The 143,693-nt window shown below is 35.5% G+C and overlaps 14 protein-coding genes across 16 annotated transcripts; 5 read left to right on the top strand and 9 right to left on the bottom strand.

The window, feature by feature from the left end:
• Positions 1–17,686: 17,686 nt before the first annotated feature.
• On the bottom strand, positions 17,687–21,750 carry LOC140875133 (cryptochrome DASH, chloroplastic/mitochondrial). The gene is made up of 13 exons (XM_073278691.1): positions 21,320–21,750; positions 20,632–20,771; positions 20,337–20,525; positions 20,123–20,248; positions 19,953–20,027; positions 19,606–19,722; positions 19,468–19,514; positions 19,164–19,240; positions 18,999–19,074; positions 18,800–18,869; positions 18,588–18,711; positions 18,453–18,502; positions 17,687–18,100 (listed from the first exon to the last, which is right to left on the bottom strand). The coding sequence occupies exons 1-13, from the start codon at positions 21,747–21,749 to the stop codon at positions 17,876–17,878; spliced, it is 1,746 nt and encodes a 581-aa protein (XP_073134792.1). The 5' UTR covers position 21,750; the 3' UTR covers positions 17,687–17,875.
• Positions 21,751–25,182: 3,432 nt separating this feature from the next.
• Positions 25,183–25,950, top strand: LOC140872109 (uncharacterized). The gene has a single exon (XM_073274860.1). It carries the CDS (start codon positions 25,183–25,185, stop codon positions 25,948–25,950), a length of 768 nt encoding a protein of 255 aa, XP_073130961.1.
• A 22,376-nt stretch (positions 25,951–48,326) lies between these two features.
• On the top strand, positions 48,327–50,903 carry LOC140875099 (AIG2-like protein D). Its single transcript, XM_073278642.1, has 5 exons — positions 48,327–48,549; positions 49,484–49,556; positions 49,670–49,762; positions 50,164–50,247; positions 50,438–50,903. The coding sequence occupies exons 1-5, from the start codon at positions 48,425–48,427 to the stop codon at positions 50,570–50,572; spliced, it is 510 nt and encodes a 169-aa protein (XP_073134743.1). The 5' UTR covers positions 48,327–48,424; the 3' UTR covers positions 50,573–50,903.
• A 2,568-nt stretch (positions 50,904–53,471) lies between these two features.
• LOC140886088 (basic leucine zipper 9) lies at positions 53,472–56,554 on the top strand. The gene is made up of 6 exons (XM_073292595.1): positions 53,472–53,819; positions 55,154–55,274; positions 55,423–55,585; positions 55,672–55,747; positions 55,835–55,960; positions 56,034–56,554. The coding sequence occupies exons 1-6, from the start codon at positions 53,604–53,606 to the stop codon at positions 56,358–56,360; spliced, it is 1,029 nt and encodes a 342-aa protein (XP_073148696.1). The 5' UTR covers positions 53,472–53,603; the 3' UTR covers positions 56,361–56,554.
• A 4,351-nt stretch (positions 56,555–60,905) lies between these two features.
• Positions 60,906–62,868, bottom strand: LOC140872101 (uncharacterized). The gene is made up of 2 exons (XM_073274848.1): positions 62,667–62,868; positions 60,906–61,463 (listed from the first exon to the last, which is right to left on the bottom strand). The coding sequence occupies exons 1-2, from the start codon at positions 62,832–62,834 to the stop codon at positions 60,906–60,908; spliced, it is 726 nt and encodes a 241-aa protein (XP_073130949.1). The 5' UTR covers positions 62,835–62,868.
• An 11,340-nt stretch (positions 62,869–74,208) lies between these two features.
• Positions 74,209–77,248, bottom strand: LOC140875029 (uncharacterized). Its single transcript, XM_073278550.1, has 2 exons — positions 77,001–77,248; positions 74,209–74,923 (listed from the first exon to the last, which is right to left on the bottom strand). Exons 1-2 carry the CDS (start codon positions 77,166–77,168, stop codon positions 74,369–74,371), a joined length of 723 nt encoding a protein of 240 aa, XP_073134651.1. The 5' UTR covers positions 77,169–77,248; the 3' UTR covers positions 74,209–74,368.
• Positions 77,249–84,700: 7,452 nt separating this feature from the next.
• Positions 84,701–85,817, bottom strand: LOC140875297 (uncharacterized). 2 transcript variants are annotated; one of them, XM_073278951.1, is made up of 4 exons: positions 85,769–85,817; positions 85,223–85,449; positions 84,991–85,125; positions 84,701–84,920 (listed from the first exon to the last, which is right to left on the bottom strand). In XM_073278951.1, exons 2-4 carry the CDS (start codon positions 85,373–85,375, stop codon positions 84,834–84,836), a joined length of 375 nt encoding a protein of 124 aa, XP_073135052.1. In that variant the 5' UTR covers positions 85,376–85,449; positions 85,769–85,817; the 3' UTR covers positions 84,701–84,833. The 2 variants fall into 2 exon arrangements, with proteins under 2 accessions (XP_073135052.1, XP_073135051.1); XM_073278950.1 differs by lacking the exon at positions 85,769–85,817 and having other exon boundaries at positions 85,223–85,642.
• On the top strand, positions 85,723–87,143 carry LOC140875296 (glycosyltransferase family protein 64 C3). The gene has a single exon (XM_073278949.1). The coding sequence runs from the start codon at positions 85,738–85,740 to the stop codon at positions 86,719–86,721; it is 984 nt and encodes a 327-aa protein (XP_073135050.1). The 5' UTR covers positions 85,723–85,737; the 3' UTR covers positions 86,722–87,143.
• Positions 87,144–87,481: 338 nt separating this feature from the next.
• Positions 87,482–90,705, bottom strand: LOC140875658 (probable LRR receptor-like serine/threonine-protein kinase At4g31250). Its single transcript, XM_073279387.1, has 3 exons — positions 89,858–90,705; positions 88,474–89,022; positions 87,482–88,311 (listed from the first exon to the last, which is right to left on the bottom strand). The coding sequence occupies exons 1-3, from the start codon at positions 90,513–90,515 to the stop codon at positions 87,644–87,646; spliced, it is 1,875 nt and encodes a 624-aa protein (XP_073135488.1). The 5' UTR covers positions 90,516–90,705; the 3' UTR covers positions 87,482–87,643.
• A 3,977-nt stretch (positions 90,706–94,682) lies between these two features.
• LOC140875673 (uncharacterized) lies at positions 94,683–96,431 on the bottom strand. The gene is made up of 2 exons (XM_073279428.1): positions 95,960–96,431; positions 94,683–95,264 (listed from the first exon to the last, which is right to left on the bottom strand). Exons 1-2 carry the CDS (start codon positions 96,420–96,422, stop codon positions 94,855–94,857), a joined length of 873 nt encoding a protein of 290 aa, XP_073135529.1. The 5' UTR covers positions 96,423–96,431; the 3' UTR covers positions 94,683–94,854.
• Positions 96,432–101,440: 5,009 nt separating this feature from the next.
• LOC140883102 (gamma-glutamylcyclotransferase 2-1-like) lies at positions 101,441–102,865 on the top strand. Its single transcript, XM_073289435.1, has 8 exons — positions 101,441–101,569; positions 101,652–101,798; positions 101,888–101,964; positions 102,050–102,106; positions 102,207–102,263; positions 102,353–102,393; positions 102,479–102,630; positions 102,727–102,865. The coding sequence occupies exons 2-8, from the start codon at positions 101,690–101,692 to the stop codon at positions 102,846–102,848; spliced, it is 615 nt and encodes a 204-aa protein (XP_073145536.1). The 5' UTR covers positions 101,441–101,569; positions 101,652–101,689; the 3' UTR covers positions 102,849–102,865.
• A 143-nt stretch (positions 102,866–103,008) lies between these two features.
• Positions 103,009–105,602, bottom strand: LOC140883096 (putative RNA methyltransferase At5g10620). Of its 2 annotated transcripts, none has more exons than XM_073289411.1 (8): positions 105,442–105,602; positions 105,275–105,370; positions 105,155–105,201; positions 104,934–105,076; positions 103,971–104,037; positions 103,586–103,663; positions 103,313–103,458; positions 103,009–103,189 (listed from the first exon to the last, which is right to left on the bottom strand). In XM_073289411.1, the coding sequence occupies exons 1-8, from the start codon at positions 105,500–105,502 to the stop codon at positions 103,150–103,152; spliced, it is 678 nt and encodes a 225-aa protein (XP_073145512.1). In that variant the 5' UTR covers positions 105,503–105,602; the 3' UTR covers positions 103,009–103,149. The 2 variants fall into 2 exon arrangements, with proteins under 2 accessions (XP_073145512.1, XP_073145522.1); XM_073289421.1 differs by having other exon boundaries at positions 105,155–105,186; positions 105,442–105,599.
• Positions 105,603–105,730: 128 nt separating this feature from the next.
• On the bottom strand, positions 105,731–112,485 carry LOC140874904 (plasma membrane ATPase 4-like). The gene is made up of 16 exons (XM_073278384.1): positions 112,156–112,485; positions 110,130–110,249; positions 109,807–110,043; positions 108,965–109,726; positions 108,688–108,810; positions 108,456–108,560; positions 108,237–108,381; positions 107,990–108,154; positions 107,519–107,757; positions 107,401–107,433; positions 107,240–107,321; positions 106,999–107,159; positions 106,712–106,885; positions 106,444–106,626; positions 106,141–106,322; positions 105,731–105,976 (listed from the first exon to the last, which is right to left on the bottom strand). Exons 1-16 carry the CDS (start codon positions 112,210–112,212, stop codon positions 105,880–105,882), a joined length of 2,865 nt encoding a protein of 954 aa, XP_073134485.1. The 5' UTR covers positions 112,213–112,485; the 3' UTR covers positions 105,731–105,879.
• Positions 112,486–139,636: 27,151 nt separating this feature from the next.
• On the bottom strand, positions 139,637–140,071 carry LOC140872092 (BURP domain protein RD22-like). The gene has a single exon (XM_073274837.1). The coding sequence runs from the start codon at positions 140,069–140,071 to the stop codon at positions 139,637–139,639; it is 435 nt and encodes a 144-aa protein (XP_073130938.1).
• Between the last annotated feature and the right edge of the window lie 3,622 nt (positions 140,072–143,693).

The raw sequence follows: 143,693 nt of genomic DNA, 5'->3' as shown, positions 1-143,693 counted from the left end.
GCATGAGCTTTGATGGATAATGCCCATGGATGCAAAATATGAGCCACACTCATGATTAAAAAAATCAGTAGCATTATCAGTGTGAATGGTCTCAACATTTGTGTGGAAATGGTTTGAAATATAAGCAAAGAATTGCTTCAAAATCTGTAATGTATCAGATTTGAAATGCATGAGGAAAACCCATGTGCATCTCGAGAAGTCATCAACCACAGTGAGAAAATATTTAGCTCCATTATGTGTTGGATGTCGATAAGGACCCCATTTGGAAGCCTAACTGATCCAGTGGCATTGGTGCTAGGATGTGAGTCTTGCAAGTAACTTGAAGTACCTGTAATATGAGCATTTGCACCAGTATCCAATATCCATTCATTAGCATCAGAAATTTTTAGCCTCTGCTTGTAAAATTACCAGCAAGGTTTGCATTCACTTCATTTTGTGAAGAAGAATCACCAAGAAGCTTGATAATTTGTTGATACTGAGCATCAATGAATGTGTGAGCCATTGAGTGTGAGCTTGAGTCATCACGTGAGGACTGCTCAGCAGATCTATTGTAGCTATGATGGGCAGAAATCTTGAAATTCTTTGATGGCTGGGGTTGGGAAAATTTCTTGTGCAGCTTGTGATTCGGAGGGTATCTAACTAGCTGATAGCAGTGTTCTTTGAGGTGCCCTGGCTTGTGACAATGATCACATGTCACTGAGTCATAGCCAGCTAGCCGATAACTGTAACACCCGGTATTTTTAAATACGTAAATCTGCATGCATAATTAGGGAATTTAATTATTTAAATTTGTGATTTATGGGTTAAATAATTATGTGAATTATTTGTGCATGATTTAATTTATTTTTAAGCATTTAACCCATAATTAGTGATTTTACGATTTTTAGTATTTTAATTGTTTTGATCGCGTAGACGGGACCGTGGACGGACGAGATGACAACTTTCTAGCCAATTTATTCCATGAGCATTTTTAGAGCCCAAAAATATTATTTTGAGTTTTATTGCCTCAAAATTTTTAGTATTTAATTTTATATAATTTTAGGAGTCCATTTTTATCCAAATTTAGCCATTTTAATGACTTTTAATTATTTTTAAAATTCCCTTAAATTGTAATTTCGGGATTTTTATATTTTTAATTTAAGTTATCAGATTTTAACTTTTATTTGGAGTTTTAAAATTTTATATTTTATATTTAAAACTTTTAATTATCCTAAAACCTATTTTAATTAAATTAAAAGCCTAAACCTAATCTACCCAAACCCTACGTTATTTTCCCATCAGCCGCCTCCCTCCCTACTATTCATCATCTTCTTCCTCGAACCACAGCCAAGGAGGTTCCATAGCCGAATTTCTTCGAAGTTTCAAGGGTGCTCGTCGTCCCGTCGTCCCGGAATCGTCCCACGCACGTTTTTCTCTTCAATTTCGGTGAAAGGCATGATTCTTTTTATTTTTACGTACTATATCAGTGTTTATACGTGTGTGTGTGCGTGAGCATCAATTTTCTTCAAAAATTTTTCAGAAAAGAGGATCGTAGTATTTGTGGTTGAAGCTTGTTTACATGTATACTCATTCATCTCACGTTTTTAAGGACATGGTGGGTTCTAGCTGCTGGCTACGGTTGGTAAGGGGTCTAGGATGGGTCTAGGCTCGAGTGGCTCGAGTGGCTCGAGCCAAACAAGCCCAGACTTGGAGTCAAGAGGGATCGGCCAAGAAGATATCACAGCTAGGGTTTCGAGGAAGGGGGTTCAGCTGAGGGTCTGTAGGGTGCATGGGCCGGGGTCAGGGGTTAGGTTCGAACCGCCCAGACGTGGGCTATGTCTGGGCGGCGGGGCTCCGGCCAGGGGTGGCCGGAGCAGGGCGGCAGCAGCCCTAGAAGGGCTGCTGCTCGCGGCGGCCGAGGGAAGATAGGGAGGGGCGATCGGGTTAGGGCTTTCAGGGTGGTTCCGGGTCGGGTCGTGGGTCCGAGTCGGGTCTGGTAGTAAGTGGGTTAAGTTAGTTGGGTCCGGGTCCGGGTTAAGTTAGTTGGGCTCGGGTATTTTATTTTTAAGTTAATTAATGAATTTAAGAGTTTAATTGGGCTAATTAGATTAATTTAATTAATGGGCTTCACTTAAGTTATTATTTGGGCTTAATTAATTTAATTAAGTTAGTCCACAAATTTTTACGGGCTTTAGGGCCCATGAAAATTATCGGGCCAGTCTTTGGGCTTTTGGACCCATTGGGCCAGATTAAGTTGTTATTGGGCCTAGAATGTTTTAATGGGTTTTAATTATTTAATTGGGCTTAGAATAACTTTTATTGGGCTCAAGTATGTTGTTGGGCCAGTCTCAGTGTTAATGGGCCAGATTTAAGTAAATGGGCTTGAGTGTTAGGGCCAGCAGTCCGGTACAATCCATGAGAAATTGCATGTGTCCTGAATATATATTTAATTATTTTTATGCATTGGAGTTATTTTAATATGTATATGTTAGTATAAAATTAAATTAAATATATATGAAGGACACACATTTTATTTAAGTACATGCATTCATGAAATAATTTTATGTATGATTAAATGTTTAAGGTTGAGCAATAAGAAAATATTTTATGTTGGAAGTTGAAGTAGTGTGACAATTTGAGATTTGAGGGGGATTCGTCCCCATATGTGAACTATTGAAGGGCAGTTTACTGCCAATTTAAGAGGTGATTCGTCACCGCCACGTACGTTGGTTTCCACGCTGATCAGTATTTAATGTATGATTTAAGGTTACACTATGGATACAACCATGCGATGTTAGAAAATAATTTGCTCAACAATATTTATGTATTATGTTATTTAAGTTAATTTAAGTTATGATATGTTATGATATTTTTTTAGCATGCTCATTCATATATATGTTATGTATTAGTAGTCAATTGATTTAAATTATTTTAAACCCTTGTTATGTTAGCATGTTGGGCCTCTAGGCTCACTACACTGGTATGGTGTAGGTGAGTTCGTAGAGGAGGATGTAGTACCCACCGGAGGCGAGGACGTATGAGCAGACTGGCAGTGATCCCCGTGACCGTGATAGTTGTCTGAGTCATTACGCATGTTTTTGAATATTTCAGCATGTTATAATTTTATTTATTTTCAGTGGTTGAAAGTATTACTCATTTTATTTAACAATTTTCAGTGCATGCAAACTTTATTTATTTTGCTTATGACAGTATTTTATTAAATGTTTGACTCAGATATTTAATTTATTAAAGGTTGCATTTTTATTTAATTTATTTTTTTTAAATCTATTTATTCTGTGCATATATGTATGGGCATGTATGTACATATTTTTATTTATTAAGTAAAAAAAAAAAATTCCGCATATTTATTTATTAATTATAGAGTTAGGGTCGTTTCAGTTGGTATCAGAGCACGGTCCTTGGAGGGGTCATTACTGCTATGCGAGCTCAGAAATCCACGCTACCGGTCTGTAAGTTTCAAGTGTTTATAGCATGATTTAATTCTTTGAATTTAATTTAGCATTACTTTTAAACCACTTAGTTATGCATGGCGATTTACGTAAAGAAATATGTGGTGGTGCAGAATGCCTCCCAGACCGATGAACAGACGTGGGGGATCTCCACCTCCACCTCCACCTCCACCTCCACCTCCGCAGAACCCTCTAGCAGCATTGGAGCAGGCCAATGCGAATATGATGGCAGGGATTACTGCTCTGTTAGAGCAGCAGGCTACTCGTCCTAGGTTGTCCCATGAGGAGGACGTTGCTGAGAGGTTCCAGAAGAAGGGACCCAAGGAGTTTTCTGGTACCACCTATCCTTTGGTGGCTAAGGGGTGGATTCGCTCTCTGGAGTCCATCTTTGCTTATATGGGGATCACAGACGCCGACAAGGTGAACTGTGCGACGTATATGCTGAGGGGAGACGCAGCTCTATGGTGGGAGGGTGCTGCCAGGGGAGTTCACCTTCCTACACTGTCTTGGCAGAGTTCAGGCGTATCTTCTACGCTAAGTACTTCACCGAGGATGTGCGCAGTCGCATGATCCGGGAGTTTATGAGTCTCCGTCAGGGGGACAAGTCAGTAGTTGAGTACGTGAGACAGTTCGAGAGGGGCTGTCGCTTTGTGCCTCTGATTTTAGATAGTCCACCGGAGAAGTTGAGGCAGTTTGTGGAGGGATTGAAGGCGGATATCAAGCATGATGTTCGCATGGCAGACGTCCTTACTTATGAGTCTGCAGTCAGTAGAGCCTTGCGTTCCGAGGAGGGTCGGAGAGAGATCCAAAGGGAGCAGCAGGGGAAGAGGCAGTTTCAGGCTGGGTATCAGCGACCATCTTCGCAGCCTCCTGCAAAGAAGCAGTTTACAGGGCCGTCTAAGGGACCGAATCCGCAGCAGTAGAGGCCACAGCAGCAGAGGGGCGGGGCCCCTAATGCCATAGGTTTTCCTACTTGCCCGAAGTGTCAGAAGATGCATTCGGGACCGTGTTTGTTGGGAGCAGGGGTTTGCTATCACTGTAGGGAGCCAGGGCATCAGATAGCTAACTGCCCGAGGAAGAAGAACACTGCTGGTAGAGTGTTCGTCATGCAGGCCGAGGAGGTAGATCCAGACACCTCCTTGATCACCGGTATATCTTATCCCTAGTATTTTATAATTTTCCTTTGGTTAAGAATTTCGTTTCTTTATGGAATTGTTGTTCTTTGGGTTATCTATCTGCATGTTAGAATAAGAAGCATGTTTTACTTGTGATTAGAATTAAGAGTTAGTAGTGACTCGTTGGGAAAAAAATTTGGTAGTGGTATGAAATTGTTGGGAATTTTCTGCGTGCAGGGAGAATTCTAGTTGGAGGCAACTCCACGTTTGCGTTGCTAGATTCAGGGGCTACGCATTCGTTTATCTCCCTGGAGTTTATCAGGCGGGTAGGCATCACACCTGAGATTATTGACAGTGGGTATGATGTTACTATGCCGTCAGGGCAGATTATTTCTACCTCGAAGGTTATTCGAGGACTGGAGTTGGAGCTGCAGGGACACTCCATTCGAGCAGATGTGGTGGTTTTGCCATTGAGTGGTTTCGATTTGATTTTGGGTATGGACTGGTTGACAGTCAATGGAGCTTCGATTGATTTTCGTCAGAGATCAGTGTCAGTGAGACCTACAGTAGGCGACCCGTTCACTTTTCATGCATCTCAGAGCAGTGATATTCCTCAGGTGATATCTCTTATTCAGGCGAGGAAGTTGTTGAGACGGGGTTGCCAGGGGTTTCTAGCGAGTATTGTCACGACTTCAGAGCCATCTAGCAGATCATTATCAGAGATAGAGGTGGTTCGTGACTTTCCGGATGTCTTTCCGGAGGATGTTACAGGAATTCCACCAGTGAGAGATGTGGAGTTCAGCATCGACTTGGTGCCAGACACCGTGCCTATCTCTAAGGCACCGTACAGACTTCCTCCTACCGAGATGAAAGAGTTGAAGGAGCAGATTCAGGAGCTATTAGAGAAAGGCTTTGTTCGTCCTAGCTTTTCTCCATGGGTAGCTCCGGTGTTATTTGTGAAGAAGAAGGATGGCAGTATGAGATTTTGCATCGATTACCGAGAGCTCAACAGGGTCACAGTGAAGAACAAGTATCCATTGCCGAGGATAGAGGATTTATTTGACCAGTTGCAGGGAGCTTCAGTGTTCTCCAAGATCGACCTGCGATCTGGTTATCATCAGTTGCGTGTTAGAGATGCAGATGTGTCCAAGACTGCTTTCAGGACACGATATGGGCATTACGAGTTCTTAGTGATGCCATTTGGGATGACCAATGCTCCAGCTATTTTCATGGATCTCATGAACCGAGTCTTTCAGCCGTATCTAGATCAGTTCATCATAGTCTTCATTGATGATCTCTTGATCTATTCTAGGAGCATTGAGGAGCATAGACAACATCTTCAGATAGCCTTGCAGACTTTGAGGGAGCATCGTTTGTATGCCAAGTTCAGCAAGTGCGAGTTTTGGCTCGAGCAGGTAGCATTTCTTGGCCACATTATTTCGAGAGATGGGATTGCAGTTGATCAGTCGAAGGTTGAGGCAGTGCAGAATTGGGGTATTCCGAAGAATGCTTTGGAGATTCGCAGTTTCTTGGGTTTGGCAGGGTATTATAGGAAGTTCATCAAGGGTTTTTCCTCTATTGCAGTACCCTTGACTTCCTTAACCAAGAAGAATGCGAAGTTTATCTGGAGTTCAGACTGTCAGAGGAGCTTTGATCAGCTGAAAAAAGCACTCACTACTGCATCGGTGTTAGCGGTGACAGTACCACATGAGAAGTTAGTGGTGTACACCGACGCGTCTAAGCTGGGTTTAGGCACAGTACTTATGCAGTGTGGCAAGGTTATTGCGTATGCGTCGAGGCAGCTGAAGTTCATGAGCAGAATTACCCGACGCATGACTTGGAGTTAGCAGCAGTGGTTTTCGCTTTGAAAATCTGGAGGCACTATCTGTATGGCGAGAAGTGCAAGATTTTCACAGACCACAAGAGTCTCAAGTACTTCTTCACACAGAAGGAGTTGAACATGAGACAGCGCCGATGGTTGGAGTTGGTGAAGGATTATGACTGTGACATTAGCTACCATCCGGGTAAAGCTAATGTAGTAGCAGATGCTTTGAGTCGGAAGTCGTCAGTAGTCTCATATTTGACCGTACAGTTACCACTGCAGAGCGAGATTCAGAGATTTGACTTGGAGTGTTATCCGAGTGGTCATGCACCGAGCTTGTCAGTGTTGACAGTGCAGCCAGTTCTGCGAGATCGGATTAGGGATGGACAGTCTACTGATGAGGAGTTGCAGCGATGGAGACAGAGAGATGAGGCTAGGGGTAACCTCTTGTATACAGTGGTGGATGGTATCGTTCAGTACCGTGGTAGGATGTGGGTACCGAGCGTCGATCAGTTGAGAGCTAAGATTTTAGCAGAGGCTCACACATCTCCGTACTCCATTCACCCTGGAAGTAGATGTACCAAGATTTGCAGCTATTGTATTGGTGGCCCGGGATGAAGAGTGACATCGGGAGAGTGGTGTCAGAGTGCTTGACTTGTCAGCAAGTCAAGGCAGAGCATCAGCGTCCAGCAGGACTTCTTAGACCTCTTCCTATTCCGGAATGGAAATGGAAGAATATTACGATGGACTTTGTGGTTGGCTTACCGAGGAGTGCCAGAGGTTGCACAGCGATTTGGGTGATTGTGGATAGACTCACCAAGTCAGCTCATTTCTTGCCGGTGAGGACTACCTACTCATTGACACAGTATGCAGAGCTTTACATCAAGGAGATTGTTAGACTGCATGGCATACCAGTGTCGATTGTATCAGACAGAGATCCGAGATTCACATCTGCGTTTTGGAAGAGTCTGCACACAGCATTGGGGATTAGGCTTTTGTTCAGCACAGCATTCCATCCCCAGACAGATGGTCAGTCTGAGAGAGTGATCTAGGTTCTCGAGGATCTCCTGAGAGCTTGTGTCATTGATTTTCGGGGCTCTTGGGAGACTAGACTGCCATTAGTGGAGTTTACCTATAACAACAGTTTTCAGTCGTCTATAGGTATGGCTCCTTATGCAGCATTGTATGGGAGGAGATGCAGATCTCCTGTGCATTGGGATGAGGTTGGTGAGCGGATTTTACTGGGTCCTGAGATTGTGCAGCAGACAGCTGACATTGTGACTTAGATTCGAGATCGGATGAGGACTGCTCAGAGCCGTCAGAAGAGTTATGCATATGCCAGACGACGAGATTTGGAGTTCGCTGTAGGTGATCACGTATTCCTGAAGGTGTCACCTATGAAGGGAGTAGTGCGTTTTGGCCGGAGAGGCAAGCTTAATCCGAGGTATATAGGGTCATTCGAGATCTTGGAGAGAGTTGGCACGTTGGCCTACCGTTTAGCTCTACCACCAGGGCTAGCGGCAGTGCACAACGTTTTCCATGTATCCATGCTTCGGAGATATGTCTCTAACCCATCGCATGTGTTGGATTTCGAGCCCTTGCAGTTGCCACCAGATCCAGTGTATGAGGAGAGGCCAGTGCGGATCTTGGCTAGGGAGGAGCAGAGGCTTAGGACGCGGGTCATACCGATGGTCAGAGTCCAGTGGCTAAATCACTCAGAGGAGGAAGCTACTTGGGAGACCGAGGCAGACATGAGGACTCGTTACCCGGAGTTGTTCGGGTAAGTACTTTAATTTCGAGGACGAAATTCAATTTAAGGGGGGGAGAATTGTAACACCCGGTATTTTTAAATACGTAAATCTGCATGCGTAATTAGGGAATTTAATTATTTAAATTTGTGATTTATGGGTTAAATAATTATGTGAATTATTTGTGCATGATTTAATTTATTTTTAAGCATTTAACCCATAATTAGTGATTTTACGATTTTTAGTATTTTAATTGTTTTGATCGCGTAGACGGGACCGTGGACGGACGAGATGACAACTTTCTAGCCAATTTATTCCATGAGCATTTTTAGAGCCCAAAAATATTATTTTGAGTTTTATTGCCTCAAAATTTTTAGTATTTAATTTTATATAATTTTAGGAGTCCATTTTTATCCAAATTTAGCCATTTTAATGACTTTTAATTATTTTTAAAATTCCCTTAAATTGTAATTTCGGGATTTTTATATTTTTAATTTAAGTTATCAGATTTTAAATTTTATTTGGAGTTTTAAAATTTTATATTTTATATTTAAAACTTTTAATTATCCTAAAACCTATTTTAATTAAATTAAAAGCCTAAACCTAATCTACCCAAACCCCACGTTATTTTCCCATCAGCCGCCTCCCTCCCTACTATTCATCATCTTCTTCCTCGAACCACAACCAAGGAGGTTCCATAGCCGAATTTCTTCGAAGTTTCAAGGGTGCTCGTCGTCCCGTCTTCCCGGAATCGTCCCACGCACGTTTTTCTCTTCAATTTTGGTGAAAGGCATGATTCTTTTTATTTTTACGTACTATATCAGTGTTTATACGTGTGTGTGTGCATGAGCATCAATTTTCTTCAAAAATTTTTCAGAAAAGAGGATCGTAGTATTTGTGGTTGAAGCTTGTTTACATGTATACTCATTCATCTCACGTTTTTAAGGACATGGTGGGTTCTAGATGCTGGCTACGGTTGGTAAGGGGTCTAGGATGGGTCTAGGCTGGAGTGGCTCGAGTGGCTCGAGCCAAACGAGCCCAGACTTGGAGTCAAGAGGGATCGGCCAAGAAGAGAGCACAGCTAGAGTTTCGAGGAAGGGGGTTCGGTTGAGGGTCTGTAGGGTGCATGGGCCGGGGTCAGGGGTTAGGTTCGAACCGCCCAGACGTGGGCTATGTCTGGGCGGCGGGGCTCCGGCCAGGGGTGGCCGGAGCAGGGCGGCAGCAGCCCTAGAAGGGCTGCTGCTCGCGGCGGCCGAGGGAAGATAGGGAGGGGCGATCGGGTTAGGGCTTTCAGGGTGGTTCCGGGTCGGGTCGTGGGTCCGAGTCGGGTCTGGTAGTAAGTGGGTTAAGTTAGTTGGGTCCGGGTCCGGGTTAGTTAGTTGGGCTCGGGTATTTTATTTTTAAGTTAATTAATGAATTTAAGAGTTTAATTGGGCTAATTAGATTAATTTAATTAATGGGCTTCACTTAAGTTATTATTTGGGCTTAATTAATTTAATTAAGTTAGTCCACAAATTTTTACGGGCTTTAGGGCCCATGAAAATTATCGGGCCAGTCTTTGGGCTTTTGGACCCATTGGGCCAGATTAAGTTGTTATTGGGCCTAGAATGTTTTAATGGGTTTTAATTATTTAATTGGGCTTAGAATAACTTTTATTGGGCTCAAGTATGTTGTTGGGCCAGTCTCAGTGTTAATGGGCCAGATTTAAGTAAATGGGCTTGAGTGTTAGGGCCAGCAGTCCGGTACAATCCATGAGAAATTGCATGTGTCCTGAATATATATTTAATTATTTTTATGCATTGGAGTTATTTTAATATGTATATGTTAGTATGAAATTAAATTAAATATATATGAAGGACACACATTTTATTTAAGTACATGCATTCATGAAATAATTTTATGTTTGATTAAATGTTTAAGGTTGAGCAATAAGAAAATATTTTATGTTGGAAGTTGAAGTAGTGTGACAATTTGAGATTTGAGGGGGATTCGTCCCCATATGTGAACTATTGAAGGGCAGTTTACTGCCAATTTAAGAGGTGATTCGTCACCGCCACGTACGTTGGTTTCCACGCTGATCAGTATTTAATGTATGATTTAAGGTTACACTATGGATACAACCATGCGATGTTAGAAAATAATTTGCTCAACAATATTTATGTATTATGTTATTTAAGTTAATTTAAGTTATGATATGTTATGATATTTTTTTAGCATGCTCATTCATATATATGTTATGTATTAGTAGTCAATTGATTTAAATTATTTTAAGCCCTTGTTATGTTAGCATGTTGGGCCTCTAGGCTCACTACACTGGTATAGTGCAGGTGAGTTCGTAGAGGAGGATGTAGTACCCACCGGAGGCGAGGACGTATGAGAAGACTGGCAGTGATCCCCGTGACCGTGATAGTTGTCTGAGTCATTACGCATGTTTTTGAATATTTCAGCATGTTATACTTTTATTTATTTTCAGTGGTTGAAAGTATTACTCATTTTATTTAACAATTTTCAGTGCATGCAAACTTTATTTATTTTGCTTATGACAGTATTTTATTAAATGTTTGACTCAGATATTTAATTTATTAAAGGTTGCATTTTTATTTAATTTATTTTTTTTAAATCTATTTATTCTGTGCATATATGTATGGACATGTATGTACATATTTTTATTTAGTAAGTAAAAAAAAAAAAAATTCCGCATGTTTATTTATTAATTATAGAGTTAGGGTCGTTTCAATAACATTGATCTTTTGTGTGTCCTGGTTGCTGACAATTGTCACATATCACTGAACCAATCCTTTTTGTGGAGGATGAGTAGAATGCCGCTGCAGGAATGTCAGCAATCGGTGAAGAAGACAAGACATGTCGAGTGGATTCCTCATGAATAACAATGGAGTATGCTTGATTTACTGATGGTAATGGATCCATCATCAGAACTTGACTCCTTATGTGACTATAAGTATCATTCAATCCCATAAGAAATTGAATAAGTCGTTGGTGATCCTCATGTTCTAGGTATGCTGTTGCACTTGCACATTGACATGATGGAAGAGTTATTAAAGATTGATATTCATCCCATAATCGTTTCATCGTTGAAAATATACAAAGATAGAAGAAGATCCCTGTGAGAGATGAACAATATCTCGTTGCAAGGCAAAAATTCGAGATCCAGAAATTTTATCGAATCTCTACTTTAAATCTGCCCAGACTTTGGAAGCAGTATTGCAGTAGATGATTCCGTTGAAGATGTCTTTTGAAACAGAGCTCATGATCCAAGATAGAACAATAGCGTTGCATCTATCCCATTGTTGTTGAGAAGAACAAGTATTGGCTGGACGGATGCAGGCGCCATTGATGAAACTGAGTTTGTTCTTGGCTTGCAATGCTAGTAGCATTGCACGGCTCCATACCCCGTAATTTTCAGTTCCAATAAGGGGATCTTGAACAAGCGAAACCCCTGGGGAATCCGATGGGTGCAAATACAAGGGATCATTGAATCCGATCGTCGTCGAATGATTCGCCATGGAAGTGGAATTGACGTGAGCTGTGATTTTAAATGCGGAAGGCAATTTCTCTTGATACCATGTTAAATCTGTAATTCATCACAGATCTGCCATTGATTGAGATGATCAAGGCTTAAGAAGATATATTCTGATTAAGAGAAAAATATGTATTGTATTGATTGAGAAAAACTAAACTCTGTTGGAGAATACATTTCTGTATATATACAGGTAATGAGAAGTTTTAACTGCTATTTAACAACTAACTATTTGCTAACAACTATCTCAACAAACTAGCTCTTGCTATCTTTAACAATTTCACACTCGTCTGCACTATAATTAATGACATGATTCGATTGACTAATTAATCAAGTTCCAGTAATTATTTAACGTCCGGTACCTATACTTCCGGTAAAATCCATGTTATATTTGGAGAAATTTTTTAGGTTAATCATCAACCATTGAATTGTGTAGAATTCAACCCATTTTAAGTTGTCACTTTAATTGTCGGTCTAATGACTCAATAATTTACCACATCAACTTTATAAAATTAATTAAAATATCATTTTAATTGTCAATCTAATGACTCAATAATTTACCACATCAATTTTATAAAATTAATTATATAATTTAAAAATGATAGGATTTATAATATATGGATAAGTAATGTTATGCAATAAAAAATAAATTAGAAATGATAGTTAATATAATATTTGATTTGATTGATAAATTATAGTTTTTTGATTTGATTGATTAAATTATATATAAATATGATAAATTACCATTTTATCTTTTTAACAAAACATAAAATATAAATAATATTATTTATAAAGGGTAATATAGTAATTTGAATTCGATAATTTGGTTGATGTAAGATAAATAATTAATGATTTGATTGATGTAAAATAAATAATGAAAAGATGGATAAATAATATGTCAATAAAAACGCGAGATTGAATGAGATAAGTTATGTTTAATCCTTCTCTTATCATGCGTTAATATGCATGATAGAGAAAGTGATATGTCCGTTCAGCCCGCATCCGGCCTGCACCGTAGAGATTATTATCATTTTTACAAGGGATAAACAATACCTTATTGGGAGGAGGTATTAAGCTTGATAAATATGTGTTCGCTATAATACCCTACAATTTAATTAAGTATAAATTCAAAATATATAATAAATATAATTTATAATATAACTAATTTTAACAATAATATTATAATTGTGATTAACTTTTATTTAACACTAAAATTAATATTTAAATAGAATTTATCATATAACTAATTTTAACAGTTTAGAATTGTTATTAATTTTTAATTAATATTAAATGAATATTAAATTATTATCACTATTTTAATAATAAATAAAATCATTTTATATTGTTAATTAATTTAATTAATTTATATTTTAATTAACATTTTTAGTCATTTTTTGTGATTTGGAAATTAAAAGTAGTGACATTTTAATAATTAATATACTATTAATTTAATAATATTTAAAAATAATTTATAATATAACTAATAATTTAATTCCTATTCAAAATATTTTAATAATTATTAATATACTATTTATTTAACGGTAATATTAATATTGTTATCAACTTTTATTTAACGTTTAATTCACATTCATATTATTATTACTATTTCCCAATAAATGCATGTTTATATTATTATTAAATTTAATGATTATATATATTTTATTTAATATATTGGTTATTTTTTAGTTTGAAAGTAGTGAAAATGTCATAATTTATATATTAGTAAATAAATATAATTTATAATATAAATATTTAATAATTAATTTAATTATTATTCACCATATTTTAATTATTATTAATTTTTAATATATTATTTATTTAACAGTAATATGGTAATTGTTACTAATTTTTATTTAACATTAAAATTAATATTCAAATTATTTATTAATATTTTAGTTATCAAAATATATTTATATTTATATGATTATTAAATTTTTATTTACTATTTTTTGTTTAATTTTTAATTATTTTTTATGGTTTGAATTTAAAATTAATGAATATTTGATATTTAATATTTTAATGAAAAAGATAAAAAAGTAATTCTTTAATTTATCATTAACTCAATCCGGATATTAATTATTCAAATCAAACATATCATTATTTATTGCAATCCTATCCAATTCCTTTAGGCTACGTTTACTTTAAGATATGGGATTGTGAAAGGGTAGATTAAAATGTGATTATTATTATAATTTGATAGGATATGAAATGGTTATGAAAAATAATAATATGTTTAGTTTGATGGATTAATTTGGGATTGATTTTTTTTCTCTTTTCACCATGTACAAATTTATAATCCCTTCTAAAATTTAGGATTAAGAATCATTTCTAAATCCTATTATTAACGGGCTTAAATATTTATAATGATTTTCAATTTTACAACTAAACATAGGATTAGTCGATATTAATAATGTTATCCCTCGTTTATCAAGCTAAGTAAACGCAGCCTAATAATTACAATGTACTTTATCTATATATATCATATTCATTCAACCAAGTGATGCCAGTTTTTGACCATGTAAGTGGTTTGATTGGTGTAATTAATCATTCAAATCAAACTACTTTCATTGTTGAGAAACGAATAAACGATCATTTTAATACTTCCATTCAATAAATATTATAAGAATCCACTATAGTGAATTCTAAAAATAAGCTAATCATAATAAATAACTAAAGAAAAATTTAAAAAATAATCAAGTTAAAAATTTACACACACAAAATATCACGTACATAAACTCTTAACCTACGTATAAAAGATCACACGGTGTTGGTTAGCGGATGAACTCGGTGCTACACGCCGTGTTACTTTTTTCTCAAAAAAACCTTTTTTGCACACATTATTAAAAATTAAACGCACTAAACACCATGGATTAACAATATACAATTAACCAGTGATAAAACATTTCATTCACATGTTTTTTAATTTTAAAAAATCATCAATATATCTTTTTACTCATTTTCATGTTTGAGACACAATTTACTGTCGATTTTAATTGAAAAAACAAGTGAATAAAATGTTTTATCACTAATTAATTGTATTTTGTTCATCCATGATGTTTAGTTCATTTAAGTTTTAATAATTTGTGCAAATGAGATTTTTTTTTTGAGCAAAGTGTAGTACTGTGTGTAGTATCAAGTGTAGCAGAGGATTTCATCCGATTAGGGCGGATGAACTCGGTGCTACATGTCGTGTTACATTTTTCTCAAAAAAACCTTATTTGCACACATTATTAAAAATTAAACGCACTAAACACCATGGATTAACAATATACAATTAACCAGTGATAAAACATTTCATTCACCTATTTTTTATTGTTGGGTGTGGTTTTTCAACTGAATAAAGACTTCATCTAACTTTTGAATGGAGAAATGTCAAAGCAATCTTAACCGAACCAGATCCTCTCCCATCTGGTTGCAACAGAAGATCGGATACTTAAATTTATGTTTATCCTTTTCCTTGTATATAGGATTTATGTTAACGAAAATAACACTATAAATGATGTAACATGTAAATTAATTCAGATATAATATAAATATATTCTTATGTTAATCTCTTTATGGTATCAGGTCAACAGTCTCCAACGAGCTTACAAATGGCTTCTGAATCCAACCTTGTCAATATTTCTTCAACCAATCTTATTACTATTAATGCAGCAGCTCAACTTCCTCTGAAACTCACCAAAGCCAATTATTTCTCATGGCGAGCTCAGTTCAACTCTCTGTTTTTTGGTGAGGATCTCCTTGGCTACCTCACTCAATGGGACTTTCTCTTGCCCAGCTGAAACCATGACTAAAGATGGCAACACTCCTTCAAATCCAGGTTATCTTTAATGGCGTCGTCAAGATCAGTTAATTCTTCATGCCATCTTGGCCTCCTTGTGTCTCCAAAGATATCAAACATATTGAATGACGGCAGGCCATGGCTGATGAGATTTCAGCACTTCTTCAAATGGAACATGTGAATTGGTTCCTCCTAGCTCTACTCAAAATGTTGTTGGTTGCAAATGGGTCTATCGCATTAAGCGCAATCCCGATGGCTCTATCTCTAAATACAAAGCTCGCCTTATCGCTAAGGGATTCCATCAAAGATCGGGCATCGATTTCCATGATACATTTAGTCCCGTCGTAAAACCAACAACCATCAGACTCATTCTCACCCTCACTTTATTCCATGGATTGCATCTTCGCCAATTGGATGTCAACAATATCTTTTTACATGGTAGTTTATCTGAAGAAGTTTTTATGCAGCAACCACCTGGTTTCATTTACGAATCTCATCCAAAGTTTGTCTGTAAACTCCGAAAATCAATTTGTGGTCTAAAATAAGCTCCTCGTGCTTGGTACAATAAACTCAAAAGTTTCTTGATTTCTTATTAGTTTGTGAATTCTCACAGTGATACCTCTTTATTTATTTATCATAAACATGATTTTACACTTTATATCTTAGTCTGTGTAGATGATTTAATAGTCACTGGAAGCAACCCCCCATCGTGTGAATCATTTCCTTACGGCTCTGACTGCTCGATTCTCCATCAAAGATCTTGGTGACCTTCATTATTTTATTGGTATTGAAGTTCTGCCAACAAAATCTGGTCTACTTCTCACTCAACACAAATATATTCGAAATCTGTTGGCTAAAACAAATATGGGGAGATTCTCCAACTTACTGATGGTTCTAAGCCAACAGATGCCACCCAATATCGTCAAACATTAGGAGCTCTACAATATCTCTCTCTTACCAGATCGGATGTGTCTTATGTTGTAAACAAACTTGCACGCTTCATGAAATCACCCACTGACACCACTAGTCAGCAGCTAAGCGTGTTCTCCGCTACCTCAGCACACCATACACCATGACCTTTTTCTAAAGAAAAACCAGAATCTTTCTCTCACAGCGTTCACAGACGAGGATTGGGCAGGTAATCATGACGACTTCACCTCTACCTCGGCCTATATCATCTATCTAGGAGGTTATGCTATTTCTTGGTGTTCCAAGAAGCAAAAGACATTAGCACATTCCTCAACCGAAGCTGGATATCGGTCTCTTGCTTCTTGTGCTTTCGAGGTTCTTTGGATAAAAAATTTGCTACAAGAGCTACATGTAAACTGTTCTACCACTCCAACAATTTCTGTGATAATGTTGGTGCTACCTATCTATCAGTTAATCCAATTTTCCATTCGCGAATGAAGCACATCGCTATTGACTATCACTTTGTTCGTGACCATGTTGCTCGAGGCTCATTCTCTGTCTCACACATCTCATCTAAGGATCAACTTGCATGTGCTCTCACCAAACCGCTGCCCTCTCTATCATTTCAGACTTTGCGCTCCAAGATCGGTATCTCCAATGGGAGCACAGTCTTGCGGGAGGATGTCAAAACAATCTCAACCGAACCAGATCCTCTCACATCTGGTTGCAACAGAAGATCAGATACTTAAATTTATGTTTATCCTTTTCCTTGTACATAGGATTTATGTTAACGGAAATAACTCTATAAATAATGTAACATGTAAAATAATTTAGATATAATATACATATATTCTGCTGTTCATCTCTTTAAGAAATTCAATTCTACAGCTTTTAAAAAAAACTTAATTATGAATAATAATTAGTCAATAAATCCTGAGCCCAAAACAAATAAACTGTTGTTTGATGTTGCTTTCTTGATAAATTTCTTCTCAAGTGAACTTTTATTTTGTTCAATTCGGACTGGTAATACTTGGCTGCGGGGAAAAAATAATAAATAATAATAATAATAAATAAGAAAGAAAAAAGAAAAGAAGAATTTGCTTGTGTAGTAAATGTCAATAATTAAATGTAAAGCTAGTATTCCTAGAAGATATTAGAGAGGAGACAACTCTTTTAATGAGAAATAACAGAGGGGCTATTAATGAATCTGGTAGGAAAATTAAGGTTGGTAGGTGGAGTGTGGCTTGGTATGAGAGCTGAATATAATTTGCAAACAAGCATAAAAATATTTATTTAAAATTTCAAAAAAGATGTGTGAATAAATTAAATATGCAGATTAATGACTCTAATTACCAGATTTACCAATCTAGTTTCCAGTTTAAATGCAATCATCGTTGTTTCATTTAGATAGTGTTTCTAGAGTTTGCAAACACTATCTTCTTGAAATGTTGATCAAAACTGTAAACATGGTTGAGGACTCCGCGCAACTCTTTGGAATACTTACTCACTTGGGTCATTTCGGAAAAGGTCGCATTCTGTTTCCTCTACCCATCCCTTTAAATCTGCTCTCCTCTGTTCTTGTTCCCGAGCTAGTCGCGCCGCTCGTGCTGCCAAATTTGAGGGCCACGATGGGTTTTATGTAAGACATTCCAGGAAAGTTTCTCTTCTCTTTGGGCAGTGCTCGTAACTGAGGCAACCAAAACGCAACGAACTCTCCTTCAGGATCATAATTCTGAGCCTGAATCAACCAAAATAAGATTAATGTAACTCGTTCCGAATATCAACCAGAGAACGTTGGACCTTAAAAGGTGCTTAAGACCCCACCATGCAACAAGATACTATTTTAAGCTCTGTTGAAAACTAAGCATATAATTCTTTACACGAGTTGTTAGACAACTTTTAAGTCGAATCACGTCCATGGTTGATGTGTGATGGCTCTATGAAAACTCATCAGTTAGTTCTTTAATCTAGTTCGTGACCTTACAAACAGCCCCAGCCTGGTTAGTGAAAGAATTGGTTGATTATCAGAACATAGGTCGAGGATTAAGTGCATGCGTCAATATATTTTTGTTTAAACAAAAGAACCTTACTTGTCTAGGAATGCTGAAGTATCTGTCTTCCCTTGGATCATTCCCAACACCTATAATTAAATAAATAGCAAGTAAAACCACCTTTGTTATATATCAGGCACGTATATGATTGATTGACGAACGATATGGGATCACCTGCTCCATAGGTCCAATTTCCATAGTTGGAACAGGGATCATAATCCAAAAGACACGTCTCAAACCATTCAGCTCCCATTCTCCAGTCGATGCCCATGTCTCGAACCAGAAAGGAACACACGATCTAGGGAAAGAAAGAATTTTCAGACATTATCTTAGCTATGGTTTCTTGATTTCATTCAGTCTTACATCATATCTTCATTTTTTCTTACTTGTCGCCCACGATTCGACATGAACCCAGTAGCCAGCAACTCCTTCATGTTTGCATCAATTAAAGGGTAGCTGGAAAAAAACAGGCAGACTTTAAAAGAATCCAACAAAAATTGGGAGACAACAATCTGCTCTTTGCTAATTTTTAAAAACAAAAGGACTATAAGAAATGTTTGATCAACGGAATATGTGATACATTACCCTGTACAACCATTCTTCCATGAATCAAAAAGTGCCTGATCTTGGCTCCAATTAGCCTGTATTTTTCGAGGACCGCCTGAACGGAGACACACAGCCAAGCATAAGATCACGTAGACATTTTTGTGTGTTCTATAATTCTTGATAGTTTTTTGGTAAAATTTTTACCTGCATGAAAGAGAGAGTTACCCTGCTTGATTGATAGAAATCTGAAGTAATCTCTCCATATCAATTCAAACAATACCCTGGAAAACATAATAACATTTCAAAGATACAGAAGGCTGAGTACAGACTTGTCTTTATACTTCAATGCAATAATGACAAACAAGATTAATGATATTTCAAATTCTCGCTGTCCGAAATTTAACAACGCTCAAAATACTAGCAGTGACATAAAAATTTTAGACCACCAACATTTCATCTTTGAAATAGAATCCAACAACGAATAGCTAAAATGATTAGAGAAGTATACCAGTAAGTCGAATCATTCGATTCTCTTGTCTTCTCATATCTCTTTACCTAAATAAGTTCGATAGCAATTGGGCCTCTCAGTGTTTGATTGAAAAATTTTATCGCTTAAAAAAATGAAAAAAAAAAAAAAGCTTTACACCTCTTCATAAATGAATCGGGGCGAAAGACATCCTGATGCAAGCCAAATAGAAAACTTTGTCGAGTAATCGGGTCCTAACATTCCATTTCTTGTGATTTTATAAGTCCTCAACAAATCCTACAGAAGGAAAACCAGGATATTTTTGTCATAAAGACACAATGGTTAAGAGTACGCGGATCCAGAAAAAACGGGGAGTAAAATGGCTGGGGGTTTGTTTATTGTGTTCGGGGAGATTGACATTCTGAAAAAAATTCAATTTTTTTTTTCACACAAAGAGGTTGATAACTCTAGCCTCCATTGAGTCTGTCCTTGTAACTAGATATCAAGCACAAGCCGAACGTACTTGCCTTCTTCCAGAAATACTCCTGTAATCGACTCAATGCTGCACTTTCACCACCCGCAAAGGACATTCCTTTGCTGACCTGCACCAAGACCACTAATCAGAAGAAAACTTATCACCAAACTTAAACTAGTTAAACCTGCAATGAACTTATACAAAGAGTTGAACAGAACGTGCCTTTTCTGTCTGAAGCCCAAGTGAAGGCAACTCAGGAACAGATCCCCAATCTCCGACATTTGGTGTAGGTCCAAGTGATGTTGGGACCTTAATGCAATTCCGTACCGAAGATTTTGATTCAACTGACTGAAATTTGATTATCAGACATCTACTAAACAAGAAATATAAGACGGTGAGTGACATATGGAGATCAAACTCTAATCGAAATCCGAACCTTACGAAACTGGGTGTAAACATCCGGCAAGGATGTGCAGCTAAATGGAAGGTCATCTATGTGATACATACTACAACCCCAGATCAATTCTAATGTTATTGACTTGGGATTCATAACTCTCTGCAAATTTTTGAATACCAATCTCTCGACTTTCAGCTCTTCACTGCATGTTTCTTTCTGGGCATAAACCTGACAACCAGGCAGACAAATTCGATAAAAAGACTATGATTCAAAAATTATCACAAATAGTTCGATATATGCTAGTAAAAGACGAAGCACAGTATAATTTCTTAACGGTGTGAACTCCATATGCTTTTGCAAGTGCTGGAAGGACGTCATCCGGTTTCCCCTGCTGTATAAAAAGATTGAGACCCCGCTTCACCAAATTTCTTTTCAAGTCCGCCAAACATTGTATCAGAAATTGTGCTCGCAGGGCTGCCAAAGAAGTGAATACATGAGGTTCTCATATATGTCGAAGTTCAAATGCGGACAGCCACATCAAGCACTTTTATACAATGATCCCACGCGTTGCAATTGCAGAATAGACATCCCATTGAAAGTGAAGGAGGCAATAATAATGCAGCTCGAAACGCATTGCAGGATACAAATTATTCAGCATGCTCAACAAATGGGAGTCCAAATATCCAAAGAAACATAAAGAACATAACAACATGAGCCGAAGTGTAAAAGTTCGGCAATTGTGGAATGCATAAAAATGAATAGAATGAAGCAACGACAAACATAATCGCAATGTCTAAAACACAAATTGTAAATACCAACCTCATTTAGTATCAAAAAAAGAAGCAAGACAGCTAGACATAAACGGGTGACAAAATACATTTAGGAAACATTACATAACAAATTTGATATCTTTTTCAGTGAGTTCCCATCTTGCACACCACACATTACAAAACTACAATCTCCAACAAAGAAAACGAACAAAACAAGAATCACAAGATACTACAAACAACAATGGGCAATACCTCCAGTTTTAGGAAACCCAAAGTAATGTGTCGTCTCAAAATGTCTCGGATCAACACAGTAAACTGGCAAGACAACCTCGGATGAAGCCCAAGCCTTGAACAAGACCTCATTGTCCAGAATCCTTAAATCATTCCTGAACCAAACGATCGCAGCCCCTTTACCCTTCCGCTTCGGAAAAGCCGAGGACCCATCAAAACTATACCTCTGAAACGCCTGTTCAGCAACCCGCTCAATCTCATCCGGCCCATAATCGGGAACTTGGTGCACAGTTTGCGTAGCTTTAACAGCATTCGAGGAGTGCATGGTTCTAGTTAAACAGCAGAAAATGGCGAATCTTTCGGGTGATTTAGCTTGGAAAGTGGGTTTAGTAGAGTAAAGAAAAAGGTTTGCTGCGGGACGAGAGAATATTACGGTCAGATTATAAATCATTTCGTTGGATTTGCTAATGTTTTGAAGAAGACGGGATTCGTTCATTGGACGTTTAATTTTTGAAGGTACTCGAGAAGGTGACGCGTGGGTGTGTGAACAGTACGATGACGTGGCGTTTCCTTATCCATTGAGAATTTGGGCTGACCAGGTTTTTGGATTTATGGTCCTGAAGTAACGGATTGGGCTGAAAATTGATATTGAGCCCAGAAAATTAAACGGATACTAGCCAATTAAAATATTAGGAAAGTCGTTATAAATATTTTAATTGGCTAGTATCCGTTTAATTTTCTGGGCCCAATATCAATTTGCAGCCCAATCCGTGTATATATATATATATATATATATATATATATTTATAACGACGTCATGCTAAGGGTCCTTTAGACAGGGGCATTTAAATATATAGGCTCGGTCTTGTTATTTTTTAAGTAAAAGGGACTCGCATGTTTTTTTTAAGTCAAAGAGACTCATTTAATGTATTGTCTTAGTTGGCCCTTAAATATGCGTCTTAATTTCTTAAGTGGTGCCAGCTCAGATTAGTTAATGGTTAGGTAATCCTTTATCTCAACCATATACTCGTGGGCCTGTTTTTTTTTTTGTTTTTTTGTGCGTATTCCCCTGCTGTGCAAACGCAGCTCCTTTTCTACCGGGACCCCCCTTTCTCCGACAAAAATATTCTCAGAAACTTCCTTCCAACTGGACCACTCTGCTTTAAAGTCCCACACCTGTACCAAACAAACTTTTTCCCTTGTTTTATCCCTCGTATTTTCCAAGAGGGAACAAAAAGTAAGCAATATCATTAATGCTCCAAATATATGCCCCCTTTCTTTTATTTTTGTTATGTTAAATGACATTTATCTTTTATTTTTCAGTGTATATGTTTTAAAATGATGTCTTTAATGCTAACTGTTTAATAAATATTTGTATCGACTCTAGTAGTAACTATATTATTGTTGGATCGGGGAAGAAATTTGAGTGGTTTACATTTGGTCGACCGACATAGACTATTGCTCGACTGTCTCTTTGTAACGTCGATCGAGGAAGAATGCATTTTGTAAAGTCATACCGATCGTAATCTCGACTGCTATTTCATGAATCTCTACCGACTTATTGTAATGATCGATCGACTTGTTGTAGTGCCGGCTGGTGTAGAATGCAATGGTTTAGTCAACCTGACCGTTTGCATATAATTAGTAGGATTTATACCCTCCAATATCGACTGAGTTTTGAATCATTTCGACTGCTTTTTCAAGCATATAGACTGCACTACAAAACTTTAAGTAGTTTTCACCGTTGGCATAATATTATTTCGACCATTATTATGAAATCTCGGTTGATATATAAAGCACGGCGACCTTTTGAACATGACAATGTCGTCTTCGTAATTCAAATAAAATTTGTTAAAACGCATGCGTATTTATTTTTTCTTTTTGAAAGTTGCTTATGCTTAATCTAATTATTTTTATAGGTTATGACAATCAGTAATGTTGTCCTTCAATGTAATGGAAAGTGGATACGGGATGAGCACGATGTTTTCAAATGGTCTTCACATGAAAGTTGTAAATGGGATTTAATCACAGTGGACGATGAGACATGCAATTTCGAATCTTTTAAGAATGAGGTTGTTAACATTCTGGATTTGGCATGTGATATTAACAGGACTAAATTCAGCTATTTGCCGATTGTTCCTAATTGCCATCCTCCTCCCTTTTATATTAAGGATGATAGAACTCTGCGTGCGTACCTTTACTTTGGTGCCCCAGACAAGAGACCTGTGCTGAATGTTATGGTGGAAGAAGAGGAAGTGAACGTTGGACTGGACAACGAGGTGCATGCATTTGAAAGCACTCAGCACCTTAGTAATGATAGCATGACATTTAATAACATCGCTAATTTTGAACAATCATTTGATGTTTGTGACAGATCGATGGATGAAAATGTTGGGGGGATCAATCGTACTGGGAGAAATTTGTTGTTAGATGGAGATGATACATGTGGCAATTGTAAAGTCGCTGATTGTGGTAGATCATGCAATGAAATGCGGGGTCTTGATGTTGAAGACGAGGATCGTGACAGATCGATGGATGTAAATGTTGGGGGGTTGAATCATAATGACGAATACTTCGATGGAGATTTTGTCATTCCTAACGAGAATGATAAGGAAACAACTAAGAATGTCAACATGTCTTGTCCTGTGGGGGGGTTGAATCATAATGATGAATACTTTGGTGGAGATTTTGTCATTCCTAATGAGAATGATAAGGAAACAACTGAGAATGTCAACGTGTCTTGTCCTGTGGGAAAGTTGAATCATAATGACGAATACTTTGATGAATTTTTTGTCATTCCTAACGAGAATGATAAGGAAACAACTGAGAATTTCAACGTGTCTTGTCCATTCGAACAACTTGAAGATTCTTTAATTTTAGGAGAACCTTCATTACACCAGCAACAATTAAGACAGTCTGAGTCTGAGCCGGAAGGGTATCTAAATGGACATCGGATCCAAAAGAGAATTCCGTTGGTAGATAGAGCTGAGTCATGTGGCAATGGTACCTACTCATTCCATGATGGACAACATTTCTATTGGGCAGGTATTTTCCAATAAGACAGAATTTCAGATTGAATTGTCCCGACTTGCAATAAAGTCATCTTTTGAGTTCAAAATAGTGAAATCTAACAAGTCCATGTATGATGTTCGATGTTCTGCTGATAGTTGTACTTGGAGGATTCGAGGTGCAAAGAAAGATCCACACTCAACATGTTTTAATGTTCGAACATATTGTAACATTCACACCTGTGACTTGATGCGCATGAGTATAAAAAATCGACAGGGTACTTCTGGGTTAGTGTCAGCTGTGTTGCTAGAAAATTTCGGTGGTCAAAGGACTACACCTGTGCCGAAATCAATAATCACAATGATGCGTAATCAGGGAGTTCAAGTATTATACTTCAAGGCACGTAGAGGTAAAGAACTGGCCCTTAACACCATGATGGGTGATTCTGTTGAGAATTTTAGGAGGTTGCCATCATTTTTTAAAATGGTTAAGAAAGTAAATGTTGGTAGTTTCACGGATTTAGAAGTCGATGAAGAAAAAAGATTTAAATACATGTTCTTGGCATATGGTGCATGTATTACAGGATACAAATTCATGAGAAAAGTTGTCTGCATTGATGGTACATTCTTGAAAGGAAAGTATGACGGTGTGCTACTTGTAGCAACTGCACAGGACGGAAATCTCCACCAATTTCCCATTGCATGGGGTGTTGTCGAAAGGAAAGCTCTGAGTCATGGTCTTGGTTTCTAAGCAGATTGAAAATCATAGTAGAGGACGATGACGAATTGGTGATAATATCAGATAGACACCAGGGCATCATAAATGCAGTTGCATCTTTATACAATCGTGCACATCATGTGTTTTGTATGTGGTACATGTCACAAAACATCAAAGGCAAGAGCAACAAAAAAAAAGGAGCTGTCGAGCTATTCATTCGGGTGGCAAAAGCATACAAGGAAAGTGATTTTGATTCCTTGTATACAGAATTGAGAGAGAGATTTCCAGAGGTTGCTAAATATTTGGTGGATAACACTTCTCCCGAAAGGTGGTCTAGAGCGAAACAAACCGGGAACCGTTACTCCATCATGACCACAAATGGAGTGGAATCAATAAATGGTAGGTTGCGTGAGGAGAGGGAGCTTCCAATAATTGCATTATTGGAAGCACTGCAAAGAATCATATCAACCTGGAGAAGTAAATATCGTCTAGAAACGGTTGCATCAACTACACATCTCACACCAGCGATAGAGTCGATCGTTCGTGAGAATTTCATCGTTTCTAGAAAATATGAAGTCATTGAAGCAACTGAGGGGAAGTATTGCGTGTACGGTAGCACAAGCAACGAGTTAGTTGATTTACAGAGTAAATCTTGCACATGCCGTAAATTCGACATTGACAGGATTCCATGTTCACATGCCATTGCTGCTGCCTACAACGCAAATATTTTTGTTTATGAATTTTGTACAGATTATTACACCACACGTTATTGGTTAGAAGCATATACGGACCCTGTCTATCCAGTACCAGGTGAATGGACAGTGCAGGAGGAAATATTGGTGCTGCCGCCTCTAGTCATTCCCCGACGTGGACGGAAAAAAGTAAAAAGAATACCTTCAGTCGGGGAGTATGCCAGAAGACGTTGATTTTTAGTTTTGTCACTCATTCAGCATGCAACGACCGATTAATGTATGGTGTCGACTGTTAATATTACCAACTCGACCGGTTTGTGTAGAGTTTTATTTCTCTTTTCAATCGATCGTTATTCGTTACTAACGAAGCCTAATTCAACCAGGAGAGTCGGTTGGTATATAAAAAATATAAAATGGTACAAGTTTGTTAATAAAAAATATTGCTAGCTAAAATTCCACATAAACATAAATGAAAATTATTACGGAAATTTGTTTTGTTGTTTTCAAACGTTAGGGTTTTTCGTATTTATTATTATTTGCATTTTATTCATATTTAACTTTTGTAGTCTGTGCGCGAAAAACGTGTCGACCGATTAATGTATGGTATCGACTGTTAATATAAACAACTCGACTGCTTTGAGTGTAGAGTTTTAACGAAGCCTAATTCATCCAGGAGAGTTGGTTGGTATAAAAAAATATAAAATGGTACAAGGTTGTTAATAAAAAATATTGCTAGCTAAAATTCCACATAAACATAAATAAAAATTATTACGGAAATCTTTTTTGTTGTTTTCAAACGTTAGGGTTTAGGGTTTAGGTGTAAAAAAACTGATTGCTTAAATAAAATATATTACCAAGAAATGGACAAACATATGAAAATAGAAAAACCTAGGTTTCTCGATGACTTACAGTAACGTTTTCCTCTGCCATTGCTGCAATGCTGCTTGTCGAGAACGAAAGAGGTTACGGGGAGTAAAGGAGCTACGACGATGACGAAGGAGGGCTTCAACGGCGGTTCAATAGGGTTCCGTTCCGACGGTTCCGTTAAAAATTGAAAAGCGGACAGAGGGAAAATTGAAATTGCAGTAAATCAATTAATTACATCAGTCGAGAAATCATTTACCGAGTCGACGAGGGTTAAAATGGTTTGTATCTCATTTTGGATTTTTTTTTATTCAACTTAAGATTTTTACTTAAGGGTAAATTGAAAGAGTGGGTGCCCAGTGAGCCAACTTGTGGCTATGGGCTTTGATGACTCTTTGTAAAAACAATCTTTTGTTTAATGTAATTTACACTTTTATTAATGGCAATGACTTTATATTACTTCATATTGTTATATTGTGATATACTATTGTTGTTTTGATAAAAACCTTGAATATACTATAGTGTATGTAAGATGTGGTAGAACATGGGGATGTCTATCATGAAATACATCTTATAGTCACTGTATATTCTAAACTGTTCCTAGTCGATTGAGCCGTCCGATAATAAGGATAAGGATCGCTCGAGTTTGAGACTAGCATTTGCGATGCGGAGTACCACGTTTCATTGGTAGGGAACATGGAGATGTTCGAAACATGCAAATGGATATTCATAGGATGAATAATCGAACTACCCTATCCGGACTTTCCAAGTGGTTATCACTTATCGAGTGGATGAAGTCCGCGGTTTTGGTTGTACACCATTAGTCCTTATGACTTGAAACATCATGGAGACTCTATATGCTAGTACTGTGCTTTGACTCGTTTACCGACTCTGAGGGGGTCATCAGGTGTCGAGATTGGGTACAGTTACGACACATATAGGAGTCAATGCATTGTTGTCAAGGATTCACCACATACTTGCGAGTGTGGATATCCTATGCGATCTGAGGAGATATTAGTGTGACAAATCTCTGGCCAGAGTACTTGATGTGATTTAAGAAATGGTTTCTTAGTAGCACATGCGATGTCACTAATTTGATCTTCAAGATGTATTGCATAGTTATCGAATCTTGAGCGACTCTCGATATACCAATGGTTGTTGATTCGATCGGGATATATGGATGAAGGGACCGTACTGTACGCTAACCAAAATCTACTGTTTCTTGTAGGCACTATCAGTGATACCTAGGGAATCATGGGGCAATGTTGCTAGGCGCTTTACCATGATTCGTTGGGCAAGTCGGAAAGTGTTGTTCCGAGTCACAAGGAGTTGTGAGCCCACGGCTAGCTGTATCCCTGAACCATTGAGGGTCACACAGTGTAATGGAGTTTTAATCCCCGTTGAGATAGTTAAATTTAAAGAGTTAAATTTAATGAACTAAGGAGTTGGACTTCTTAATTAAGAGTAAGGGAGTAGGATTTCCTAAAATGACATAGGGATGGACATTTTTGGAAACCAATGAATTCGGATTCAGGAAAATTTATTTTGACTTTAAAACGTGCAGAAATGGTTTCTGTACACATTGGTGAAATCGTTTCATCAATCGAAGTCACGATGAATTTTATATTAATTTTTGAACGAGCGGGCTTTGCTTGTCGGGCCCCAGCTTATGACTAATGGGCCCTAAGGTGTTAGTGGCCTGCATTATAAATAAGTTATTTCAGTACAGAAATTACACACAACAGCTCATTATTTTTGAGAAGCAAAAATCGAAAACCCTAGCCTCTCAAAGTAATAATCGGCCGACCCCTCCCATACTCTGCCCGAAAAATTTCGGTCTGTGATTTTGAATCGCAGTCAGGAATAACAAATCAGATTCGTTTAATCTCTTCGCAGAAAAACTTCTGATAGATTTTCTAGTGCAATCTATCAGAGGGATTAAACCTCCGTTCGTGGACCTGATAGAAGGAGTTCATCAGTTCCTGGGAGATACAAGAAGCGCAGAGAAATCTGTGTGGTGTCCATTAATCTCGCTTCGAGATTGAAGGTAAAATTTAATTAACAGTTATTTGAATTTTACACACACAATAATTCAATCGTTGAACGGTTGATACCCACACCATGGAATCGTTCCATGAGAAAAAATTTTAAACTTCCGCTGCACCGGGTATCAATCGTAATTGGTCTGGGAACTCGCCAGTTTTCCAACAGTGGTATCAGAGCCAGGTTGCTCAGATCAAACGATTGAATTAATCAATTGTACAAAATTTTTGAGTCTCGGTTTTTGAAACAAAATAAATATTTTTAAATAAAATTTTTTTTTTTGTTCCGAGGCAAAACCCGGGCAGCGATTGGATCGCTGCCCGGAGGGGGCGGCGATGGTCGCTGCCCCCGGGGGAGGCGCACGGCGCCGCCCAGGGCGACGCCAGGGCAGCAATTGTTGCTGCCCTAAGGGGGCAGCCGGGCTGCCCCGGCCCGCGCCCCGGGTGCGGGCCGGCCCGGGAGTGTCCCGGGCGGCCCGCGGGAAAAATTATTATTTTTATTAAAAATTAATTTTAATATGTTAAAATTTTATTTTTGGTCCGGTCAAAAATTGTTTTTGATTGGTTCACGAGATTTCGGATCGAATTGTTCGAGTCCGTAAATTTTAAAATTGATTTTGGATAAATTTGAATTTTTGGAAAATTTTAATATTTTATCCGTAAATTGAATTTTGAAATCAATTATTTTGGTACAATTGATGATAAGATATGATCTTATGATATATTGAGTAAAATATGATTTTATTTGTAAAATTGGATTTTATAGATAAAATATGATTTTATTTGATATAGAGATAAAATATGATTTTATATGTGAAATGAGATTTTATATATAAAATATGATTTTATCTTGTTTAAATTTGAATTGCCACTGCAAGTTATCCAATAAATTAATTTTGAATTAAATGTTATTGGATAAGGATGATCGATTGCCATGACCAATTTTGTAGGTGTATGTTAGGAATTTACATTTTGTTTTTATTGTTGTTGGTTTTATTAATGGACCTGGTTTATGGCCCGATATGAATGTCATATGTAATAAAAATGGGCTTGGTTTATAGCCCGTTCCCACCCCTAAAAATGTATCCCCTACTTGTCATTGTTATTTATTGTAAATGCATTAGATTTAGTGGGAGATCAAGATTTGAAGATGGTGGGCCCAGCAGACAATAAAGACTGAAGAAATGTAAATTGGAAGCACATGTAATAGGATTGCATTGCATACTGCATATTACCTAGGATTGGACTAAGACCCGTGATTGGCAACCACGGGTCAATTAGAAATGGAATCGATCATCCTATATAATATTTGATATTATGATTGTATGCATGTTTAGACATAAATTGCGTGAATCCGGCAAGCATGCAATAAAATGTATATGATGAGACAAATATTTTTATAATTAAAAATCCCTCATTTTAAATATGATTTAAAATTTATATCAAGATAAATAAAGGAAATTTAAATTTGTTTAAATGTTCCCACCTTCCATCAACGGTCAATGTATGGGGTGCTACCCGCGGATACGGTCCGGCTCATATTATTGGGGGGGCCCGTCCGTCGGAAAGCTGTACATTGGATCGACAAATGTTGTAAGTTGGGTGGAACTCCCATGGGATCGGCTCATATTATTGGGGGATCCACATGGCGACCGTCCATCACAACTTAATATTGATGGGTCATCTTGACATGTCACTTTAAACGGCGTCATATTATTGGGCCCTTATTGGACATGAGGTAAACACATGGGGGTTGCTTTGGAAGCAATTGGGCTCTACCTTTTGAGAATTATGGTTGGCTGATATTATTCGGGACCATAAGTTTGTCAATTGGACTCCATGTTCTCACTAAGGAAAAAGTTTTCCGTTTTCACTAGAGGGTGGTGAAATCGTTAAAATAGTGGGAGTGAGATTCATAAAATTAAATTCGCCTATTTTATGTCTTAGTAAATTGTTAAACAATCATTGATATATGTCTGTTTTTCTTTTCAGTATTTCATACAATGAATTCGCGAAATCCATTATTCTCGATCCTCGAACAAAACAAGTTGACTGGCGCCAACTATACGGAATGGTTCCGGAAGTTGAAGATTGTCTTAACTTTGGAGAAAATGCTCTACGTGTTAGAGAAAGCACCTCCGAAGGAAGCACCAGCTGATGTAAGTCCGGAGGAATTGGCCAAACTTGATGCATGGTGGGACCATGACATCAAGACCAAATGCTATATGCAAGCCTCGATGTCTGATGAACTCCAGAGGCGATTTGAGGACACGGTGAATGCTGCTGACATTCACGCGCAACTCAAGGAACTTTTTGGGGCTCAGTCGAGGGCTGAAAGGTTCGCTACTGTTAAGGAGTTGATGACGTGCCGCATGCGTGAAGGGACTTCGGTCCGTGATCATGGGGTACGAGTGATTTGGCTCATACAGAAGTTGGCGACCCTAGATTTGGTGTTGGAGCATGAACTCAATGTGGATTTATTGCTTCTGTCTCTTCCTTCTTCATTTGATGGATTTGTGATAAATTTTAATATGAACAAGATAGAGGCCACCCTTGAAGAGATGGTCAATGTGCTCGTTACATATGAATCCACACTTAAGAAGGATAAGCCAGCTTTCTTGGTGGGCTCCTCATCTTCTGCAAAGAAGGGGCCAAGTATGAAGGGCAAGAAACGTTCTACCCCACCCAAGAAAGTCGAGCCCGAGAAGAAGCAAAAGACAAAGGCTTCAAACAATGGAAAATCCAAGGATGTTTGCCATTACTGCAAGAAGCCGGGTCATTGGAAGCGCAACTGCAAGGAATATCTTGAGCAGTTGGGAACTGCAAAGGGTATGTTCTATATTGAAATAAATATGTCACTTAATACAACTTCTTGGGTATTGGATACCGGATGTGGATCTCACATTTGCAATGATTTGCAGGTGATGACAAGAAGTCGCAGGCTTAGAATGGGTGAGACCCAGCTGAGGCTCGGGAATGGTTCCAGAGTTGAAGCTACGGCCATTGGAGATTTTTGTTTGACTTTGCAGAACGGTTTTAAATTATTGTTAAGAGATGTTTTATTTGTGCCAGATTTAATTAAAAACATTATTTCTATTTCTATGCTTGATAGAAATGGTTATTCTTGCAATTTTGTGAATGGGATTTGCAATATTTACAAGAATGAATGTTTAATTGGAAATGGACAACTTGAAAACGATCTATACAACTTAAAACTAAAATACGTTCCAGTGAATTATGTTGATAAACCGGCGACAACAAACAAAAGAAAAATCGATAGTCAAAACCCGGCAAACCTATGGCACGCTAGACTAGGTCATATTTCCTCAAGGAGGATGAACAAGCTAGTGGGAGAGGGCATATTTGATATGTCTGATATTAACTCTCTACCTACTTGTGAATCCTGCCTAAAAGGAAAAATGACTAAATCTCCTTTTAAGGGGAAACCTGAGCGTAGTCAGAATATGTTGGATTTGATCCATAGAGATGTTTGTGGTCCATTTAGAGTAGGGACTCAACATGGCCACACCTACTTCTTTACCTTTACTGATGATTATTCAAGGTATGGGTATTTATATTTAATGAAATATAAGTCTGAAGCATTTGAAAAGTTCAAAGAATTCAGGGCTGAAGTAGAAAACAAGCTAGGTAAAAGTATTAAAGCACTTCGATCGGATCGAGGTGGAGAATACTTGAGTACCGAGTTTTTGGACTATCTAAAAGAGAATGGGATTCTCTCTCAGTGGACTCCTCCTATGACACCACAGCTTAATGGTGTATCGGAGCGTCGTAATCGAACTTTGTTGGACATGGTTCGATCTATGATGAGCTTCACTGAGCTTCCACCTTCGTTTTGGGGCTATGCGCTTGAAACGGCGGTATTGTTGTTGAACAACGTCCACACTAAAGCAGTGGACAAAACACCATACGAGTTATGGAATGGCAAAGCTCCTAAGTATTCATACTTGAGGATTTGGGGATGTCCTGCTTACGTGAAGCAGACAGTGGGAGACAAGTTGGATAGTCGATCCAGCTTATGTTATTTTGTGGGGTATCCGAAGAACTCAATCGGATATTATTTCTATTATCCTGCTGAAACAAAGGTGTTTGTTTCTAGGAATGCCACCTTCTTGGAGAAGGAGTTCTTATTGGATAAGAAAGGCGAGATGATGGAACTCGAAGAAGTTCGAGAAGAACCCGAAATACAAAATAACGATCCTACACCTCAGGAACCATTGCTGGACACGTCTGAATCTAGAAGATCCGAGAGGACTTCTAGACCTCCAGTTCGATATGGTCTTCTTCTTGAAGGGGGTCAAGATGAACCCGACATTGGATGTGATCCAAGAAACTTCAAGGAAGCAATTTCTGATGCGGATTCAAATTTATGGCTTGAAGCTATGCAGTCTGAATTGGATTCGATGCATACAAACCAAGTTTGGTCTTTAGTAGATCCTCCTGATGGAATTGTTTCAATAGGATGTAAATGGATCTACAAGAGAAAGCTTGGGCCTGATGGTAAGATATTGACCTACAAGGCGCGATTGGTGGCGAAAGGTTATACTCAAAGGCAAGGAGTTGACTATGATAAAACCTTTTCACCAGTTGCAATGTTCAATTCCATAAGAATCCTTATTGCCATAGCTGCATGGTATGACTATGAGATATGGCAGATGGATGTGAAGACTGCTTTTCTTAATGCAGACATTAAGGAAGAAATCTATATGAAGCAGCCTGAAGGGTTCACATCCATGGGAAGCGAGCATAAGGTATGCAAGCTTCAGAGATCAATTTATGGTCTAAAACAAGCATCAAGCAGTTGGAATCAGAAATTTGATGAAACAATAAAAGATTTTGGTTTCATCAAGAACCCGGAGGAACCATGCGTGTACAAGAAAGTAGTTAAGGATGCTGTGACATTCTTAGTACTTTATGTTGATGACATCCTACTCATTGGGAATGATGTAGGGATGTTGCAGTCAACAAAGATATGGTTATCAGGTAGATTCTCGATGAAGGATTTGGGTGAGGCATCCTACATTCTTGGGATACAGATCTATAGAGATAGATCTAAGAGAATGATAGGACTCACACAATCAACCTACATCGACACCATATTGAAACGGTTTTCAATGGATGGGTCCAAGAGAGGACATCTACCCATGTGTCATGGAGTTTCTCTATCCAAGTCTATGTGTCCCAAGACTGATGCAGAGATAGAGAATATGACACATGTACCATATGCGTCAGCTATAGGTAGTATCATGTATGGGATGATATCTACTAGACCGGATGTAGCATTTGCTCTGAGTGTCACGAGCAGATATCAGTCTAATCCTGGTCAAATGCATTGGAAAGCCGTGAAGGACATTCTTAAGTACTTACGAAGGACTAAGAATATGTTCATGGTTTATGGAGGACGAGAACTCAAATTGGAAGGCTATACCGACTCTAGCTTCCAAAGTGACGTGGATGACTCGAAGTCAACCTCTGGATTTGTGTTCATGCTCAATGGCGGTGCTGTCTCTTGGAAGAGTTCCAAGCAGGACACCACAGCGGATTCCACCACTGAGGCTGAATACATTGCAGCATCAGCTGCTGCTAAAGAGGCCGTTTGGATGAGGAATTTCGTCCAAGAGTTGGGCGTCATTCCTGAATTTGTTGGTCCAGTCCCGGTGTACTGCGACAACACGGGTGCCGTTGCTCAGGCAAAGGAACCAAGGTCTCATCAAAGATCCAAACACGTACTGAGGAAATACCACATCATCCGGGAGATTGTGGAAAGAGGAGACATCACTGTCGAACGAGTGGCCTCTGCAGACAATATCGCTGATCCGCTTACTAAGCCCTTGCCAGGACCATTGTTTGACAAACATCGCGAAGCAATGGGTCTACGTAGTATGACTAGTTGGCTATAGGGCAAGTGGGAGATTGAAAGAGTGGGTGCCCAGTGAGCCAACTTGTGGCTATGGGCTTTGATGACTCTTTGTAAAAACAATCTTTTGTTTAATGTAATTTACACTTTTATTAATGGCAATGACTTTATATTACTTCATATTGTTATATTGTGATATACTATTGTTGTTTTGATAAAGACCTTGAATATACTATAGTGTATGTAAGATGTGGTAGAACATGGGGATGTCTATCATGAAATACATCTTATAGTCACTGTATATTCTAAACTGTTCCTAGTCGATTGAGCCGTCCGATAATAAGGATAAGGATCGCTCGAGTTTGAGACTAGCATTTGCGATGCGGAGTACCACGTTTCATTGGTAGGGAACATGGAGATGTTCGAAGCATGCAAATGGATATTCATAGGATGAATAATCGAACTACCCTATCCGGACTTTCCAAGTGGTTATCACTTATCGAGTGGATGAAGTCCGCGGTTTTGGTTGTACACCATTAGTCCTTATGACTTGAAACATCATGGAGACTCTATATGCTAGTACTGTGCTTTGACTCGTTTACCGACTCTGAGGGGGTCATCAGGTGTCGAGATTGGGTACAGTTACGACACATATAGGAGTCAATGCATTGTTGTCAAGGATTCACCACATACTTGCGAGTGTGGATATCCTATGCGATCTGAGGAGATATTAGTGTGACAAATCTCTGGCCAGAGTACTTGATGTGATTTAAGAAATGGTTTCTTAGTAGCACATGCGATGTCACTAATTTGATCTTCAAGATGTATTGCATAGTTATCGAATCTTGAGCGACTCTCGATATACCAATGGTTGTTGATTCGATCGGGATATATGGATGAAGGGACCGTACTGTACGCTAACCAAAATATACTGGTTCTTGTAGGCACTATCAGTGATACCTAGGGAATCATGGGGCGATGTTGCTAGGCGCTTTACCATGATTCGTTGGGCAAGTCGGAAAGTGTTGTTCCGAGTCACAAGGAGTTGTGAGCCCACGGCTAGCTGTATCCCTGAACCATTGAGGGTCACACAGTGTAATGGAGTTTTAATCCCCGTTGAGATAGTTAAATTTAAAGAGTTAAATTTAATGAACTAAGGAGTTGAACTTCTTAATTAAGAGTAAGGGAGTAGGATTTCCTAAAATGACATAGGGATGGACATTTTTGGAAACCACTGAATTCGGATTCAGAAAAATTTATTTTGACTTTAAAACGTGCAGAAATGGTTTCTGTACACATTGGTGAAATCGTTTCATCAATCGGAGTCACGATGAATTTTATATTAATTTCTGAACGAGCGGGCTTTGCTTGTCGGGCCCCAGCTTATGACTAATGGGCCCTAAGGTGTTAGTGGCCTGCATTATAAATAAGTTATTTCAGTACAGAAATTACACACAACAGCTCATTATTTTTGAGAAGAAAAAATCGAAAACCCTAGCCTCTCAAAGTAATAATCGGCCGACCCCTCCCATACTCTGCCCGAAAAATTTCGGTCTGTGATTTTGAATCGCAGTCAGGAATAACGAATCAGATTCGTTTAATCTCTTCGCAGAAAAACTTCTGATAGATTTTCTAGTGCAATCTATCAGAGGGATTAAACCTCCGTTCGTGGACCTGATAGAAGGAGTTCATCAGTTCCTGGGAGATACAAGAAGCGCAGAGAAATCTGTGTGGTGTCCATTAATCTCGCTTCGAGATTGAAGGTAAAATTTAATTAACAGTTATTTGAATTTTACACACACAATAATTCAATCGTTGAACGGTTGATACCCACACCATGGAATCGTTCCATGAGAAAAAATTTTAAACTTCCGCTGCACCGGGTATCAATCGTAATTGGTCTGGGAACTCGCCAGTTTTCCAACATAAAATTGTCTTTTTCATTCTGAAGTCTATTTGTTCAAATAAAAACAAGACGGGGTCCATATCCCTCATTTTCCCCCTTTAGACAACTTACAAGTTTATAAATAAAGTCAACGACATTAAAATTGCTTATACGCTGTTTGAAATATTTTTTAAGTTTTAAAATTGTGTTTGGAGTAATTATTTTAAAATAATTTATAAATTATTAAAATAAATTGTTTGATAAATTATAAGATGTTTTTAAAATATTTGGACATCCCCACTTGTTTTTAAAGATCTTATTTGAATAATTTGAAGACCTCATAATCTTTATATATTTTATAACATTTCAAATATACACTCAACAATATATAAATTAGTTAATAGCTAATTAATACTATTATTAAAATAATATGTATTTATTATTATTATTATTATTATTATTATTATTATTATTATTATTATTATTATTATTCTTATTCTTTTAATATAAAATTTATTGCAATTAATATAATTATTATTTTCTATTTTAATAAATATAAGTATTGATTATCGTAATTATACATCGTTGTTATATTATAAATATTTTCGTCACTAAATAATAAATTAATATTAATTATTATATTTATTATAACTATAATTTTATAAATAATAACTATTATTGATATTATTATATTAGTATTATCGTAATTACTATCATCATGTTAGTATTTTAATAAAATTAATTTTTATTATAATATCTAATAATTAATTATAATAATTATTCTTATAATTATATTAATAACAATTGTTAATCAAAAAATGAAAATAGTCTATATGCACATGTTAAAAAATAACTAAACTATCACAAACACTACTTTAGGCAGACATCCTCTAAGTCTATATTTTGATAACAAATGTAGAAAAGTGATTTTGTTTTTAAACAACACAAGCAGAATCAAAGGCAAAAAATTATTGTAACACCCGGTATTTTAATACGTAAATTCGCATGCATAATTAGGAAATTTATTTATTTAAAATTTTAGATTTATGAGTTAAATTATGATGTGAATTATTTGTGCATGTTTTAGATTTATTTTCAAGCATTTAACCCATAATTTGAGATTTTTATGATTTTTTAGTATTTAAATTATTTTATCGCGTAGACGGGACCAGGGACGGACGAGATGACAACTTTCTATCCAATTTATTTCATGAGCATTTTTAGAGCCCAAAAATATTAGTTTGAGTTTTATTTTCTCAAAATTATCAGTATTTAATTTTATATATTTTTAGGAGTCCGTTTTATTCAAAATAAGCCAAAATAATGACTTTTTATTATCTTTAAAATTCCCTTAATTATATATTTCGGGATTTTATTAAAGTTATCAGATTTTAAATATTATTTAGAGCTTTTAAGTTATATATTTCATATTTAAAATCCTTATTAATATTTTTAATTATTCCAAAACTCTATTTTAATTAATTACACCCTAATCTACCCAACCCTCACGCCTCCAAGCATCAGCCGACGCCTCTTTTCATCTTCATCTTCTTCATCGGCTATCATCTCTAAGGACTCCATAGCCACGATTTTGAAGCTTCCAAGTTGGGTCATCGTCGGCCTGTCGTCCCGGAATCGTTATACACGTTTCTTTTCTCTTCAAATTCGGTGAAAGGCATGATTTTCTTCCCTATTTTTCATACCTATCAGCTATTATAGTGTGTGTATTGTGTATGCATCGAAAACTTTAAAGATTTTCAGAAAAAGGTTTCGGCTTTCATGGAGTTTGTGACTTGTCGTGTGTTTTTGATTGTCATGCTCACGTTTCTTAGTCATGGTTGCGTATGACTTCTGGTAGGTGTTCAGAGGGTGTGTGTGAGTGGCCTGGACTCGAATGGCTCGAGTGGTTTGAGCCAAACGAGCCCAGGAAAGCCACAAAGTCGGACGACCTCCCATGAATGCGCAGACTAGGGTTTGGGGAAGGGGGGGTTCGGCTAAGGGCTCTAGGATGCATGGGGCTGGGTCAAGGGCTAGGCTCGAACCGCCCAGACATGGGCTACGTTTGGGCGGTGGCGCTCCGGCCAGGGGCGGCCGGAGCAGGCCGGCAGCAGCCAAGGAGCGGCTGCTGCTCATGGCCGCAGCAGATTAGGGCTTAGGGTGTGATCGGGCTAGGGTTCCAGAGTTGGTCCGGGTCGAGTTATGGGTCCGGGTCGGGTCTGGAAGTAAGTGGGTTAAGTTAGTTGGGTCCGGGTTAAGTTAGTTGGGCTCGGGTATTTTATTTTTAAGTTAATTAATAAGTTTAAGTGTTTAATTGGGCTAATTAGTTTAATTAAATTAATGGGCTTAAGTATGTTAATGGGTCGATCTCAGTGTTAATGGGCCAGAATTTAAGAAATTGGGCTTGAGTGTTAGGGCCAGCAGTTCAGTACAACCCATGAGAAATTGCATATGTCCTGAATATATATTTAATTATTTTTATGCATGGAAGTTATTTTTAATATTTATATGTTAGTATGAAATTAAATTAAATATATATGAAGGACACACATTTTATTTGAGTACATGCATTCATGAAATAATTTTTATGCATGATTTAATGTCTAAGGTTGAGCATAAGAAAATAATTTTATGTTAAAAGTTGAAGTAGTGTGACAATTTAAGGGGGATTTGTCCCCATATGTGAACTATTGAAGGGCAGTTTACTGCCAATTTGAGAGGTGATTCGTCACCGCCACGTAAGTTGGTTTACCACGCTGATCAGTATTTAATGTATGAATGGTTACACTATGGATACGACCTTTCGAGGTTAGAAAATACTTTGCTCAACAATGTTTATGTGTTATTATGATATTCAAGTCTAATTTAAGTTTATGTTATGTTCATGATATTTTTAAGCATGCTCATTCATGTATATGTTATGTATTAGTATTAAAGTGATTTAAATTATTTTAAACCCTTGTTATGTTAGCATGTTGGGCCTCTAGGCTCACTACACTGATATGATGCAGGTGAGTACGTAGAGGAGGATGTAGTACCCACCGGCGGCGAGGACCTATGAGCGGACATGCAGTGACCCCGTGACCGTTGTCTGAGTCTATATGCATGTTTCGAATATTTTATCATGTTATACATTTTTATTTATTTTCAGTAATTGACACTATTGTATGTTTTTATTTAAATATTTTCAGTGCATGTAAACTTTAATTTATTTTGCTTTTGTCAGTATTTTATTAAATGCATGACTCAGATATTTAATTTATGCAATATTAAATTTTCGAATTGTTGCATTATTTTATTCAAGTTATTTATTTTTAAAAACTATTTATTTTGTGCATATATGTATGGGCATGTATGTACATATTTTTACATAGTAAGTAAATAAAAAAAAAATTTCCGCATATATATATATATTTATTTATATTTATAGAGTTAGGGTCGTTTCAGTTGGTATCAAAGCACGGTCCTTGGAGGGGTCATTACTGCTATGCGAGCTCAAAAATCCACGCTACCGGTCTGTAAGTTTTAAGTGTTTATAGCATGATTTACTTTTAAGAATTTAAGTTAGCATTAATGTTAAAGAACTTAGCTATGCATGGCGATTTACGTAGAGATATATGTGGTGGTGCAGAATGCCTCCCAGACCTGTGAACAAACGTGAGGGATCTCCACCTCCACCCCAGGATCCACTTGCAGCATTGGAGCAGGCCAATGCTAATATGATGGCAGGGATTACTGCTCTGTTGGAGCAGCAGGCTGCACGTCCTAGACTGTCCCATGAGGAGGACGTAGCTGAGCGGTTCCAGAAGAAGCGACCGAAGGTGTTTACTGGTACCACCGATCCATTGGTGGCTGAGGGGTGGATTCACTCTTTGGAGTCCATCTTTGCATACATGGGGATTACTGACACCGATAAGGTGAACTGTGCGACTTATATGATGAAGGAAGATGCAACTCTTTGGTGGGAGGGTGCTGCCAGGGGAGTACATCTTCCTACATTGACTTGGGCAGAGTTTAGGCGTATCTTCTACGCCAAGTATTTCACGAAGGATGTGCGCAGTCGCATGATCCGGGAGTTTATGAGTCTCCGGCAGGGGGACAGGTCAGTGATTGAGTATGTGAGATAGTTCGAGAGGGGCTGTCATTTTCTGCCTCTGATTTCAGACAGTCCATCGGAGAAGATGAGGCAGTTTGTGGAGGGACTGAAGGCGGATATCAAGCATGACGTACGTATGATGGACGTCGTTACATATGAGGCGGCAGTTAGTAGAGCACTGAGGTCAGAGGAGGATAGAAGAGAGATACAGCGAGAGCAGCAGGGAAAGAGACAGATTCAGTCTGGATTTCAGCGACCATCTTCGCAGCCTCCTGTGAAGAAGCAGTATACTGGGCCGTCTAAGGGCCCGAACCAGCAGCAGAGGCCACAGCAGCAGAGGGGCGGGGCCCCTAATACTGGAGGTTTTCCTACTTGCCCGAAGTGTTAGAAGATGCATTCAGGACCTTGTCTTCTGGGAGCAGGAGTTTGTTTCCACTGTAGAGAGTCAGGGCACCAGATAGCTAATTGCCCGAGGAAGAAGAACACCACTGGTAGAGTGTTCGTTATGCAGGCAGAGGAGGCAGACCCAGATACCTCCTTGATCACCGATATATCTTACCCTTAGTATTTTATGATTTCTTCCTTTGGTTAAGAATTTCGATTTTTTTCTTGTGGAATATTTGTTATTTGGGATTTTCTATCTGCATGTTAGAATAAGAAGCATGTTTTACTTGTGATTAGAATTAAGGGTTATTAGTGACTCATCTTTGGGGGAAAGTTTAGTAGTGGTATGAAATTGTTGGGATTCTTCTGCGTGCAGGAAGAATTCTAGTTGGAGGCAACTCCACGTTTGCGTTGCTAGATTCAGGGGCTACACATTCGTTTATCTCCCTGTAGTTTATCAGACGGATAAGCATCACACCTGAGATTGTTGACAGTGGTTATGATGTCACTATGCCATCAAGACAGATTATTTCTACCTCTAGTGTCATTCGAGAACTGGAGTTGGAGCTTCAGGGGCACTCCATTCGCGCAGATATGGTGGTTTTGCCGTTGAGTGGATTTGATTTGATATTGGGTATGGACTGGTTTACAGTCAATGAAGCTTCGATTGACTTTCATCGGAGATCAGTGTCAGTGAAACCATCAGAAGGCGACCCGTTTACCTTCCATGCATCTCAGAGCAGTGATATTCCTCAGGTGATATCTCTTATTCAGGCGAGGAAGCTGTTGAAACGGGGTTGCCAAGGTTTTCTAGCAAGTATTGTCACGGCCTCAGGACCATCTAGCATATTATTATCAGAGATAGAGGTGGTTCGTGACTTTTCGGACGTCTTTTCGGAGGATGTTGCAGGAATTCCACCAGTGAGAGATGTGGAGTTCAGCATTGACTTAGTGCCAGAAATCGTGCCTATGTCTAAGGCACCATACAGACTTGCTCCTACTGAGATGAAAGAGTTGAAGGCGCAGATACAGGAGTTATTAGAGAAAGGCTTTGTTCGTCCTAGCTTTTCTCCATGGGGAGCTCCAGTATTATTTGTGAAGAAGAAGGATGATAGTATGAGATTGTGCATCGATTATCGAGAGCTCAACAGGGTCACAGTGAAGAATAAGTACCCACTGCCGAGAATAGAGGACTTATTTGATCAGTTAGAGGGAGCTTCGGTGTTCTCCAAGATCGACCTGCGGTCTGGTTATCATCAGCTGCGAGTTAGAGATGCAGATGTGTCCAAGACTGCTTTCCAAACACGTTATGGGCATTACGAGTTCTTAGTGATGCCATTTGGGATGACCAATGCTCCAGCGGTTTTCATGGATCTCATGAACCGGGTTTTTCAGCCGTATCTTGATCAGTTCATCATAGTCTTTATTGATGATATCTTGATCTACTCTAGGAGCGTTGAGGAGCATAGGCAGCATCTATAGACAGCCTTGCAGACTTTGAGGGAGCATCGTTTGTATGCCAAGTTCAGCAAGTGTGAGTTTTGGCTTGAGCAGGTGGCATTTCTTGGCCACATTATTTCGAGAGATGGGATTGCAGTGGATCAGTCGAAGGTTGAGGCAGTGCAGAACTGGGGTATTCCGAGGAATGTTTCGGAGATTCGCAGTTTCTTGGGTTTGGCAGGATAGGAAGTTCATCAAGGGTTTTTTCTCTATTGCAGTACCCTTGACTTCCTTAACCAAGAAGAACGCGAAGTTTATTTGGAGTTCAGACTTTCAGAGAAGCTTCAATCAGCTGAAGGAAGCACTCACTACTGCACCGGTTTTAGCAATGACAGTACCACACGAGGAGTTATTGGTGTACACCGATGCATCTAAGCTAGGTTTAGGCGCAGTACTTATGCAGTGTGGTAAGGTTATTGCTTATGCGTCGAGGCAGTTGAAGATTCATGAGCAGAACTATCCGACACATGACTTGGAGTTAGCAGCAGTGGTCTTCGCTTTGAAAATCTGGAGGCATTATCTGTATGGCAAGAAGTGCAAGATTTTCACTGATCACAAGAGCCTCAAGTACTTCTTCACTCAGAAAGAGTTGAACATGAGGCAACGGAGATGGTTGGAGTTGGTGAAGGATTACGACTGTGACATTAGCTACCATCCAAGTAAAGCTAATATAGTGGCCGATGCTTTGAGTCGGAAGTCGTCAGTGGTATCATGTTTGTCAGTGCAGTTACCACTGCAGAATGAGATTCAGAGGTTTGATTTGAAGTTTTACTCGAGTGGTCATGCACCGAGCTTGTCAGTGTTGACGGTGCAGCCGATTCTACGGGATCGGATCAGAGAGGGACAGTCTACAGATGAGGAGTTGCAGCGTTGGAGACAGAGAGATGAGGCCAAGGGTGGTCTTCTATATACAGTTGTGGATGACATTGTTCAGTACCATGGTAGGATGTGGGTACCGAACGTCGATCAGTTGAGAGCTGAGATTCTAGCAGAGGCTCACACATCTCCGTACTCCATTCACCCCGGAAGTACGAAGATATACCGAGATTTGCAGCTATTGTATTGGTAGCCCGGGATGAAGAGAGACATCGGGAGAGTTGTGTCAGAATGCTTGACATGTCAGCAGGTCAAGGCTGAGCATCAGCGTCCAGCAGGACTTCTTAGACCTCTTCCTATTTCGGAATGGAAATGGGAGAATATTACGATGGACTTTGCAGTTGGTTTATCGAGGAGTGCCAGAGGTTGCACAGCTATTTGGGTGATCGTGGATAGACTCACCAAGTCAGCTCATTTCTTATCGGTGAGGACTACTTACTCGTTGACACCGTATGCAGAGCTTTACATAAAGGAGATTGTTAGACTGCATGGCATACCAGTGTCGATAGTATCAGACAGAGATCTGAGATTTACGTCTGCGTTTTGGAAGAGTTTGCACACTACATTGGGGACTAGACTTTTGTTCAGTACAGCGTTCCATCCCCAGACAGATGGACAGTCTGAGAGGGTGATACAGATTCTTGAGGATTTACTGAGAGCCTGGGAGACGAGATTGCCGTTAGTGGAGTTTACCTATAAAAACAGTTTTCAGTCGTCTATAGGTATGGCTCCTTATGCAGCATTGTACGGGAGGAGATGCAGATCTCCTGTGCATTGGGATGTGGTTGGTGAAAGGATTTTACTTGGTCCTGAGATCGTGCAGCAGACAGCTGACATTGTGACTCAGATTCGGGATCAAATGAGGACTGCTCAGAGTCGTCAGAAGAGTTACGCAGATACTCGACGACGAGAGTTGGAGTTCGCAGTAGGTGATCACGTGTTTCTGAGAGTGTCACCTATGAAGGGAGTGGTACGATTTGGCCGGAGATGGAAGCTTAATCCAAGGTATATAGGGTCATTCGAAATCTTGGAGAGAGTTGGCACGTTGGCCTACCGTTTAGCTCTACCGCCAGGGCTTGCAGCAGTGCACAACGTCTTCCATGTATCCATGCTTCGGAGATATGTCTCTAACCCGTCACATGTGTTGGATTTCAAGCCCTTGCAGTTGCCACCTGATCTAGTTTATGAGGAGAGGCCAGTACGGATCTTGGCTAGGGAGGAGCGGAGACTTAGGACGCGAGTCATACCGATGGTCAGAGTCCAGTGGCTGAATCACTCGGAGGAGGAAGCTATTTGGGAGACCGAGGCAGACATGAGGACTCGCTACTCGAAGTTGTTCGGGTAAGTACTTTAATTTCGAGGACGAAATCCAATTTAAGGGGGGGAGAATTGTAACATCCGGTATTTTAATACGTAAATTCGCATGCATAATTAAGAAATTTATTTATTTAAAATTTTAGATTTATGGGTTAAATTATGATGTGAATTATTTGTGCATGTTTTAAGATTTATTTTCAAGCATTTAACCCATAATTTGAGATTTTTATGATTTTTTAGTATTTAAATTATTTTATCGCGTAGACGGGATCAAGGACGGACGAGATGACAACTTTCTATCCAATTTATTTCATGAGCATTTTTAGAGCCCAAAAATATTATTTTGAGTTTTATTTCTTCAAAATTATCAGTATTTAATTTTATATATTTTTAGGAGTCCGTTTTTATTCAAAATAAGCCAAAATAATGACTTTTTACTATCTTTAAAATTCCCTTAATTATATATTTCGGGATTTTATTAAAGTTATCAGATTTTAAATATTATTTAGAGCTTTTAAGTTATATATTTCATATTTAAAATCCTTATTAATATTTTTAATTATTCCAAAACTCTATTTTAATTAATTACACCCTAATCTACCCAACCCTCATGCCTCCAAGCATCAGCCGACGCCTCCTTTCATCTTCATCTTCTTCATCGGCTAGCATCTCTAAGGACTCCATAGCCACGATTTTGAAGCTTCCAAGTTGGGTCATCGTCGCCCCGTCGTCCCGAAATCATTATACACGTTTCTTTTCTCTTCAACTTCGGTGAAAAGCATGATTTTCTTTCCTATTTTTCGTACCTATCAGCTATTATAGTGTGTGTATTGTGTATGCATCAAAAATTTTAAAAATTTTCAGAAAAAGATTTCGGCTTTCATGGAGTTTGTGACTTGTCGTGTGTTTTTGATTGTCATGCTCACGTTTCTTAGCCATGGTTGCGTATGACTGCTGGTAGGTGTTCAGAGGGTGTGTGTGAGTGGCCTGGACTCGAATGGCTTGTGTGGTTCGAGCCAAACGAGCCCAGGAAAGCCACAAAGTCGGACGGCCTCCCATGGATGCGCAGACTAGGGTTTGGGGAAGGGGGGGTTCGGCTAAGGGCTCTAGGGTGCATGGGGCTGGGTCAAGGGCTAGGTTCAAACCGCCCAGACGTGGGCTACGTCTGGGCGGCGGCGCTCCGGCCAGGGGCGGCCGGAGCAGGCCGGCAGCAGCCAAGGAGCGGCTGCTGCTCACGGCCGCAGCAGATTAGGGCTTAGGGTGTGATCAGGCTAGGGTTCCAAAGTTGGTCCGGGTCGAGTTATGGGTCGGGGTCGGGTCTGGAAGTAAGTGGGTTAAGTTAGTTGGGTCCGGGTCTGGGTTAAGTTAGTTGGGCTCGGGTATTTTATTTTTAAATTAATTAATGAGTTTAAGTGTTTAATTGGGCTAATTAGTTTAATTAAATTAATGGGCTTAAGTATGTTAATGGGTCAGTCTCAGTGTTAATGGGCCAGAATTTAAGAAATTGGGCTTGAGTGTTAGGGCCAGTAGTTCAGTACAACCCATGAGAAATTGCATGTGTCCTGAATATATATTTAATTATTTTTATGCATGGAAGTTATTTTTAATATTTATATGTTAGTATGAAATTAAATTAAATATATATGAAGGACATACATTTTATTTGAGTACATGCATTCATGAAATAATTTTTATGCATGATTTAATGTCTAAGGTTGAGCATAAGAAAAACATTTTATGTTAGAAGTTGAAGTAGTGTGACAATTTAAGGGGGATTCGTCCCTATATGTGAACTATTGAAGGGCAGTTTACTGCCAATTTAAGAGGTGATTTGTCACCGCCACGTACGTTGGTTTACCACGCTGATCAGTATTTAATGTATGTATGGTTACACTATGGATACGACCTTTCGAGTTTAGAAAATACTTTGCTCAACAATGTTTATGTATTATTATGATATTCAAGTCTAATTTAAGTTTATGTTATGTTCATGATATTTTTAAGCATGCTCATTCATGTATATGTTATGTATTAGTATTAAAGTGATTTAAATTATTTTAAACCCTTGTTATGTTAGCATGTTGGGCCTCTAGGCTCACTACACTGATATTTTGCAGGTGAGTACGTAGAAGAGGATGTAGTATCCACCGGCGGCGAGGACCTATGAGCGGACATGCAGTGACCCCGTAACCGTTGTCTGAGTCTATATGCATGTTTCGAATATTTTATCATGTTATACATTTTTATTTATTTTCAGTAATTGACACTATTGTATGTTTTTATTTAAATATTTTCAGTGCATGTAAACTTTAATTTATTTTGCTTTTGTCAGTATTTTATTAAATGCATGACTCAGATATTTAATTTATGCAATATTAAAATTTTGAATTATTGCATTATTTTATTCAAGTTATTTATTTTTAAAAACTACTTATTTTGTGCATATATATATGGGCATGTATGTACATATTTTTACATAGTAAGTAAATAAATAAAAAAAAAATTTCCGCATATATATATATATATATTTATATTTATAGAGTTAGGGCCGTTTCAATTATATTCTATAAAAACGATTTTTTGTAACTAAATAATATAATTTTAAGAAAATCGTTTTTTTTATTATTAAAAATACTGTTTTTAGCCTAGCCCGTCGACTTCTCCAATCCAATACACTCTAAAATATCACTTGTTGCATATAAAAGTTACAATTATAAATAATTATTGTTATTAACTAGGGGTGTTTATCGGTCGGTTCGGTCCGATTTTCGGTTTTTTATTTCGGTTTTTCTGGTTTTCGGTTTTAGAAATATATAATCCGATATTCGAACCGTTTTTCTTCGGCTCGGTTCGGTTTTTTACTAAATCGTTTCGGTTATTTCGGTCGGTTATTTTGGTTTTGATATAATTATTTTAATTAATATTATAAATATATTTTAAAACATAATATGTTATCTTTTAAATGATTTTTTTGTAAAATATTTAAATTTAAACTTTAAATGACTTAAATAAACAACAATTAACTAAAAATTATTAAAAATGATTATTTATTCATTAGGTATCATTTCATAAAATATATAATGTAAACAATTATATATATATAATTATTAATTTACTAAAATTTTTATTTTTTCGGTCGATTCGGTTTTGAGATATATAATCCAAAACTGAACCAAATAAATTTCGGTTTTAACATTTATATCCAAATTTTAAATTTTGGTTTTCGGTTCGGTCTGGAGTTCGGTCTTTCCGGTTTGGATTTTTGATTTTTTCGATTTTATCCGAAGTTTGAACACAATACAATTTTTATGGTCTCATCGTTTGGATTAAATAAATACATTTTTTAGTTTTAAAGCTAAATCTTACGACTTTTTAGCGAACTGTGGATCCAAATCCAATTCATCAACTAAACATACATAAAAAATTCACATGACACTATTTAATAACGAAACAATTTTATGACACAAACAACTCAACTCAACTCAACTCAACTTATTAAAAACATATTATTTTTATTTAAAAAAATATTAATTTTTAGTATATTTATATACACATATGATCGGGTTGAGACGGGTCGGATGGGACGGACTCGTCTCAATCCATGAGACCTATATATTGTGACATATTTTCAAATGGTTAATGAGATCTTCACATTAATAATACTTAAATTATGTATCTAATAACTCATATTTTTATACATAAATATAATTAATTATATATTATTAATATAACAAATCATAAAACATTAAATTCATTAAAATAATACTCGTATACTATATTGAACACAATCACTTCGAAACATAGTCAGTTCCTTGATTTTTTTGGTTTGGTTGTATTTACAAAGCTCCAAATTTGCAGGGTCATCGTCACCCATGGGAACCACCAATCCAGCCACCATTTCCAATGTCTTCGTCTACGGTAGCCTCCTCTCCGACGACGTCGTATGCGCGCTCTTGAGTCGCGTCCCTCCTTCTTCCCCTGCCACCCTTCCCCACCAGTCAGTCTCTCTCAATAATCTTACGACTAACATTTACATACATCTTTCTTTGGTTTTCTTGATCTGGGTTGTTTCTGATTTTTGTGGAGATTTATTAGTGGATGGTGGGCAGCTGATGGTACCGATTTCTGATGCTTGATTTCTGTTTCTCCCCAATTAGATGTTTTGAGTATTTATTATTTTGTGATGATAAAAGTGAAGGATAATTCAGAAATTTTGACCTCTCATCTTGGTTGTAGAGTAATGCAGAAATTTGTGCCACGAAAGATGTAAATTTTTTTTTTAATTAAAAAAGAAAATATTTGTGTTATAGATTGAAACTGCTGTGTCCACGATTTAGAAGTCCCTGTTTTTGTGGTGTAAATTAGCACACACGTTTGTGTGTGAAACCTACATAAAATACAATAATTGAAAGAAAAATTTGAGTGAAAAAAAAGATAAAAGGACATGAAATGTTTTATATTTTTATAACATGAACGTGAGCGTGAGAGAGAAGTTGAGAAAGTGAGATAGTGGGAATGAAATATTATTTTTTTATCCTTCTTGTTTTGTTTTGTTTCGTTTTGTTTTGTTTTTTGTTTTTTATATTGCAATTAGTATAATTAACGGCATTTTAGGATTAAGGGCATTTTAGGACGTTTACATTAAAATACCAAATACAGTTACTATTAGCTCCTCTTCCTTTAAGAGATAGTAAGAGATGACTTATCTATGAATCTGAATGGATACCAAAATGTTCTTCATTTGATTTTTGCACATTATTTTCAGTGAATATCACTGTCCAATTCTATGCATGACTGCATGTTCAGTGTTAATTAGATTAGATTATTTTGAATTTTTATGTATGAGTTTTTTGCTAAAGAGTTTTTCTAACCAACATGCAGTAAGCTGTCTCTGTTCTTGATTTTTGTTTCCTTGTCTGTATTTTGAATAGCCATAGGTTTAGCATCAAGGGGCGAGTTTACCCTGCAATCATTCCTGTCGAAAATAAGAAAGTTACTGGGAAGGTGTGTTGCATGTTACATATTCAATCTTTTCAACTTTCTTTGTTGCAGCATGTTTGGTAATGCCTATGCCGCGAATGCTTGTGCATTTTCTAATGATTATAAATTGGTTACAGGTGCTCATTGGCATCACCCCACCTGAACTTTATATATTGGATACATTTGAGGATGTTGAATATGAGAGAAAGACTGTCGATGTTTTCTTGAATGTAGGTCACCATGTCTGGGATATTTATCTTCTTGTTCTATATTAGTGGTTAGTTTGTTGGTTTGAGCTTTCAACCTTTTGCGACTGAAAGAGATTAACTTGCTTTCCTCCCTGAATTGGGACCTAAACATTCTGATAAGATCCATACTAGAAGAAGGAAGAGAATAGGCTAGTGCCTCGGGGGAGAAGCCTCAGCTTGCTATATAATGAGGGAAAGATGATTTGTGCTATAATTATGCAACAATTGCCGACTGCAATTTATGGCATTTAGATATAGAACAACCATGGACTTTTGGTTGCTAAAAAATTTAGGAACTTAATCTAAATGTTCTTTGGCTGCTCAACTTATAAAGTGTTACATGTGTATTCATTCTAAATTTTGCTGATTTCTTGAATCTGCAGGATGGCTCGGAGAAGTTGCAAGCGGATACATACGTTTGGCAAAATAAAACGGATCCTAACCTCTATGGCGAGTGGGATTTTGAGGTGACTCTACGTCTTTCTTTCAGTCAAAAATAGGAATTTCATTTCCTATCATGCCACACATGCAGACATTTTATTATTTTTTATGGATCACAAAAGGAACTTTTCGAATGATGATTATCTGCTCAAATCTTGAATGAGGACGATGCATCCTGGACAATCGTTATGATCTCAATTTCTTGCATCATCACAGGAATGGAAGCAACTGCACTCGAAGGACTTCTTGAAGATGACAACAGAATTTAAGGAAGAATTGGAGCTACCCGATTCAAAGACGCGGGTTGCAACTTATGAATCCTTTTATCAAGGAATATCTAATGATCCTTGAATCGATTGCCTCAATATATGATCTGGCATCTACCCTCGGTCCATTTCTCCGTGATATTTGATTTTGGATCAGAATGCCATCTGCACGATCCAGGTTATTTTCATATGTTAACCATTTCTTTTCTTAATCTGCAGAATCCTTTTGGATTTGGGAACTGATGCTCTGCATTCTTAAGGACTAGGCAATATCTCATTTGTGATTTTTGTACAAAAAACAAAAAAAATTCTTGTAAAAATACGTAGGACGTCGCCCTGTTCATCAATGGTGCTAAATTTACAATAATAGAAAATTCTTAGATCCTTTTGATAACATTTTTAGGATTTAATTTGAAATTAATGGGTTATTTTGATATTGCATTTTGTTTGTGTGTGACGAATGTGGTTACTTGTTAATATGAATTATGATTTTGTTTATAATAATATTGTGATTATTAAAATATTTGAACACGATGTGACGTAATATTGAATAAATAATAATTGGTTTTGTTGATTAAATATAGAATAAGATGATGATTGATATTATTGTCATTTTTCCACATTGGATATGAATAAAAGAAAAGAATATTATTGTGACTTTAATTCAGTGATTTGATTGGAATAATAGTTAATGATTTGATCTATGTAGGATCATTGCATAAAAATTATAACCAAACATTTTATTGGATTTTAATTGGATTGAATTAAATTATTGATCATATATCAAGCCAATCGATTGCAACCCACGTGTGCCGCCGGGGTATGGTTGTTATCAAACAATTTTTTTTTAAAGAAATAACAATTTAATCGGGGCAACTTAATTAATCACACGCCTCACATTTTTAATTTACACAAAAATTCATATGAATTTGTCACATGGATTAATTTTATAAGACGAATATCTTATTCGACTTAATTTAATGGCAAACTTCATTTGAATAAATGCATTGGCCAATAAATTACTTCATGGAATACTTTCTCCGTTTCAAATATATAATCTTATTTTTTTCACACAAATTAAGAAAAAATTATTGTGAAAGTAAATTTTATACAAACTTTCTATTTTATCCCTATTTAATATATTAAAAATGATCAAGGTGTAGTTAATAGGGGTATATTAGTAAAAAAGTGTAATAAAATATTCCAAAAATGGTATATGACTATATGTTTAGGACAAACAAAAAAAAATATGGACTATATAATTGAAACAGACGAAATAATAGGCTTCTATGGACTTATATTTTGTACGAAAGCCATTTCCTCTTATATGCCCATGAGTTAAAAAATTCACTTTTGTGGCTTAAAAGAAAAAAGATCACTTTTATGCACCTTACTGAAATAAAGATTACCTAATTTGTTAAGCCAACTTGGTCATCCATACAAAAGTTAGGTAGGCAGGAAACAAAGTAAACACTTTTTTATTTTTATTTTTTTAAAAAAGGAAAATTAGTGGAATTTTTTTATCCCTTCTTTCCCTCGGCCAATTAGAGAGGTAAGCAGACATCATTTCTTTCTTTCAAATGGAAAATATTACACTTTTAAAAAAGTTTCATGATGTTTTATTTCACGTTATATTTTCAAAGTTTCGAAAAGTATAAAATCATGGATTTTAAGCGCAAATATACAATTTAAAAGATTTGAGTTATATTATATATTATCAAAGTTATATTACCATTTACGTGTAAAAATTCAAAATATATCATAATACTTTATTATTTTGATACACCAAATCATTGCTCTTAATTTCTTAGTCAAGAATTAAATAAAAAGTTGATTGGCACAAAGTGTGATTATACACTTGGCAAACTCGATTAGACTTTTGAAGGTATCTATGAGGTTGGTCTTTATAAGGCTCCTATAGGCCGGTGATGTCCAAATCAATCTCCATTACAATACCCCATCTTTTTTCTTTACGTTGATTAATTAAAAGCTTATTCATGAATATTCATTTCAATCAACTCAAATAAAGGGTTTTTTTTAAAAAAAAAAAAATTAAAAACAAGACAAAAATTTCATTGTGTTTGTAATCATAGAAAACAACAACAATAATGATACTGTAATAATAAAAGGTGTGTTTTTTTATTTGGAATTATATTTTCAGTATAACAAATCCAACAATATATTCCAAAACATATTACAAAGCTTATACCTAAGAAACTCTTGTAAAAACTGTATTTTCGATCTTGTAATGTTATCAATTTCCGATTTTGGTGCTATGTGTTATCAAATTTTAATATTAGTCCCGTAAATTTTTATTTTTGATAACTTTAGTTTTTTTCGTTGGGAGTGCTGATGTGACACTATACACTTCAGCACCAAATTAGTTATATGTCAACGCCAAGTCAAAAAATAACTAAAATTGTCAACAAACAAATATATCAGACTCAAATTGAAATTTGATAATATAAAAAATCAAACTCGCAAATAGACAATTATGTAAGACTGAAAAACAATTTTAGTGAAACTCGTAATATGTAAATAAAAGAAGCTATCTTTGGGTTTAAATTCCTAAACTCAAGCTTAAGCTTGCAAAAAATGTGTTTCCATTTCGTCCTTGTAGAAACATATAAAAACAAATTGAAAAAATCGAATTTGTCAAGATTCCTACTAAACACAATATTAATAACGTGTTAAATGCATATATATATATATATATAATTAAAATAAAAACAATTATAATTTTAAGAGAATAATATTTTGCAGAAACACATCACGTGTGGTTTGCATCAATGATTAAATCATCATTTAAAAAAATCAAATAATAATCCATGGGTCCAAAGTGTAATTTCAGTTTTGGGAAGGGCATGGGAGTAAATTCGTAACCCAAGTGTGAGTCTGTGACCAGCTTCATGCAAAGATTCCTTAGCTTTTTCATCAATCAAAAAGCCACTTTGGCTTCTTCCTCCTCTTTCTTTCACCTAAACTCTCCAATTATATATACCTCAAATCCCACACATATTCCTTCCCTTTTTCCTCTCTCTTCTCCACCCTGACACCCACAGATTCTTCGTAGCTAAGAAATACTTTCTTTAAAAAAAAAATCGAGAAATCTGCAAATGGAAAGTAAAAAACCAGTCTTTAATGGCGGTTCTGTCTTTTCAGGTCGCAGTTACATGAAAAAAAGCGATTCGCTATTGGCGCTTCGTGAGCTCTTTTCTTCAGAAGATGAGAAGAAAACACCCCACAAAGTTGAGATCTTTGGTGGGTATGATCATGGTTTCTTTGATATGGGAAATAGTGACCATAACATCCCACTTCCTTTCCGGAGTTCGGTAATCAGTCACGCTTAAATTCAAGAAATAATTTTGTTTTATAATTTGGTATAATCTTGTGTTTTTATTTCTTTGGTGAATATGATCTACTGTTTCTTGGCAGATTTGGGTGGAAATTAATATTGTAGTTTGCTTTTATTTCAGCTAGTTTTTTTTTCCTTCCAGTTTTGCCGTTGTAACTTTGATTGATTTATTGGGTGATTCTTATATGTACTTGGGATTGAATTATTGAAGAGAGTAATGTGAATGTAAATATTGCTTTTTTAGTTTCTTTTTGGTCAAAATGATAAAAGTTAGCTGGATGTCTTTGATGTTTTTTGTCCTATAGTTGGTTCATGTAAAGCTATAACGCTTAACGTCCGCACAATTAGACGGGGGCCAACCCAGGAATTTTGACCTGTGGTGAGACTGAGATGTAGGTGGATCAATCCTGAAATTACATAAAATTTAGAAAAATAACATATAAAATTTCAGTTCTTTTTTGTTAGGTGGCCATCAGTTCTTGCCCCATGTCAATATAGCCACTGCTTTATGCATCATTTTGAAGTATTATGTTGCTTTATTCTCCTGTGGATCGCAATTTTGAAAATTAGTCTTTGTCCCTGTTTCTTGTTTCATTGTGGTAGTGACATTTGTGACTAGGTGTGTATATCTTGATCTGTTGGAACTGAACTACTGAAGCTAGTACAATGTGAAAATGCAAGAAACCAAGTGTTTTTTAGAAATGATTGTTATGCTTGCCATGGATCAGTAGACTTCATTCTATATGTTATATTCGCACTGTCTCATTAACGAGGCACATTAGTGTTTGTCACAAATTTCTTGTTGCTTAATCTTTGCAGAAGTGGGGGAGGGGTTTGCAGGCAGAAAAATGGTTGCCTCGGCGTTGCTCAACGCTAATGTTTCAGTAGGCATTTATGGCTTTTATATATATCCATGGTTTAAAATCATGATTTGACTCCCCAAGGATATAAAGAAAAGGTGTTTGAATTTGCCCCCCTATGTGTCCAGTACTATTTCTGGCTCCTCCACTGACTTTGGTCTTCATGAGATCTGTTTAAGTATTAGTTTTTGGACACTGGAGACCAGAGTCATAACATGGTTTTAGCGTGTTAGAAAAACTGAATAATCATAAGAATCAATATTCATACATGATCTTTCCTTTTGGTGTTCTTTCTTTCGAGGCCCTGCATCAAGTAAACATGTTTCACGTATGAGGATCACTGAATTTCGTGAGAAAATGTTGTGGATGTTTGAAGTTGGCGTAACGAAATCGGATTATTCTTCCTACCAAGTTAAAGTCTTTACTGTGTACCCTTAATTTTGAATTTCAGGAAATTTTGAGAGAATTCTCAGGTTCCAACTCTTTGGCAGACGCTTCATTAATCTGGTCGCAGGATCTTTATCCTAACCCACCTAACGATTCACCGACAAAGGACTCCAAGTATTCGTGCGGTAAGTGAATGCCATGAAATTCCAACAAGTTCAGAGCCCAGTCCTCTATATTAGCTTATAGCTGATTTGCCATCAAACTCTATCTAAGTCTGTTATCTTCATGTATGTAAAAATTGGATGACTAAATTGGCTCGTGATCAATTTACAGTCGATAGTCCATTATCCGCCATCAATCCCAAGGGTCAGGATAATCAAGCAGTTGGACCAAGCAGCGGTTCGTCGCATGAGCAATCGGATGATGATGATCTAGAGACAGAAGCTGGACCTTGTGTGGATAGCACAGGTCAGGTAGACAATAAGCGCCTCAAAAGGTATACTTCACTTGAGAAATTGTGGGAAGAAAAGTAGACTATCGAAGCTTGAGCTCATCTAATCCGCTTTGCGAATGTGATTTCAGGATGGTTTCTAACAGGGAATCAGCTAGGCGTTCTAGAAAAAGAAAGCAAGCTCATTTATCCGAGCTCGAACAACAGGTATAAATGTATATGTTTCTCTGAAGTCAGGGAATCACTTTAGCTTGAGTTTCTCTCAATACTAACTGGGAATTATGCATGCTGCAGGTCGAACAACTGCGAGGTGATAATTCTTCGTTGTTCAAACAACTGGCAGATGCTTCTCAGCAGTTTAAAGACGCCTCGACAAACAACAGAGTGCTTAAATCTGATGTAGAAGCTCTAAGAGCCAAGGTATGCGAGACCACAATTCCGTGTTGTCGTTGAATTTTCTAGTACTGTGCACCTGAATTTATCTTGAATCTAGGTGAAACTAGCCGAAGATCTCGTGACTCGAGGCTCGCTGACCTCGAGCTTGAGCCATCTTCTTCAAAATTATCTCAACACTACGCCCCCAACTTACGTGCACAACCACATGAATCGGATGGATAGCCTCTCCCCATTGATGACTGCTTGTGGAGACGAAAATTCTCATAACTACAGTGCTATTACAGATTCACACACTATTAATGGGCTGGAAAATGCTGATACGCTCGGAGGAAATGCCGCCAACGGAGTCATCGGGGACCCTGCTGGCCGCGTGCCGGATATGTGGTCTTGGTCACCTCATCATGTTGTTCCAGTGTCTAAATGATGAAACCATGCAGGCTGACCTTGTCTTCGTCGTGGTGGTGGTGGTGGTCGTCGTTGTTGTCGTTATCGTCTTCATTGTTTTAGACCCTTGTGTTTCTTTGGCATGTTCATTGTATGTGATTCTTATTCTCTTCTCTCCGTTACTAGGATTGTTGTCTCATAATCAATTGTTGCATGGTAGAGTTAATTTCTTTATGCTTTCTGCATTATTATTATTATTATGTAAATTGAGCTCGCATTTCGTCAAGTTGAACAAATCTAAAAGCTCCACCAAATGTTTTAGGAAATTTCCTATCCAAAACGTATATTATAATTATTATTATCATCATAATCTAGATCCTAGAGATAACATGATCAGTATTACAAACAAATATCACTGTAAGTTGGCTTTCATTTATCATTAAATAAATTGATTAATAATGGCTTTCTAAATAAATTTGTAACGATGTCAAAAAAAAAATTGTAAATTTTTTTGTCATTTTAAAGAATACAATGTAACATGAATGCATTATTAATATAATTACTTGAAAACAAAAACATAATTTATCATATACTATCTTGGGGGTTGAGTGAATTTTGTTCGCTAGTTGATTGATTAAATTATTCGGCATATTGTGGTGTCATTCCATGCATTCAATAATGGGAGAGTTTGAAAAATGACCTTGGTTAATCAAATTTTTTGATTTATGATCTTTTTTCAAAAAAACTTTGCAAAATAACATTCAAATAAAAAGGAAATGCAAAAAACAAAACAAAAGAAAAAATTGAGGAGGTTATATTTCCAAATCATGGTCAAACGGAGGTTATTTAGTTAAATAAATCCTTCAATAATTGTGAGAGTAAAATTTTCGTGATTTTCCATTTATGTCCCTCAAATATTTTTTATATCATTTATATTTTTAGTTCGCACATTTTTTTTTCAAAAAAACGTTTTCAAATAATTGTTAAGTTTAACGGGCCATGTGTTTGAGGGACATAAATGACAAAAAATATTCCTTCTTAAAATATCCATTCTCAAAATATATTATTTCCTACATTTAAAATTTCACAATTTAGTTTTAGTTATATATAATATTTGATTTTGAACTTTGTTAAAAATAGTATTTAAACTTATTTTAATTTATTTTTTTGTTTATATATATATATATATTATATTATTTTTTTGATTATATATATTATTTAGATTTTAAATTCGATAAATATATATTTAAAAATTTTAAAATTTAAAATATAACAATTAATATATTATAAATTTACAAAAAAAAATTAATATATTATACCATCATTTTAAACATTAATATAACAATAATTAGTTCCAAACATCCGATTGTATTTTTTGGACCAGTTGAATCTTTTTAAAAAATTTACCAGTTCGATTATCCATCTGATTATTAAAATATTTATGCACATAAATTTTTTTATTTTAGTTGAGTATCATAAGGGGTACATAAGATGATTATATGCTATATTGGGAAAAAAATATTTCCAATACATTGAGAAAAGATAAATTTCTCACTAAATTACTAATAAAATCCACTTATTACATCTCATGGTTTTCTCATAGTGTAAAATCACCCCGGCACCACACGATCCATACACAGACAAACGAAACTGCATGCGTAAAGGCAACGAAGTGAAAACGAAACGGCATATATATATATATATATATATATATATAATCACCTTATGTACCCTTTATGATACTCAACTAAAATAAAAAAATTATGTGCATCAATATTTAAAATAATCAAAAGGATAATCGAAATGTAAATTTTTTAAAAAGATTCAAGTGATCCAAAAACTATATATAGTCGGATGATCGGAACTAAATACTGTTATATTGTTTAAAATGATAGAATAATATATTAATTTTTTTTGTAATTTTATAATATATTAATTTTTATATTTTAAATTTTAAATATTTATCGAATTTAAAATCTAAAGAATATATATAATCAAAACTTAAAATAATATATATATATATATATATATATATATATATATAGTTCTTTTATGGTGCCCAACAACTATGCCCAACACCGTACCCACCATGTACAATATGTGAGTTGACCAGCACAATTGGTGAGTTGACTTATACATGGTGGGCACAGAGTTGGGCATAGTTGTTGGGCACCATAAAAAGAACTTATATATATATATATATATATTTAAACAAAAAATAAATTAAAATAAGTTTAAATACTATTTTTAATTAAAATAAGTTTAAATACTATTTTTAACAAAGTTCAAAACCAAATATTATATATATATATAGAGTTTTTTTATGGTGCCCAACACTATATGCCCACTTCATGCTCACCATAAAAGAACTGTCTATATATATAAAACTAAATTGTGAAATTTTAAATGTATAAAATAATATATTTTGAGAATGGATATTTTAAGAAGTAATTTTTTTTTGTGTCATTTATGTTTTTCAAACGCGTGACCCGTTAAACTTAACAGATTACTTGATGACAGAGACGTTTTTTTTTGAAAAGAAATGTGCGGACAAGGAATATAAATAACAAAAAAAAGATTAAAAAAGATTCGAGGGATATAAATGAAAAATCATACACAAAAACTTAAGAGAGATATTTTAATGCATTATCCCGGGAGTTCGCATAGAATTTCTTACATTGCCACCAACTTTTTTTGGCTTTATATTATCGTATCTCACACAATCTCATGCTAAATAAATAATTGGCTTTTAATTTATTTATAATCATAACAAATTATGATTATTTTATGTTTATCAAGAGTTTTATCATATTACTTGTACTTTCGTGTCCTTTAGCAATTAGGTTTTCCCTACGTTTCTGTTTTTGTACATAGTGCACTTGAAGTAGGGAAAGCACTAACGCAAAGTTGTCGACTTTAGATTAAAAGTTGAGGATAACTTAATTATTTCTTTTTTGTTTTTGAGCAAAAATCATTTTGGTCTAACAATTATTGATAAATTGATATATGAATATTGTAAATAGTCCCGTTGATATATGATTCAGTTTAAAAAACGATTTTATTTTTAAAATAAATTAATTTTAAGCCCAATTAGTTTTATTAAATTCAATTAACATATTTTAATTTTCAAGATTATTTTACGGATTAATTTTTTAAAAAACAAGTTACACTAATTTAACAATTATATTATGATTAATAGGTATAATATTCTTTGTAATAGAGTAGTTACTAATCAATATATATATATATATATATATATATATATATATATATATATATCAAGAGTATATCAATTCATAATTATATTCTTAAATATATATAATATATTTAAAAATATCTAAAAATTCTTAATAAAATGATACATTTTTTCTGTGTCTTATAATTATATATACTACACATGTATTAACAAATTATAACTCAATAAATAAATTATAAACACCGTAAATATATTTTGATGTATTGATAAAAATTTAATAAAATGAATTTTTTTTACGTACCTATATTTAAATTAAGTTAAATCCTTTAAAACCTCGAAGTTGACCAGAAAGATCTAAATCAAGTGCAGGAACCTTTGGCCATGAGAACCATACAGATAATTTCTGTCAAAAGAACAAATAAAGAACCATAATTATAATGGCAATGAATGAGATTTTTCATATGACGTCGTACGTGCTTCGGCTTCCATGGGCTCGGATTTTTCCCCTTTTAGAGATAACATCAAATTGTTATAAAATAGTTTTTTTGGGTCCATTATTTTATGTATTTTTGCGTTTTGATCTATTAAATTTTTAAAGTTTGATTTTGATACAGTAACTTTTAATTTTTGGGTATTATGGTACAAGTACTTATGTGTCACCGGAAAATGCTTAATGTGAATCGAAAAATTTATTGACGTGACTTTGGAAAATATTGATTTGTCAAACAGTCATCGCAATAATTTGATCAAAATAGCTGAAAATTAAAAATTACTATACTAAAGCAAAACTTTGAAAATTTAATGAACCTAAGCCGAAAAATAAATTAATTAATGAACCAAAAAAATCATTTTTCTCTTGGTTACAATGGGTTATAAGGGTGATTATCAGGCCTGATGGGTGAGGTCCCTCAAACATGTTAACTGTACGTATTGGGGGAAAAAAATTACATCCTGGCCCCAAACAAGTTGTCTAAGGCAGTGTTTGCAACATCTAAATATAAGTGATTATACAGACTTTTTTTTTCACAATTAAGAAAAAAAATCTATAATCACATATTTTTAAAAGTTGCAAATACTATCTAACTCCGTTGGTCGATTCGGAAGATCATTGAGTTTTATGACTTAGTAAAGCTCCACAATGCAATTTTGTGACTTGTTATATATTATTCGAATATCATGAAATTTTATCACTTGGATTAAAATTATTTTTGCTGATCTTACTATTTTTGGTTTATTTTTTAAAATTCTCACGCAGTGTAAAATTCATTTAATTAGATTTTTTTCTTTCATTTGTTATTATCCATAAATCACGAATGATGTATCCAAAATAAACTTAATTAGTACGTAAATATGAACCATCAAAGCATGCACATACAAAAATTATTATAATCATGCAAGATCTACTCCACAGTCATGGCTATTCCCATTATTCTCACCCCCAAGTTTTCTCCTCTCGCCGGAGAACACAAAATCCAGATTATACAGCACCGGCACCATCGTCACCGAGCACAAGAAAACCAGCACCGGCCCGAAAATCCACAACAGAAGCGGCAGCGCCGCGTAGAACAGCCTGTTCCCCACCGTGTTCAGCTGGAACCCCCTCTCCAGCAGCTCCGACACGTACTCCGCCGTCACTACGCCGCCGCTCTGGTTCCCCGGAGGGCAGTTGACGAGGAAGTTGACTTGGTTGATGAAGCGTATGGAGAGGGAGTGGCATAGGAAGGAGAAGAGGAGGATGAGGAGCAGGGTGACGTATTTCACGGCCAACATGAACTCGCCGTGGGCGCCGTATACGACGTCGTTCAAGGGTTTCTTGACGGTGTAAGTGCTGCTGATCACGGCGGCGAGGCCGCAGCAGAGGAGGATGGAGGTGGTGGCCATTAGGGTGGCTCCCATGATGGTGTTCCGGAGGGTTTGGACGGCCAGGATGTTTTTCTTTTCATTGTCCTGGAATGATTGAATTAATAATTAAATTGTTTTTAGCCTTTTTTTTTTGTAATTATTTTCGATTACTTATAAAAATGGAGAAGTGGCGTTATTAATTATATATAACAACAAATTATACCAATGATCGAATTAACAACTGCAAGGGACGTCACACATTGATTGCAGTTTTTATCCACATACATATAAAATTGATCTATCTATTATTTAATAATGTTGCTTAATATTTGAGGGTCAAAGTGGAACATACATATAAAAAAAAAGATCGAAAAAATGAAAGTTTTCTGAAAAATTGTTTGAGAAATGATGGTTACGGCTTCTAGTGGTGCTCACGTATACGTGAATGAAAATAACAGTAACAAAAGACAAAGTGTCGAAGTTATTGGGCAAATGATTGTGGAACTAATTATCAAATCGATATCATGCCAAATTTGTGGAGGAAAATGGAAATATATGGATAAAATTAATTAATGGAATGAATATTGCGCATTCAAATAAATGAAAAGTTTTATTGGTAAATATTTAATTTAATTTCATAAAATATATAAATTTCCTCTCCTAATAACCATCATATATGGCTTATAAAGACTTTAGTATAATAATTTAATCATAATTTTTTTTAAAATTTAAGTGATATACTTGTAAAAATCATTAGCCACACGAATCGGAGAAAATAAAAATAATATTGCATGTAGCTATCGGGGCATACTACGTTGTCCCATTAAGGAATATGCCTCCAATGAATCCATTTCCCACACATTATTAGCACTTACTATTTAAGGAAGCGGACATCGACAATAGTTGTTTGCACACATGAAACGCATTAAGAGACTTCTTTTTTCATCTCATATTATTAATCTAATATTCCTTTGAGTATCTCAAATTCATATTAGTACACATATATATACACATGAATTATTCTATACTACAACTGTGGTCATATGTTAGCCTTTAGGTCATCCACATAATCTAATGGTTCCGGTGTAGCATAAGTACACAGTACGCTTGATGAATAAAATGAATTAAACTCTAGTTTGTTTTTTTAAAAAAATAAGTTGTTAAGATGTTTGCAAATAAAACAAATAAGCATATTATTTGCGATGCAATGCATGTTGGGAGGTGGTGCATGATGCAGCATGCCAAGAGATCACGTCAACATTCAAAGATATATAGTTTCATTAATGATTTAAAAAAAATGGCTCATACCTTCATGATGGAGGCCACCCAAAATCTCCTTCCACGGGCATTAGTTCCGATGATCGTCGAGAGGGGTCGGGTCCGAACCATATTCCATAGCCATACATGATAAGCTAAGGATATTAGCAACGCTAGTGGAACAAGAATCACATCCAAATAGCACTTCTTCCACTCCATTAATTTTTATATGTTTTTAGAGGGATAGTTTGATGTTTTTAATTAATTTATTCTGGATTTTATGCTAACTGATCAATGGGTAGTACCGAATATATATCACCTTATATAGAGAGTGGTGAAATGAATGTAGACTTGTTTGCAAGCAAAATGCGACTTCTCAACAAAATTAGAGGGGCAAAAAAAGCGAGATCCCACTTTGTGAATAAACAATACATATTATATGTGTGTGGGATTCTTCATGTGGGAATGCTGTGTACGTAGTTTTTCATCTTTTGATTGGTGTGAATTTAAATGTATAATATTGGTCTTTAATCACCAAGAAGTTATAATCATGGGCTTAGAATTTAAAAGATTTGAGTTTCTTCTTGATACATCACTAATTATAAATTTTAGTTAAATACAAAAAATTTAAGCATCTCTTTAGGTAGAATCCAGTGAAAAATAATCCATTTTTACGCAATTTAAATCTTTTTAAAATTTAATTTCAAAAAATGTATATGGATTATCCCCGAAAGGTCTAAATATTTTACTTCGACGTTGCATGAAATTAAAATATTTGCTCATGACAAAATAAAGGAAAAGTTTGGATAACGTGAATTAAATATTGGCCAAATATTTATGCGGTAATGTCTGCACATAGTAGTGGTGCTTTAGATTCATCACCCATTATAAATTTTTAATACTTAACAAATGGTAGCTTATGAATTGATTTTATTTAATTTTCATAAATGATTATAAACATTTCTATGAGGAAAAAGTTAGTTGATTGCATAAGTAAAGATGCTTTTGTTTTGTACGAATTAAATATGATTTTTAAAAAGAGGACAAATGTTTTATTTTTTTAAAAAAAATTAATTATTTTGGCCTACTTTTGGATCGATTAATGGTTAATGTGTATAATTTTGATGACTCGCATACATGCAAGGCAAGAAGTGGTCGATAATGGAAGCCACCTCCTCATTTGTCTATGCCGATTAATTGATTGGATCAAAATCTATAAATTAAAGAAATAAATAAATAAAATTTATAAATTTAAAATGTTGAGAATGATAAATGTCTTCACTTATCAAATGACATATATACAAATCCAGAAAAGGAGGGGATAAACATATATACATATCGCAATATATACATACAAATTAAAATACACATTACTTTTAAAATCTGGAAACTATGATCACCACCTTAAAATATATGAAAAATTATTTTTTTGGTCATGCATGCTTGTCACTTTGCGATTTTGGTCCTCTATATTTTCAGATTTCAGTTTTAATATGCTATCTTTATTTTTTGGGCAATTTTAGTCCTTTTTTCGATGTGTTGCTGATGTGGCAACAATGCAGTGCTGATGTGAATCCGACGTGTACAGTGTCACGTAAGCATTTTCGAAGAAAAAAGACTGAAATTGCCAAAAATCGAAACATGCAGGACTAAAAACTGAAATATGAAAACATTGAGGACCGAAATCGCAAAGTGACAAACATACATACCAAAATTGCAGTTTTTCCTGAAATATAATAAGAATAAGAATAAAAAATATTGAAATTTAATTTCAAGAAAAAAAAAAGATTTGATCTTTAATATTTATCAACTTTTAGCAAAGTATAATAGATTTATAAAATCGTGTATAAGCCCAAAATGAACCAACATTTCTGGGGTTGGTGGATGTTTGAAAAAGGATATGATCACCCAATCTTAATAGGGGAATGTATATGGGCAAATTATTTTAAACTCTTCATTACCAAACTTCTCTTTAACTTAATTCCTTACCCACCTCTTTCTTTATTTTCACTCCCTAATGGTCCCCATATTTGAATTAAAATATAATTAAAATTAATCCTTTGTACGTGACTTTGTTATACCTATCGAACCAGTTCCGGCCATGCAAAACTATTAGTTACGCAAGGTTTCCAGCCGATATACTCCAGATTAGGGTCCAACATGCTTCCGTAAGATGAATTAAATTTAAATATCTTTTTGACCATAATGTCGTTGGGTCATACCTGCCGAGTTTTACGAAGTTCTCCTCACACTCCAACCACGCAGTCGCAACAGATGGTTTCTGCATAAGCTCCTTCAACGACACCCAGCACAACCTTAATTCATTTTCTATCTTAAAGCTTATGGTATATAAATTTAATTATAAAATATGAACATGAAAGAACGAGATATTTAGGAAATTTATTCAGACATAATATTATTACATAAATCAACTCCTTTGAAGAAGAGAAGACAACTTGTTTAGTTACTCATAGTAGCCCTGTTCTTGAAATACATAAAAGAAAACTTAATACAAAGAGAGAGAAATATTACAACAATTTATTTGTAAGAAAACTGAAGGGAATGATCGATATCTTCAGCTTTCTCAAATGCCTGTATTTATAGTTGTAGTTCCACTCGTTTCACCGAGAAACTTCAGAAAATCTCACAGCTGTCTTGTATTTCTTTATGCCATTATTGATGGCATCTTTTACTAGTGGAGGAGGCTGCTGTCTTGAATTTTTTATGCCATTATTGATGACATCTTTTACTAGTGGAGGAATCACATGTCTGCCACTTTCTTTTGGCTTTATTCTCCTCGCATGCCTGCTTTATTGTTGTCGAGACATCTTTTGCTTTTGAAGTAGGCCCCTGTGAAAACGCATCTTTGGTTGTCCTTGTCCACCTTTGCTTGTCTCGTAAAAATCCTTTCGATCTGTTCAGGGTCTAAAGGTTTTTCCAAATTCTGGCTCCTTCTGATTTGGGCATTCTGGGCAGATATTCTCTGATCATCGTCCAATATGAGCCATGTTACAGAATTTTCGGCGAGTTTCTTTACTCCCCGGCAGCTTGTCGTTCTACAAAAGATTTATCTTCTTTTCGAGGAGTTCTTCCGCAAATGCTGTAGTTTTTCCTGTCATTGTGTTTAACAGAAACGATCCATTCACAGAATTCTGATAAAATTTTAATGGAAACTTGACTTTATCCATCTTAGTAAGACAGACCCAAATACCACATGCCCTTCTGGTTGAGATCTCATTTTCCCCGAAAGTGGACACCAAGGGTATTTCTTCAGTTTTAGGATCTTTGATAAATTTATATCTGTTTATATCAGGTCTCCTCAGCTTGATAAAATGAAAGAGTTCGTGTGATCCTTTCACTGTTGGTTCTGGAGCTGCGCTGAAAAAGTATAACTCAAGCACATCTTCTCTGGCCAAATGATCATTATTTGCCCATGTTTCTTGGACTGCTTCCTGGATCCATTTTGGTAACTGTGATATCTCCGGGAACTTGGTGATGTTGTATAAACTGAGGCCAAAGCCCCAAATTCATACCAGAGTTTTACATCTTTAGGATTGACATTGTTTTTTAGCCAAACCCTTGGATATATTCCTGCAACATCAACCCTGCAAGTGTTCGGGTTGATTTCACTCCTTGTATTCAATTTCTCCCACCTTTGTTGATAAACCTGGAATGGAGAAATAATAGATGGATTAGTATCAATCTTAGATTTTCCCTTGCCAGTGTTGGGCCTAAGATTGATCTCTTCCTCTTTTACCCCAGAGGCGGAGGGTTGACTTGATGAGTTATCCTCATCAATTGTTGCTTCATCCAGATCAGAAAAGACTGATGATAGATTAGCACTTGTTTCTTGAGTTTTAGATTCCTCAACATCTTGTTTCACAACCGGTGGTTGTATTTCTTGTTCTTGTAAAACCAATGGTTTTAGCATATCTTGTTTATGAGAAACCAATGGTTTCTCTATAGCCTTCATAATTGGCCCTTAAATATCATCTCATATTTGTGTTTGAGCTTGCATACATCCCGTAATTCGATTAGATACTTTGATCCGATCAGCTTGTTGTAATCTGCCGGCCATTTCAGCATTAATGGCTAACTGGTTGAACTCATTTTGAAGCAACCCAAGGTGTTCCCTGAGATGCCTCTGCATTTTCATGATGGAATCTACGTCACTGCCTTCCATCTCTTGTTAAGAAATCTGCAAGAATATTTTCATGAGATTTAATAATAACAATATCAAAAATATAATTTTGACATAATGCTTGCCATCTTAATAACCTAGCTTTCTCAGGTTTAAATTCAATCTTATTTTTTAGGAAAGCTTTTACCTGGGTGTTATCAACCTTCAGAGTGAATTTTTTAGCAAGTAAAAATAATGGTCATTTTTCAAAAGCCCTTTTAACTGCATAAAATTCATTCTCGTTGATATGCCATCTAATGGCCTCAGATTCTGAAAAAAAAAAAAACGCTACAATATCTGCATGGTATTTCCCCATCTGGAGTGATCTTGGTAAGGACTGCTGCCCACCAATCGTCACTGGCATCCGTAAATAATACCAGATCATCTTCATCTACGGCCATTTTTGGGAGATTCTTACATATCTCTTTTAATTGGTTTACCCCTTTAGTATGGTCACCGGTCCATATAAACCTAGTATCCTTTTTTAACAAAGGACTGAACACCTTTCTGTACATTGCTAGATTGTTAATGAGCATCCCTGCAAAATTCTTTACCTTTTCCACAATATGAGGTTGTAGAATTATTTCAGTTTCATCAATCTCAATACCGAGGAATTCAATTTTTCTTGTTGCTATAACTGCTTTCTTTTCAAATAAAATCAGTCCTTCTTGTTTACAAATTTTAGATAAAATCTCTAAGTGTTTAACGTGTTCGTCTATATTTTTTGATGCTATAAGAATATAATCAATATAAACAAACATAAAGTTGAAATAATCTTTAAAAAGGTTATCCATCTTTCTTTGAAAAATCTGGGGTGCATTAGCTAATCCCATAGGCATAACTTCCCAAATATAGTGTCCTTGTGGAGTAGAGAAGGCTGTGAATTTCTTACTTCCTTCTTCCATTCGACTCTGGTAAAATCCAAACTTACAATCAAATGTTGAGAATACTCTAGCATTTCGTACACATCTAATGAGGTGTTCTCTACTCGGTATGAAGTATCCATCAAACTTCAAGATTTTATTAATACTTCGGTAGTTAATAACTAGCCTGGGTTTCCCTCTTTTTATTTCACCATAATTTCTAACCAGAAAACCTGGGCTGCTATATGATGAAACTCCTTCTTTGATTAAACCAAGGTCTAAATGTTCCTTGATAATCATTCTCATATCCCTTTGATCTGTTATGTTCATCGGGATAGGCTTATATCTGACGAATTCATACTCTTTGCCTTCCTTTAGAGTAAGACTGACTTTGAGTTGATTTCTATCCCACCATGCCAAAGGATGCTCGTTATAACTTTCTTTGAGCCTCTTTTTGACATCTTCAAGGAATACTTTATTCTCTAACTCTATATCTCTGTGATTTAGAGTTATCTTGAGAAGCTCCATATCCTCTGTTTGGAGTTCTTGTTCTGTTGTTATTTTCAACATGATTTCTCCAAACCTTCTTGGATCTTTCATTTTTGGGTGAAAAAGTTGTCCTTTATCACCACGCTGGCTGCGAAATATTATCGGCAATTGTCGATAAAAAGCAACCTTGAGTCTTTGAACGATAATTTTATGATCACAAATTGTAGTAAACATAAGTCTTCTTGACTCATTGTCTTGTGTGTACTTCTTAAACATTTGTAAGAAGTTATTTCCTAACAGGATATCAGCTCCTGTATCATGGAAATAGATAGGTGGTGTTTTTACTTTGTACCAAGGTGTTTGACCTGCACCTCCCATAAGGATCTCTGCTTGTTTTATTCCTTTGCAAAGAATTAAAATTCTTCGAGAGAAATCTCGTCCAGCAATTTTTGGCAATTCTTCTTCACATTCTTTTGGGAAGACTCCTCTTTTTGCTGTACAAATTCCTGCTCCCGAGTCAATATAAGCTGCAAAATACTCAGCCTTATATTGTTCATATAACATCCCTATCGGAATGTATATGGAGAAAGGACTTGTTGTCATTTTTTAAAGGGATTACTAAATGGCCCCGCCATTTTTAACAGACTGTGTTGTAACTCAGTAATCCGATTAAGACTATTTACCTTTAGTTTCCCTAAGGCCTCAGAAGGTAGAGTATGGTTACTCCTTTCTTCTTCTTCAATGCATTTTAGTAAATCATGTTCATGATTTACTAATTTCAACTGTTGCTTCTTCCTCTGTCTGTGAACAGAGTTCTCGAATCTGATTAAGGGATTGTCCCTTATCTAATTCTCCTGGTTTTTCATTTCGTAGAATTCTTATTGAATCCTCCAAGTCTTTTTTTCCCATGAACTCTATTCCTTTTTCAAGGCGTTTCCATGGTTTATGGTCTTCTAGGAATTCTAGACCAATAATGAGTTGATCCATTTCTTTTCCTAGAATTTCCCAGATTTGAACTTCCAATTCTTCAATATTTATCACTCCTTGGTAAGTTCCTTTTTCCTGTTGTTCCAAATAGTAAATCGAGTTACAAGGGAACAAGTTCCGATGACTTGTAATTTCGAATACTATTTTCACTTTTTTCCATCCTTCTGGAGATCTAAGTTTTTATATTATAGAAAACTCTTTTTCTTCTGGTGGAATTTCTTGAATAGGAGATTTGTCTCATCTCCTGCTTGTCATTTTGTCTCTTTGGAAAGATAACCTTCGGGGTTCTATTTTAAGGTCTCTGTATAAAACCGGTCTGTCTTGAATTTGAATGTCTGTTTCCTAAATTAAAGAAAACTCGATTCTTTCCGGGTATATTGCTTGCGCAACTTTCCCAAAGATCTTTGGAATTTCAATGAACTCATTTCTAATAAATAATTCAGAATGATGAGTATTAGAAAGAGCATATGAAATTTGATACGTAATAGAATATGGCCTATTACCTTCCTCCATTAGTCTTTTTCCCTTGAAGTTTTGATGCAAAGTCAAGACTCGACTAAAATATCTATCAGCTAAATTGTAGGCTATTCTTGGATAAATAACTCCCATAATTTTTCCTGCACATAAATTTCTCGAGATAGTTCCTAGAACCGCATCTTGTATATTCCCCATTCTTTTATCGCATACTACGATATCTATGGGTGAATCTATTCCCCATTCTTCTCGAATTTTTTCAAAGGAAATTAACTGCATTTCAATTTGATTACTGGTTAATTCCATTGTGATCGCCATTTCCCTTTTGAATACCTTATAAATCAAATTATGTCTTCTTTGTCTTAGCCCTAGATTTCCTAAGACTCTATCAACTTGTCCTGCCGAAAATCCTTGGTACTTCTGTAATGTTGAATTTTCTCTCATAATCCTTTGGACCATATTATGAGATATCGTGGTTTGACTAAAGAACCCAGCCAAACTTTCATGTGTTTTCTGGCGAAACACTTCCTCTTTACTCTAATTCTGATTCTAATTCATCTTCAGAAACTTCTCGACTAAACAATATCTCTTATTCGTATATGCTTTCATCTGAGGGGATATCCTCAAATTGATATACTTGGACTAGATCTTGAAAGAAGACCGCATCATCCATATCTGGTGTTGCTTCAAAGAGTTTAACTCCTTTTTTTTCTCATTTTTTGGATAATTTGTAGATATATGTCATCTTGCTCCACATGTCCAGCAGTTGCAATCCTTGAACTTTCACTTGCTCTTGTATGAGTTCTTTTGAAAGTTCTTCTTGATGGTGTTTTCCCCTGATTTGTGATGAGCCTGTTGCTGGGGATGTTCTTGTAGGTCCACTTCTTCTACCTGATCTATAGGATCTGGCCTTTTGTTTGGACCAAAATGTTCTTGGTTTTCAAGAACTTTTCATTCTTTTATTATAGGGATTATTTCTGAATTTCTTCCTTTTAAATCCCTGTGATCTATTTTCAATGATCGTTGGAAGATCATTTTCTCTACAACACAAAGGTGTATGCTTATCTATACCCCTTATTTTCTTGTAGTTCTTCTGTAATGCTGCCATATGACACCATTCTGCTAATTTTTCTTTCAAAAAAGAGGCACGTCTTGCCAATGTATCAAGATTGCCTGGAACATATTCTTTAATCAGCATTTCTCTCCAGGAACTTGACATTTTTGCAAAAAATAGCTGAATAGCTATATTTTCCTCGACTCCCGAATTTCATCTGTATTTAATAAATAACATAATGTATTCATAAACTAAGCAGATATCATGTAACTCGAGGCTATAAAAAGCTTGAGTATATCTTCTTTTTTTCTCTGTATCTTGATTATTGAAATAGTCTACCCCTATGAATTGTGCTTTAAATAGGGTGACCATTCTTTCTTCAATCTCGCTGAGGGATTCTCCTGCTAAGATTGATTCCTTAGTTTCTTTCATAGTCATCTCCCATGCGATCTTAACAGATCCCATTAGACTCATTTCTAGAAGTTTAATGAATCCTTCTTTATTGAGATCTAATGTCCCTGCTGCTATTCTCATAGCTGACGTCCAATCATCTATAAGATCTTCTCTGTTTTTAAAGTCCAAAACATCAAGGTTTAACATAACCCTGTAAGGATGTATTGGATCTAAAATAGTTTTTCCGTAATGAGATTGATGGAGTGGGATTTTACTCCTTCTCGATCTGGTTCCTGCTGGATGTGAATTTTCTCCAACCTGGAACTCACTATGTGGTTCTTCTGTTTTAACCACATATCTTGGGGGATTCCCTATGGGTTGTTCACCCTCAGGGGAATTCATTTTTAGATCTACTACTTTGAGATTCGCAAAAGAATTCGCAAGATCTTGTAGATCCTCGAGATTTAATCTTTCTAAAGTAGTCATTAGATAGTGTTTTTCTCTGATACTGTTTTTATAAGATTAATCATCATTTCATCATTGTTTAAAGGTTTTTGGACCATTTTGGTTTTACCTTTCTGATGTAACAAAGGTTCGGTACCAAATGAGAGTGGTAACCTTCCTCCTATATTTCTTTTTCTAGAACCCGAAGTGTGTTCTAGATTTATGATTTTATTTTGAAGAACCTTTAGGTTTCCAAGAATTTTTTTCTTGTTTCTTAAGGATTTCTTCAATTTGCCGAGGTATTTCATACAGCTGATTGCTGTAATATTGTACCGTCTTTTGAATTTCTCTAAGATCTCCGAAGAGTTTAGAGGAATCTGGGGTAATCTCTAAAAATTGAGAGTTAGCAATTATTTTTCTTTATCTCTTCAAAATTAAGAGCATTAATCACAACCTGTTGTAAGTAATCTATTGTGAATAGATTAACTTGTTTATAGGATTTCATATGAATAAAATCCTCTTGATTCAAACATTCATTTGAAGTCATCTTTTAAAAAAAAATCTTCTCCTCAACAAAGAAAAGCATGAATTAACGAATAATATTATGTCTAAATAATTAACCTAAGGCTCTGATACCATTTTACGGATAATTCTTTGTACCATGAATAAGCACAAAATTTTCAGATTTTAGCGTAAAGTCTTTAGATTTTAAGCATAAAAAAGCATAAATCCAGTATAAGAATTAAACAATTAAATATTAAAATTTTGTAGTCCTAGAAAGCTATTGCAAAGAATCTTATGGGTAGGAAACTAGGGCAAAGTCAAGTTTGGGTTTGGGGATTTATCACCAATTTGCTCAATATATATTTATATATGTCTGGTTAAAAAAATAATACTAGTGAGAATCCGAGTGTGCATTTGTTTGGAAAATTATATTTTTACTCATGTAATTTTATCTTTTTACGATTTTATTTTGTAAAATTAATTTCGGTCTTATTATGTCATTTTTATTTTTTTAAACGCAAATTTAGTTTGTTTTCACTTAATGTGGCATTAACGTATGTAAGTCGTAATATGCAGTGTCGACAAATCAACCAAGTACAATCCTCTCCTACACCTTCCTCCTACATTTTCTCCTACACATTTAAATTTAGTAAATCAATATTTTACTACTACTCAAATTAAGCAATATATCTTTTTCACTTCTTACCTTTATTATAATACAATAATATCTAGTATTTATAGAAATATTGACACAAAATTTTTTTATTGCAGTAAATAAATTTTATTTTTCTTAAAAAACTATTTATAATACTATATATGCTTATAATTATAAATACATATTTTTATGCACGTATATACATTCATAATAGAAAAGTAAAAACATTATTCAAAATCTAAGATATCAAAAATTACTTTAATATTTTAACTTAAACTTGGAAAAATAATTATAATATAATAAAATATTATAAGAACATTTAATTATGAATACCAATATTTGAATTTCTCAATTTAAACATTAAAGAATCTCTTCTTCTACTATATCTCAACGTCTTGAGATATATATACCTACAATAATAGAATTATAGGTTTTTTTATCTGAATTTTCAGCAACTGAAAACCAAAAAGAAGATGTTAAAACCAAAATATAGAACAATAGGAAAAATAAGTTTTTTGCTCTATTAACTTGTTCATGTTTTGGTTTTGATCCATTAACTTTTTCAATGTGTGTTTTGGTACACTAACTGTGCATCTTCAGTATTTTTTGATCCAATTGCATACGTGTCAACTTTTGATTGATCCAAAATGATGACGTGGACCAATAAAAAACTAACACGTATGCAATTGGACCAAAAAACAATGAAAATGCAAAGTTAGTGTACCAAAATCCACATCGAAAAAGTTAATGGACCAAAACCAAAAAAAAATAAACTTACTGGACCAAAAAATTTATTTTTCCAGAACAATACTCGCCTGGAAATATAAGATATATCATGAGTTACAAAATCGAAAGCTGGTGTGTTTTATTTATGATATTATATTATTAGGATAAAGATATTTTTGAAATTATATCATGTTTTATATAATTATATTTATCCTAATAATTTAGGATCTACCAAATTAGTATAATTTAAAAATTTCGATGATTGGACATGTGATAATATTCGTTCAATTTTATATCTTTGTTTGTTTGTTTTTTTTTCGTATGCTGAATTTAATATGTTTTGTCTAACATAGTTTAATTGACGCTAATAAGCATAAAATGAGTATTTTAATACTTCAAGAAATTGAAATTTGATGTATAAAGATTTTTTTAATTATCCAAAATTTTAGTTTAAGAAATTTTATAAAAAATTGAAAAATTCGATATCCACAATCATATAATTTTTCTAATATTTTATTATAAGTTTAATTGCAATATAATTTAGTTTAGTTAAAAAATTTGATATTTAAATTTTAATCAATGTTTTTATTTTTCTGTAAATGTATATATACGTATAAACAAATTTGTTTAAAAGCATATATATTATTTTAGTGTAAATAGTTTTTAAGTAAAATAAAATTTATTTAAAGCAATATGACAATATTTCCATAAGAACTAGATATCACTTAATTATAATAAAGGTAAGAAGTGAAAAAGAGATATAATGGTTAATTTGAGTGGTAACCAATATAAAATATTATTACTAAATTTAAATGTGTAGGAGAAAATGTAAGAGAGGATTGCATTTGCAAATCAACCCTCTGATGAAATTTTTTTATAGATTTTGTGTCATTTGTTATTATCAATAAATCATGAATGATGTATATATAGTAAAGTATGCACCATCAAGCACAATCCAAAAAACTAGCTCATAGCTTATAATAATCATGCAAGATCTGCTCCACAGTGATGGCTATTCCCATTCTCGCCCCCGAATTTCGTCCTCTCGCCGGAGAACACAAAATCCAGATTATACAGCACCGGAACCATCGTCACCGAGCACAAGAAAACCAGCACCGGCCCAAAAATCCACAAGAGAAGCGGCAGCGCCGCGTAGAACAGCCTGTTCCCCACCGTGTTCAGGAGGAACCCCCTCTCGAGAAGCTCCGACACGTACTCCGCCGTCACTATGCCGCCGCTCTGGTTCCCCGGAGGGCAGTTGATGAGGAAGTTGACTTGGTTGATGAAGCGTATGGAGAGGGAGTGGCATAGGAAAGAGAAGAGGAAGAGGAGGAGTAGGGTCACGTATTTCACGGCCACCATGAACTCGCCGTGGGCGCCGTACACGACGTCGTTTAAGGGCTTTTTGATGCTGTAAGTGCTGCTGATCACGGCGGCGAGGCCGGAGCAGAGGAGGATGGAGGTGGTGGCCATTAGGGTGGCTCCCATGATTGTGTTCCGGAGGGTTTGGACGGCCAGGATGTTTTTCTTCTCATTGTCCTGTATTCATTGAATTAATAATTTGCAGTTAGCGGAAAATTCTTAGTTAGATAGTGTTTGGGAAAGCTTTTAGGAAGCAATTCTCAGCTTTTCGTTAACAAAATTTTACAACATTTCAAAATTTCGTTAACAAAATAATTGTAAGGAGAAACGTCAATTTTTCAGTCTTGTATATATTTATGTACCGTGACATTTTTAGTCCTATGTTTCAACAAATAAAAAATAGTCCTATAATTATGTTCTTTTGACAAATTTTAGTTCTTTCAACCTAAAAACATGTAATTAAATGACCAATATTAGTGTTATTTTTTTTTGTAAATACACTGTTAAAAAAATTTCTCAAAATATGAACGTATGTTTCACAACGTAGTTATATATTTTAACACTGATATTATTCATTTAATTATATGATTTTAATGAAAATGACTAAAATTGATTTAAAAAAAGACATAGTTACGGGAGTATAAATGATTTATTGAAACATATATGACTAAAAATATCATACATCAATACATATAGGACTAAAATATAATGAGCATTTTACCTGATTATAATTAACGTACCATATATATTTTTTTAATGAAGTCGAAACTCGTAGGAGTTATTTCGGTGTGCGTTGAAAAAAACTCTCACACTAATCTAGTAACCTAAAAATTAGGTTAATCAGATAAACAATATATGACAAGTCACGTGCAACCGACTCACTCTTGAATGTATTATTGGTAGTGAGAATGGAATTAATGAACATTGGTTTCACTAAACTCGAATACACTGTTGAGAGCCATTAATTCATATTCTTTTTAGTTAGAAGATGATTATTACAAATGAGTATTAAATCCCAAATTTGATGTCAAATTTTAACCTTAATATCAAATGGATTAGAATTGCAGTAGAGTAACAGCGTCTACCGCTAGTCACATGTAACATGAATATTTTTCTTTGTTAAAAAAAAAAAAAGAGGTTCTCGGGAAATGATTGTGGAACAAATCATCACCATCTATATCATGCAAAATTTATGAAGAAAACACGGAAACAATCTGAATCCAAAATAAATATTTTATTCGTATATATTCAATTTAATTTACAAAATATTTCCTCTTAACTATCATATTACTTTAAAAAATTTTGATTTAATAATTTAAAATTATGAATTAAAAAAATATGATGCAGCTATGACGTCATATATACTACGTTTTCCCATACAAAGGAATATGCGTCCAATGGATCCATTTCGCACACATAATTATCGCATACTATTTAAGGAACGAAAAAATGCGACATTATAGTTGTTTGCACACACATGAAAACGCATTAAGAGAATTTTTCTCCCTTATATATCATTTCCTTTGCGTGTCAAATTCACATAGGATATGATATAATCAAAAGTGACTTTTTGATTTGGGTGGATTATTAGGTATCTCCATTTATATATTCATTTCATTATATCCTTTAATGAACTTTAAAAAGTGTCAATCAAAAAAATAATGGTATGGTTAGTTACATAAGTTAATGTCCTTAAATCAATAAAAATCACTATTTAAGGTACAAATCTAACTTCCCCGTCTTGTCCAAGCTTCTGGTAGTATTTGCTATAACTTGTTTGAGACTTGAGCTAATTCTCAATTTCTACGTACAATTTCCAAACGTTTAATTGGCCAGAAGCTTGTAAACACTTAAATAATTAGTTCTTTCAAACAGTACTATATAATGTTGTTAACTCATTCATCTCCAGATTATTAATTAGCTTAAAATTATTGAATATCGATACGTAATTAATTACTCTAGAAATATTTATAAATCTTGTTGTTAATTTGCTATTTTTGCTTCTCGATCCCAATCATCCTTTGTTTGAATGAATGGTGAGTTTTCTTCGTGGTTGGTAAAACTTGTACTCGATGATTATCATATATAAGATTACAAGTTTTTTCTCAAAAAAAAAAAATGGAACTACCCGGCCCCAATGCAATATGTGAAATCTGATTAGAAGATTTCCAAGATTAATGAATACATGTGTTTTTTTTTTAAAATGAGAAATTAATGCATATATATGATAAAATTAACTTGCATATATATATACCTTAATGACGGCTGCCACCCAAAATCTCCGGCCACGGGCGTTGGTTCCGATGATGGTCGAAAAGGGTCGAGTGCGGACGGCGTGCCATAGCCATACATGATAAGATATGGACGCAAACAACCCTAATGGAACCAGAATCACATCCAAATAGCACTTCTTCCACTCCATGTTCTTGGGGTACTGTATATATTATATATATTATGATGCTTTATTTTCTTGTTAATTCATGGTAGCTAGCTGAATTGTTAGCACCGAATATGAGTTATATATAGGGAGATAGAAGCGTGTGGTATGGGCAAAGTGAAATGAACATACATATAGGTTACATGCAAAATGCGACTTCTCAACAAATTCAAGGGCCAAAAAAGCGAGTTCCGCACTTTGTGATACAAAAAACAGATATTATATGCGTGGGTCTGTTCATGTGGGAATTCTGTGCAGTTTGTTTTTTCCATTTTTTGATGGGCATCAACTTATATTATTGGCTTTCAAGAAATATCAGTTTATTTCATTTTTTGATGGAGTTTTCCCTCTCTTTTATATATATAATATAATAATATCCGATATTTTGAAAAATGACATTGGTTAAACGTTCTTTTGAAATTATAACCTTTCTTTAAATGTTTTTTTTAAAATGACCGTACCTTCAAACATACACGAAAAACATGATTCAAGCAAATGTTATAATTTGACTAGGTTATATTTCAAATTCATGCATGGTACTCTTTGTTAAATTGATCAGATTGAGATGTTTTTTAAAATTTTTTTTTTTACAGAAATGGTTTCTGAATGTGTAATGTATCTACAAACTTTCTGAATGCCTAATTATTAATTTGTTTCGGTATATGTTAATCATTTTTCAATAATTTGAAATTTAATAATTGATATCAAATTAATTAAAGCAAAGTGTTTGAATTGCTTAGAGCTATATATGCCGATAGTAATAATAGAAATTGTGATTATCTGTGTGGAACAATGAAAATGTGATTGTTCAATGGTCGATTATACAAGGTGTCAAAAAATTAATTCAAGGAGTGATATGATGATATGATCTGCCATCGTAAAATAAATAAATAATCTGAGTATATATATATATATATATATATTATATAAAGTAAGAGCATCTTAGTGGTCTTTTGGTATGCTCACTTTTAATTTTTTTTTCGAAAAAAAACCTCAACAAAATTATCAACTTGCAAAAAATAAAAATAAAAATAAAGTCAAATACTTAAAAAAATAAATTTATATTATATACTCACAAAACATAATATTTGTATATAATATTACACACACAATGCGTGTGCGCTACGACTAGTATATATAAGACACAAATATATATTTCTTCCACGGTTTACAATGCAATATCCTAGTAGCTAGAAAATAAGTAAAGATAGTCAATTTTTTACTCAATTAATTAAACCATTAACTGAAACTTTAATTTAAAACGTGTATACAGATCACCTGGACATTTTATTTTTCTTAAATGTTGAATATTTGCTTGCAACATATTAATGGAAACTTGGGTAATGTGCATTAATTTTGGCCAAATTATGTTGATTTTTTTAATCTAATGGCAATGCATGTCTCAATTTCCACATTTAGTAGTGGGGGGCATGCTTTAGAGATCATTCCCTATTATGAATTGATTTTAATTTATTTAATCCCGAAACTCGATTAAAGAATATGGAGTGTCGAAAAATTTTATTGATTGCATATATAAACCTACTTCTACTTTGTATAGTTGAAAATTAATTAAATATGATGTTTATTTTAAAAATGTATTATTATTTTGTCCTATACGAATTTACCAATTAAATATTTTTACTCTCGCACAACATAGACAAGCAAAATGGTCAGCAATGCTCGGAAGCCACCTTATTTGGTCGTTCCTATTATTATATATATTAATAATTTTGATCGGGCCAGAAAATTGATAATATTATCCTATTAACGAAAATTCGAGAAATTAGTGAAGATTTCGGTGACGGATGAGTGGCATTGATCAGGTCATTCCGAGTCTCCGACATTTAAATCAATTTTTGTTCAATAAAATTTAGAATTAGAGCATAGGACTACGTACCTTAAAAATAAAACCTTTCTTGAATTTTACGAGCTTTTATAACATATGCCCAATAAATAATATTAAATAAGATTGAGTCAAATTGAATCAAATTATTGGACTTGAATCCGAAAAATATCAAATTACATTAAATGGATACTTTATTTATTTAAACATAAACAGTGGCACCATAAACCATATATAATAAATCGTTCATATAATAACTGTTAATAAATTAATGATAAATGTGTTACCTTATTCTTTGTTTTTTTCTCCCTTCATTTCTGTGATGCATATGAAACACACGTAGTACTAAGGCATATAAAAATATTTTATAAAAATTAAGCAAGCGAGAATTGTAGTTCCGATCGGTCGGTCGGTCCCCAACAACTACTATATATCTCTACTTTTACATATAAAATTAATAAAAATAAGAACAAATATGATTTTTTTTAGCAAAACAAATATGATATTCAACATTCAATAACACACACATATAATATATGAGTAAAATTCATTTTGATACAAGAACTATTGGTAAAATGTCAAATTGGTACATGAATTATTGAAAATGGTTTAATTGGTACATAATCAACTTATAAAGTCAATTTTACCCTTCACCTACATTATTTTAAATTCTAATATTTTTGTTAAATTAAAATTGTACACAATTTATTTTTAAAAATTATTTTATTAATACAATTATAAATATAAATTTATATTTATTTAAATTTTATATTATAGAAAAGAGATCGTACTCATTGTACGAAACATTGTAAATATTAATTAATACAAACATACACATACACACATATATATAACAATTGATAAATTATATATATTAAAAATATATAATAAAAGATATATATTTTTCTGTTTATCTATGTTATAATATTATTTTTTATATAAATCAAATTAAAAAATATATATATGTCTGTGTCTTTCATTTATAATCTATAAATTTTGCGTTGAATATTTTTTCGTATAATGATATATAATATTCTTTTTATAGTATAGTAATTAGTAAATATGAATTTATATTTACAATTTTAATTAATTTAATAATTTAAAAGACAAAAATATGTATATGTAGTTCAATTAATCAATTTAATAAAAATATTCAATTTAAAGAATTTCAAGTAAAGGGTAAAATTGACTTTTGAGTTTGATTATATATCAATTAAACCATTTTCAATAGTTTATGTACCAATATGACATTTTATCAATAGTTCATGTACCAAAATAATTTTAACTCTATAATATATATATATATATATATATATATATATATATATTATTGGCCGTAATTGTACCAAACATTAATGTGGGTTGGTGGGTGGAGAAAAAGTAAATGATCTCTCAATCTTGAAAAAATATATATGTCTGGTAAAAAATATATTAGTGAGAATCTGAGTGTACATTTGTTTGGGGCAAGAAAAAAAAAGGTGACGCAAATCTTTTAGGTCTAGTCCATGCTTTAACATAATATATTTTCTTTTATGTAGCACACATTTTGAGAAGTATAAATTATTGTGATGTATGATTTTTAATAATATAAATAAAAAAATGTGAGAAATATATATAGGTATTGAGTAGAACCTGGAAGACAGTACCAAATAATATATATAATTGGTGGCCAACAAAGAATAACTTTGCATGAACTCCTTATGACTCACGAACCAACAACTTTAGCCTCCAACGCCACCATTCTGTGTTCGGATAATTTTAATTTGTAAATTGGTCCATTTTCATTTCTTTTCAGATTAAATCATTAATGTGCGACTTGGATTTCAGTCCTAAACGCAACAATTATATTATATATCACGAATCGGTTCTCATGTGAGAAAACTTAGTTTCGACTGAACAATATTGAATTCTTTGTCAAAAAAACTTAGTTTCGACTCAACAATCTGAATGCTAGCTCTAAATCAATACTTTCATTTGAATGTGAGTTCCCTAAATTAATAAATGGTCTTAAATATAATGTTTTTTATACGGTGATATGCAAGTAATAAAAAGATATTGCTGGAGGAGAAGTTATTTCCCCGTTTAAGTTCGGGAATTATTTTTTTTTTCATTTATTAAATATTATGTATGAAAAACTATTACTTTTCATTATAATTATCAACCAAATTGATCTGTTTCATTTGTATAGATCCACGAGATCATATCATAAAAAACCTACTTTATTTTAAAACCCGTATTTAAATTGTTTTGAGGAGAAGGTGCGTGACGTACCAGACCAAATTTGTCTAATTTTACGGTTTGGTGTGCCACCGCATGTATTTCATGACGTGTGAGTGTACCATACGTGGGTTCAACTAAATTCAATTAAATAATCAAAACACACATTCGTTATTTCGGTCTATATTTTACAAAAACAGAGAGTTTGTTTTTTTCTTTTTTTAAAGGGTAAACAGAGAGTTTGTTTTCAAAACTGTAAAAGCTAAAATATTTATTTATCATTGTCTTTTTTTTTTATTTACAAAAAAAGTATAGGATATATTATTTTTAATTTTAACAGTAGCCATAATTTTGAAAAAAATATATTAGATGCACTAGAATAATCTTACCTGAATCTGAAATAGCTAGTGTATGGTAAATCGAGAGATCTCTGCAAGTTCAATCTTACAAACAAGGCAATGGATCAAAATATTTATTGGCCTTTGTGTAGTGTTTGAGAGAGTTTTTAAGAAGCATTTTTTCAACTTTTGCTTAATAAAATTTTTAAATTTTGTGAAATTTTGTTATAGAAAAGTACCTTACAAATTTATTAATTTATTTTTTGAACATGAAAGGAGATTTCATTATAATTACAACTTAATTCTTCAAGAAGGAAATCCATAACTAACCCAAACATAAGATTGAGAAATACAAGAAGCAAATTTAGTCGGCCTATGAACAACTGAGTTGGTATTGCGGCACATATGTTGAATTCCAAGAAACCCAGTCTTTGAAAGAGTATCACGAATCTGCTCTATCAATAAACTTTCTTGACTTAGATAATCAGATGACTCTCTCACAGCTTTAACCACACCCAGTGAATCAAGGGCGGGTAGGGCCCATGCCCAGGATGGGGGCCTGAAATTAATTAATTTTTTTTATTATATATAACAATTAAATTTAAAAAATTATTATATTATAATTATTGTTATAAATATAAAAATAAAATTGAATATTCACGCACAACTTATAAAAAATCTGTCGTCCAAACATATATATTAAATATTTGCTCCGTTCATTATCTCTCACTCTAATCTTAATTTGTCGTTGATCATCGCTCCACATCGTTTTTCCGTGATTACAATTTTCCTAGCCTCGAGTTCTTAACTTGAGTTGTGTGAGAGATTTTTTCTTTGCCTCTGATTATGCTAAAATTTGATTTATGAGACCTTCAATTCAATTTTGATTTCATGTTATATGTTAATATTTGTTGTTAATTTCATGTAGGGACGAAAAATTCGTGGATTGAAAGCATGATTTTTGAAACCTATTTGAAAATTATTATTTTTTATTTTAATTTTGAATAGCTAAATTAACTATTTATAAATTGAATTTGCACTGAATTGTAAATGTGGATAGTTTATTGTGATTTTTTATGAGCTAATTCATAATTACGAAAATAAAAGATAATTTTGTATAGTTCAATTATATTTGATTTTTCAAGTTAATGTAAGAGACACTCTGTTTTAAACTCGTACAGAGCCTCGTTTCTCTTAGGACCGCTCATACAGTGAATTCGAGAACGTCCAAACTTGTGAAAGATCACAAAGAATACACAACAACAACCCCCGGAGAAGTGCATGCAGATAATTCACCTCCAAAATCAGACCGTGAGCAACGAATTTTAGTAGCTGAAGCAGCCAACATTCGCTTAGCATCATCCCGAATGATGCCCCTAACTGAAAACCGTCCATTGCGCTCATCAAACCCTGCATCTACGAAAAATCACTTTCATTAATAATTGGGATAAAGATTTCCATGTACGACACAATTTATATATACCTTGTTAACTTTGGATGATTAGGCTAATCGAACGTCTGTCATGTTATCAAAAGTTATAGTTTGTAATAATTGTTTGACTCTTATATTTTAAATTGCATAACCCAAACATTACGTACCGTCTTTTCTCCTGACCGAGAGAATAATCATTGTTACCAAAATAATGATAGTTAACAACAAATTAAATATGAACCAGGCTGAAAAGAATAATCAGCACTATACATTACATATGCATCGCAATCCTAAATAATAATAATAATAACAATATGTGCCTAATTGATTGATTCGATTTTAGATATCCATCATCCTCAAAAGTTGATAAATGCCATAAAATTCAAGTTATTTTGGAAAATTACGCCTAACATAAGTACATAACAATAAGGTGATTTTGGATCAGGAATCCAATTATTCTTCGTAAACGTTATTGAATTTGGTCGAAGTAGTCCGCGTCTATAACCTATAGACCGTGCTTGAAACGAAACTATTAGAATTTTTTTTTAAAAATCGGAAATTTCCTATGTTGATTTGTTATTTTCTTGGTTTTTATTTTTTTATTTTTTAACACGATTTAATAATTTCTATTTAGGCATATTAATTTACTTTATATTTTGTCACCAAGCAAACAACTCTTCAAATAACATGAGAAAATTGTTCTAAAAAGCAGCAAATGGTATATGGACGAACACCTATCGTTCAATGCTTAGACAATTTTTTACTTAAATATCTAATTATTCATGTTCATCTTTATGTTTCTCTAATGATTCGTTTGTATTGGATTCAAACTCAAAATTCATGAATAATCATCTAATCCTCCATTAGATACAAATTAATAATCAAATTACCTTTTAAAAAATTTAAAAATAAAGTATACATCAATCTAGATCGATGACTAATGTAACAACGCCTAGAGGTGTTGTCTTCTAAAAATTAGAGAGGTTGGCGATCGCCCAACGTCTGGTTTGTATTTTTAAAATACTGCGTGAAAATAATTTTATTATTATTATTTAAACAACTAAGTTATTTTTATTTAAAATAAAAAAAATATAATACACGCATATAAATCCCAACAAATGAATCTAAATGATTTCTCTATGAATTTAAATATTTTTCAATTTCTATTTTGTAAATATACCTAAAATTTACACGAGCTCACAAGTTCAAACCGGAATTCAAGCCTTGGCTTATGTAGTATTCAATAACAAAATCTGAACCAAATAAATCAATCTCGAATTCAGAATTTAAAGCAATCTCAAATTCGGATTATTCTATGCACTATACCTGGAGTACTTCTCTCCCCATGATGTGGTCAAATTACAACCATTGGATCACCAACACACATGTCAATTTGCATAAAAATATAAGAGTTCCACGTGATCTAATGATATTGAAATAGGAGAAAAAACACTCCGGTGTAGCATAGACTAACCCCTCAAATTCAAAGAGAAATGATTCACTTTTTGTGTTTCGCATATGCTAAAATGATCGTGCGTTTTTTCAAAACTTAGTTAATATTGAAACACCCGTAAAAATATAATGCTACCAAATATAGAGATAGGAGTCCGAAAACTCTGTACTATGTATTTGAGATAAATGAGAAAAAAAATAAAGTTTATATAATTGAGGTCCCTCCTAATGTCACTACGTCAGCTCAATATTTCCTCATATTTTGGGAGCAAAATAAATTACAACCCTTGATCTTTACATAACATGCACAGAAAACAAAACTCAATCGACACAATGCAAGGGAAGTGTAAAATTGTATCATTTAGAGCTCAAAAGGCGAGGCTTTCACCATCATTGTGATCCGGGAACGTAACACATCTGAAAACTTTACATTTCGAACACAACACGCTTCCAATCTGCACAATTTTTACAAAATTAAGTCCAACACCGGCACGGGTAAAGAGAGGAAATCTTGGGATTACTTACGGATTTACAAGCAGGGCAACGGCGGTAAATCCGGCTACTCTCCGCGGTTTTCACATTGGTTTTTTGCCCTTTGCAAAACTTGCAAAGCAGCCACCCTCTTCCACTGCAAGAATCACACATGATCCCAGAATCCACCTTTTCCAAACAAAACAAAAGCCATCACGTACAAATGCCACAATCAATAGTGTGCACACACTAGTTCAAAATTCAAATCCAAGCAAGTAAACTTTACCTGTTGCTGAACCGGTACGCATCCAGCCGGTCTGAAATCGAGACGCGATTTCGAGTTGGATGGCCATGGCTTATTGCTGCAGGGGAAGTTGAGCTTCAAATTACTACTGGAATGGGCTGAAGCAATTACAGCCATTTTCATAGCAATTGTCATTGCCTATTTTCCGTCAAGAATTCCACCACAGCTACCATATCCACATACATTTATCACCTTTGTGGGGTCAAAATCTGCCTTTAAGATCACATCTTTTGTCACAAAATTGTCACACCACAACCCAAACTTGTGGCTCTAAATTTAAGGTCAAACAGCGGTAGGATTCACTTAAAAATCTTTAAGGGTCAGAAGGAATGAAGATGTATGTAATCGTTGACCAAAAAGTTTTAAATTTTAACAATTTTTTACGCAAAAGATTAAATCGTGACATTTGCACTAGACTTTCAATGATCCCGTATTTGACCTTTAAATAGTTCATTCAAGATATTGCCGATTTAGCAAAATCAAAGTCAAGATTCTTAATGGGAATGGTAAATCTACCCTTTTTATTACTAGCAGCAATCATCCTCTCCCCTCTGCCCCTTTTGGTCATTTCACTTCGAGCATACCCGGATCCCCAGGCCCCGCCCTGCAAGAAACCCGACCCGAAAGCGCTCAAATCCGACCAACTGACAGTGGTCATCAACGGCTACTCGGAGCACCGTATTCCACTGCTCCAATCAATCGCCGCCGCCTACTCCGCCGCGCCACAGGTCGCCGGCGTAGTCATCCTATGGTGCAACCCTTCCACCTCCACCAGAACCCTCTCCCGCCTGTCAAAAAACGTCTCCGCCTTCGTCCACCGCTCGCCGTCGACCAGCCTCAATTCCAGATTCCACCCCTGGGAATTCATCAATACCCGAGCCGTCCTCATCTGCGACGACGACATCGTGCCCGACACGACCTCCGTGTCCTTCGCGTTCGCCGTCTGGAAATCGGATCCGGGTCGGGTGGTCGGATTTTTCGCCAGATCGCACGCTTACGACATCGCATCGAGGTCTTGGATCTACACCATGGAGAGGGAAAGGTACTCGATAATCCTCACCAAATTGATGATCCTCGACATCAAATACCTCGAAAAATACTCTTGCAGTGAAGAGTACGCCCCAGCCAGACAAATAGTGGATAAAACCAATAACTGCGAGGATATATTGATGAATTTTGTGGTGGCTGATGAAATTGAAAGGGGCCCATTAATGGTGGGGGCTAAAGGAGGCGGAATCAGAGATCATGGGGACTCAAGAAACGAAGACGTGTCAGGTGGAGTGGCAGAAGTGGGGTTGAGTAGCAGAAGAAGGGAGCACAGAAAGAGGAGAGGGGAGTGTATAAGGGAATTTCATAGGATATTGGGAAGGATGCCATTGAAGTACAGCTATGGGAAGGTGGTGGATGATGTTGGAGAACAGGGGTTGTGTGTGAAGGCCGGGAAGGTGGTTCTCTGTGATCAACAAGAAGATTTCAGGTGAAAGATTCATGCTTTCGTTCTATCTTTTTCTGGATTGCTTAAAGGAAAATCTCTCACGTAGCAGCAGCAATGCAAAGCACTACCTGCCAAAGATGCTGCTCCATTTGCACATCCAAATAGAGAACTGGGAGAGGAGAGGGTTGCTTCTTAATTGTTGTAAAAAAATAATTTCGTGCTTAATCAAGTAGAAATTGAATTTTGGTTTTGTCAATAATCTATAAGTGCTCCCTTGTTTCACAAAAAAAAAAACAAAAAAATGTAGCAGTTGTGTCTAAAGCAATTGGTAAAAAGCTCTGAAGAAATCTGGAACATCAAGGAAGAAATTTTTGAATTCACAAGAAGGCTTTTGTACTAAAAAAAATGTGGAAGATGTAGTATTTCCATAATGTTTGTTCATTTTTGCCACATTAGGGGGCCAAGAGAAATGAGGTTTAAAATTGAAGGAGAGTCACAAAAGAAAATATAGATGTCTTTACTTCTGTATGTGCATCTTCCCTAAATATTTCTTGTGATTCATTCCTTTCAGTATCAAATCCTGGTTAAATTCCATTTGAATAGATGATTACATCCTCTCAGATATATGTAGATAGAAGAGGTAAACATCGTGTTTCATAAATTTTGATTGTTTGTTGTTATCTTTTGTACAGAGCGCACTTTTAAATACTTTACGAACATACTGTCATTGATATTTGCATGTTTTATTAGTCAGTACTGGAGTAGAGATGGAGAGAAAAAGGGCTAGTATTTTTGTTATTAAATAATCAAACGTAGTATCCATATTGTTCTCAAAGTACACGAGCAAACTTGCAAAGAATCGTAGATTTATCGGTAAACAAAAGGTTGAACTGCATATTTACCTATCCATTATGCAGAAAGAATGTAAAGACTAAAAGGCAGTCGCTGTCTGCTAGCTTCTCAAAATTTCATGCTTTTGAAAACGAGAAATCATCATCAGTCATTGTTCTAGAAGAATACATATCAACTTCGCTTGCATAAGATGAAAAGTCATCATCGCTATCCTTTTCCTTTAGCTCTTCTATTTTCTCGACAGCCTCATTCAAATCCCACCGTTTATCCACATCCCAATCGCAGCAACACATTCCAATTTTGAGTAGTCGAAGCATCTGCCCTTCAGCACGTCTTGCTAAATTCATGTCCTTATCAAACACCTCACCAGTCCACTCTTCTCTCACAACAGAGTTAACCCACGTAGCCAAGTCTGCACTAGGTCCTCTGCCTTGTTTAAGATAGTTTGCAGGAAACTTGCCTGTCAGTAACTCGAGTATGAGAATTCCCAGGCTCCAAATGTCAGTTTTCCTCGTTACACGATCATTTTGTGAGGATTCTGGTGACTTGTAAGCTACCATAAATTTTTGTGCATGATCCTTGTTGATTACTGGTACTAGTGCATAGTCAGCTAGAAGGGGTTCAAATGTGCTGTCGAGAAGGACATTTGACGATTTGAGATGGCCATGAGGAAGAGTTAATGTAGGAAGTTCCCTGTAGAGGTACGCCAACCCTCGTGAAACACCTTTGATGATTCTTAAGCGCGTTGGCCAGTCAAGACCTGGTTGGTTCGGGCTCCTTTTGCCTTCTCAAGAGAATTCAAGCATGTTAAGTTCATGTAACAAATACCATTTTTAAAATTTGAAATGTCATTTATGGGTTCTGTATATCTTCATTCTGTCAGGTTATAGATATATATAGAGTCTAGAGAGATATCCGTACAAAATCTGGAGATAAAAAGACTTACTGTGAAGATGACTAGCCAAACTCCCATTTTCTGCAAAATCAGTGATCAAAAGCTTTTCTTCTTTCCTGTGATAGAAAGCAACCAAAGGCAACAGGTTAGGGTGCGAAAGCCTTCCTAGCTTTCTCATATGTTCTTGAAAGTCTTCTTTTCCGACATTGCTCATTTGTCTGAATCTCCTCACAACATAAGGTTGGCCGCTGAAAAGCACGGCTTTATAAGACGAGCCGAAGCTTCCACTCCCCAGCACTTCAGCTGATGCCCTTAGCAACTCTTCCAACTCGAATCTTTGCCTATTGTTTCTGACAAATTGTAGTTTTCCATGTTCACTGTTCTTGAATGCCCCACTCTGGTTAGCAACTGGATCTTCTTTGTGGGATTTGTTTATTGATTTTTGGTATTTTAGCGGCCTTTCACGCCTGCGGAATATGAGGAAGAGTATGATAATAGCAGCTAATGCAAGTCCCACTGCAACTGCTATGATTAAGCCGATTTTCCAGGACAATTTCTTTGGTTTGCATGGATCTAACGGCATACCACATAGCTTATTTCCTGACAGATAAAACAGGTCCCAATACATAAAATAAGTGAGCGATTAGAGATATATGTGGTCTTTAGATAATCTAAGTAATGTTCTTTCTTACCAAAAAATTAAAAAAAGTGCTATTAATTCTAATGTTATCACATGATCAAAGTAGAAATATTGAAATGTGATTAATTCTATCATCTCTTTCTGACCGAACTCTTGAATTTAGTTCAAATGATGGCTTAGGTTCTGCTTGGATGGATGCATTTGAGATGATGAATTCAAATTTTTTGACTTCCTTGGATGAGCAGATTGAAGTGAATATCAAATATAATCCATATTAAATTATGCAATTTTAATTATAATCGTGGATTTCAAATCTACATAAGATGGGTATCATTTGAAATTCATTCGTCAAAATATTTTTCAAAATCAAATTCATTAATCCAAACACAACCGCAGTATATTTTTGGAGCAAAACTGGAAATTTTATGTTGGGATGAATAGTACTCTTCTTGTCTCGTTTCAGTGTTTCCCTGCACTCCTAATAGACAACGGATTAGTTAAACCAATGTTTAGCTGTCATCAATAGCATATTAACAACGTGCAAGTCAGTTAAAGTTCTTCCTAAAGAACATAACTAAAAAGTTGAAAACAAAGCTTTCAGACATTTTTGGACACCATTATCTCATATTTTACTTCCTCTTCTGAATCAGAAACCCTTTGATTAAAAAAAAAGTTGGGAGTCTTGAAATCTACCATCAAAATATTCAAGAAACTTAATCGGCAACAGAAAATAAAATGGATAAAATCTTAGACAATGAATTGAAATCCAAGAAAGTATGGACATGGAAATTTTACCAAAAAATGAGCTTGCATTCTGGCTGCGAAGTGTGACAGGTATAGATCCCTCTAGCTTATTGTAAGAGAAATTCACTGTCAAATTCTCCTGCCAAAGATCCGGTATTTCTCCGTCGAACTGATTACTCTGAAGCTGCAAATCCACAAGTTTTGGCAGTTGAAGCAAAGACATAGGAATGTTTCCTGCGAATTCGTTATTTCCCAACACCACTCTTCTCATACCCTTCATCCCTGAAAAAGCTTTATCCGGTATCTCACCGTCGAATTTGTTATTTGCCAAATACAAACTTCTCAGGTTTTGAAGCTTGTTTAGATCACTTGGAAACGGGCCTGAAAAACTGTTGTTCATGACGCTTAGGCTGTAAAACAATGACAAGTTTGATAAGGATTCTATGTCGATTTTGCCACCGAGCCCCATCCCTTCTAGTCTTAATCCTGTAAAGACACCATTTGTGCAGACACAGCCAGTCCAAATAGGAGAACATAGGTTAGCAACAGGCTCTTTCCAATCATTCAGCATGACGGTGTTGGTTAGCGATTTTTTGAACTCGAGGAGGGATTTAGACACGGCCGTATCATCTCCAAATGATGGTATAGCACAAAGGAACACGACGCAAAACACAACCAAACAAGGACGAGTGTTACGATCCATGACCATTGCTCGAGAGTTCAACACTTATTTTGTATGATATGATCGATCCCGAGGGGATTTCTTTGCTGAAAAAATGTTAGAAATTGTATGCAAGAAGATGGCCTATGCTTGGATGAATGTCTAGAAAGAATTTGGCACAGTTTCTTGAAATGGTGATGGATTGTTTGAGGAAGGCATGTTGGATAATTTGAAGATGACAAAGGGAGATATGATGAGATTGTGAGATTGACAAAGTATGCATGCCATATATAAAGGGATTAGCTGTGTTTTGGCCGGCTTTATTTTTGGCTTTGTTTTTTGGAATTAAGTAGATTATATTTCTTGGTTGGGTGGTCATTACTAGCAAGAATATTATGTGGGATTTGACCCTTTTCTTGTAAACAGTGTTGCTTCATTTTGTTTCAGTTGTCACCTTTTCTTTTGTTTGCAATTAATAAACACAAACATCCTCGTGGGATCTCTCACCAGTTGATTTTGTAATACAAATATCTTATACAATCTGACTCGAAAAAATATTACTTTTTATATTTTATGTATTACTTTTGACTTTATATAGATCGAGTCAACTCATCTCACAAAAACTCATTAGTGAAATAACGGAAAGGAGCAGTGTCATTCTTTTTTCTAAGTTCATTTGTTTTACTAAAATGCAAACTTCTCATCAGAAAATTGATTAATGATTAATCCTTCTTGTAATCTAGAAAATTTTTTAATTTGATTTTTGGCAAGAATCTACTTTGATTGAAAAACTAACAATGTGTTTGGATGGATAAGAAATGATATTTGAATTTGAATTAGATTTAGATTTAGATTTCAAATCCAAGGAATTGAAATTCCATTTGGGCGTTTTGTAATTAAGATTTTAAATATAATAGTGTGAATTGATAATATAAATTTTTAGATAAATGACATTTTGCAAAATTTGCAAAGAAAAATTGAAATCTGCGAATAAGAGGGTGTTTGACTAAAATCTTATTAAAAATAACTTATAAGCTCCTAGAACTTATAAGTTGTTTTAAGAGCTTATAAGCCGTTAGGTCTTATACTAAAAATTAGATGTTAAAGTGTTTGGATAAACTTATTTTAAAAAACTTAAAGATGTTGATGTATTTGGTATTTTAAGATATTTCTATTAATAAAATTACCAAAAAATATATAATAATATTATTATTAATGTAATGGAATAATTATATATTTATAAACAAACGAAGTAGTTTTACACTTTTATAAATAAATGTTAAACTTATATATATATAATTAAATTTATTTTATATTTAAATTTAGAAAAACTGAAAAAATAAATTAAAAATTTAATGTATCATTAATATTTCAAATAAAAACTGTAGTTAAATACTAATCAATAATATGTAAGACACCATTTTTAAAAAAAAAATACTAAGAAAAAAAGATATAGAAAGTTAGAACAAAAATCTTGTCAGGAAAGGAAGTCGCGGTGTAGAGAGAGACTTGTTAGTTTTGTAAATTTTGTGGAGGATAAGACGATAATTAATGAATATAAAGGGATATTTTGGAGAAGATAATTATTAAAATAAGATCTTTTTGAAAAAAGTATCCTTCTCTTAATTTTTTAAAAACAACTTATAAGTTGTTTTTAAAATTCTTTACCATACAGATTTGTGGAGTTTATAAGTTCCAAAACAGCTTATAACCTGTCAAAAAAATATTATTATTAAAATTCAAATTCTATAAAAATCCCACGAAATCAGACAAATTTCATAAGAATTTCATTCAGTTAAATGAAATCTCATCAAATACCAATCTCATTTCGAAATCTCATTTTACCAAATATTAAAATGATATTTGTAATTCTAAATCTCATGAAAATCTTTCATTTTAAACACAACGTAAATAAATTGTATGAGTAATTTTTAAATAATATATATACTCTTAAGCCATTAAAATCGTTTGGCATCAAAATGCAGGATCCACATACATTTTATTAATGTCAACGTAACTTTTATAAGAAACATATTATATTGCCATTATGCTCCAATTTTGCGTAGATCCTGAGACTGTCCATGAGCTGTATGTGTCCTTTTCTTCTTTATAAAAGGTCTTGAAATGCACTACATTATTTATTATTATTATTATTATTATTATTATTATTAAATGAATATTATGACTTTCATATATTTTGATTCTCAAATTTAGTTATGATATTTATAAAATTAAATATGACATGAGATTTAGTTAAATGATTTTTCTATAATTATGAAATATAAAATTTAACACTTTATAATTAATATGAAATAAAAAAATAAACAATTAATAACTAATAAATAAAACACAATCGTTTTTTTCTTCTTTCAAAGAGTTAAACAAATTATATATATATATATATATATATATACACATATTGTGTGAGGAGTAATTTTGGAATTAAATAAAAAATTCTCGTAAAATAAGTGAAGTATCGATCAGTCTCTCTCTTGGATAGTTGGATAGGATGATGATAATTTGTTGTCACTTGTCATCGTGAAGTCCGCTTAACATAAATTGTTATACTTGTCAAAACATAATAATTTGTTATTGTTATTTAATAATTAATATATTCAAAATGAGATTAATATAATCCAGAGTGTTATGTATTTGATCAAGAAATTGCCATGAGAGAGAGAATTGTGCAAATTATTACAATTCCAATTCGATTAAGGGAGTTTTTGGTAGAGTTTCTACAAAGTGTTTCTTAATTTCTAGCTGCATAGAAGTGTTTTTGAGTGTTTGTGAATGTTAAATTCTGTTTTAGCTTTTACAACTTTTATCCAAAAGCAAGAAGCTAAAATTTGATGTTTTTTTTAGCTTTTGATTTTTTGTTTAAGGTATAAAATTATAAGTTGACATATATACTCCTAATAAATTTATCATATTACATATGCTTTTATTATTTTTTTTTATTTTTATATTATTATTACAAATATTTTTTAAAAAAAATATTTTTTAAATTTTACATTATTATAAGCATTTTTTAAAAAAATATTTTTTAAAATTTTACATTATTATTACAAGCATTTATTTAAATATATATATATATATATATATATATATATATATTGCATTTTCATACATTTTTATATATATCTTGTATATTTATACAAATTTTTTCTTTTTTTATATTTTTATTTTTATTAATCTTATATATTTTTTCAAGTATACATCTTATAAAAAATAAAATATTATTGATACAAAATTCATAATGTAAAATAATATATAAACTCATTTTTTATTGTGTGAGTATCAAAAATTAAATAATCAAATAAGGGTATGATTGTCATTTAGTTAAAAAAATTAAGCTTGGAAGTCATTATTCTCCAAATACTAAACTTTAGCTTGTATTAGCTTTCGACTTCTATTTCGAAACACTCCATACTTTAGGTTTTCATCAACTTCAAAATAATCTCTCTTAGAATCACTTTTAAATAAGTAAAAGCTTTCCATAACACTCCCTAACTTGTAAATGATCAAGAAAATGGGCAATAAGTCGATATTCAATATTAATGATTTTGATTTTTCAAAAAAAAAAACAAAAAGAAGATAAATATCATCATGATGAAGGTAAGTCAAAAGCCGCTTGCATGATTTTTGGTAGTGTTTGAGAGAACTTCTAGGAAGCACTTCTAAACTTTTTCAACAAAATTTCACAAAAATTTAAAATTTTGTAAAAAAAAAACTGAAAAATACTTCCTAAAAGCTCTCCCAAACACTACCTTCAAGTAATAAAAATATCATGTTATGAAGAATTAACAAGGGTTATTTATTAAAACGTATTTGAGCTCGTTTTCTAGTTTTTTTTAAAAATAAGTAATTTTTTAAGTTGGCTTTTAAAAGCACTTGTTTAAGTAAAAACTGAAATAATTTTGTGTTTGAATAAATAGATTGAAAACAATTTTTTTTAAAATTGAGTTATAAAAAAAGCATTTGAAAAGTTATAAATATTAGCTTTTAAAAAAGCACTTATTTTAACTTAATTAAGTACTTTTAAAAGCACTTAAATTTTATCCATACACATATCACACAATAAAAGTACTTTTAAAAAAAAAAAATAATAATAAAACACACTTTTTCTCTTTTGTCTACTGAAACCAAACACATTCTAGGTATCATCTTTATAATATTCTTGGAAAATATGTTTGAAAAGATATGTATATATATAGATGTAAAATTTGATGATTATAATAAACTAGACGCCTAGAAGTTATAGCTAGAAAATAGTTGCGACTAAAACCTACAATCCAATACATAGGCGACTGCGTCCTACAATTACAAGAGTACATTTGATCTTTTGCCTTTACAAAACGCAAGAAAACTAAGTAATGATCCCTCACCATCATTTGCATTTTTCAACCAGATCAGAAAAATCCTTCAGGGTTCTTGAAATCTTTTCGAGATAAATGATGAGCTTATCGCCGTGTTGTCTCGTTAAATCCGTTTCCACGGCCTCAGCGTTTTTCAGATCAGCCAACCTGTTATCTAAGTGGCCAGCGATGTCACATTCAAGTAACGCATTTATCTCTAATGCATTTTCCCGAAGGATTCTACACATAATCTGCTCCTTGGTTTCTACAGCCCTCTCCTCAAGCAAACTCCCAATGTTGCTGTTTTTGTTTCCCAACTTCCGATTTATGTTGCTCGAGTCTTCTTCAAGCTTTATCTTCGGGCTTGTGAAGTATCCCCATGGATTTTGCTTCTCAATTCTTCGTTTTTGGCGCTTCATCCTCCGCTTTTGTTTCTTGGCACCTTAGATATGAGAAAACACTTGGATACAGCATACGTTATGTGACTTTAAGAATGCGGTTTTTCTGGTTCCTAAATCAATCAATATTCAGCTGAGCGTCACAGTTTTTCACAAGACAACAAAAGCTCAACCCTGATATACATGCTAATCAGAAAGATCATTGGTCTACAAAACCAAATTCAGAACAAGGATGATCTTGAAACTGTACTCCCCCCCATCGGGCATCAGTTTGTGGCAATGGTTTGATACAAGGTTACAAGACTATGCAACAGATTGATATATTCGTAAACAACCGATTGGTGAGAAATCTTTGCCCGGGGAATCATTCCTATAGAGTCACTCGCAAGGGCCACGACCTCGATCGGAACAACCATATTCCTTTTGTTTCCCATGAGAAAAATTATGTTCTCCTCATACAATACAGCAATCATGACTAGAAGCAAGGGGTAGCCTATTTCTCCAAAGGTTCGCATCAAATTATTGCTCTTTCCCTCAATAGTTAAAAGCAGACTAAACGATTCAAAATGTTCAAAAGCAACATGCTGCATTAAATCCTACAGTTTCCCGCAAGTGAACTAATCTTACACCATACTTTACAGCCTACAGACACCGGGATCTCAAAACTAAGTACAAAGCCTGTGTATATTCGTGATTCATCCCAAAATATCACTTTCTATGGGAAAAGATAAAATCTTACCTGTTTCGAAGAAGAATTTAGTCACTGGCCCCTGAGCCTCCGGGTCTGAATCGGGGTCTGTACCCATAACCGCTTCATCCTCCAGCTTCGTTGCCTCGAGGCCCTCAGACGCCTCTTCCTCCACCTCGTCACCGCCACCCCTTTTGCCCTTGACACTAACACACCTGTCAATAGCATCGAACAGCTCGCATTGCAGAGACCCATATCCCCCAGGGACGTTTTTCACCCTCTTGTACTCGCTGAATAGCTCGTCCCACTTACGGCGGCACTGATTCAAATTCCGGTTGACTTCAAGGGAATTGCAGTTATCGACAATCTGCTTCCATTTCTGGTAGGAAGGCAGAGTGGCCCCCCACTCCGATTCGATGGCGTTGATTTCGTTAACGAGGATTAGGGATTCTTCCGCCGACCAATCTGGGGCGGCTTTCGATCGCGTGCGGTGGGATACCCTCGGTTCCGCCATTGTTGGTGAACTTTTCAAAGAAATTGAGAATTGAGTGTTGTGGGGACGTAGACGGGTTTGGCCAATGCTAGGATCCGACCCGTCAATGAAAATTGGATTCGGAGTTAACCCGTGTTTAATTCTGAAAAATTACCATAATAATAATCAATTATAAAAAATCGACTCATTCATGTTTACCGTAAAAAATACTATTATGACATATTTTTAATGAATAACACTTTTCATTAGTCGATCTGTCTTGTGAAACAATCTAACCCTCATGAGAGTTTTTTTTAACATTTTAATAATAATAATAATAATAATAATAATAATTAACAACAAAAATCAAAATATTGTGAATTAAAGATAATTACTACGACATTATATATTTAATATAATGAACCATTTTTAAAAAAACATAAAATCGAAAGAAATTACATAATTTGATTAATTATTTCATTTTAATAGAATTATATTCAAAAATAATTTTGCTAAAATAATTTTATTATTTTTATCATAAATTTAGTTTCTTTCATATCATTATTTTTAATATATCTATTAATAATATTATTAATTTATTTCACATTATTTATTGTCATTTGTATTATTAATATTATTACTTTATTTATTTTTATTAACAAATATTTCTTTGGATTTATTTACTACGTGTATAAATTTATAATAGAGTTTAAAAAAATAATAGCTTTATATGGTTATTTTTTTTAAAAAAAATCATAAGATTCTTAAATTATATATTATTTATTTATTTATAAAAATATCCTGTCCCTGTAATAAATAATAATTAATTATTTAGAGGTCGTCCTTATTAGCTTAAGATGGATGTTTCTATGTTATACGGATTGTTCGGTCCTACCTCATGGGTTTTACACCCATGGGGTAGGTGGTAGCATGTGATTGACCCCACATGAATGGACCACTCACATGCTGCCACCTACCCCATGAGTTTTACCCATGGGATAGAGTCGAACGAACCATGTTATACAAAGTGAAATTTACCTCATGTAAACGGACGAAATTTCAACCATTATAATATTGTGCTATTGTGTATATTTATGTTCTTATTAGTTTGTGGTTAAATTTGAATGAACCAGAAAGTAATTAATAAGATATAAAGAATATCAGATTCTAATGTTTGGTCAAAAGATCTACGTTTATGGAGTGACACCCATATATCAAACAAATCCACTGAACATCATTAATTTACAATCAAAATTCAAACAATGTCTTATTCAAATAAAAGACTCCCTCTGTTATGTCTTTGTGATTGAACCATTTAGTACATCTTGTTTGACGAGCACCACTCGACTTTTCAATTCCTATTCTCGAACTCTCATGCAGTGATGAATCCATGCAAGGTTGTGGTGTGCTGTAGCCCACCCCAATTCTTGGGCTTTGTGTGAATATATATATACAGTTTTGTTATGCTGCCCATTTTTCGTGTCCATCATTATGCCCACCTATGAGGTGACACTAATTCATTGGATGAACCATTTATTTATGATTCATCTCATCCATTTGATGATTGTCACTCATAGGTGGACATGGAGGTTGGCAGCATAGCACAACTCTCTCTATATATATATATATATATATATATATATATATATATATGCTTTGATGTTAAATAAAATGGTAGAAAAGTTTCTTACTTAATTTTCTATAAGTGTTGGGTTGGGCTTAATTTGAATATATGGTGTTGGACTTGATGTAAATATATGTGTTTGGACTTGAAATGTATATTAATGGTAGTGGATTTATTATTTAATTATGCTATGTTTTTTAAAATAATATATTAATATTAATTGATCCAAATTGATTCAAGGATTTTTTTAAATAATAGTTGTCTTAAATATTAGTCCAACTATGGATATATTATTATATGATTGTTAAAAATGATATTTAAAAATACCTCAAAAAACAAGCCTACTAAAAATTATTTTTTTACTAATTTTTTAAGCATTTAATTTAATATTTAAATATATACGTTACGATACAGTTAATTTATTATATATATTAATCTTGATATATATTATATTTCTACTAAAAGTTTATAATTTATATCAACTTCAGCCCATCCGAATATAAAATCCTGGCTCCGTCCCTGAGTTCCATCGATGTAAGTACCATTTTCTCTCGAGAACTTACTTTCTTCTCTCGATGAATGAATCAAGACGCTCTCCCTATGAATGAATAAAGATGCTACAAATTATGTACCACCATTGGATGATGCTCACAAATTCTCACAAACACATGTAATGAATAAGTGACTCAAAAATAAAACTCTGTCGTAGAGATTATTACAAAGAATATTGTAACAACGTATATTACTTTTAGCTCATGCTCCCCTTTCATCAATAACTCGACAATAATTTGATCCAATCGCTCTGTCAAGTGTCGCGATTTTTTTTTTTTTTTGCAACTGTGTCTGGAAAATAAGGAAATACAGAGAAATCAAACGAAAAAAAAGAGAATCTAACCGAGTGGGAGAATTTGTGCATCGGGAGAGAAGAACTGGACTGGAGTGCCGAAGACTTCAGCGCCGGGAAGAGAATATCGAGAGTTGGCTGGGAAAGGAAGAGGCGTAGAGAGATTGTTAGGTCGTAAAAATCTGTGCAGGATAAAAAAGAAATTAATAAAAATAACTAGGGATATTTTGGAGAACAAAATTATTAAAATAAGGTCTTTTTAAAAAAAGTACCCTCCCAGATACTTTTTTAAAAACAGCTTATAAGTTGTCAAACAGCTTATTTTGACAGCTTATAAGCTGTTTTAAATTTTTTTTGCCAAACAAATTTTTGGAGCTTATAAGCCCCAAAACTGGAGAGCTTATAAGCTCAACCAAACAGACTCTTAAATCATGTATTTACGAAAATATCTCAAAGACAATCTTCACGAAATATCCTACCCAATCATTAATTTAAGAATAATATTGAAGATATTTACTCAAACCTTATATATCGCCAATAAAGATATGCTACAAATTTATACATGCATGCAATATATTCAGAATCTATTCCTTATCAGAATATATAGACCATAACATAACACGTAACATTCTTTCCAAATATCTTCCAAGATTCCCATGAGGAAACTCAATTCAAACAAATAAGGCAACACAATTAATTTTCAAAGTTAAAAAAACATGCAATACCAATCCAATCCAATCCAAAATATCCAGTCAGCACATTGGGTTTCAAGACGAAGAATGAATTCATGTAAATACGTGAGATTCATATAATCCAATAATTTTTAAGATGATAAAGCGTAATTCTCCGGAAGTAACATATATTCTGATGCTCAATATATATCATCCCCACAACTATGGATCTTCTATGTTGAAATCGAAGTTCCTACAAATGCATTAATGATATATAATTTGTTATGCACGATTAACCAAATTAATGCTTATGTTAAATTAGTGTGATTAACGAACTAATTAATTTGTCTAGATTCAATGGATCTAATCTCTCTATTCGTGTAAAATCCCAATGTTCAACGTTCTTTTTATTTAAGTTTGAAATTGAAATTAAACACAGTTTGATGGATCCTAGGTGTCGCCCACAAGCTTTAAATGCCGGTTCCCATCACCTACATGTACGGAGAGAGAAGATTTTCGAGAGACATGAATATTGTCCAGGTTCAATGAACCTAAATATTTGCGTTTTTCTAACGTTTGAAGCATCTACCACAACATATATATATATAGTCATATCCATATTTTAAGGTTCACATGGAATGTATTTGGTGGCACACAATAAAATTCTTATTATATATTTAATACTAATATAATAATATATGGGGTATAAGTTGCGCTCTTGCATAATTTTTATAATAAAAAACTTAAATTAATGTGGGCATATAACAAAAGTATAATATTTAATACTAATATAATAATATATGGGGTATAAGTTGCGCTCTTGCATAATTTTTATAATAAAAAACTTAAATTAATGTGGGCATATAACAAAAGTATATATTTCATCGGGCTCGTGAAAAAATATTATTTTTTGTATCGAAAATATTGATTTTTATTGACATATAGTTCGGTTCAATAAATTCATCAGATATAGATTTGTGTATTATTTCATATGAAACGTACTTATTTATAAATAACGTGATATATGTGACTTAAAAACTTTAATCGACTAATTTTTGTCTTCGAACTAGATTCAAGATACAAGATTTGATGACGGAGATTGGAAATTCTTATATTTTTTCAGGGATTACTTGCCAAAAAAAGGAAAGAAAAAAAAGTTAGAAGCGAAAATTTATTAATCGTAGTAAATATATGTCAGAACAATTCCTTGCCTCCGGTTTAGTATATGCCGCCCGCAGGCCACTACTCTGCGGGTGACGTGTAACCCCATGATTGGTCAAAAATAGTGGATTTCACGTGAGGCCCACTAATTTTACCCAATCATGAGCCGCCCCGTCACTCGCAGGGCACTACCCTGCGGGTAGTGCAGTGCCCTGCGGGTAGCGTTAACTCAAAAAAATCATTGGACCACTAAGCATATGTAAACGTGTTCAACACATTATCACTTATATAAATTTTAAATTTAAATATTTAACTATATTATAAAAAAACACAAAAAGGTCATTGAGACGATCTCATTAAACAATTTTATGATATATTTTTTTTATTTGACAAAAATAACTTTTTATATTAAAAAATATTATTTTTTTTATTGTACATGCGATCTTATATAAATATATAGGTTATTTAAACAAGCAACTCAAATAATAAAATAAAAATCAGTTTAATTAAATTCCCTAAAAATAGAGATTTGATTTGTTCTGAAGACACTTTTTGACTCTAATTTCTCAGATTTCATATATTTCCTTATTATTTATTTATTTATATATTATATATTTGATGTAATGTACCTATCAAAGATGTCATCCACATTCATTACAATTGAATTCAACGTACACAAGATTTCCCAACCGAACACCATAACTGGATTCCAACGGTTTCATCGTCTCCATGTATAAATACATGTTGGATTTGATCCTTTCTTTCTTGTCCCCATTCAGCTAAAGAATTCACAGACAAAGAGAGAGATTCAGAGAATCAAAAGAACAAATCCCATATTCTCGCTTCTCTCTTTCTGTTCTTCGAAATCCCTGCTGCGCTAGACTTTCATGTACGTAATGTTTAAGTCTATTCTGTTATTCATTCATTGTGTTTGGCGATGAGAGTGGCTTGATTAATGTGTTTTTATTCAGATATTTTTTTTTTTGAGAAAGAGCGGAGAAAAGTCAAGATGGTGTTCTGGGTTTTCGGCTACGGTTCTCTGGTGTGGAACCCAGGATTCGAATTTGATGAGAAAGTTGTTGGGTTCATTAAGGGTTACAGGCGTGTATTCGATCTGGGTATGCTTTTAATATACAATAATTTAAATATATGTTTGTATATTTCAGATTTCTCTGGGGTTAATTTCTGTGGTTGATTATTTTTTCAGCCTGTATAGATCACAGAGGTACCCCCGACCACCCTGCAAGAACCTGCACCTTGGAAGAAAATGAGGGATCCATCTGCGTAAGTTCCGACTCCGAGATGTTCTGTTTCCATTGTTTGTTGAGTTTTGAGAAGTGGGCTTGAGTTGATTTAGATTATTTTTCAGTGGGGAGCTGCGTATTGTGCGCGGGGAGGGCCAAAGAAAGAGAAGGCAGTAATGGCGGTATGCCGTTCGATCATTTGCCTCGCTTGCTTCTGTGTTCCCATTTCAATATGATTCATAATATATAGGAGCTCATATTGGATTTCTTGTGCTGTTTCAGTATCTCGAGCGAAGAGAATGCGAGTACGATGGGAAAACATTGGTTAATTTTTACAAAGTGAGTTAGCTTTATTGAATAGTACATCTTGGTTCGATTATGTTTTCACGGAAATCACTGACTTTTTCGCTCACATTTCTTTCCTGCAGGAAGGTGAATCTGAGCAGCCATTTGTAGCTGGTGTGATAGTGTAAGTAATCTAATCTTGTCTGTTTTCTTACATGTTTCTTGTTGTCGTTGATGCGAGAGACTAAATGTATTGTAATGGCTCGCAGATTCACATCGACTCCAGACAAGATAAGGAACAAGTACTATTTAGGACCAGCCCCTTTGGAGCACATGGCTACTCAAATAGCAACAGCATTTGGCCCTTGTGGAAACAATAGGGACTATCTCTTCCTCTTGGAGAAGGCCATGTTCGATATCGGTAAGCATGCTCCCATCCATCGCTCTGTTCTGACTTCTGTGATGTGTTTAGAAAACAAAGTCTGCTGCAAGTTTTTGAGGTTATGAATATGAACAGGCCACGAAGATGAGTATGTGAGTGAGCTTGCAAATGAAGTGAGAAACGTACTTGGTGGGTTGCAGAAGGAGAAGTTGATCGGTGAATTGCCTGAACCAATTGCAATTACCTTAGATTCTTGAGATTTGACTCGCAACAGTATCTTTACTCTTCTCTAACAAAATTTAGTAGCTTTTTGGATTTGTCACTTTTTCACTTAGATTTACTTCATTCATGTAACGAGAGTATGCGCTGTAACACTCGGCATATTGAAACATCCATCCTTGTTATTTTCGAATATATTGAGCCCATTAAGACAAAGTGGCACTCTTTTGTTCTTGATCATAGAGGATTGAATGATTTAGCAAACTTCATTTGTAATAACTATTGTCAATTATAAGTTCAACCATTTGCTACACTCAATTGAAGAAAATAGGGGGATGTCTAATGATGATACTTCTGGCCTTTGAGAATGGTCCAAGCCCTGAAGAAATCATGTAATGAAATATATATTTGGATTAATCTTTCAAATCCCACTATTTATTGTTTCTAAATCTAAATTAAATGTGATTTCGAAAAATAAACTAAAAAAAAAAGAATTCCAAACCTGTAAAGTTGCTCGATGAGTACAACTAAAGCAATTTCATGATTCAAGACTAAGGATGAGAGCTTGATCGATACGTCGGCTCTCTCTTTTAACTGTCTTCCATGGCCATAAGGTCCTCCAATGCAGAACACAATGGTAGAAGCTCCCTGCTCCGCACATGAAGGGAAGGGAGTAGTTTCCAAATATGAGCATTTCAAGTTCCATAGGAGCATTTGATGAACAGATGAACTCGTAATGAACTGGTAAATGAAGACATGTTAAGGCAGTTCATACCGTGTTTCCAGCATCCCCAATAAGAGAAGCCATTTGTTCAGATTCCACATCGACTCCATGCTCGTCCAACATCACAACCTGCAGCGAAGAGTAAACTAGGAACAGAAATTTCACAATGATGATAAAATCTTCTAATCAGAGACGCTTGTTTAGTGCATAGCTTGCCCAACCAATATACATGTATGACTTGGATTTCATTCTTGAGGGAGTCTGTTCAATTGCTCAGACAAATTGTGATAAGAAAATCTAATTGTTACCTTCGCTTTCTTAAACTATTTCAAAACAAATTTTGGTGAAAAGGGTTCACAAAAAGTTCTGAAAAGGGACCTCTAACAAATCAAAAGATGATCAAATAGGCAACGCAGCAACGGTTTATGTTATATACCCATTCATTGGATTTGACAAGGCTCATCACTGATATATCTTCATGTTCGATCTGAGCCATCACATCCCTGATACCGAGGACAAACAAAAGTATCAGAAACAAATTATGTACCATTTTGAGAGATGAAATAAGATAACTCATAGATCGACGAAACATTCAGGCGTTACTAGGAGTGAGGATTATATGCAGAAAAATGAGAGATTCTGGCAGGCTTATTATATGAATTGTGCAAGTGCAACCTAATGGTGATGAAATACACATGCAGGCTACTCTCACACTTGTTGGGTGGTAATCGACGCGAATTTCTCAAGCTGCATACACACACAACCCCCACAATCGAAACTCCAAAAATATTGTTTACTTTTCGGTACTATTTCAATCCAAAGACCAAGAAGTTCAAGTTACACCAGTGAACTAGATCAAACCATACACCAGTGGACTAGATCAAATCAAAGGCAAACCACAAAACCAACATACACTGGTCTGTTAATACATATTCATTACAAAAGCCGAATCCTCCCATTTCAGATAGAATGTGTTTTTTTATACTTATACTGCACTGGTCAGATTAAAGGTAGCTAAAATTCCGGCCTTGTCTGGATACACATGACTTCCGTCCAGCAAGTTAGCAGCCTACCTCTAAATCATGGCCAACCCATCATATTTATGCATTGTTTCACCAAAACAAGTGCCTAAAAATTCAAGAAATAAGTAGGATCGAGGATTTTGTTTCTAGATAACTCTTTTTCAGAGGACAGTCAGAACTATGATGTTATTTTTAAAGTATTCTGGATATAGAGCCTTTCTCAAGGACAGAATATGTATAAACTATAAAGAATCGCACATAAGCTCATTTTTCAAACTTTCACCGATGCTGTATGCATCCTGATGTAAGAAAAAACCTTATCCGAAGGTAATAGGAGAACATTTGTAGAAGAGCAATAAAAGAGAAATTCAACAAACTTGGCATTTTTAGGATTGGATTTGAGTCTAATATCCTGGACAGAGCAATAATTCTTGAGCTTTTCAATATACTCGTCAACTATGAGTTGAACTCCCGGAGACCTCTTCTTCCCCACCGTAAGAATTCGAATTGGTAGCGCTCTCTGCGAAGATAACGATTTCCTCTTCCATAAAAAAAAATTGCAGAAATTATACAAAGAATGGAGAGGGAGCACAATTACCACTGATTGGCCAGCATACTTGCACTGTTTACCTGATAGAATAAAGACTACACATGGGTTTTGGAGCAGGTGCTTCAAAATGTGAAAAATAAGGATAAATTTGAAGAGAGAGAGAGGAACCTGGAGGGAAAGAATAATGGGTTTTGCTGATGGCGAAGAGGGATAATCCCATACCATAAACAAGAATTTCTTGCGATTCGAAACCAGCGATGTTTTCTACAAATTAGGGGAAAATGTCAACTTAATGGAGCAACAATTTAGAAAATATATTTATAAAGCCCCTCTACCGTAGCTCATAAAAAGGATGAATCTTCGAACAGCCCAATTCAAGATTTTTCTGTGTTTCATTAAATTATTGGGGATTAACAACTAAGCTTTTATTGGAAACAACTAAATTTCAGTTGATGAAACATTGAAATTGGGTTCTTAAAATTTTGTTCAGTAGCTAAGATCTTGGGCTGATCACAACTTTTATTGAAACCATTCTCTTGCCAGAGGTTTTCAAATGTTATTTATTCTGTAATGCCATTAATCTGGTCGGGTGCATGAAAATTTGAAGATGTGGAGCGGGAATCATTTTGTTATTTTTTTTCTTATTTTAGAACCAAATTACAGAAGCAACCAATCCCACAACCTAATTAAATTCTCAGACTCCTACAAATATTATTACATTGAAGTTCTTCAGTATATGAAAGCATCTTTCGTATATAACGACGGATTGTTGATCAAACTGTGTAGTGCTGTTGAATTGTGTCAATATCCAATCCTTTCAACTTCACCACAGATTCAACGTGCCCCTTCAGCGTATGCACCTCTCTTAGCCTGCACCAAGAATTCATTCAGCCATGTCAGAAAGCAAAATTTGTGCTCTGACAAAAGATCATAGGAATCTGATTCAGTTGCGATCCCTGAACCAGCTCAAGAAACTGAAAGATGAGCCATAGTATTGATAAAACATGGTCAAAATTCGAGAACATGTTGACTACCTAGCAACTTCTGCACGTCGTTTGGCTTGCTCCGCAATCTCAGACAGCTCCCTGTAGCTACTTTTGTCAGAAAAAATGTTAGAAATTTCCCGCGGTTGAAGACCATGAAGAGTCCTCTGTGCAGCGGCCCATTGTGCTTCTCGTTCTTCGATGCCATAGTTGGACTTCGTTGTGAAGGCAGTCTATCAACATATTCAATCAAATGTCAGCTAAAATGGAATAAAGAAAGTTTGGTTTCGGATATTGGATGCTTGTTTTTAATATTGAAACAGGCATTGGATGATTACTGTATTGAAAATGTACCTTTTTTTCCAGAAGATTATCCCAAGCCTTTCCACTCAAAATGTATCGAATGCAGAACTTAAGGATGTCAAGTGGCACATATGTTATTACACTATAAAGCCATATAACACCTGCCCAACCCCAACCACATCCTTTGATATTCGCAAATCCCCAGTTAGCATAAACAGCAATTATTGTGGCAACCTGTGGCATTAACATGGTTGTTTTTACCAGAACAAAAGACATTAGACTTGCTATGAAATGCACTTCATTGGCACAAGTTCCTTACCAACTGAGCTATAATAAAAGCACCAAGCAAGAACATTCCGGGGCGTTCAGCATAAGACCAGCTTCGAGACCTTGTCACAAATATGAGTGCCTGACTCACAATACTGACTTGCAGGTACAATGCTGCCATCATTTCCCTCGGACTTTCTCTCAGAGATCTTACGCCAAATTTGTTCTACAGTGGCAAAAATAAATCAAAAGAATAACAAATAAATAAATGACTCAGCTTCATATGAGGAATGATTAAAAGAGGGAATGGTCAACATAAATAAAGAATTCAATCCCTACAGAGAAAAAATCGGTATCTTTCATGGCCCAGAAAAACAGCACAGTTCCAAGTGCCAAGTAACCTCCCAGCACAACCCCAGTGGCAAATATTTCTCTAAGTTTCCAGCTGTCTGGTAGCGGAGAAGGTTGAACTCGATCTTTTGAAATTGTCATGATAGTTCCTGGAGGTATAAAACAAGAAGAAAATTTGTTGTATTTTTTAAATTTTATCTGATATGTTAATTGTTGGAACTCATCTCACCGTCATTCAAGATAGCAATGATAAGAACCATGAATGGAGCAAAGTCGAATTTCCATATCAAAGCAATGAGCAAGAATCCAAACTACATGAGTAAAAACATGAGAATTATTATTCCATTAAGTATATGGTATATGAAGTTTCAGTGTTTCCAAAATGCTCACCACAATACGGATAGTAATTGAAACAGCATATATCTGAAAAAAGATGCACAAAAAGATTGTAAATGCAGGCTCTTCCAAAGAGGATCAAGTTTATTATAAAGAAGGTTGGCTCGCTCACTGTATAATTTTTCATTCTTTGGAAAATAGCCCTGCTAGTTAGCACAGCACTTATTATGACGCTCAGCCCAGGTTCTGTCAAAACAATGTCGGATGCACCTCTAGCAGCATCAGTTGCATCAGCAACAGCAATGCCAATATCTGCCTTCTTCAGAGCAGGAGCATCGTTTACGCCATCTCCAGTCATACCACAGATGTGTTTCCTTTCTTGAAGTCTCTTCACAATTTCATACTTATGCTCTACAAGAAAATCGAATAATGGTAAACCAGTATGAATGTGTTGTTAAACTATAGAAAGAGTTTAGCTTGTTTACTAGAGAATATCCAATATGACAGAAACAGAAAAATTTTAAAGTTGATCTTCCACTATCGTTCCATTGAAAGATTGTCTAAAGAGGAAAATACTCAAAGTTCTGTAATAAAAGACAAAACAGTGTCTAATACTCATAGTGAAGCATCAAAGCAAACTCACCTGGAAATACTCCAGCAAAACCATCTGCCTTCTCGATTAACTCATCTACTGGAAGTCCTGTAATAGATTCATCTTTGTCTTGGCCAAGTAAGGATGAAGATGGATACATATTTGTCCCCATTCCAAGCCTGCGACCTGTTTCTTTAGCTATGGCTAGCTGATCACCTAAACAAGCACAAAAATGGCTTGTATTAAATACAGAATCTAACTTGATGATAAGCCGAGGGCTAATGACACGGTTCATTACCAGTGATCATCTTAACATTCACTCCCAGATTCAGTGCTCTTCTAATAGTTTCTGCACTATCATGCCTAGGTGGATCAAACAATGGCAACAACCCAAGGAGTTGCCATGGTTCGCCAAGACTCTCTTTTGTTCTCTCTGGAACTTCCTGCCGAGACAAATGAAGATATAATACCTTGAAAAATCATCTTGGATGAATGAATTAAGAAAATATATGAAAACCTGTCTGGCAACTCCTAAAGAACGAAGCCCACGTTCCGCAAACTTATCAATAACAGCATGAACCTTTTTTCGAACATCTTCCTTGCTGTTGCAAAGTTCTAATATCTGTAAGAAGAAAAATCTTATTGTCGTCAATAAGTCTCCAACCAAATTCTTTATGTTTTAGAGAAGAAAAATAAACAAATGTCGCATTTTTTCAGCTATAATTTTGAGATATGAGGAGGAGGTATACCTGTTCAGGGGCACCTTTGCTGGCACGATGCCAATTTCCATTAGAATCTATGTATGTTAATGCAGTCCTCTTGTCCACAGGGTTGAAAGGTAGAAAATGAACCTCCCTAATACCAGCTCTTGCCTGTCAACAAAATTGTGAATGAAGAAGAAATGAAAAAAATTATTTATTCATATACCTACCACCATGTAAAAGTCCAAACACCAAGGAAAAGTAAGCAATTAAGTACCAAAAATAAAACTTAACCAATTTTTTTGATATATGAATAATGTCCTACCTCCTTTGGATCAGCCAGCATCCCAACAATGGCAGCATCAATCGCATCCTGATTTTCAGTTCTTGAAGCCCGTGCTGCGTATAATACAACCTGATCTTTATCTAATCCCTTCACAAACACTTCTATGAGGCTTTTGTCAACAGTCAGCTTATTCAAGGTTAGAGTTCCAGTTTTGTCGCTGCAGAGAACATCCATTCCAGCCATTTCCTCTATGGCAGTCATTCTTTTAGTTATTGCACCCTGCTGAGATAGCCTGTGGGAACCAATAGCCATTGTAACAGACAAAACGGTTGGCATAGCAATTGGAATTCCTCCAATTAAGAGAACCAACAAATTGTCAATTCCATCCCTATACTTCCGGTGCTGTATTAGATACATGACTATGATCTCAATGAGTATCCCGATAAAAATTGAGCAGATGCAAAAGTTACCAATGGCGGTCAGAACCTTTTGGAAATGTCCAACTTGGTTGGTGCTATCCACTAGATGAGCAGCCTTACCAAAGAAAGTACGGACACCAGTTGCTATCACAACTGCTTCAATCTCTCCTTGCTTACATGTCGATCCAGAGAAAACTTCATCCGATGGGTTCTTGGTGACTGGAAGAGATTCTCCGGTTAAAGCAGATTGATCAACTTTTAAGGGATCACCATCAAGAAGTCGAGCATCAGCAGGGATGATGTCTCCCAGTTTTATGCTTATAATGTCCCCTGGAACAAGGATAGATGCATCCTGCTCACTCCATCGATTGTCTCTCAGAACCTACATTACATGCAATTATTAAACACTTACACTCTCTCCTATTTTCTGTAAATTTTTTGGGGCATTATTAATTCTATAACCTTTGTTTTGGGAGCGAGTCCAGCCATCAGAGCTGCTGCAGCATTACCGGCATTGTTTTCTTCAATGAAACTTATTGTAGAGTTGATAAACAATAAGGCAACAATACCCACAAAATCCTGCCAATCTGGGGGCCTTCCATCTCCATTTGCTAGGACAATAGCCATCAATGCAGCAGCTTCCATAACCCACGACAAAGGGTTCCACATAAAGCCCAAAAACTTGAGGATCTTGCTCTCCTGATGAGAATATCACGAACCATCATTACTGATATTCTTTTGAAATAAGATATAGAGGAAACTATTTATATTTTCAGTTCTCTCACCTTTTTCTCCTCCAATTTGTTTGGACCAAATAATTTGAGCCTGTTCTCTCCATCCTCTGAGGATAAACCTTCTCTTGTACATTTCAACTGCTCAAACACCTCCTCAATAGGAATTCTTTCCTGCACATTGACATTTTAAAAATATTCAGACGACACAACTTGTTTTATACATGTTTCGGTCATTTTGCTTATGTTAATCAACATGTTACAGCAACTAGGAGACCAAAAGATATCCGAAGGTTTGCCAACAGGGACCACATACTATTTACTGAAATCCACCGTGCGTATCATTTACGAAGTCAGCACCACAAAAAAGTTAAGAGTCAAGGAACAGATTTTAGTAAGCTTGTCAAATTTCCAGGAAATCAAGGAAGATTTAACATTCACCAGGTGAAAACTTTGGCCATTGAGACCATTCAACAATCCCAACTCTGCAGATATTTGAAGGTTTTTCACTTGTATGTATGTATGCTAGCCAAGATCACGGCTTTACAATGGCAACGAAACCATTGTTACACTAAAAAAATCAGCATTTCTCTGGACCATCTACCCATTTCACAATCACACTAATAAAGAAAGCTCTTGGCCAACCGAGACGAGGGGGTTGAGTACCACAAGAAATGTTCCAATATTCCATTAAACAAAAAAGGTTGGGAAAACATTTAAAAATTTCGAAGTACATTAGAAGAGAAGAACAATGACAATTGCTGTAATAATGTCATTCTCCACCATTTAACTGCTTTTGAAGCATAGTAAACTGATAAAAACATCCCTTAAATTCCAGTAATATTGACGTAACAAATTTTGGCTGTTAACAAAGAAGCTCCTATTTCTAAACTTGAACCAGTTTCTGTATACAGACTCTGACTCACTACCAAGCCCCAAAGCTGATTTGACGAGAACATCTCTAATCTGTTAAGTTTAAAAGTTCCCCCACAAAAAAAAGTCCAAAAGCTATGTTCTTTCCGATCCCACCGGTTGACTATCTCAATCTTCAATATGACCTTCTCAACTGCCTTGAAAAGACAAAACTATGCGGTTGTAAGATGCATGTGATTTACATATGAAAATTTAAAAGAACTCTATTTCAAGAGTTCAATAATTAAGAAAATAAGTATAAACAAGTAGTTAAAATCATGCATCATGATTTATATAAAAAAGTATCTCACGCAATTTTTTCCATGTGTAATTATCAGAAGCTCTTACAACTATTAGTAACTCAAATTTTCAAGAATTGCACACCCTGATGTCATAATAAGAATATAGTTTGCCAAATATGACAAGAAAATATTGAGCAAAACAGTTTTGGTAAAATCACGGGTTGGCTATAATAATTATATTAATTACACTGTAATAAGTGAACCTTTTTCTTCTCTCTTCAATTTGGAATCAGAAACAAATTGACGATCATTCACGTGAAGACACGTATTGATTTGATATCTTGCCCATTATGGATCAATAACAAATCAATTGACGCAAGAAGACCAAACACAATCCTCAAAGAAGAAGAATACCAAACGCAAACACTCGCTCATATTGTGAATACATATATTAAAAAAAAAAACCAAGAATTTGATCTCTAAAATTTCTTAGTATTTCTCATGAAATGAATGCCTGTCTTGGTCGCTGGCTTTTCATGTTATCTGTACCAAAACCGAAAAAAATGGAAGAAAAGACCATTTTACAAGCCGACTTGCACTCTAGTTGATGTTTATATATAATATGAAAAAACAAAATTTTCAGAAAATACTTGAACTTTTTTAATTAATTTTTTGTTAAAAAAAACCTATAGTAATTCAGAGACCTGCCTTTTAGGCAAATTAAACGTACGTATACGTGAGAAAGAACATGCATTGAAATTTGAGTCTCGAATCATTTGAACCCACCATTTCTTGGAAATGAAATCGCACAAAAAACACAGTAATCATGTACACTTAAACGTAAAAACAAAACAAAAGGGAATCAGAAAGAATATCCAAACATTCTCAAAACCAAAAAAAAAAAAAAAAGGAACATACAAACGAACCAGATCAACTGCTTCATTTCTTATCTCTTCAAGACTCAGAGCCTTGGTGCTACCCATCTCGAAAGATGCTGAAAAAGTGGAAAGGAACGAGCTTAATTATTTTAACCCCAGCTAGCAAGAAATCAACTCCAATATAATGGCTCGAATGAAACAAAAACTGGTCAAGAATACACCATCTCTTGCATAAAAGAGAGAAACAAAAGAAAAGGTTTTCGAAGAAAAGGGAAAGATAAGATTTTTGTTACTGAAAAAGGCAAAAATTTGAACTTTGCTCTTAATGGAGTGGAGAAATGGAAGGGATGAGTGCTGGGCTACGAGTCTGAAGTTTTACGAAGACCCCACACATACATATAAATCCTACGAAATTAAAGGGAAATAACCATTTATTTTTATCGGGTCATTTATTATAATCTCACCCTTTTTAAAGGGAATATTAGATTATTACCCACATTTTTCTAAAAATATATGATTAGCAGTTTCAGAAATCATTCCATAAATTATTATACTAAACTTCAATTTCGACTTGATTAAATAAAATAGTTTATGTCGCCTAACCAAGAGTAGACGTAATTTTTCATGTAAATTTAATTTAATTCACCTTTTTGGGACACAAATAACACGCCAATTGGGGCACAATGGGTGGCCCAACTATGGGCGATGTATCCAACTATGGATACACATCACCCCAGATTGAAAATACATTAACTGTGTTTGGATGCCTAAAAAATGAAATTTGAAATTCGATTTAGATTTGGATTTGGAATTGGAATTGAAATTGGATTTTAAATACATGAAATTGGAATTACATTTTAGTGTTTGACAAAAATTTAAAATATATTTTGGAATTTGATAATATAAATTTTATATAAATGATATTTTGTAAATTTTTTTTGAAGAAAACTTAAAATTTATAACTAATGTATATGCATTTATTATTAAAAATAATTTAATTATTTTTAATAAACCCAAATCCCATGAAATCCCATGAAATCCGATCAATTTTATAAAGATTTCACTTAGTTAAATGAAATCCCATGAAATACCATCAAATACCAATCCCGTTTTGGAATTCCGTTTTGCCAAACACTAAAATGGTATTTTCAATTCCAAATCCCACCAAATCCCATATAAATTCGGGATTCCAAACATAGTGTAACAGGTGGCTCAATTATGGGGTTCAATACATAACCGTGAAACTTGAACTTTGATATTATGTTAAGAAATTAATTTAAATCTAACTCAACCTCAAAAACTAACTCAATGTGCTTAATTATATATATATATATATCGAGTATGACCTTAGGGACTAAATGGGCGCTTATTAATCGAACATGAGTTGGATTACACATATAAACACGTTACATAAGACTTTTCTAATATTATTTATCTGACTAATAAAATTTACAAACTATGTTTTAGCATAAAAGTTTATCTAATGTAGAGCAAAAGATAACGGCTTTGAATTATCGAGTAATGAGTATAAATATATGTTATATCAATGGTACGTATTTTTAATAATTGCGTCTTTTCAAATTCCTCGTCCGTTTTGTGGAGGGTTCTTTGAATCCATTGAATTTGGTCGGTTATATAAAAAATAATCTTAATTTATCTATTGGAAACTTTGAAATATCCTTCAACCGCATTCATTAATTACACAAAACAAATTATATTATAGATCCCAAATATGAAAGTACACGCATTTTTAATATTTAGCATGATAAATCTTTATCTAAAATAAATAAATATAGTTTTTTGTCTTTTATTTATTCTAGTTTTTATTTTTATTTATTTTTATTTTAAAACTTTTTATAAAGTTTATTTTGTGTTTTAATTTTTTCTCAAAGGTGATGAGTTTTTATGTAACGATTTAACATTCTAAAACAAAATTGAAGATTAGAAGGACATGTAATGGCTTACAATAGATTTCTACGGAAAATTGGATCGTTCATTTTCGAAAAACAAAAACGGATACGTAATAGTTGTTACAAATATCTATTATTCAATCACTTTCGAGATTATTTAATCATTGATCTAATGGTAAAATAAGATACATCTCCCCAGAGTTAATGCCTAAATGTAAGCCATTCTAAGGTTGAACTATCTAGCAAGATGTACGAAGGAATGGACTGGATTTTAGGAAGAGCACCACACCAACAGTCACCCATTATTTTATTTTATTTTATTTTTGGAAAAAAAAAAAGAGAAAAAAGAAAACTTCAAAGCTTTGAATTAGGTTCATAACTTCACATGCAAGAAGCAGTAGCCTCCTAATTTTGATTATTCCCCCTTTTTGGTGTCAATATTTATTGATACAAACAAATATTGGTTGAGTTGGCGAGGGGAAAAATGGGTCGACTTGGTATATTTATATTTTTTTTAGCTTATAACTTATATTTTATCGAAAAATAGTTTACTTTGATTGGTTGATGATGAAAAAAAAATCATTTTTAGGGATTTGTTGCTTTAACTTTAAAATTTCACTAATTTTATGCTATTTTATGTTCGCTAAGTGTCACCTTCAATTTACTTGAAAAGTACTTAACTTCAGGTGAATATAACTATGCTCACTTTTTTCAATTGCGCATTATTCACAAATTAACGATTGTGTTTCCATGATTCATGATGATCACAAGTAATTCCTTTAATTGATCATTGTCCAAAATTATATTATATATATAATTAAAAAATGTAAGAACCATACATCAGACAATTAATAAACATGATAATTTAATTATTATCGATATATAATAATATGTTCTAATAAATTTATGAGTGAACTTATTATTATTAGTAACTAAGAAAAGCATGCATTTTCTTGAATGATCCAGCAGCCCCTTCTCCGCCAATACTTGGATCGATGCAAAAAGTTGGAAATTTTTTCACAAGACAAAAATACGTCCAAGAAATGCATAGGCTTGCCCTTTTCGGATCATCAACTTTAATATCACCTTTTGATGAAATTCACGTGAGAAATTATTTATCGCCACCACCATATCACAAACATGTGAATATGTGATTCATTACTAGCTTTATTGATATATATTTTTTTAAATTTTTTTTTTGTATTCAAAATTTTAAAAAACAATTATACTTTATTTGGATTTTTCTAGAGACGACATAGTTTGCATGATCCCCTAATTAACCTTTACGTACCTTCCTCTCCGTTGAACTTTTTGCAAATGATTTCCGATTAAAAATCCAATCTTTTCACGGATTATCCATATTTTACGCGTCGTTTGATCATATGTTGGTCAAACATTTTGTCTCCCACGTACGATTGCATTAATTATTTTTTTTTTGAAAAGATTAGATGATTCCATAATCGTATATTGATTCCCAAAAATGGAAGAACATCGGGGGTTCTCTTGTTGATTTTCAAAGTAAAAAACTTTCCCAGAACAAATATTTTATCTTTCGGCAAACAAAGGAAAATTGATTTCCACCCTAAAAAAGAACATTTTGTGGTGAATTTGAGGAAACATCATTAAAATATATTTGATCATCCATTCCTTCGTCTACCCTTCTTAAGGTACGTAATTCGCCCTCGGCCTTAGGTATCTTTAAGGCCGAGACCACATTTAAAACACATGTGGTGTTCTGGCCAAGTCATTACCAGAGAGTACTAATTAAAAAAATTCATTGTCATACTGAGTGCAATGTATCTTCGATATCGTCAAGTTCACATTATATGTATACACAAACAAAAACTCACGTGAGATGGATCTCCAAATCAATCTATATCTATAAAAAAAAACATTAATTTTATATGCTAAAATTATTACTATTCACTATATATGACTGAATCGACTTGTCTTATAAGAGACTTTCATGAAAAAAATAAAGATTCTTAATGAAATGGAAGACTAATTGACAATTATGTATGCACCCAATAGAATAAGAGCACGAATAAATACTAATACTACATGATCAAGCTAGCTTGCGTGATGCATTGGACAAAGAAAAGAAAAAATGAACCGAATAAAGAAGAGTAGGGGAAAGACATATTAATGGTATCATGATACGGAACTTGATTCTAAATAAGAAATGATTATAGAACAATTTATGTACATCAAGCCAGAACCAGATACTTAAATGATAATCATGGAATTTATCAATATATATATTGTACGTGGACTTTCATATATAATTAATATATGAAAAATGATATATGTATATAGGACTCCGATCCGGAAATTGTATGCACCATCGATGTATCGACTCACGAGGTAGGAAAGAAGCATTTGGTTTGTAGCTGATACGAGGCTGCTTCTGAAATAAGCTTAGTTAAGTTCAATCATGCATATATATATATTCCTCTAGCGTTTGGTGCCATCATCATGCCTAAATTTTCTTTTTCTTTTCTTTTTTTCTTTTCCCGTTTATTATTCCATCTAAAATTTTACGAATACATACAATTAAATTTGGTCGGGGTGGGATCCCAAGGACCTTGTTATTTCTAGCATGCATCTATACTAGTGGGTTAGGTGAACAACAATAAAGTAATTACTCCATCTTAGTATGCTAGAGATATATTGCTTAATATAACTTTCAATTAAACAGGGAAAATAAAAATATGAAAAATAGTTTAATTGATTTTGCAGCTTAATTATACCAAAATTCTTGTTTCCGTGATGGCCTAGCTGATATTAATCATAGATTAATGGGCTTTGGATTAGAGGTACGAGGTTCAAGGAAGTTGCTGGAATAGTCATCGAACATATGGAAACTTTCTTCCTAATCAAAGAGAACAAAAATGTAATCCACAAGCACATATGTTGAACTGTTGTATGTATAAATGCACACGATCAGAAAAAAACCATTAATTTATAAGATTAATAAAAATTTAGGAGTTTAATATATATATATATATATATATATATATATATATGTTAGGTGGGCGTAGGCTGATAAACCGAACCAAAATACCTATTTTTTAGGACACCGTATCAAAATTATTTTGACATATAGACATTTTTTGGTATATCGAATTTTTTTTGGGTATCTATCGATATTAGTATGGATTTTTTCAATACCAAAATTTTAGAATTTCGATATCGGTATGAATTTTTTTCATACCAATTTTTTTGATATGGTATACCAAACGCCCACCCCTAGGTGGACGTGGGCGAGCTCCGCCCATGCTCATATAATTTAGGATTTGAAATTCATGCATGAGGTATGTTGCATTGCGATATCCTCCTAACCCATATAATTTAGGATTTGAATGAAGAATAAAATATAAATAAAATTTTTTTATGTAATGAGTTATTTATCGTGTTGAACCTAACTCATATAAATTTTTATTTATTTTTTTAAATCTATAAATTTTTATTCTAGAAATTACAAATTAATTTGACAAATAGGACATCCAGGCTTCACTTTCATCACCTCAAAAGCCAAGTGTTTTGGGTGGCCATGCGGTAGTGTCCAAGTGGCACACAGTCACCTCGGCCTTTGTGATACCAATCCTTATTGATATAAAAAACAAATACGATTATAGATGAAATCACGTCCTCAATTCAATAATAAAAACATTCAAATAAATTGTCCCGATCTTTAAAACAAGTAAATTTGTAAAAATTCATCTCTAGTTTACGAGAACTAATAACAAATAATCACGATAAAACAATCAATCTCAAAGGAACCTTCAAAGAACTCGTCTTTGGAAATCCACGAAACGAACCTGAATGGCTTTTTTAAGTCCAATTCGAAGAAAATCAATCGACAAAAGCCACAATGTGTTAAACTTTGATAAGTTTTTTAATAGTCCGGTTCCATTTTATTAGATTAATTTGTTAATCATATTTAGATTTAATAAATCATGATTAGGAGATTATTATTTGATTTAAGTGGACCAAGGAATCAAATCAAGAACGTCCAAAATAGTCCAGAAGGGGTCCAAGTTTTTGGGTGGATCGAATGATCCGAACCCTAGATCGGACCATCCAAACCAGGAGAGTTCGGAAGCACGAATTGAGTTCGGAAGGTGGGTTAGATCGGATGCTCCGATCGGGCGATCGGACGGTCCGAACTCACTTAGGACAAATGTCCAAATCCAGTCAAATGGGTGACATTATGGCTGATGTCACTGAGTCCGATCGGACGATCCGAAGAGGGATCGGACCGTCCGAACTTGCATGCATGCAACATGAATATCATGCAAAGATCGGACCGTCCGAACTGGAGATCGGACAATCCGAACTCCGTCTATAAATAAGGGCAAGCGGCGGAGCTCTAGCGAGGTGTCCAGGATTCGTAGCAAGGAAACGCCCAAGCTCTGGGACATTCGACACCAGCGGACTGACGACGGATGAAGGTATAGTTCTGGCTCCTTATAGAAATAAGAAATATGCTATAGTTTAATTAAGAATTTTAGAGCATGTTAGATGTTGTTTGACATGCTAGTTAATGCATGGTTATTATGTATTTTAGTGCCGCATGGTAGGCTTGGAACCTAGATGATAGCTTTTAGGATCTGCCTTAGAAAGGTACGATAGTACTGTTTGAGATACCCTGACTAAGTATACATGTATTATGTGTTGCATGATTTATATGACATGATTTTATCTGTATATATATATTATGAGATGTTATTATACTGCATGCATGATCATCTTGAGCTTGTATCCTTGTGATATCCTGTAGTAGGGTGTTTATCCTATTCTATTAGTGGATGGTTGGACACATGGACTTGTGTCAGGTCACCATCAGTTGGGTATGTAAGTCACCTCTTGAAGCGACGACACATCGTGCTATATACCCAGGGCCCAATTATGTTCTTGATCAGATATTCTTGACTTCGTGTCTTAGTACCCGTACACTTGCATACATGCACATTTAATATTGTATACTCATAGTCTTGTACTGAGCGTTTTATGCTCACGTACTCGTACTGTTTTTGGACACACACCCCATTCGACGGGGCAATTGCATGTAGTTCTTCTACGGATTTGGAGATCGGGTGGTGACCAAGGCAGGGTCGCAGGGTTAGCCACTTGTAACGCCCCATTTTTATCTTAAATGAGTTTATTTGAGTTAATCAGAGATTACAGAGTTCTCGAGCCGGTTTGATTTTGATCAGGGCCCTTTTTGAAAATTTTGGAAATTTCAGGGACTAAAACGCAAATTTTGAGATTGTTATTTTATCTACTCTTGGAATTGGATTGACCAAGTCTTCCTTGCCTTATCTTCTTCTTCTCCATCGGCTTCTCTCCATTGTAGGCGCCCAAAGCTTTCTCCAAGCTCTTAAAATCCAGTCCAAACTCGATCCGTCCGTTGGAAATTAATTCTGAAGGCAGATTAGTGATCACAGCAGTGAGAACTCCGTTATACCGTAAGTATTTTTCCGATCAGATATGTTTTGTTTTTCGGAGGTTCTTAGAATCGTTTTAGATTCTAGTATGTTGTTCTTGGCGGAGTTCTGATCGTTTATTATCTGTCGGTTTTGAATTAGAGCGACGTTCGGAATTGTTATGATTTTTGGAAGCTATTTTCGAAAATCATGGTTTTGAGATTTGTTGGGTTTGTCTTGTTGTTGTTGTATTAGAATTGAATTGAGTTGATATCGCTATTGAACTGCTGTCTGCGTTGTGTTTGTTCAGTTTATAGTCGTTATGCCGTCGGTTTGAGTTTTGAGAATTTCGAACCGTTATTGAGTTGTGATCTTGGCTTGTAAGTTGATCGTGGTTATTGATCATTTGTTGGTATCTGAACAGATTCGTTTGGAGCTTGTCAAGCCCAAGATTAACAGCAATTGTTCGTTTCAGAGTTTTGGACGAAGAACGGTATAGAGAATTACCTTTAGCCTTGTTGTTTAGATTGGTTAGACTTTGATACAATCTTTTGTTGTAGCTTTTCAGAAGTTGGAACTACTGCATTGTAAGGTAAAAGCAGTCATCATAGCGGGATAGCATACTCGAGACAGCTTAGTTCTTGAGTTTTCCCTTTTTAAATCATATACTTGTTTGTACACTTGTTCTAGCATGAAGAACTCGTGTCTTGTTGATTTCTTGGACTTTTGATTATGTGGCTTATGTTATGTTTTTGTTATGCATTCATCTTGAGCCAATCTTGCTTTCAGCGGGCAGAACCGCCCTTTTTGTTTAGACGTTTGGGAACTATGACATGCATCTCATTATGTTGTTATGGATTTCGTCGTTGTCTTGAAAGCATGATTATTGTTTTATTACTTGTTATGTTGCTTTTACTGGGATTATCATTCTCATCGGTTATCCGGCTGTTGCTTTGTTTTGTATGTGTACTTGGCAACAGGTGGGGCAGGATCAAGTCAGAAGAGGCATGGTTAGCTTTGAGGGATTGATGTAGAAGTGAAACTCGGTTTAGAAGTCTTGTTAGCATGACAATCTAGTTTATGTTTTGAAGCATGTTAAGAACTTGAACTTGGATTGGAAGTGGTCTTGCTTGTGGTTAGAACTCTTGTATTCTGTATTCGGCTTGTAATAGCTAGCATCGATGCGTGTGCTTCACTTTTATGTATTTAAATGCTATGTTGTTGGATATATATTAGTTGGATCATGTTAGAGTTCTTTTGGTTATGTTATTGCACTTTTGGAGGCTTGTTTTGAGCCAATTCAGCAGGCCATGCGCGCCTGCGCCTCGGGCGGCGTGCCCACGCGTCCCGCACTTTGTTTCGGAAGTTTTGGGCAGAGCTTCAGGCGCGCCCGCGCGAGGGCTTGGGAAGGACGCCATGCGCGCCCGCGCGCCCCTTTAAAAAAATAATAATAATAAAATAAAATAAAATGCTCTTGGCTTTTAATTGCTTACTTATTGAATTACTCCTTTAATTATTGTTTAGAACCGAGGTCTCACATTAAGTGGTATCAGAGAGTTAAGATTCTTGGTCGAACTAGAGTGAGCGGGTAGATCGAGTCTGCGTGTATTGGCTCCTCGCATGTGTTTGAATTATTTTAGCTGTGTACTTAATTCCATGCGAGCATGTTTTATTATTGAGAATTATTGAATTACATGGTTATGTGATTTAATTTATAAAGCATGACTACTTGAGATATAACTGTTTCTGTTATCGACTGGTATCTGGTATTTCAAGCGGTTGTAAGGGCACTGATTGTAGCGATTGAGATATCTCGTGTCCTAACCTTTGATTATCAGATGGGTCCTCGTCGAGTGATAAACAGAAACACACCGCCAGTTATCCCTGCGACTGAGCAAGCTAGCACTGAAGTTGATCAGTTGGATGCTTCAGCAACGCCTATGGAAACCTTGCTGAAGAGGTTTCAGTCGTTCAATCCGCCGTTATTGATGGGTTTAGAAAATCCAGTTGACTGCGAGAGTTGGTTGGATGATATTGATCAGCTATTCGATTCCATTGATTACACAGATGACCGCAGAATCAGGTTAGTCATTCATCAGCTACGTGGGGTTGCTAAGAGCTGGTGGATCATGACAAAGAAAGCAATGGAGAGTAGAGATACGGAAGTTACTTGGACTCTTTTTAAATCTGAGTTTTATAAGCGGTTTTTCCTTATCTCGTATCGCAAAGACAAGGGAGCAGAGTTTGCCAACCTGAGGCAAGGGAATCTGAACATTGAAGAGTACATAGCTAAGTTCGATAGTCTGTTGCGTTTTGCACCGCTAATTGCCGGGGATGAAGAAGCTAAGGCAGATCAGTTCATCAATGGGTTGAACCCCGACGTCTTCATGTTGGTTAACACCAATAGGGCTAACAACTTTGCGGATTCCATGAATCACGCAAAGGGAGCAGAAGCAGGCTTGTAGAGGCAAAGAGGTAATCAGGTGGCACCTCAGCAACAGAGGCAGTATCAGAACCCACCGTCTCAGTGTCAGAATCAACCATCTCAGCATCAGAGCCAGCATCAGAGGTATGAAGGTGGTAGCAGTGGGGGAAACAGAAAAGATCAGTACAAGGCAAGGGGTAAACAGTTCAAAAGTCAGGGGAACAGTTCATCTAGTTCCAGTGGTTCCCGATAGTTTGGTTCAGGACAGAGCTCTGGATCATCATCCTTGTACTGCAGCAAGTGTGGGGGAAGACACTCACCGGATCAGTGTGTGGGAGTCTTTGGTAATTGTAACACCTGTCAGCAACCGGGACACTTCTCTAAAGTGTGCCCACAGCGTAACAGAGATAGAGCTCAGAGTGGGAGTTCGTCTAGACCTGCAGCTCAGCCTAAGAGGCAGTCTTCTGCAGTGCACTCTTTCCAGCCTCAGCAGCAGAACAGACAGGGAGGTAACTCTAGTGCAAATCAGCCTCCGAGACAGCAAGCACGAGTCTTTGCTCTGACAGAGGATCAGGCTCAAGCAGCACCTGACGATGTTATAGCAGGTAACTGTTCGATTTTTGGTTATTTTTCTCATGTCTTGATAGATACAGGTGCTTCCCATTCTTTTATCTCTGAGAAATTCGTATTATTGCATGTTTTGCCAACTGAATTGTTGCCTACAGTAGTAGCTGTTACTTCACCTTTGGGTGGAGGAATTGTTTCTGTCAGATTAGTCAGGAACTGTGAACTGTGTTTTGAAGGAAATTTGTTAGAATTCGACTGTATTGTACTTGGACTGTCAGATTTTGATTGTATTGTCGGGATAGATGCTTTAACCAAGTGCAGGGCGACAGTCGATTGTTTTCTGAAAGTTGTCAAGTTCAGACCGAAAATGGCAGACGAGTGGAAATTCTTTGATAAGGGTTCTCGATCTAGAATTACTTTAATTTCAGTGTTATCTATGACTTGTTTGCTACAGAGAGGTGCAGAAGGATTTTTGGTGTATGCAGTGGATGTACTGAAATCTAGCCCAGCGTTGGTAGATTTAACAGTGGTTAGAGAATTTGCGGATGTATTTCCGGAAGATGTTCCAGGTTTACCACCTATTCGAGAAATCGAATTCAGCATTGACTTAGTGCCAGGTACTCAACCTATCTCAAAAGCTCCGTATCGTATGGAACTTATTGAATTGAGAGAGTTGAAGGAGCAGCTTGAGGATTTGATTGCCAAGGGATACATCAGACCTAGTGTATCTCCTTGGGGTGATCCTGTTCTTTTTGTTCGGAAGAAGGATGGTTCTATGCGGCTCTGTATCGACTACTGTCAATTGAATCAGGCTACAGTTAAGAACATGTATCCTTTATCCCGAATAGATGACTTGTTTGATCAACTGCAGGGTTCTTCTGTCTACTCTAAGATTGATCTGAGTTCAGGTTATCACCAGTTGAGAGTGCAAGAGGAAGACGTTCCTAAGACCGCATTCAGAACAAGGTATGGTCATTTTGAGTTTATAGTCATGCTGTTTGGTTTGACTAACGCCCCAGCGGTTTTTATGGGTTTGATGAACCATATCTTTCAGCGTTATTTAGATGAGTTCGTCATTATCTTTATCGATGATATTCTTATCTACTCGAAGAACCGTACTGACCATGCAGAGCACTTGAGGACCGTATTGCAGATTTTGCGAGTTGAGCAGTTGTTTGCCAAGCTGTCGAAATGCGAATTCTGGTTAGATCGAGTTGTCTTTTTTGGTCATATTATTTCTGAAGATGGGATTTCTGTCGATCCCAGCAAGATTGAAGCGGTTATGAATTGGCCTAGACCGACATCAGTACCTGAGATCCGAAGCTTCATGGGTTTAGCGGGTTATTATCGCAGATTCATCGAGGGTTTCTTGTCTATTGCCAATCCAATTACCCAGCTGACTCAGAAGAATGCGCCTTTTGTTTGGACTCCATATTGTGAGGCTAGCTTTGTTGATCTGAAGAGGAGACTGACCAGTGCTCCAATTCTTTCTATTCCAAAGGGTACTGGAGGTTTCACAGTCTATTGTGATGCTTCTAACCGAGGCTTGGGTTGTGTTCTTATGCAGAATAAGCATGTGATAGCTTATGCATCGAGGCACCTGAAACCGCACGAGACTCGTTATCCGGTTCATGATCTTGAACTAGCTGCGATCGTCTTTTCTCTGAAGATCTGGCGTCACTATCTTTATGGTGAGTCTTTCGAGATCTTTTCTGACCATAAGAGCCTTAAGTACTTGTTTTCACAGACAGAGCTGAATATGAGATAGAGAAGATGGTTAGATCTGTTGAAGGATTTTGACTGTGAAATCAAGTACTATCCGGGGAAGTCTAATGCAGTTGCAGATGCCTTGAGCCGAAAGCTTTGTTCTTTATCTCTTTCTAATATCGGTGTTTCTCAGTTGATCAATGATTGTTGCACTTCTGATTTAGAGTTTGAAACAGATAGGGAGATTATCAGAGTGTTTGCTATTCAAGTCGAGCCAGAGTTGTTTGTTGCAATCAGAGAAGCACAGAAGTCTGAGCCGAGCATCCAGATTTCAGTAGAGAAAGTCAGATCGGGTCATCAGTCTGAATTCCAGGTTAGAGATAATGTTTTGTTCGTGAATAACCGTATTGTTGTGCCTGATATTTCGGAGTTGAGACAGCGTATTCTCCGAGAGGCTCATTGCAGTCGGTTTAGTATTCATCATGGAGGTCGTAAGATGTACAACGATCTGAAGAACCAGTTCTGGTGGAAGAGAATGAAGAGCGACGTAGCGAGGTTTGTATCTCGGTGTTTGAATTGTCAGCAGGTGAAAGCAGAACGGAAGCAACCAGGAGGTCTGTTGCACAGTCTATATGTTCCTGAATGGAAGTGGGATCATATTTCCATGGATTTCGTCACGGAGCTACCACGATCCGTTCGAGGATGCGATGCATTTTGGATAGTGATCGATCGATTGACGAAGTCTGCGTGTTTTATTCCGTACAGGATGACGTATCATCATGATCAGATGGCTGAGTTGTATGTTAGCAATGTTGTGAGATTGCATGGTGTGCCGAAGTCGATCGTTTCAGACAGAGATCCTAGATTCACTTCTCACTTCTGGCACAGTCTTCAGGGGGCACTTGGTACTCGATTGCATCTGAGTACATCTTATCATCCTCAAACCAATGGACAGTCAGAGCGGACTATCCAGACGTTAGATGATATGCTGCGAGCGATAGTGCTAGACTTTGGCACTAGTTGGCAGGATACTTTTCCTCTTGTCGAGTTTTCTTACAACAACAGCTTCCAAGCGAGTATCGGTATGGCGCCTTTTGAGGCATTGTACGGTAAGAAATGCCGATATTCGTTGTTTTTGGATGACTTGTCTGAGTCACCAGATTTGGGACCGGATATGCTTAGAGAGATGGCAGAGCAGGTTAAGATCATTCAGATCAGAATGAAGTCAGCTCAAGATAGACAGGAAAAGTATGCGAATGTCTTGATTAGACCTCTGAGTTTTGATCAGGGAGACCGAGTCTTTCTTAAGATTTCTCCGTTCAGAGGCACTGTCAGATTCGGTAAGAGAGGGAAGTTATCTCCGAGATTCATCGGTCCGTACGAGATTCTCGAGAAGATAGGCGATCTTGCCTACAGACTTGCACTTCCTCCATCTTTATCTGGTATTCACGACGTTTTTCACGTCTCTATGCTGCGTAAGTATCATCCAGATCTTTCTCATATCCTTCAGCCTGACGAAGCCGAGTTAGACGAGACTCTGAGCTACTTTGAGTGACCGATTCAGATCCTTGATCGGAAGGAGAAGCAACTCAGAACCAAGTTGATTTCGTTAGTGAAAGTGCAGTGGGCCATCACGGATTCGAGGAAGCGACTTGGGAGATAGAGTCTGACATGAGACAGTGTTTTCCAGAGTTATTCGGATGACGTGAGTTCTTCTTACTGTCTTTAGTTCTTTATTATATCTTTTAATTTGTGGTTCTCGTTGATTTCGAGGATGAAATCTTTTTTTAGTGGGAGAGAATTGTAACGCCCCGTTTTTATCTTAAATGAGTTTATTTGAGTTAATCAGAGATTACAGAGTTCTTGATCCGATTTGATTTTGATCAGGGTCCTTTTTGCAAATTTTGGAAATTTCAGGGACTAAAACGCAAATTTTGAGATTGTTATTTTATCTACTCTTGGAATTGGATTGACCAAGTCTTCCTTGCCTTATCTTCTTCTTCTCCATCGGCTTCTCTCCATTGTAGGCGCCCAAAGCTTTCTCCAAGCTCTTAAAATCCAGTCCGAACTCGATCCGTCCGTTGAAAATTAATTCTGAAGGCAGATTAGTGATGAAAGAGTAAGTGCCCGGTGAGCCAACTTGTGGCTAAGGGCTTTGATGACTCTTTGTATAAACAATCTTTTGTTTAATATAATTTACACATTTATTAATGGCAATGACTTTATCCTTCTTCATATTGTTATATTGTGATATACTATTGTTGTTTTGATAAAGACCTTGAATATACTATAGTGTATGTAAGATGTGGTAGAACATGGGGATGTCTATCATGAAACACATCTTATAGTCACTGTATATTCTAAACTGTTCCTAGTCGATTGAGCCGTCCGATAATAAGGATAAGGATCGCTCGAGTTTGAGACTAGCATTTGCGATGCAGAGTACCACGTTTCATTGGTAAGGAACATAGAGATGTTCGAAGCATGCAAATGGATATTCATATGATGAATGATCGAACTACCCTATCCGGACTTTCCACGTGGTTATCACTTATCGAGTGGATAAAGTCCGCGGTTTTGGTTGTACACCATTATTCCTTACTACTTGAAACATCATTGAGACTCTATATGCTAGTACTGTGCTTTGACTCGTTTACCGACTCTATTGGGGTCATCAGGTGTCGGGATTGGGTACAGTTACAACACATATAGGAGTCTATGCTTTTTTGACAAGGATTCACCACATACTTGCGAGTGTGGATATCCTATGCGATCTGAGGAGATATTAGTGTGACGAATCTCTGGCCAGAGTACATGATGTGTTTTAAGAAATGGTTTCTTAGTAACACATGCGATGTCACTATTTGATCTTCAAGATGTATTTCATAGTTATCGAATCTCGAACGACTTTCGATATACCAATGGTTGTTGATTCGATCGGGATATATGGATGAAGGGACCGTACTGTACGCTAACCAAAATCTATTGGTTCTTGCAGGCACTATCAGTGATACCTAGGGAATCATGAGGCGATGTTGCTGCGCTCTTACCATGATTCGTTGGGCAAGTCGGAAATCGTTGTTCCGAGTCACAAGGAGTTGTGAGCCCACGGATAGCTGTATCCCTGAACCATTGAGGGTCACATAGAGTAATGGATTTTTAATCCCCGTTGAGATAGTTAAATTTAAAGAGTTAAATTTAATGAACAAAGAAGTTGGACTTCTTATTTAAGAGTAGAGGAGTAAGATTTCCTAAAATGACATAGGGATGGGCATTTTTGGAAATCACTGAATTCTGATTCAGAAAAATTTATCTTGACTTTAAAAGGTGCAGAAATGGTTTCGTGCACATTGGTGAAATCGGTTTATCAATCGGAATCATGATGAATTTTATATTAATTTCTGAACATGCGGGCTTTGCTTGTCGGGCTTGAATTTATGACTAATGGGCCCTAAGCTGTTAGCGGCCTACATTATAAATAAGTTATTGCAGTACAGAAATTACACACAATAGGTCACAAATTTTCGAAAAACCCTAGTATTTTTCTCTGAAGTGGCCGCCCCCTTTTCCCCTCTGCTCAGAAAATCCAGTCTGTGAATTTTGAATTACAGTCTGGTTTAACGGATCAAATTCGTTAATTCTCTTCGTAGAAACTTCTGATAGATTTTCTAGTGCAATCTATCAGAGGGATTAATTATCCGTTCGTGGACCTGATTGAAGAACAGTTCGTCCATCAGTTCCAGGGATATACAACAAGAGCAGAGCAATCTGTTGGTGTCCATAATCTCGCTTCGAGATTGGAGGTAAAAATTTATAATTGTTATTTAATTTTTACACACACAATTTAATAGTTAAGTTTTGATACCCATTATGGAATCGTTCCATATAAAATTTTTAAACTTCCGCTGCACCGGGTATCAATTCTGATTGATCTGATCGCCGCATTCTCCAACAGTGGTATCAGAGCCAGGTTGCTCAGATCAAGCGATTAAATTAATCGATTGTACAAAAAAATTTTAAGCCTCGGTTTTTGAAACAAAATAAATATTTTAAAAAAATAAAAAAAAATTTCCGGGCAAAACCCGGACAGCGATTGGATCGCTGCCCGGGGGGGGGCAACGATGGTCGCTGCCCAGCGCAGCGCTGGGCGCTGCCCATGGGCAGCGATGCGATCGCTGCCCAGGGCAGCGATCGTCGCTGCCCTAGGGGCAGCCGGGCTGCCCGGCCCAAGCCCTTTGGGGCGCGGGCAGCGCGGGAATGTCCCGGGCGGCCCGCGAAAAATTAATTTTTTAATTTTAAAATTAAATTTTAATATGTTAAAATTCTATTTTTGGTCCGATCAAAAATTGTTTTTGATTGGTCCACGAGGCTTCGGATCGAATTGTTCGAGTCCGAAAATTTTAAAATTGATTTTTGGATAAATTTGAATTTTTGGAAAATTTTAATATTTTATCCCTTAAATTGAATTTTTAAATTAATTATTTTTGGTACAATTGATGATAAGATATGATCTTATGAATATATTGAGTAAAATATGATTTTATGTATAAAATTGGATTTTATAGATAAAATATGATTTTATTTGATAAAAAGATAAAATATGATTTTGTATGTAAAATAAGATTTTACATATGGAATATGATTTTATCCTTTTAAATTTAAATTGTCATTGCATGTTATCCAATAAATTAATTTTGAATTAAATGTTATTGGATAAGGATATGATCGATTGCCATGACCAATTTTGTAGGTGTATGTTAGGAATTTACATTTGTTTTTATTGTTGTTGGATTTATTAATGGGCCTGGTTTATGGCCCAATATGAATTGTCATATGTAATAAAAGTGGGCTTGGTTTATGGCCCGTTCCCACCCCTTAAAAATGTATCCCCTACTTGTCATTGTTATTTATTGTAAATACATTAGATTTAGTGGGAGATGAAGATTTGAAGATGGAGGTGGGCCCAGCAGACAATAAAGACAGAAGAAATGTAAATTGAAAGCACAATGTAATAGGATTGCATTGCATACTGCATATTACCTAGGATTGGACTAAGACTCGTGATTGGCAACCACGGGTCGATTAGAAATGGAATTGTCCGGCAAGCATACAAAATTTTACAAATGATGAGACAAATTTTTCAAAATTAAAATCCCTCATTTTAAATATGATTTAAAATTGATATCAAGATAAATAAAGGAAATTTAAATTTGTTTAAATGTTCCTACCTTCCATCAACGATCAATGTATGAGATGCTACCCGCGGATATGGTCCGGCTCATATTATTGGGGGGGCCCGTTCGTCGGAAAGCTGTACATTGGATCGACACATGTTGTAAGTTGGGTGGAACTCCCATGGGATCGGCTCATATTATTGGGGGATCCACATGGCGACCGTCCATCACAACTTAATATTGATGGGTCATCTTGACATGTCACAATAAATGGCGTCATATTATTGGGCCCTTATTGGACATGAGGTAAAAACGTGGAGGTTGCTTTGGAAGAAATTGGGCTCTACCTTTTGAAAAGTATGGTTGGCTGATATTATTCGGGACCATAGTTTGTCAATTGGACTCCATGTTCTCACTAAGGAAAACAGTTTCCCGTTTTCACTAGAGGGTAGTGAAATCGTTAAAATAGTGGGAGTGAGATTCATAAAATAAATTTCGCCTATTTTATGTCTTAGTAAATTACTTAAACAATCACTGATATTTGTCTGTTTCTTTTCAGTATTTCATAAATATGAATTCGCGTAATCCACTTTTCTCGATCCTCGAACAAAATAAATTGACTGGCGCAAACTATACGGAATGGTTCCGTAAGTTGAAGATTGTCTTGACTTCGGAGAAGATGCTCTACGTGTTAGAAAAATCTCCTCCGAAGGAAGCACCAGCTGACATAAGTCCGGAATAGTTAGCCAAACTTGATACATGGTGGGACCATGATATCAAGGCCAAATGCTATATGCAAACCTCGATGTCTGATGAACTCCAGAGGCAATTTGAGGACACCGTGAATGCTGCTGACATTCACGTACAACTCAAGGAACCTTTTGGGGCTCAATCGAGGGCTGAAAGGTTCGCTACTGTAAAGGAGCTAATGACGTGTCGCATGCGTGAAGGGACTTCGGTCCGTGATCATGGGGTACGAGTGATTTGGCTCATACAAAAGTTGGTAACCCTTGATTTGGTGTTGGAGCATGAACTCAACGTGGACTTACTACTTCTATCTCTTCCTTCTTTGTTTGACGGATTTGTGGTGAATTTCAATATGAACAAGATAGAGGCCTCCCTTGAAGAGATGGTCAATATGCTTATGACATATGAATCCACATTAAAGAAGGATAAACCGGCTTTCTTGGTGGGCTCCTCTTCTTCTGCTAAGAAGGGGCCAAGTACAAAAGGTAAGAAACGTTCTGCCCCACCCAAGAAAATCGAACCCGAGAAGAAGTACAAGACAAAGGATTCAAACATGGAAAAATCCAAGGATGTTTGCCATTACTGCAAGAAGCCCGGTCATTAGAAGCGTAACTGCAAGGAATATCTAGAGCAGTTGCGAACTGCGAAAGGTATGTTCTATATTGAAATAAATGTTTCACTTAATACTATTTCTTGGGTATTGGATACCGGATGTGGATCTCACATTTGCAATGATTTGCAGGTGATGACAAGAAGTCGCAGGCTTAGAATGGGTGAGACCCAGCTGAGGCTCGGAAATGGTTCCAGAGTTGAAGCTAAAGCTGTGGGAGATATTTATTTAATTTTGCAGAACGGTTTTAAGTTACTTTTGAGAGATGTTTTATTTGTTTTGGATTTGATTAAAAACATTATTTCTGTTTCTATGCTTGATAGAGATGGTTATTCTTGCAATTTTGTGAATGGGATTTGCAATATTTACAAGAATGAATGTTTGATTGGAAATGGACAACTTGAAAATGATCTATATAACTTAAAACTAAAAGACGTTCCAATAAATTATGTTGATAAACCGGCAACAACAAACAAAAGGAAAATCGATAGCCAAAACCCGGCAAACCTTTGGCATGCTATGCTAGGTCATATTTTCTCAAGGAGAATGAACAAGCTAGTGGGAGAGGGCATGTTTGATATGTCTGATATTAACTCTCTACCTACTTGTGAATCCTGCCTGAAAGGAAAAATGACTAAATCTCCTTTTAAGGGGAAACCTGAGCGTAGTCAAAATCTGTTGGATTTGATCCATACAGATGTTTGTGGTCCATTTAGAGTTGGTACTCAATATGGCCACACCTACTTCATTACCTTTACTGATGAGTATTCAAGGTATGAGTATTTATATTTAATGAAATATAAGTCTGAAGCATTTGAAAAGTTCAAAGAATTCAAGGCTGGAGTGGAAAACAAGCTAGGTAAAAGTATTAAAGCACTTCGATCGGATCGAGGTGGAGAATACTTAAGTACCGAGTTTTTGGACTATCTAAAAGAGAATGAGATTCTCTCTCAGTGGACTCCTCCTATGACACCACAGCTGAATGGTGTATTGGAGCGTCGTAATCGAACTTTGTTGGACATGGTTCGATCCATGATGAGCTTCACTGAGCTTCCACATTTGTTTTGGGGCTATGCGCTTGAAACGGCGGTATTGTTGTTGAACAACGTCCACACTAAAGCAGTGGACAAAACACCATACGAGTTATGGAATGGCAAAGCTCCTAAGTATTCGTACTTGAGGATTTGGGGATGTCCTGCTTACGTGAAGCAGACGGTGGGAGATAAGTTGGATAGTCGATCCACCTTATGTTATTTTGTTGGGTATCCGAAGAATTCAATCGGATATTATTTCTATTATCCTGCTGAAACAAAGGTGTTTGTTTCAAGGAATGCCACCTTCTTGGAGAAGGAATTCTTATTGGATAAGAAAGGCGAGATGATGAAACTCGAAGAAATTCGAGAAGAACCCGAAATACAAAATAACGATCCTACACCTCAGGAACCATTGATAGACACGCCTGTACCTAGAAGATCCGAGAGGACTTCTAGACCTCCTATTCGATATGGTCTTCTTCTTGAAGGGGATCAAGATGAACCCGATGTTGGATGTGATCCAAGAAACTTCAAGGAAGCAATTTCTGATGCGGATTCAAATTTATGGCTTGAAGCTATGCAGTCGGAAATAGATTCGATGCATACAAACCAAGTTTGGTCTTTAGTAGATCCTCCCGATGGAATTGTTCCAATAGGGTGTAAATGGATCTACAAGAGAAAGCTTGGGCCTGATGGTAAGGTATTGACCTACAAGGCACGATTGGTGGCGAAAGGTTATACTCAAAGACAAGGAGTTGACTATAATGAAATCTTTTCACCAGTTGCAATGTTCAAGTCCATAAGAATCCTTATTGCCATAGCTGCTTGGTATGACTATGAGATATGGCAAATGGATGTAAAGACTGCCTTTCTTAATGGAAACATTAAGGAAGAAATCTATATGAAGCAGCCTGAGGGGTACACATCCATGGGAAGCGAGCATAAGGTATGCAAGCTTCAGAGATCAATTTATGGTCTAAAACAAGCATCAAGAAGTTGGAACCAGAAATTTTATGAAACAATAAAGGATTTTGGTTTCATCAAAAACCCGGAGGAACCATGCGTGTACAAGAAAGTAGTTAAGGATGCTGTGACATTCTTAGTACTTTATGTTGATGACATCCTACTCATTGGGAATGACGTAGGGATGTTGCAGTCAACAAAGATATGGTTATCAGGTAGATTCTCGATGAAGGATTTGGATGAGGCATCCTATATTCTAGGGATACAGATCTATAGAGATAGATCTAAGAGAATGATAGAACTTACTCAATCAACCTACATCGACATCATATTGAAACGGTTTTCAATGGATGGGTCCAAGAGAGGACATCTACCCATGTGTCATGGAGTTTCTCTATCCAAGTCTATGTGTCCCAAGACGGATGAAGAGATAGAGAAAATGACACATGTACCATATGCGTCAGCCATAAGTAGTATCATGTATGAGATGATATCTACCAGACCGGATGTAGCATTTGCTCTGAGTGTCACGAGCAGATATCAAGCTAATCCCGGTCAAATGCATTGGAAAGCCGTGAAGGACATTCTTAAGTACTTACGAAGGACTAAAAATATGTTCATGGTATATGGAGGAAGAGAACTAAAATTGGAAGGCTATACCGACTCTAGCTTCCAAAGTGACGTGGATGACTCGAAGTCAACCTCTGGATTTTTGTTCATGCTCAATGGCGGTGCTGTCTCTTGGAAGAGTTCCAAGCAGGACACCACAGCGGATTCCACCACTGAGGCAGAATACATTGCAGCATCATCTGCTGCTAAAGAGGCCGTTTAGATGAGGAATTTCGTCCAAGAGTTGGGCGTCATTCCTGAAGTTGTTGGTCCAGTCCCGGTGTACTGTGAAAACACGGGTGCCGTTGCTCAGGCAAAGGAACCAAGGTCTCATCAAAGATCCAAACACGTACTGAGAAAATACCACATCATCCGGGAGATTGTGGAAAGAGGAGACATCACTGTCGAAAGAGTGGCCTCTGCAGACAATATCGCTGATCCACTTACTAAGCCCTTTCCAGGACCATTATTTGACAAACATCGCGAAGCAATGGGTCTACGTAGTATGACTAGTTGGCTTTAGGGCAAGTGGGAGATTGAAAGAGTAGGTGTCCGGTGAGCCAACTTGTGGCTAAGGGCTTTGATGACTCTTTGTATAAACAATCTTTTGTTTAATATAATTTACACATTTATTAATGGCAATGACTTTATCCTTCTTCATATTGTTATATTGTGATATACTATTGTTGTTTTGATAAAGACCTTGAATATACTATAGTGTATGTAAGATGTGGTAGAACATGGGGATGTCTATCATGAAACACATCTTATAGTCACTGTATATTCTAAACTGTTCCTAGTCGATTGAGCCGTCCGATAATAAGGATAAGGATCGCTCGAGTTTGAGACTAGCATTTGCGATGCAGAGTACCACGTTTCATTGGTAAGGAACATAGAGATGTTCGAAGCATGCAAATGGATATTCATATGATGAATGATCGAACTACCCTATCCGGACTTTCCAAGTGGTTATCACTTATCGAGTGGATAAAGTCCGCGGTTTTGGTTGTACACCATTAGTCCTTACTACTTGAAACATCATTGAGACTCTATATGCTAGTACTGTGCTTTGACTCGTTTACCGACTCTATTGGGGTCATCAGGTGTCGGGATTGGGTACAGTTACAACACATGTAGGAGTCGATGCTTTGTTGTCAAGGATTCACCACATACTTGCGAGTGTGGATATCCTATGTGATCTGAGGAGATATTAGTGTGACGAATCTCTGGCCAGAGTACATGATGTGTTTTAAGAAATGGTTTCTTAGAAACACATGCGATGTCACTATTTGATCTTCAAGATGTATTGCATAGTTATCGAATCTCGAACGACTCTCGATATACCAATGGTTGTTGATTCGATCGGGATATATGGATGAAGGGACCGTACTGTACGCTAACCAAAATCTATTGGTTCTTGCAGGCACTATCAGTGATACCTAGGGAATCATGAGGCGATGTTGCTAGGCGCTCTTACCATGATTCGTTGGGCAAGTCGGAAATCGTTGTTCCGAGTCACAAGGAGTTGTGAGCCCATGGCTAGCTGTATCCCTGAACCATTGAGGGTCACACAGAGTAATGGATTTTTAATCCCCGTTGAGATAATTAAATTTAAAGAGTTAAATTTAATGAACAAAGAAGTTGGACTTCTTATTTAAGAGTAGAGGAGTAAGATTTCCTAAAATGACATAGGGATGGGCATTTTTGGAAATCACTGAATTCTGATTCAGAAAAATTTATCTTGACTTTAAAAGGTGCAGAAATGGTTTCTGTGCACATTGGTGAAATCGGTTTATCAATCGGAGTCATGATGAATTTTATATTAATTTCTGAACATGCGGGCTTTGCTTATCGGGCTTGAACTTATGACTAATGGGCCCTAAGCTGTTAGCGGCCTACATTATAAATAAGTTATTGCAGTACAGAAATTACACACAACAGGTCACAAATTTTTGAAAAACCCTAGTATTTTTCTCTGAAGTGGCCGCCCCCTTTTCCCCTCTGCTCGAAAAATCCAGTCTGTGAATTTTGAATTACAGTCTGGTTTAACGGATCAAATTCGTTAATTCTCTTCGTAGAAACTTCTGATAGATTTTCTAGTGCAATCTATCAGAGGGATTAATCATCCGTTCGTGGACCTGATTGAAGAACAGTTCGTCCATCAGTTCCAGGGATATACAACAAGAGCAGAGCAATCTGTTGGTGTCCATAATCTCGCTTCGAGATTGGAGGTAAAAATTTATAATTGTTATTTAATTTTACACACACAATTTAATCGTTAAGTTTTGATACCCATTATGGAATCGTTCCATATAAAATTTTTAAACTTCCGCTGCACCGGGTATTAATTCTGATTGATCTGATCGCCGCGTTCTCCAACAAATGATCACAGCAGTGAGAACCCCGTTATACCGTAAGTATTTCTCCGATTAGATATGTTTCGTTTTTCGGAGGTTCTTAGAATCGTTTTAGATTCTAGTATATTGTTCTTGGCGGAGTTCTGATCATTTATTATCTGTCGGTTTTGAATTAGAGCGACGTTCGGAATTGTTATGATTTTTGGAAGCTATTTTCGAAAATCATGGTTTTGAGATTTGTTGGGTTTGTCTTGTTGTTGTTGTATTAGCATTGAATTGAGTTGATATCACTATTGAACTGCTGTCTGCGTTGTCGGTTTGTTCAGTTTATAGCCGTTATGCCGTCGGTTTGAGTTTTGGGGATTTCGAACCGTTATTGAGTTGTGATCTTGGCTTGTAATTTGATCGTGGTTATTGATCATTTGTTGGTATCTGAACAGATTCGTTTGGAGCTTGTCAAGCCCAAGATTAACAGCAATTGTTTGTTTCAGAGTTTTGGATGAAGAACGGTATAGAGAATTACCTTTAGCCTTGTTGTTTAGATTGGTTAAACTTTGATACAATCTTTTGTTGTAGCTTTCCAGAAGTTGGAACTACTGCATTGTAAGATAAAATCAGTCATCGTAGCGGGATAGCATACTCGAGACAGCTTAGTTCTTGAGTTTCCTCTTTTTAAATCACATACTTGTTTGTACACTTGTTCTAGCATGAAGAACTCGTGTCTTGTTGATTTCTTGGACTTTTGATTATGTGGCTTATGTTATGTTTATGTTATGCATTCATCTTGAGCCAATCTTGCTTTCAGCGGGCAGAACCGCCCTTTTTGTTTAGACGTTTGGGAACTATGATTGAGTGGCCTGGGTCGTAGTCGTTTCGCCTGGTGCTAGCATACTCATTATAGTTGCTCTAGAGGAGTGGGATACGTGGCACCACCTCGATTGGGAGAGTCGGTGAGTCGTTACGTGATCTCATCCTCAGGATCCCAAAAGCACAGCAGCAATCCCTCGTTTATCAGATTTGATATCCCGGTTTAAAGACATGCATCTCATTATGTTGTTATGGATTTCGTCGTTGTCTTGAAAGCATGATTATTGTTTTATTACTTGTTATGTTGCTTTTACTGGGATTATCATTCTCATCGGTTATCCGGCTGTTGCTTTGTTTTGTATGTGTACTTGGCAACAGGTGGGGCAGGATCAAGTTAGAAGAGGCATGGTTAGCTTTGAGGGATTGATGTAGAAGTGAAACTCGGTTTAGAAGTCTTGTTAGCATGACAATCTAGTCTATGTTTTGAAGCATGTTAAGAACTTGAACTTGGATTGGCAGTGGTCTTGCTTGTGGTTAGAACTCTTGTATTCTGTATTCGGCTTGTAATAGCTAGCATCGATGCGTGTGATTCACTTTTATGTATTTAAATGCTATGTTGTTGGATATATATTAGTTGGATCATGTTAGAGTTTTTTTGGTTATGTTATTGCACTTTTGGAGGCTTGTTTTGAGCCAATTCAGCAGGCCATGCGCGCCCGCGCCTCGGGTGGCGCGCCCGCGCGTCCCGCACTTTGTTTTGGAAGTTTGGGCAGAGCTTCAAGCGCGCCCGCGCGAGGGCTTGGGCAGGACGCCATGCGCGCCCGCACGCCCCTTTAAAAAATAAAATAAAATAAAATGCTCTTGGCTTTTAATTGCTTACTTATTGAATTACTCCTTTAATTGTTGTTTAGAACCGAGGTCTCACACCACTAGGTTTTACCATGCTGGTATTTTAGTTATTTTAGTTTCCACAGTTTATATCTGATTATGATTGTTTATTGTTTAACTACATGCTTAATCTTATGATTAGTAGGTGATCACGGTGTGGGTCACTACAAGTTTGATTTTTGGATACACAAATCAAAGCTTTGGCAAAAACTGAAAGAATTTTTAAGAAAATTTCAGTACTGAAAATCTGAATTATGAATTATCTATCTTGTGTTTGTTGCAACTTTAAAAGATAAAAGATAACACAAAATATCACGAAATTTAGTTACCTAATAATCTAAAACTCTCAAATAGGCAAAATATTGAAAAATCCCTGTAGAATATAGTTTCATTATCGCAAACGCGCACGAGTGCACAAGGTTCTATCCAGAAAATATGCAGTCACATAGACAGGCGCTGAAGCGCCTGTTTTTAAATGCTGGGGTGCCAAGACGGCACTGGAGCGCCCAAAGAGCAGTGTTAGGGCGCCCAAAACATGGCGTTTGGGCGCCTCTGCTGTCCAGCACCTATTTTTAAACGCTGGGGGTGCTAGGACAGCACTGGAGCGCCCAAAGAGCTGCGCTAGGGCGCCCAAAACATGGCGTTGGGGAGCCTCTGCTGTCTTCTTGGGTTTTTATCACTTGCTCACATTGAAATGCTCTCTGACTTGATTGACATGAATCTCAAATCCTTCTAGTCTTGATGGAAAATTCTTAGACACTTCTTGATACATCACGAATCCTTGACGCGCCTCTTTGAACTTTTTACTTTGGCTCCTCGATATCGGTTTGTCCGACAACTCTAACAAATCCATAGCTCTTTTAGTAACTTGATTACTTCGAGGGCTATCCATTATCATATCATACTCCCCTTTTTGAAAAAGATTTGTCATCAAATCTTGCTGGTTACCTACACCAAATAAAGAAATATCAAAGACATTAAAAGTAGAACTGACATTATACTCACCTGGCAAATCCAACTTGTAGTTGTTGTCATTAATCCTCTCAAGAAAAATTCGAGCAAACTCCATATCAACTATTATACCTTGCTCACTCACAACAAGATCAAAAAAATCAAAATTCTCTATGCATATGATAAACACCTTAACATAATTAGCATGTAAAAATATGATCAATATTTTATTAAGTATGATATAAAATAAAGGGAAAATAAGTTATTTAGTCAAGTAACTTTACCCTCATTTGGTTTTGGTACATTAAATTTTCCGATGTGGGTTTTGGTACACTAAATTTGTATTTTCATTATTTTTTGGTCCAACTGCATACGTGTCAACTTTTGATTGGTTTGGACCAATCAGAAGTTGACACGTATGCAGTTGGACCAAAAAACAATGAAAATGCAAAGTTAGTGTACCAAAACGCACATCAAAAAATTTAATGGACCAAAACCAAAACATGAAAAAGTTAATGGACCAAAAAACTTATTTTCCATAAAATAAATTTCTCCCCTTCTTAGCCCTAGTTAACCCAACATAAAATTTATAGATGAGTACAACCATTGTGCTCTAGGAATAAGAAGTGATTTATTGAAATCATACAAGTGTGACCTTGTTTGATTTTTTGATACACAAAGCAAAGCTTTGTCAAAAATTCTATAGAGAATTTTTAAGAAAATTTCATTACTAAAAATCTGAATTATGAATTATCTATCTTGTGTTTGTTACAACTTTAAAAGATAAAAAATAACATAAAATATCACGAAATTTAGTTACCTAATAATCTAAAACTCTCAAATAGGCAAAATATTGAAAAATCCACGTAGAATATAGTTTCCTTTTTGCGAACGCGCTGAAGCGCATTAGAGTGCGCTCGAGCGGCGAAAAGATGTGGCTGGAGCGCGCAAGGTTCTGTCCAAAAAATATGCAGTCACACATATAGGCGCTGGAGGACTTGTTTTTAAGCGCTGGGGTGCTAGGGCGACGCTAGTGCGCCGAAAGAGCGGCGCTGGGGCGCCTGGCTCGGCGCTAGGGCGTCCAAAACGTGGTGCTGGGGCACCTCTGCGGTCTTCTTGGATTTTTATCACTTGACTCACATTTAAACGCTCTCCAATTTGATTGTCATGAATCCCAAATCCTTCTAGTTTTGATGGTAAATTGTTAAACACTTCTTGATACATCACGAATCTTTGACGCGCCTCTTTGAACTTTTTGCTTTGGTCTCTCGATATCGATCTGTACGACAACTCTAAGAAATCTATAACTCTTTTAGCAACTTGATTACTTCGAGGGCTATCCATGATCATATCACTTTGTTCCATCGCTAGCCACCATCAACACTTGGTAAACATCTGTTGTTTTTGTCATGTTGCAGTAAAACACTATGAATGGATACACAAGTTTGTGACAAGCCACCACCGCATTTCCCCCTGAAATTTTCTTGACTCCTACAGTGCTGTACTTATTCACTTTACTTCCATTTTTTGCCTTTGTGGATATTGCCTCCACGTGTTTTCCGATCCTCGAGGTGCTGAAATCAACCATGGACTCAAGAGAGGTGGCACGTAACTTTTCTTCCCCTTTGATGGCCTCACATTCTTGTAGAGTGTTCTTCACGATCTCTGCTTCTCGCGAGTTTGGGTTCACCGAAAACTGACGAAATATATCTGGCAATTTGTGGGATGAGGAGGGAATCGAATTAATCAACAACTTTGCGAGGTAAGAACATGACACCATTTCCATTTTTTAAGAAAAAGGGTTGAATTTTCTGCCCACGGTTAATTTTAAAAAAAAAGTAATGTATTCAAATAATTCCACTTTAATGTATTCCAACCGAATGATTTATGAGTCAATTATGAATAAATCCCCAAACCCAAACCTTTCTTTCTCCCAACTCCCTCCCTTAAAGATTCTTTCTTTGCACTCCCTAAGGACCACAAAACTTGATTATTTTAATATTTAATTCGTGTACTCAATATGGGTTGTTTTGTGCTTAGATCTGAAGGTTTTATACTTATATCTAAAGATTTCTGTGCTTATATCTCATGTTTTAATGCTTATTTTGGAACAAAGAATTATGTGCAAAAAATGGTATCAGAGCTTTAGGTTAAATATTCAGACTTAATATTATTCGTTAACTCATACTTTTATTTGTTGAGGAGAAGATTTTTTACAAAAGATTACTTCAAACGAAGGTTTGAATCAAGAGGATTTTATTTATATGAAATCCTATAAACAAGTTAATCTGTTCACAATAGATTACTTACGATAGAAAGATGATTTCTAATTCTCAATTTTTAGAAATTACCCCAGATTCCTCTAAACTCTCCGGAGATCTTAGAGAAATTCAAAAGACGGTACAATATTACAACAATCAGCTGTATGAAATACCTCGGCAGATTGAAGGAATCCTTAAGAAACAAGAAGAAATTCTTGTAACCCTAAAGGATCTTCAAACTAAAATCACAAATCTAGAACAAACTTCAGGTTCTAGAAAAGAAAATACAGGAGGAAGGTTACCACTCTCGTTTGGTACCGAACCGTTGTTACATCAGAAAAGTAAAACCAAAATGGTTCAAAAACCTTTAACTGATGATGAAAGGATGATTAATCTTATAAAAGCAGTATCAGAGAAAAACACTATCTGATGACTACTTTAGAGAGATTAAATCTCGAGGATCTACAAGATCTCGCGGATTCTTTTACGAATCTCAAAGTAGTAGATCTAAAAATGAACTCTCCTGAGGGTGAACAACCCATAGGGAATCCCCCAAGATATGCGGTTAAAACAGAAACATAGTGAGTTTCAGGTTGGAGAAAATTCACATCCAGCAGGAACCAGATCAAGAAGGAGTAAAATCCCACTCCATCAAACTCCTTACGGAAAAACTATTTTAGATCCAATACATCCTTACGGGATTATGTTAAACCTTGATGTTTTGGACTTCAAAAATAGAGAAAAACTTATAGATGATTGGACGTCAGCTATGAGAATTGCAGCAGGGACATTAGATCTCAATAAAAAAGGATTCATTAAACTTCTAGAAATGAGTCTAATGGGATCTGTCAAGATTGCTTGGGAGATGACTATGCCAGATACGAAGGAATCAATCTTAGCAGGAGAATCCCTCAGCGAAATTGGAGAAAGAATGGTCACCCTATTTAAAGCACAATTCATAGGGGTAGACTATTTCAACAATCAAGATACAGAGAAAAAGAGAAGATATACTCAAGCTCTGTATAGCCTCGAGTTACATGATATCTGTTTAGTTGATGAATACATTATGTTATTCACTAAATACAGATGGAATTCAGGAGTCGAGGAAAATGTAGCTATTCAGCTATTTTTCGCAAAAATGCCAAGTTCCTGGAGAGAAATGCTGATTAAAGAATACAATCCAGGTCATCTTGACACTTTGGCAAGACGCGCGTCCTTTTTGAAAGGAAAATTGGCAGAATGGTGCCATATGGCAGCATTACAGAAGAACTACAAGAAAATAAGGGGTATAAATAAACGTACACCTTTATGTTGTAAAGATAATGATCTTCCAACGATCATTGGAAACAGATCACAGGGATTTAAAAGGAAAAAATTCAGAAGTAATCCCTACAATAAAAGAATGAGAAGTTCTTGGAAACCAAGAACATTTTGGTCCAAACAAAAGGCCAGATCTTATAGGTCAGGAAGAAGAAGTGGACCTACAAGAACATCCCCAGTAACAAGCTCATCACAAAGCAGGGAAAGAACACCATCAAGAAGAACTTTCAGAAGAACTCATACAAGAGCAAGTGAAAGTTTCAAGGATTGCAACTGCTGGACATGTGGAGCAAGAGGACATATATCTACAAATTGTCCAGAAAACGAGAAAAAAGGAGTTAAACTCTTTGAAACAACATCAGATATGGATGATGCGGTCTTCTTTCAAGATCTAGTCCAAGTATATCAATTTGAGGATATCCCCTCAGATGAAAGCATATACGAAGAAGAGATATTGTTTAGTCAAGAAGATTCTGAGGATGGATCAGAATCAGAATCAGAATAAAGAAGAAGTGTTTTGGCATGAAACACATGAAAGTTTGGCTGGATTCTTTAGCCAAACCACGATATCTCATAATATGGTCCAAAGGATTATGAGAGAAAATCCAACGTTACAAAAGTACCAGGGATTTTTGGCAGGACAAGTAGAAAGAGTCTTAGGCAACCTAGGGCTTAGACAAAGAAGACATAATTTGATTTACAAAATATCCAGAAGGGAAATGGCAATCCCCATGGAGTTAACAAGTAATCAAATAGAGATGCAGTTAATTCCTTTTGAAGAAATAAGAGAGGAACTGCAAAAGTTGAAAGGTGAGGTAGCAAGGACGATGTCTTGGATTCATATTGGAGCAATCCAAATAATGATCAAGGCAACTTTTAAAGAAGGAATAGATTCACCCATAGATATCGTAGTATGCGATAAAATAATGGGGAATATTCAAGATGCTGTCCTGGGTACTATCTCAAGAAATTTTTGTGCAGGAAAAATTGTAGGAGTTATCTATCCAAGAATAGCCTACAATTTAGCTGACAGGGACTTTAGTCGAGCCTTGACGTTGCATCAAAACTTCAAGGAAAAGAGACTAATAAAGGAAGATAATAGACCATATTCTATTACATATCAAATTTCATATGCTCTTTCTAATACTCATCATTCTGAATTATTTATTAGAAATGAGTTCATTGAAATTTCAGAGATCTTTGGGAAAGTTGCTCATGCAATATACCCAGAAAGAATCGAGTTTCCTTTAATTCAGGAAACAGACATTCAAATCCAAGACAGATCGGTTCTATACAGATACCTTAAAATAGAACCTCGAAGGTTATCTTTTCAAGGAAACCGAATGACAAGTAGGAGATGGAACAAATCTCCTATTCAAAAAATTCCACCAGAAAAAAAAAGAGTTTTCTATAATAGGAAAACTTAGATCTCCAAAAGGATGGAAAGAAGTGAAAATAGTATTCGATATTACAAGTCATCGGAACCAGTTCCCTTGTAACTCGATTTACTATTTGGAACAACATGAAAAAGGAACTTACCAAGGATTGATAAATATTGGAGAATTGGAAGTTCAAATATGTGAAATTCCAGAAAAAGAAGTGGATCAACTCATTCTTGGCCTAGAGTTTCTGGAGGACCATAAACCATGAAAACGCCTTGAAAAAGGAATAGAGTTCATGGCAAAAGAAAAACTTGGAGGATTCAATAAGAATTCTACGAAATGGAAAATCAAGAGAATTGGATAAGGGACAATCCCTTAATCAGATTCGAGAACTCCGTTTACAAACAGAGGAAGAAGCAGCTGTTGAAATTAGTAAGTCATGAAC

Source organism: Henckelia pumila, chromosome 1, assembly GCF_033568475.1.
Source record: "Henckelia pumila isolate YLH828 chromosome 1, ASM3356847v2, whole genome shotgun sequence".
In the NCBI taxonomy this organism is placed as follows: domain Eukaryota; kingdom Viridiplantae; phylum Streptophyta; class Magnoliopsida; order Lamiales; family Gesneriaceae; genus Henckelia; species Henckelia pumila.
This window is presented reverse-complemented; position numbering and strand designations above follow the sequence as displayed.

Bases quoted from the DNA above. Each gene is read 5' to 3' on its own strand.
- LOC140883096 (XM_073289411.1), bottom strand. From the start codon at position 105,502: ATGAAACACAGAAAAATCTTGAATTGGGCTGTTCGAAGATTCATCCTT. The intron at 104,038-104,933 runs GTTTGTTGAATT...CCTCGGTATCAG, and splicing joins TCCAATCCTAAAAATGCCAA to GGATGTGATGGCTCAGATCG. The intron at 103,459-103,585 runs GTATGAACTGCC...TGTGCGGAGCAG, and splicing joins TTGGGGATGCTGGAAACACG to GGAGCTTCTACCATTGTGTT.
- LOC140872109 (XM_073274860.1), top strand. From the start codon at position 25,183: ATGTCACAAAACATCAAAGGCAAGAGCAACAAAAAAAAAGGAGCTGTC.
- LOC140875296 (XM_073278949.1), top strand. From the start codon at position 85,738: ATGGGAATGGTAAATCTACCCTTTTTATTACTAGCAGCAATCATCCTC.
- LOC140875297 (XM_073278951.1), bottom strand. From the start codon at position 85,375: ATGACAATTGCTATGAAAATGGCTGTAATTGCTTCAGCCCATTCCAGT. The intron at 85,126-85,222 runs GTAAAGTTTACT...TGTTTGGAAAAG, and splicing joins GCGTACCGGTTCAGCAACAG to GTGGATTCTGGGATCATGTG. The intron at 84,921-84,990 runs GTAAGTAATCCC...AAAATTGTGCAG, and splicing joins GTTGCCCTGCTTGTAAATCC to ATTGGAAGCGTGTTGTGTTC.
- LOC140886088 (XM_073292595.1), top strand. From the start codon at position 53,604: ATGGAAAGTAAAAAACCAGTCTTTAATGGCGGTTCTGTCTTTTCAGGT. The intron at 55,275-55,422 runs GTAAGTGAATGC...ATCAATTTACAG, and splicing joins GGACTCCAAGTATTCGTGCG to TCGATAGTCCATTATCCGCC. The intron at 55,586-55,671 runs GTATACTTCACT...ATGTGATTTCAG, and splicing joins GACAATAAGCGCCTCAAAAG to GATGGTTTCTAACAGGGAAT.
- LOC140875099 (XM_073278642.1), top strand. From the start codon at position 48,425: ATGGGAACCACCAATCCAGCCACCATTTCCAATGTCTTCGTCTACGGT. The intron at 48,550-49,483 runs GTCAGTCTCTCT...TATTTTGAATAG, and splicing joins CCTGCCACCCTTCCCCACCA to CCATAGGTTTAGCATCAAGG. The intron at 50,248-50,437 runs GTGACTCTACGT...GCATCATCACAG, and splicing joins ATGGCGAGTGGGATTTTGAG to GAATGGAAGCAACTGCACTC.
- LOC140872092 (XM_073274837.1), bottom strand. From the start codon at position 140,071: ATGGAAATGGTGTCATGTTCTTACCTCGCAAAGTTGTTGATTAATTCG.
- LOC140872101 (XM_073274848.1), bottom strand. From the start codon at position 62,834: ATGGAGTGGAAGAAGTGCTATTTGGATGTGATTCTTGTTCCACTAGCG. The intron at 61,464-62,666 runs GTATGAGCCATT...CAATCATTCCAG, and splicing joins GGGTGGCCTCCATCATGAAG to GACAATGAAAAGAAAAACAT.
- LOC140883102 (XM_073289435.1), top strand. From the start codon at position 101,690: ATGGTGTTCTGGGTTTTCGGCTACGGTTCTCTGGTGTGGAACCCAGGA. The intron at 102,264-102,352 runs GTGAGTTAGCTT...TCTTTCCTGCAG, and splicing joins CATTGGTTAATTTTTACAAA to GAAGGTGAATCTGAGCAGCC. The intron at 102,394-102,478 runs GTAAGTAATCTA...AATGGCTCGCAG, and splicing joins TTTGTAGCTGGTGTGATAGT to ATTCACATCGACTCCAGACA.
- LOC140874904 (XM_073278384.1), bottom strand. From the start codon at position 112,212: ATGGGTAGCACCAAGGCTCTGAGTCTTGAAGAGATAAGAAATGAAGCA. The intron at 108,155-108,236 runs GTAATGAACCGT...GTGCTTGTTTAG, and splicing joins GAATGTTAAGATGATCACTG to GTGATCAGCTAGCCATAGCT. The intron at 107,758-107,989 runs GTGAGTTTGCTT...ATTTTCTTGTAG, and splicing joins TTTTGCTGGAGTATTTCCAG to AGCATAAGTATGAAATTGTG.
- LOC140875133 (XM_073278691.1), bottom strand. From the start codon at position 21,749: ATGATTTATAATCTGACCGTAATATTCTCTCGTCCCGCAGCAAACCTT. The intron at 18,870-18,998 runs GTAATGTATCAC...GTTTTTTTCCAG, and splicing joins TGGAAGAATGGTTGTACAGG to CTACCCTTTAATTGATGCAA. The intron at 18,101-18,452 runs GTAAGGTTCTTT...TGGTTGATTCAG, and splicing joins ACTTCAGCATTCCTAGACAA to GCTCAGAATTATGATCCTGA.
- LOC140875673 (XM_073279428.1), bottom strand. From the start codon at position 96,422: ATGGCGGAACCGAGGGTATCCCACCGCACGCGATCGAAAGCCGCCCCA. The intron at 95,265-95,959 runs GTAAGATTTTAT...CTCATATCTAAG, and splicing joins TAAATTCTTCTTCGAAACAG to GTGCCAAGAAACAAAAGCGG.
- LOC140875658 (XM_073279387.1), bottom strand. From the start codon at position 90,515: ATGGTCATGGATCGTAACACTCGTCCTTGTTTGGTTGTGTTTTGCGTC. The intron at 89,023-89,857 runs GTAAAATTTCCA...TTTATCTGTCAG, and splicing joins GAATGCAAGCTCATTTTTTG to GAAATAAGCTATGTGGTATG. The intron at 88,312-88,473 runs GTAAGTCTTTTT...TCTCTTGAGAAG, and splicing joins TTTGGCTAGTCATCTTCACA to GCAAAAGGAGCCCGAACCAA.
- LOC140875029 (XM_073278550.1), bottom strand. From the start codon at position 77,168: ATGGAGTGGAAGAAGTGCTATTTGGATGTGATTCTGGTTCCATTAGGG. The intron at 74,924-77,000 runs GTATATATATAT...CAATGAATACAG, and splicing joins GGGTGGCAGCCGTCATTAAG to GACAATGAGAAGAAAAACAT.